Source organism: Moschus berezovskii, chromosome 10 (genome assembly GCF_049115385.1).
Source record: "Moschus berezovskii isolate FMDL1 chromosome 10, NW_MosBer_1.0, whole genome shotgun sequence".
Classification (NCBI taxonomy): Eukaryota; Metazoa; Chordata; class Mammalia; order Artiodactyla; family Moschidae; genus Moschus; species Moschus berezovskii.
The window spans coordinates 95,595,960-95,740,138 of NC_142469.1; the positions used below are offsets into that span (position 1 = coordinate 95,595,960).

Sequence of the window (144,179 nt, forward strand, 5' to 3'; positions counted from 1 at the left end):
AGTCTTAGCCACTTGACCACCAGGGAGGTCCTGGGAGGCACTTTAGTGGCGTTCTAGAACCCCACCCTTTGTCAGCTAGGTAAACCAGGGAAATCTCCAAATTGGTCTGCTCTGCACACTGGGCTCCTGAAAAAAGATTCCAATTGAACAAAGATTCACTGGCAAAAAGGAGTAAGTGGCTTGGAAACCACTGCCATAGGCAATATGGAGCCATTGAGAGTTTCTGAGGAGGGAAGTGGGAAAAGGCGTGTGTTAGAAAAATCAGTCTGGCAGTTCTGTGGTAAGTGTGAGTGAAAGTCATTCAGTTGTGTCCAATTCTTTGGGACCCCATGGACTATACGGTCCATGGAATTCTCCAGGCCAGAATACTGGAGTGGGTAGCCTTTTCCTTCTCCAGAGAATCTTCCCAACCCAGGGATCGAACCCAGGTCTCCCACATTGCAGGAGGATTCTTTACCAGCTGAGCCACCAGGGAAGCCCAAAAATACTGGAGTGGGTAGCCTATCCCTTCTCCAGGGGATCTTCCCAACCCAGGAATCTAACCAGGGTCTCCTGCCTTGCAGGCAGATTCTTTACCAACTGAGCTATCACGGAAGCCCAGTTTTGTGGTAGGAAATTTTCAATGTGGAGAGTCTAGTAGAGAGAGACAGAAAGGAGGCAATAGAAACAGAAGAGATTTCATGAGAGGTTACTGGAGAGGGTGGGAGAGGCAGGAAAGAGCAAGTTGTAGGAACAGCAAAAACTCAGTTTCTCTGGATCTTAGGGTCTAAAGGACTAAGAGATACTTTTTGCATATTTATTTAATTTTAAAAATTATAGCTGACTTTCTTTCCTTTGGAGTACAAGTCTATGAATTTCAGCACATGTATGTATCCATGTACAGATCCATGACCACCACTGTAATCAACACACAGAACAAGTCCACCTCCCCCAAACTCCCTCGCGCTATTCTTCTATATTCACCTCTACCCCAACTCCTAACTCCTGGAACCACCGATCTTGTTCTTTGTCCTGTAGTTTTGTCATACAGATGGAATCATACAATACACACATTTCAAGGCTGGCTTCCTCACCCAACATAACACCTTTGAGATTCATGCATGTTGCTGTGAGAGGCAACATCCAGGAGACTCTGAGACAGGAAATGAGGCTGCAAAAGGGAGCTGTCCCTTAATAAAGTTGGGAGCTGAATGTTTTTTTTTCTTATAGCAAAACTTTATTTACCAAAAACATTTTGTATTGAGGTACAGCCAATTAACAGTGTTGTGGTAGTTTCAGGTGAACAGCAGAGGGACTCAGTCATACATATACATGGATCTCTTCTCCCTCAAACCGTCCTCCCACCCAGGCTGGCACATAATACTGAGCAGAGTTGAACAGTTTTGAGTTGAACAGAGTAATCATAGATGCTACAAATTCTCTGAGGGAATTGTTTCCTTTATTCACTCAAAGAATCATTTGCTGAGCAATAAATATATGCTATGCACTGTTTTAGGTGTTGGGATGAAGTAATGAACAGAATAAAAACCCTATCCTCCCAGAGTTTACAATCCAAGTGAGGGGAAACAAGCAAGCCCAGGAGTGGTTTGATGTCAGGAGGTGATGTAGTTTTGACATCAAGGAGAAGAGCCTCGTTTAGACAGAGTGGTCAGGGACAGCCATTTGAACAGGCAGATCTGATCCTGGACCTTCTTTAACCACGGACAGAGAATAAACTCTTCTTTACCCATGGACAGAGAATACACTGTGTGCGGATGGATGTGGGAAAGCAGGGAGAAACTGAGGCAAAGGAGTCACGTCATGTGGGCCTGAACCAGGCTGATGATAGAGAAAAATGGAAGAAAGATGAATGTAAAGAAATATTTTGGAGGAAAATGGAGTTTACTGTCTTAAGAGTTTACATAGGTTGGAAAATAATTTCCAAAAATACAGATAAACTGACCAATAATGAAGGCATTATAAATTCTGGAAACTAAGGATGCTTGGTCTGACTGTACCTAATACTTTGCAGTTGAATTAATGTAAGCTGTGGCTTTCAAACTGTACTTCTAAGAGCCTCTGGGGCTTTGTTAAGGTGTTTCCAGGAGTACCAGGAGCAGTTTGGGCATGGAGCCGTGTTTTCAACTGCCAGCTGAACAAGAGCAGTGCCAGGATGATCTGTTTTATGTATTTGCTTCCTTGTAAAATTTCACTGGAGTGAGGTGTGACACAGGAAACAGAAGAGGAGCAGGATGACTGTGTGGGAAACCTTATTTAGTGAATAAAGAGGCTTAGTCTTCCCCAAAAGACAGAAACTATTTTGGCCCCAGGGTGTTGGTGGGAGAGGGGCAGGGGCGGGGGAGCGGGTGGGCACAGCTAGTTGTGTTACAGATCTGACCCAGATAAAAAAAAATTCTCCCCCTCAAACAATTGTATCATTCCATGTTTTCTTCTAACTATATCTACACTTAGAGTTTTTGTTTTATTTGCCATTCAGATGGTTCATTCTTTACTTTTAAAAATGAAAATAAATTCATAATACATCTTCTTTCATAAATTTCTAATCTTCCCCATCAAAATTCATCAGGATTACATATCTGGTTTTGTTTTCAAATATGAGACATTATATAGGTAAGGTTATGCTGGCTATAACAGGTAAATACCCAAAGCTCAACAGTTTAACAAATGGAAAGTCCAATTAGCTGGAATGTGTGGCGGGGAGGTGATATCTGCTCTCTGCAGACATTCAGGGATCCAGGCTGATAGACGTTCTATCTTGTTCAATTTGTGGTTTTGGAGGTCATTCAGGTTTCAGGATTTAGCCAGAAGACAGGGGAAGAGAGAGCATACAGCATGACACAGGAAGTTTTAATGGACCAAACCTGAGAGTGATATACTTTACTTCCGCCCACATACCAAAGGCCAGAAATTCAAAGTTACACCTAACCAGGTTTGGTGAACAGCTAGCTTGTCCCGGACACATATATGATCATGATATAAAAACTGGAAAACATAAATCTGGGCCTTGTGTTTATGTTTTCATCTTGGGACAAATCGGGCTGAATTTATGTCTGAGTGTTTGTGACTGGGTGTGAACACTGAGATGTATGAGGACTGACTCAGAGAGTTTTGCTCACACGTACGTTACCAAATGGCTGAAGCCTGATGTGCTGAGGAAACAGGATAATTCTGACTTCTCACTTTACCTTTCACAGTTCTGGGAAGATTCACCTGCCTAGTGAAGTCTTTTCCAACCTACCACCTATAAATATGTTTCTGACTCCTGCTGTGAGGACATACCATGTTTGCAGTATTGCTTGGTGACTAATTGTGGTTTGTGTTTTATGGTTTTTCTCTTTTCTGCAACTCATCATTCCTTGTTAACCAGAAAATCCTCATGATTAGACTTACATACTTTTTATTCTTTTGAATTCACTGAATAGTCTGATCACCACTGTGTATCAAGAGCAGGTATAAAGTAATTGTGGCTAACTTATTAAATGAAATAAAGTTTAAACTCATAAATCAGTATTTCAGTACCACCTCAAGAGACATCTGTCTCTGAAAAGGCTGAGGAGCTCATTTCTTTAAAAAATGGTTAGGCAAAGACTCAACTTCCTGTAACTTGCTTCCTTCTCTTTCTCTTTTATTAGAGGGGGTTTTATAGACCAAGGAAATTTACAACTCACAATGCAAGCTTATAAAGAGGGTATTTTAATTGAGGTCAAATCTGTGAATCAGCAGAAGATTATAATCTCTTTCCAAAAATTAGACTCATTTATTTTTATGATATTGCTGAGAAAAGTAGATGAGGATGACTTTATATGTATGCATAAGGTTGGCTAAATCGAATTGGTAATAAAATCTAGCCTGGTCTGAATCAGAAAAATCATTGAAATGTTTTTGAATACTTTTGAGAAAACCTCAGCAGGAAGTTAGAATCGATATTGAAGGCCCAGAACGTAAAAGGAACAGCCTTCCCACTCCACTTTTATAAACTTTTTATTAGCAAGAATTATTTGTTGCTTTTTGAAAGAAAGTTGGCATCATTTTAAAAGAAACCCAAAGCATGTCTAAAATGGGGTCAGGAAAATCCCACACTCCCCCATCCAAAGCCATAAGATTTTCCAAAATAATAAAGACATTTTAAAGATCCAGAAGAAGCTGGGGTTTTGCTTAATTTAGAAGCCACATTTGCTTTTGAAGGTCGATGGTTTTTTTTTTCATGGAACATTTGTTTGGTAAGTTATCATAATTTTTGATGGAATATTTAACATTGGTCCTTCAAGAACTTCAACACGTGGGAGCAAAAACTCCCAAAGAACTGCATTCATATTTTCAAAGCTGTCTTGGAGTGTGTGCTTAGTCGCTCAGTCGTGTCTGACTCTTGCGACCCCATAGACTGTAGCCTGCCAGGCTCCTCTGTCCATGGAATTCTCCAGACAAGAATACTAGAGTGGGTTTCCATTTCCTTCTCCAGGGGATCTTCCCGACCCAGGAATCGAACTCGGGTCTCCTGCAGTGTGGGCAGATTCTTTACCAACTGACCTATGAGGGAAACCTCAGAGTGATCCTGACTAAACAGAAATGTGACAACAGGGTTCTGTTGTGTTCAGCACTCAACAGGTCCTATGGATGGATGATGGTCCTGAGAGAAGGCCAGGTCTCTGGGAGGTCCTTGGTGTCCATAGGGTTGTAGGTGGTGTCGTTAGACTCTTGAACATTAAAACCTTGAAAACCTGTTTATTAATTTTAAATTAATATTTAATATTAATAATAAACCAATAATTATTAATGAAATAAATTTATTAATAATAAATTAATATCTATTAATTTTATTAATTAGATAAGAAATAAAGCCATCAAATGGGTATGACATTTCCGGTCCACTGTCTTTCCCCTAAGCTTCTGTGGGAAGCTCTCTTGTGGTTACCATATTCTTTATATCTGTTACTATTTTCAATTAAGTCAGTCTGTCTTGGCTGGGAAAACAGTATCCTTATAAGGGGTTTTGCATATCCCTGCTTTGAGGCTAACTGATTTTTTAAAAATTGAACTATAATTGGTATGCAGTAACATTATATAAGTTACAGGTGTACAATATAGTGATTCACAATTTTTAAAGCTTATACTCCACTTATGAAGCCCTGGTGGCTCAGATGGTAAAGATTCCATCTGAAATGCCGGAGACCTTGGTTGGATCCCTGGGTTGGGAAGATTTTCTGGAAAATGGCAACCCATTCTAGTATTCTCTCCTGGAGATTTCTATGGACAGAGGAGCCTGGCCAGCTGGGACAGTCGATGGGGTCGCAAAGAGTCGATACAACTGAGTGACTAACAGTTTTGCTTTACCTTTCACTCCACTTGCTGCTGCTGCTGCTGCTAAGTCGTGTCAGTCATGTCTGACTCTTCGCGACCCCATGGACTGTAGCCTACCAGGCTGCTCCGTCCATGGGATTTCCCAGGCAAGAGTACTGGAGTGGGGTGCCATTGCCTTCTCCTCACTCCACTTAAAGTCTGGCTAAATTCCCTGTGTTGTACAATTATATCCTTGCAGCCTATTTTATACCTAATATCTTGTACCTCTTAATCTCCTACCTTTCTTTTGTCCCCGCCGCACTTCTCTCTCCCCAGTGGTAACCACTAATTTGTTTCCTATATCTGTGAGTCTACCTCTTTTTTTGTTATATTCACTAGTTTGTTGTGTTTTTTAGATTCCACATATAAGTGATATTACATAGTATTTGTCTTTTTCTGACTTATTTCACATAGCATAATGCCCCCCAAGTTCATCCATATTGTCACAAATGGCAAAATTTCAGTCTTTTTTTATGATTAGTATTCCATTGTATAAATAAATATATATAAACATACCAAATTTGTATATATTTATATGCATATATTGGAGAAGGAAATGGCAACCCACTCCAGTGTTCTTGCCTGGAGAATCCCAGGGATGGGGAGCCTGGTGGGCTGCCATCTATGGGGTCACACAGAGTCGGACACGACTGAAGTGACTTAGCAGCAGCATATGCATATATATATAAACTTTATATATATGACATCTTCTTTATCCATTCATCTGTTGATGGACGTTTTGGTTACTTCCATATCTTGAGGTCAATTGATTTCTAAGTTCTTAGAAATGAGGTGCCTCTGTTGTTTCTACCTACAACCCCTTTCTAAAATTCATATTTTCCAAAAGAAATGAAAATGCTTTAAGATTCTTATATGCTGAGTAGTGAAAAACAAAATTAAGCCTATGTTCTTCCAAAGTTCTGAGTAATTTAGCATAGGTGTGAACCGTTTGCTTTTCCAGTCCTTTCTTGCAGTGTCTTGTGGGGGAATGTTCTTCTCTGTGTGTTAGAATAATAATGCTAAGAGCTAACACTTATTTTGTACTTTGTTCCAGGTTCTGTTCTAGGCACTTTGTTGTTGGTCAGTCACTAAGTCATGTCGGACTTTTTGCAACCCCATGGACTGCAGCACGCCAGGCTTCCCTGTCCATCACCAACTCCCAGAGTTTGCTCAACTCATGTCTGTTGAATCAGTCATGTTATCTAACCATGAATTAACTTATATAATCCTTGCAACAATCCCATGGGTTAAGAACTATTATTACCCCTATACTACAGATGAGGAAATAAGCCTAAGGAGTTAGTGGAATTTTTTCAAAACAAAGCTCGAAGTGGCAGAGTCAGAATTTTATCCCAGGCAGAGTGATTCCAGGGTCTGTCCATTTACCCCTGTTTGAAAGCCTCCAAGGCCAGAGATAAATTCAGGGACTTTCGGTAATTTTTTTAAAAAAAGGACAAGATTTCTCACAGAAGTTTATACTTTACTCGTGCTTTCTTCCTTGTATATATGAAAAGAACTAGCTCTCATTTATAATCTGATTTTAATCAAAGGTGTATCTACTGATTGCCAATTTTGTTAAAGCAAGAAAAATGCTTGACCCTACAGAGCTTCACTGGGTAATCAGTCTGCTACTTCCAGCTACCAAGAAGGAGGGCTGTTTTTATCTGAGAAAAATCTGTCAGCTATATGTAGATTAAAAAAACTTTTTAAGCAATATATCTAACTAAATTTTAAAGCAATATATCTAACTGAGGTGATACAGCAGTGATAGTCTTTCAACATCATAAATCTCTCTTTTAGAGATTATATTGCTATGTAACTACCAGAAACATTTTCGGAAACACCATTGCTTTTTCTTCAAAGAATTTCATAATCTCTTTGATGCTTTCATGCACAGTGAATTTTTATCCCTTCATTATTTTGTCGGTAACACTCATTTTATTTTCAAAATCATACCAAATAAACACGGAACAAATGCACTTAAAAGTTAATATTTTTTGAAGCAACATTTGGCCTGCTTTTTAGAAGACATGATAAATGCTGCAAATATTTGAACTTGTTTTTATTCTTTGTTTCACTTTTTCATCCCCAAAGAGTTTAAAATATAGGTAGACTAAAAAATACATGAGAGGAAAAAATAACAAGGATTCACAGATTTTTTTTTTCATTATGTCATCATGTGTGATAAATTTTGAAAACGTTATACCTAAAGAGTATTATGAAAAATCTATTTTTACTTCAGATGAATAATTTTTAACAAGAATATATTATTAAAAAATTCATATTACACGGTCATGTAACTGAATTGGCAGAAAGTACATTTGACTTATCCCATTTAATTATTGCATTGTTAAATATAAATTATTTAATGAGAGTTGTCATAATGAAAATATTTGTAGATTTTAATCAAAAACTTCAAGATACCATTCAAAAACAAACAGCAGATGATACAAACTGCAGTGTGAGTGTCAAATTTTATCACTGATCAATTTAGTGGAATTCAGTTTGTTTTTCACAGTAGTTATATTCTATAAAGTCATTTTAAACACTGAATTAGCCAATACTGAGCCACTGCTCCCAGGAGAAATACAGGCTTAGGTTTCCATGAGTGTTTTGTCACAGCATTTTCATTAACTGATCAATATATGACCTTGTTTTGCGTGCGTTTCTGTTTAGAGACACTTTAATATATATTGTTGAATCATTACATTGAACTCATGGCCAACAGCCTTGGGTAACTCTGTAGTTCATGTCTAAATGAAACTTATCTAAATTGCTGCTTTCTCTGTGAGGCACATCACAGCCGTATCAGCTTAAGAACACTGGAAAGCACTTCAGCACTATGTCTGGAAGCCATTGAAAATAACAAAGTCACACACATGCACGTACACAAAGCACAAAAATGAAAAAAAAAAGTGGAACTAAATAGATCACAAAAATAACACTTATTTACAGTCTGAGGGCTGAAGCAAGAAGACAGAGCACAGCCTTGCCATTAATTCAAATATTTCATCGCTCTGTGCATGACTGTGAAAGCTCCATGAGCATTGATTTTCGGCTTGTGAATAAATTTCAGTACATAGGTGAATTTGCAGATACGGAATCTACAAATAGGACTGACTGTATTTGTAAAACTTAAATATACAACTGATCAGTGTGTCGGAAAACAAGCTTCTTATTTAGAAACCCAAGCTGTTTTAGGTATTATTCACTTATCAAAGTTAGTTCTCCTTCATAGATCAAAGTAGGTAGTACATATCTAACCTTTTAAAAGGACATTTTATTTCTATCAGTTGAAATAACTCTCATAATAAATGTACAAATCACCCATCTTCAAAAAATTTTAAAGTGTAATAAAAACACAAAGATATTTCCAAATAGCAAAAATGTCTCTGCTTCAAAGAGTACCCCTTAAAATGTGCTTCCCTTGAGCAGTGTACAACCCGATCAACCATATACAGCAGCCTTAACTGTAGGTAGGTTGCACAGGAGAAACACAGCAGGCAGAGTGGATGAGTTCCGCTTTTGAGAAATGCTGACTGTTAGATAATATCTATCACAAAGAGTAGCGAACTTGGAGACAGAGAGGCCTCACTTGAAAAACCTATACTGCCGATTATTTTTTAAGCCTGTTTTATTCATTTATTTTTACATTTTTATTTATTTGGCTGTGCTGGGTCTTGGTTGCTGCCTGTGGGCTTCGTTCTAATTACAGCGAGCGGGAGTTGCTCTCTAGTTGCGGTGTTCTGGCTTCTGGTTGCAGTGGCTTCTCCTGTTGCAGAGCACAGACTCTAGGGCGAGTGGGCTCAGGAGTTGCAGCTCCTGGACTCGAGAGCACAGGCTCAACAGTTGGGCACAGGCTTTGTGCTCCACCGCACGTAGGATCTTCCAGGTTCAGGGATTGAACCTGTGTCTCCTGCATTGGCAGGTGGATCCTTCCCCACTGAGCCCCCAAGGGAGGCCCTGCACTGCCGTTTATGTTGTGAGCAAGCTTTAGTTTCTACACCTGTAATAAGAGGACAATAAAGCCCACTTCAGAGGAGTTGATTTGAGGAGGAAAAATAACAAACCTATGAAAAGTATAAAAAATGACTGACGTTAAGAACTCTTCCTCGAGTCCTGTAAACAGTGGGATTTCCTTGAAATTTTAGAACAAGGGAATCATCAGATTGCAGTTAAAAAAAAGTAATTCCTGTGTAGGCTTGAAAATGGATTAGAAGCAGACTGGTTGGTATAAAAACCTAGATTAAAAAACACCCTCCCCCCCCAAAAAAAGCTCCTTAAAACCCAGTCTAAGACAACCGATAACAAGAATGGAGAATGGAGAAAGACTGAAGAGTTATTTCTGAAACTGCATTGTGCAGTTGAAGATGTGATCCTTTCTGGAACCCATTTTCTTAGCTGAGATCTCCCTTTCCCCCCAGCAGTTGCTTTGTCAGCTGTGAAATCCTGTCCCTTCCACTGGAGACTTGACCTCCTGCCAATGGATAACTGACTTGAGACTGGAGCTGGGGATGGGGCAGGGGGAGGAGGTAACGGGTACAAAGAGCCAGTCCCCTGGCATCAAAGTGGGAAGTTAGTTTCCAGGCTCAGCTACATGCTTGAGTAGCTTGTTCTCTTCTCCTATCCTGTTTTCTTTCCTAGGAGCACTCCTAAGTAAACCACTTTCTTAAGAATCCTGACTCCTAACTCCATTTCTGAGACACTAACTCCAAAAGGTGAAAGACCTTACGAAAAGACCCATAGCTGCAAAGGGAATGTGGAGGAGAGAGCAAAAGAGGCCCTTAGGCTCTTGCTTCATCCCAGACTTCATAAATCCTTCTGACTGGTTGACACTTTTCCTATAAAGAGACACACGATGAGGTGGTTCTTCTGATGATCTGCCAGTAAGTTCATTCTCCCCTTGGGGTAGAAAAATATTAACATTGATTGCCTGATTAATCCCTCCAAATTTTTCCTGAAATATTAAACTCTTTTAAACTTGCAACTTTACAGTTGAAAAACTGCTTCAGCAAGGCCTTGGAGGATGGCATTATGTACAGTGAATCTTTTTGATTAGTTGAAAAAATACAGATTAAAATTGAATTATCAATGAAATATGTTGAATTTAAAGTCAGATGAAAATCATGTGAGTCTGGAAAATATATATTTATCATGGGTGTTTCCCAGAACCTTCTTTTTACCTGGCTAAAATATTTTTAAAAGCACTTTAAGTTTTGAATAAGGATTTTACTTTTTTATTAAAAAGAGCAGTCTGTCATTGGTTTTAATGCTGAAACCAAAGGTCTTTGAATTGGTTGTTTTTTATAAAGTGAGCTCTCAGTAGTTTCTAAGCTTAGCCTATCATAAAGTTATAAAATGGATCACATTTATTTTAGGTAAAAAATATGTTGGAAACAGCTTTAAGTATTAGGAAAAGAAAACAGACTTTAAAAATAAATGGTATGAAACTTTATAAAGATCTTTGGAAGTAAGTGACAGTGAGAGAGTTTTACAACTAGTCGTGTTGTCAGACTAGAACAAATAAGGGACAGGGATTTGCTTCAGGATGAATTAGTAAAATGATAATCATTCCTAAAGAAGGACTAATTCTATGTATACATATGGCTGATTTACTTTGCTGTATAGTAGAAATTAACACATTATAAAGCAATTATACTCCAAGAAAAATTAATTTTTAAAAGGACTAATTATTAGAGAGATCAAATAGAAATCAGCAAAACAACTGAAACAAGTCTAAGAAAGGCCCGAGAATGGTTGAAAAAACCTTTAAATGCAGTCACTTGAAGGACAGACGTATTAGATTTTGGTGGTCTGTCTTTCACCAAGGCATCTTGTATTGGATATCTAAAGCAGTTTGCAGCATTTGGCAACATTTCATTCAGCCGTTCAGGAAAATATTTAAAACAAACATATCCTTTGAAAACAATCTTTAGACAAAATGTTATAGGAGTGCTTTCTGGACAGGTTTCTAAACACATTGGAAGTCCTCAAAGTTATCTTATTATAGATTTTTCCTATGAGAAACTTGTATATTTGCAAGACAAACAAGCAAACAAACATAAGGAAGAAACCAGAGAAATAAACTTCCAAAACCCCAAGAAAGTTCCAAAATAAAAGCCTAAGTGCCAGAGATACAGATCTTAATGTCTTCCCAGAGCTACTGATGAGGCATTTCAATCTTGTCTCAGATATGTTTATTGACCGTCTGTCTCAGCATGCCAGGTTTCTAAACATATTTCAGGATAGTAACATGACAGAAGAATGAGGTGGAAATTCTGGTTTAAGCTGGACATGCCCAGGGCTTCCCATTCCCAAACTGCAAAACATGTTTGCCTTCCCCTATCAGCACCTCAGGCTAAATGTGTCCTAAACTGAACTCTCTCTCCTCTTCCTTCTGCTTTATCTCCTCACTGCCTTTCAGGCTTCACTGGGCTTTCAGCCTGGCTGGTAACCTCAGATTCCAGTGGATTCCACCTCAAATCTCCCCCGCCCCCCATCACCACTCCCAGTCCATCAGTCTCAGCTCTCACCTGGCCTGTGACAGCCCCTCCTGTGGGCCTCCTCAACTCCCCTCTGGATCCTCCTATGCATCCCACCTACTATTGCCCTTTGGTCGCAGCCTTAACATTGTCCTTGACCTAAACGACTGTATGTAAAATAGATAAGCAACTAGGACCTACTAAAGAGCACAGGGAACTAAATGTTGTAATAAACTATCATGGAAAAGAATCTGAAAAAGTATATACATATAAAACTGAAGCACTTTGTTGTCCACCAGAAACTAATACAACATTATAAATCAACTCTTGCTAAAAACTTGGCCCCCAGTGGAATGGTTTCTATACACTAGCCTGGCATCTAATTAGGAACTTCCCTTTTCTATAAAAAAGCAGTTATATGAAGTGGACTAGATCAAACTGCTGGCAGCTGCCTGCTCTGTTGTCATGATAAAGAAAAATAGAAGTCTGTACTGAGACATTACACATCATAATATGTTGCCCACACATGCAGTTTTGTGAGAAATCTGGGCAGGAATATTTTTTACATCCCTCCCTTGGTTAAACTATCATCAAACCCAGAGTTCCCCCCACTGCCAGCCTGCATCTTCTATCACCATAGTACCAGCTTGTTCCAAACTAGTCTCTTCCAGGGTCCAGCTCAGACCTACATCCAGCCTTGGGTCCTTCTTTCAGTTCTCAAAGGACCATCATCAGGTATTGCCTTGAAGAATCACTTGGTTCATGTCTTGACATCCCACGAAGTTTGAAGGCATCCAGGTGGGGGTCAGGCCAGGCACTTTTCTGCTCCCACTTACCATGAAAGTAAATTTTTTTCCTCATGGAGAAAAATCTGTTTAACACTGATTCAAATTTTTATTCTATTTCCCCCCAGTTCCATCGAGATATAATTGACCAAACTGTAAGATAAAGTGTGCACAATGATGACCTGATGTAAGTATACATTGTAAAAGGATTTCTCCCATCCTTTTAATTAACACATTCATCACCAATACTGATTTTTAAATATAAATTTATTTTGTATTGGGGCATAGCCGATGAACAATGTTGTGACAGTTTCAGGTGAACAGCAAAGGGACTCAGCCACACATATACATGTATCCATTCTCCCCCTAGCACCCACTCCCATCCAGGCTGCCACGTGACACTGAGCAGAGTTCCATGTGCTGCTATACAGTAGGTTCTTGGTGACCAACACTGATTTTTAAAGACTGTGTAAATTCATATCTTCTGGTGTGATGAAGAAGAGTTACAAGTTTGACCAGAGTGACCAGAATTAGACTTTACGAAGTTGAACTCTGCAACAATTAGGTGTAAACAGAGAAGGGACTTTCTCAGCTCCTCTTCCAGTTGCCTTGAGGTTGTGTCAGCTTTTGTGTTTCCTTGGGCAGTGTCATTTCACTGAAAATTTGACACGTGTGTAGTAATTGTACTGCAAGGAAAAACTGCAATTGAAAAGAATATTTACTACAAACTATACTGTTAAGCGGAGAAGGCAATGGCAAGCCACTCCAGTACTCTTGTCTAGAAAACCCCATGGATGGAGGAGCCTGGTAGGCTGCAGTCCGTGGGGTCGCTAAGGGTAGGACACCACTGAGCAACTTCACTTTCACTTTTCACTTTCATACATTGGAGGAGGAAATGGCAACCCACTCCAGTGTTCTTGCCTGGAGAATCCCAGGGACGGGGGAGCCTGGTGGCTTCCGTCTATGGGGTCACACAGAGTCGGACACGATTGAAGTGACTTAGCAGCAGCAGCAGCATACTGTTAAGAGGAGATTTCTATACTGTTAAGAGGAGCTTTAGTTTCCATTAAAGGATTTTTTTTTTTTAATGTTGCTTCCAGTGAAAGCATTGTGGTCATTCTGGATTGGACAGGTGACAATTATTACTATAAAATCAAACTACATCATCCGAGGCCAAGAAGTCCTCAGAGATAATAATGAATGCATGTAGGACGGTTGGATGGAATCCTATCTTTGATTTCATTTAATTTTAGAAGAGCTCACAGGGAGTTCTATCAAGGACCTTCAAGTGGGGTGAATGTGGGTTTCAGTTTGAGGTTCTGTTACAAACAGTGGGACCTAAGGCAGGTGACTCCCCTTCTCCGTGCTTTAAAGTCTGGGGTCTGATCTTCATTCCGCCACTGACCAGCTGTATACACTCTTGGACAATTTATTTCATTTCCCCGTGATTGTTTCCTCAGCTTAAAAATGGATTGTTCTAATATCCACTTCATAATCTTGTTTTTACTAATGAGATCATAGTTGGAAAGCACTTAGAACAGTTCTTAAGAGAACACATGTAAATGTTTTATAACTAGAAGCTGTGGCTGTTAACCAACACTAGTCTTACTATTATTTATATTTCCCTGCAGGGTTGTTGAGAAGGTTAAATGAAAGAACTGCTCACCAGGACAGACTACATGATTTGCAGGTCCCAGTACAAAAGGCAAATGTAGGGCCCTCTGTTCAAAAATCACTAAGAATTTCAAGAGTGGAGTTAAAACAAGCGTGGGGCCCTTCTGAGCGCAGGGCCTGTGCAACTGCACGGATTACACACCCAGCCGGCGGCGGCCGGGGCGCTGGAAAAAGCAGAAGCTCCAGCACACAGTGGGCGCTAAATAAATGCTCATGCACCTTCACGACAGCGCACGCCGTCAGCACGGTTACCACTGACCCCCCTCGCTGTCACTTGTCCCTGACCCGAGGACAAGACCCGGAACTGCGCCCGCGGCGGAGCCCGGCGGTGAGGACCGACCCCCGGCCCCGCCGGCCCCAGTCGCTCTGGCCCGGCCGAGCCTCCGCCTGGCCGGATGGGGCCGCTCGGCCGCCGCGCCGCACCGGCCCCCGGGACACCTTCGGGAGGCTCACGGTCTGCCGGCGCCCCCCGGGCGCCCCGCAGCCCGGCCGAGGACTCCGGGCCCCGCGGGCGCCGCCGGCCCGCCGCAGTGTTTACCGGTTGCCCGAGGAGACGCGCCCGCGCGCACCGCCGGCTCCGAGCGCGCCGCGGGCCCCGGCCGCCATGAGCTCCTCCGGCCCGCGGCGCCCGCCGCCCCCCGGCCCCGCCGCCTTCGGCGCCTCGCCGCCCGCGCCCGAGGTACCGCCGCAGCCCGCGGGCGCGCGCCGGGCCGTCGGCCTCCTCCCGGGAGAGCGCCGGGGAGGCCGGGCCCGGGCTGCGCGCGCGCCTCGCCGGCGAGCTCCTCTCGGGAGCCCGGGTGGATGGTGGTGGGAGCGTGCCCGCGTCGGACAGGGGCTTGGTATTGCCGGCCGCCGGCGAATTTGAGGAAGTGGGGGGCAGGTCGTGGGTTTGTGAAATGCGGCGGAACTTGAGGTCGTACCAGGTCGCGCCTCTCGGTCCTCGACACGGGGGACGTTCTCCAAACGGTGTGTCTGGCTCCTGTAGACCCTCCCCGAACCCCCGCCCCTGGCGCCAAGAATTCGTGCTTTTATCTTAAACGTCTTAGCTGCTGAGAGACGTGATTCAGAGCAGTTTCTTCAAAACCTGAGGTGGCAAGGTTAATGATAATACGGTCTTGAGGGAAGTCGCTGCTCTTTTCGTTGCTAATCATTTCGGAAACGGTCACTCCCTTGTCGGATCCATTTGCTCGTCTACTCCCAGGTGGTACTTGAGCATCGCGGACTTGCAGGCTCAGCCTGGGTTAAGTGTCCCCTTCTGGACCCCGCGCAGGGGCCCACCAGGCAGAGCGTTTGTTCCCCACGAGGGGGAACTCTGCTCAGTCGAACTGCCTGCTGACCCCAGAGGTGTACTCAGCTCAGCTGACCACAAAAATCCCGGGGGCACGCTCTTAACAATTCAAAATTTGGGCTGGATTCTCCAACAAGTGTAGGGAATTCTAACATTCAGCAGCTTTGATGGCTGCCTTTACATCTGACCGGATAGTGCCTGCCTTCTATTTAGATTTTTTTGATTCTTGATGTATTTGTGGAAAACTAGTGCCATCTTGTACAAATAAAATTAGTTTTTCTGCCACTAGAAAATTTACCTATTTTATCTCTATCTTGTATCCTTTGTGCATTAAGAATATTAGCCCATGCATAAGTATGTAGAGTTTTCGTACTGCTTATGTTTGTTTGAGGGAACAAATTGAAAGTAAATTACAGACATCATGGCCCTTCATCCCTAAAAAATAGTCTGGTGTGTGTCTCCTAAGAACAAGGAAATTTTCTAACCAAAACACAATGATCAAGTCAGTGTATTTAGCATCCTTATAATATTATCTTATGTCCACTGTCTGCTATTTTGCCAGTTGTCCCAATAGTGCCATTTACTGCAATTTTTTTTTTTTCACTTCAGGATCACACGTTGAATTTAGCTGTGTGTCTTTAGTCTCTGTAAACCTGGAACAGTTCTTTGGTCTTTCTTTGTCTTCGGTGATATTTTTGCAGAATCTAGGTCACTTGTTCTGTAAAATAGGTTTATCAGATTGTTCTTCATGATGACATTTTTGGTAGGAATACTATCTAAGTGATGTGTCTCAGTTCATCAGAGCAGGAGGTACATGATATCAGTTTATCCCACTATTGGTGATGTTCCTAATTGGTGGTATCTGCCCATTATCTCGGAGAAGGCAACGGCACCCCACTCCGGTACTCTTGCCTGGAAAATCCTTTGGGGTCGCTAAGAGTTGGACATGACTGAGCGACTTCACTTTCATTTTTCGTGCATTGGAGAAGGAAATGGCAACCTACTGTAAAGGTGGAAAAATAACTATGTTTTAGTAATAAATGATCACATTGAATAATCCTACTGATTAATACTGAGTTTTTAGGGTAAATTTTACCACCTACATAAAGGAAAATATCCACCAAGACCAGGACTTTTTAAAAAATTATTTTTGGCTGCTCCGGGGCTTCATTGCTGCTCTTGGGCTTCCTGTAGTTTTGGAGAGCCGGACTACTTTCAAGTCTTGGTGCACGGGCTTCTCATCGCGGTGACTTCTCTTCTTGTGGTTCCTGGGCTCTAGGAGAGCAAGCTCAGCAGTTGTGACTCACAGGCTTAGTTGCCTGTGGCATGTGGGATCTTCCGGACCGAGGGATCGAACTGGTGTCCCCTGAATTGCAAGGCAGATTCTTAACCACAGGACCACTGGGGAAGCCCCCAAGTCCAAGACTTCAACTGACCCGAAAGACCTAAATTTTATTGAGAAGCAAAATGCCAGCATTTACTGTAAATACTTTTTCAGTTTCCAAAATACTTATCTGAGACAATCTTATAACTCAGATAGGCAGGGCAGGAATTTCCCATTATACACAAGATATAGCTTGTTCAGTTAGCAAATAATGGAACAGGAACTTAAATATCTTTCTTTTGAAAGTTTAGTGCTTTCCCTGCTATACCATTATGCACTGAAAAACATTAAAATACTAAGCAGGGATAATAACCAAGTGTATGAGGAAGCAGAATACTGCAGGGACTGGAAGTGTTGGCTATGAGTTCAGGCAGTCCTGATTACACCACTGAACTGTGACACTTTGAGCAAAAAAATGACAGGGTCTCAGAACTTCATTTCTTCATCTGCAACATGGGATCATAAAGCTTATGACAGCGTGGTTTGGGGATTCACTGTCAATGTATGGAATGCTGCCAATGGACTGACCGAATACATCCTGCTTGGGAATTTGAGCAAGTTTCTTTCCTCTTTGTGAAACAAGAGTTAGTTAGAATAGCTGCCCGATGGAGTTGTTATGAGCAGCAAAGGTAAATAGCAACACTGCCTATCAGCAGCTATAGTTCTTCAAAGGAAAGAGAACTTAAACTGGTCATGTATAATTATGAAAGAAGTAAAGTCAGTTTTTTTTTTTATTTCCCCACCATTTCAAACATTTAAAAAATTATGGTAAAATATACATAATATAAAATTTACTGTCGTAGCAAAATTTAAGTGTACAGTTCAGTAGCCCTAAATACAGTTGCTTTACTGTACAACTATCATCACCGTCTATCTCTGAAACTCTTTTCATCTTTCAAACTGAAATTTTGTGCACACTCAGCAGTAACTCCCCATGCCTTCCTCTCCCCAGCTCCTGGTCACCACCGTTCTTCTTCTGTTTCTGAATTTGACTGCTCTGGGCACCTTGTGTAAGTGGAATCATGCTGTATTCATCCTTTTGTGACTGGTTTGTTTCACTTAGCATAATACCCTTGAAGTTCATCCATTCATCCACGTTGTATTATTAATAATATGTGCATTAGAATTTCTTCCCTTTTGAAGGCAGAATGATATTCCATTGCATGTATATGTCATGTTTTGCTTATCCATTCATCTGTACAGAGACACTTGGATTATTTTATTGTGAATAATGCTACTATGACCATGGGTATACAACAGATCTTCAAGATCTTGCTTTCAGTTATTTTGAGTATAAGAATTGTAATTGCTGGATTATGTAGTATTTCAATTTTCAATTTTTTATAACTTTTTTTCTTTTTAATATTTATTCATTTGGCTGCAGGGGATCTCAGTTGTAGGTTTCAGGATCTTTAGTTGTGGCATGCAAACTCTTAGCTGTGGTCTGTGAATCTAGTTCCCTGACCAGGGATCGAACCTGGGCCCTCTGCACTGGGAGCGTGAGTCTTAGCCACTAGACCACCAGCAGAGTCCCCAGTTTTCAGTTTTTTTGAGGAACTGCCTTACTGCTGTCCATAGTGACTGCACCATTTTACGTTCTTATCCGCAATGCTCAGATGTTCCAATTTCTCCACATCTGTGTGCGCACTTGTGTTTTCCCTTCCTTCCTTTTTCACTTCCTCACTCTCTCCTTCCTTCCCTCCCATCCTCCTTCCTTCCTTCTTTCTCCTACTCTTTTTCTTTTTTTTTTTCATACAGCCTAACGGGTGTGAAATAGTAACCATTTCCACTTTATTCCATTTCCTTTCTCTTTGATTTGTTCTGTTTTTTATTTTCTCTTCCTTTTAATCAAACTCAAGAAAAGATCTGACTCTAATCATGTCTTCATGTGAATTTAAGTCAGAAACCTTGGTATTCTAGGTATAAAGGAAAATAACCTGAAGCCTCCCACAAAGGTAAGAAGTGAGAGAGAAAGAAACAGAAAAAGCAAAGTAAAATAAAAAAAGATGATGAAAAGAAATATGAATATATCAGTAATTACAATATGTATAAATGGATTAAATGCTCAGTTAACCAATAAAATTGTCAGATTGAATTTTTTTTAAAAATTCAGGTGTATGCTATTTATGAAAGACATATTTAAACAAAAGTATATGGAAAGATTGAAAGCATCATGTTTGAAAAGATTTACCACACATAATAGGCACAGGAAACCTTATTGGATATGATAATATAGTACACTACTTTTAAAGCAAAAAAGCATTACTAGAGGTAAAGAAAGTCACAATGATGATACAAATTACTATCACTGCCACATAATAATAAAAATTCTTATTTATCAGAAAAAGTTGCAACAACTTTAAATGTATATGCATCTAATAAAATGGCCTCAAATATATAAATCCACATAGAAGCAAAAATCTCTGAGGAAACATAGGCAGATCTTCACCTACAGTTCAGTTCAGTCGCTCAGTCATGTCCGACTCTCCGTGACCCCATGAATCACAAGTAGAACAGTTTTAATATACCTCTGTATGTATCTGAAAGATCCACCAGACAAAAATTTGGTAAGGGAACTATTAAAAAGCTAAAAATAAAAAAATGGTTAAGTCATTATGAAGAAGAAGAAAAGGATATTAAATATTTGGGCTATATAAGGCTGTAGAAGTTAACCAGATGACTTTTTTTCTTTGCCCGAGAGAATAAATGCTTTTGGACTATGAAACAATCAACTGGACAAAGTCCTAGAAAGTGTATTGGTAGAGATTAAACTAGATAAGTAATTAAATGTTTTTCCTTGTTTCAAATAAAAAAGAGCTTTATACAATTAAAAATTATTGATGACAGTCTGATCATGAGTTCAGTTCAGTTCAGTCGCTCAGTTGTGTCCGACTCTTTTTTAACCCCATGGACTGTAGCACACCAGGCTTCTTTGTCCATCACCAACTCCTGGAGCTTGCTCAAACTCATGTCTATCGAGTCAATGATGCCATCCAACCATCTCACCCTCTGTCTTCCCCTTCTCCTCCTGCCTTCAATCTTTCCCAGCATCAGGGTCTTTTCCAATGAGTCAGTTCTTCACATCAGGTGGTCAAAGTATTGGAGTTTCAGCTTCAGCATCAGTCCTTCCAATGAATATTCAGGACTGATTTCCTTTGGAATTGACTGGTTGGCTCTCCTTGCAGTCCAAGGGCCTCTCAGAGTCTTCTCCAACACCACAGTTCAAAAACATCAGTTCTTCAGCACTCAACTTTCTTTATAGTCCAATTCTCACATCCATACATGACTAATGGGAAAACCATAGCTTTGACTAGCTTGATCTTTGTCAACAAAGAAATGTCTCTGCTTTTTAATATGCTGTGTAGATTGGTCATAACTTTTCTTCCAAGGAGCAAGTGTCTTTTAATTTCATGGCTGCAGTCACTATCTGCAGTGATTTTGGAGCCTCCCCAAAGTAAAGTCTGTCACTGTTTCCACTGTTTCCCCATCTATATGCCATGAAGTGATGGGACCAGATATCATGATCTTCGTTTTATGAATGTTGAATTTTAAGCCAGCTTTTTCATGTTAGACAAACCCACCTTGAAGGATTTTCTGTTAAATAATTGGCCAATACTCTTCAAAAGTGCCAAGGTCATGATTGGCAGAGACAAGGAGACAAGACAATTAGAAGCAATGTGAGAGCCTGGGTTGACCCCTGGACCAGAAAAAGGACATTATTAGAAAACTCATGAAATTTGAATAAGATCTGAGATTTAGTTAATTACTAAAGCAATGTTAATTTCCTGGTTTTAACATGCCTTGGATATGTAAGTAGTTAACATTAGGGGAAGCTGGGTAAAGGGTACACAGACTCTGTTCTAATCTTGCAACCTATTTCTGGGTCTAAAATAACTTCAGAATAAAAAGTTTAAAAAATGAATGACAAGCAGTTAATTATTTGTATATCCAACTTTAAAACTGCAACACTTAGTTTCTCTTGGTATCTAATTATTCTTGGACTACCTCCTGAGGGGAAACGTTCAAATAACAGGTGGATAAAAGAACTTTTTGAACACCAAGCAGAGAGCATGATTGATCTTCCCTTCGTATTTCAAAAAGGTGGTGTGAATCTTTACTTAAAGTTGCCATATGTAATGTACAGGATATTTGAAACAATAGTGAGTGCTTCTTGGTTTGTACTTGAATTAAGTTGACTAATTATAAAGACTTACTTTTTCTGTGTTCAAGGACAATTTAAAAATTTAATTGAAAAAGGGAGTAACATTTGCTGTACTTAGAATTATTTATGCTAGGTTCTTTTCCCAAGATTTCTTTTTTCTTTGTTTCGCTTCCAATTTTTTTCCTTTGAAATTGGTGCTTTGGTGGCTTTGATCTAAGGCAGAGAAGTTCAAAGGCATTGCCGAGGTGGACCAGCAGCCCTGTACTCTTTCTCTTATTGATACCAGCACTACTACTATTGATTATGGCTTCTATCTCTACATGTTAGATAGTGCTTGAATAAAATATTTTAAATATTGCTAGTAAAAGGATGTATATGAATTCTATTTCTGAGTAACTGAAATAACTTCCCTTTTGTTGATTAAATTTACTCTTATGCCGTCCCTCCTGACTCTTCCACGTTAGCTTTGTACATAAATGTATTTTTCAGCATTTCCAGGTCATCTTCATCATCTAATCTCATTGTCAGTGCTAAGGGGAACAGTGTCAACACCCGACTATAACTGTCACATTTCCCGTAAGTCTTTTCTACTTCCAGGTAAATGAAATGGGTAGAGTGAAGAAGCAAAAAGGAAGTCTTGATGTTGAAATTTTGTAACTATTTGGAGTAAGCAAAAATGAGACTGTGGAAGGAAACCTGAACCCGAAAAGCTCTGTTTGGTGAATCATACATTGATTGAGTCACCCCTGTGGTGAACAGTTTTTGAATCTCAGGGCACCAAAGATAGGGAAATTCTTTGCTTCAGCAGTTAAAAAGTGAGGGTCAATTCTAAAACAGATGCTGTTTTAGACAAGGTTCCACTCTCATAAAAGTTATATTTTAGTGGGGGAGATAGATAGCAAAAGTAAACAAATGGATGAACAAGGTAATTTCAAAGTGTGGTTAACACTGAAGTGGGATAACGGGATCAAGACTGACTGCTGAGGGTCTGCTTTGGAGAGGGTGGGCCCAGATGACTCTCCAAAGAGAGGACATGTGTGCTGAGCTGTTGGTGATGCTGGGAGGGAGTGTTTTTAGAAATAGCTTCCCTAGGGGAAGTGTGTTTAGAAAGAGTACACTACCATATGTAAAATAGATAGCTAGTGGGAACCTGCTGTATACACAGGAAGCTCAGCTCAGTTCTCTGTGTGAACTGAAAGGGAAGGAGATCCAAGGTTTGGGGGGATATATGTATGTGTGTGGCTGATTCACTTTGTCGTACAAAGAAACTAACACAGTATTGTAAAGCAACTATATCCCAATTAAAAAAAGAATACAGTTGGTAGCACATCCCTCACTTTGGGTGTGCCTCATGATTCCTTATCCTTAGATTCAAGTTAATCACTTTTGGCATTTATGGGTGATCCTATATGAGAGATGGTGTGTTCTGAGTGCATCATGTCAGGAGCCATATGTCAGTTTATCTCACTGTTAATATTATATAAAAAAAGAAAGGCTGAGAACTGGATTCAACAGACTAACGATAGCTGATAATACATGTGATGCATTTTTAATTGATCTAAGGAATGTTATTGAGATAATTGGTGAATAATATGGTGTCATTATTAAATTTCTTGAATTTCACAGCCGTATGCAAAGGAATGTCCTTGTCTTTAGAGATACACGCTGAAGTATTTAGGGGTTGAAGGCTGATGTCTGCAAATTACTCACAAATGATTCAGCTGTCATGATTGTAATGGACAGAGAGAAAAGACTAGATCAGATGTGATGAAATGTTGTCACAGTTGGTGAATCTAAGTGTGGCATATACTTGATTATTCTTGCAACTTTTCTGTAAGATTGAAATAAAGCTTTAAAGAAATTATGTACCTGTAACAAATCGGGATATTAAGTAGAAGATGCTCTTTCTAACTATCGCACCCACAGTATAGTTAAGTAAATAATAAATGGGGTAATAAAGGTTTGGAAATGGAAGAAGGCAAGCATGGCTGGAGTAAAGATATGGTGTCAGGTAAGGATCTAGAAGGAAAGGAAAGCAGTTACAGGAGGTGCTCTACTAGATGGGGGAGGGGGAGAGCTGGGGGAGGGGACACTTTGCTGAAGTTAACTGGGGCCGATCGATGATGGTGGTAGGGAGATGACATTGACTTTGGAGTACCAACAGGACCTGTAGGTGATGTTCAGTGGCAGTTGGAAGCATGACTCTAGCTTGAGATGCAGATTGGGTTGCCATCAGTTACCGCGTGGAGCGTGGTAGGCTACAGTCCATGGGATCGCAAAGAATCCGACACGACTGAGTGACTTCACTTTCACTTTCAACTACTTCAGATGGTTGAAATCTCAGGAGAGCATCAGGTAGACCAGTGAAGGTGTCTTATGTGGTGAAGAAGGATTGACGATGAAGTCCAGAGAGTCGCAGGTTAATGAGTGGGTCAAGGAGGATGAGCTGCAGGAGGGACTGAGAGAGCAGGGCCAGATGAGCAGAGAAAGGAAAGCTGCTTAGCAGCGTGGCGGTCATGGCTCCCTCCAGTTCTCCTTTTTCCATATATTGGTGCACACTTCCCCTGGGTTTACTTAGAATTGACAGAATATGGGGAATAGCTGCCCAAAACAATGATTATGGTTTTGTCCATATTGATTATTAAATGTTGATAGTAATTAGCTAAGTATTTTAAGGCCATTTCTGGTCCATGGTTTAAAAACCATGCCATTTGGGCCAAGTATGTATTTCTATATTTATATATGGCTTCGCTGCTAACTCAGTGGTAAAGAGTCCACCTGGCCATGCAGGAGATGCGGGTTCAATCCCTGGGTCAGGAAGATCCCCTGGAGAAGGAAATGGCAACCCACTCCAGTATCCTTGCCTGGGAAATCCCATGGACAGAGGAACCTGGTGGGCTACAGTCCATGGGGTCACAAAGAGTCGGACACAACTTAGGGACTTAACAACAACTATATATAAATATATATATATATACACACACCTAGGTCTTTTTCTCTGGAGGACCCTAATACACAGGATAACTTCACTGAGTCCTTCCATGCTTGAGGAGATTGTTAGAACCAAGGGGTTTGTAGTCCATAAGAAAGGACAGAGCAGCAAGGCCACAGGTCCTCAACACAGACACAAAGGCTGATGGTCAACAGCAGAAAAGTGGGCAGAGTTTGTCATATCTCTTGCCTGATTTTCCTAGAAGGACAGGGCCAATCTATCCATCAGTGCCCCTGGGACCACCGTACTTTAAGGAACCCATGAGAATGTTTTAAATTCTTTTAAAATCAGGAGAGGGAGAAAAAAATAACTTTTAAGTTGAGAAAATATTTTAATGTGTAATATTTTGTTATGTTCATCTTCATGCCAATAGGTTGTAGAATATAGTTTTAATATCTGTATGGAGGAAAGAGACCATGAAAGTATTAATAAAAGTGCACTGTTGTTGTTTAGTCGCTAAGTTGTGTCCTACTCTGCGACCCCATGGACTGTAGTCTGCCAGGCTCCTCTGTCTGTGGGATTTCCCAGGCAAGAATACTGGAGTGAGTTGCTATTTCTTCCTCCAGGGGACCTTCTCGACCCAGGTATCAAACCCATGTTTCCTGTGTGTCCTGCATTGGCAGGCAGTTTCTTTACCATTGGGCCACCTGGGAAACCCATAGGGCCCACAAAAGTTAATGGGGTCATGTGGGGAGACGAAACTGTGTGTGGAAGCATCGTGTAGAGAGCATTGTTAAGCAACAGAAAAAGTGATAAGACAGATAATAGAACATATTTTCCCCAATTTTACTGATATGATTGACATACAGCACTGTGTAAGTTTAAGGCATACAGCATAATGCCTTAAACATCGTGAAGTAATTACCACAATAAATTTAGTTTAATTAACACACATCATCTTATATGGATACAAAAGGAAAAAAAGAGAAGAAAATGTTTCTTTCCTTGTGATGAGAACTTTTAGGACTTTTCATTATATTGTACAGCAGTGTTAAATATAGTCATTATGTTATATGTTATAGCCCCAGTATTTATTTAGCTTATAACTGGAAGTTCGTACTTTTTGACTATATTCATCCAGTTCCTGCACCCCACACAACCCCCACCCCTGCCTCTGGTAACTGTAAATCTGATCTCTCTTTTTAATGAGATTTTTGCTTGTTTTAGATTCCACATATGAGATCATACAATGTTTGTCTTTCTCTGACTTATTTCACTTAGCATCATGCCCTCAAGGTCCATTTATGTAGTTGCAAATTTTCTTCCTTTCTATGGTTGGGTAGTATTCCATTTGTAGATAGAGATATATTTAGATATATTAGATTGGCTACAAAGTTTGTTTGGTTTTCTGTACTAAGGAAAAGCCTGAATGAACTTTTTGGCCAACCCAATGTACTGAAAGTTGCTCAGTTGTGTCGACTCTTTGCGACCCCATGGATTGTAGCCTGCCAGGTTCCTCTGTTCATGGAATTCTCTAAGCAAGAGTACTGAAGTGGGTAGCTGTTCCCTTCTCCAAGGGATCTTCCCAACCCAGGGATCAAACCCAGGTTTCCTGCATTGCAAGGAATGGTGGATTCTTTACCATCTGAGCCACCAGAGAAGCCCCAAAATATTGGAGTAGGTAGCCTATCCCTTCTCCAGAGGACCTTCCTGACCCAGGAGTCAAACTGGGGTCTCCTGCATTGCAGGTGGATTCTTTACCAGCTGAGCTTCCAGGGAAGCCCCTTCCGTTCCGTTCTGTTCCGTCGCTCAGTCATGTCCGACTCTTTGCGACCCAGTGGACTGTAGCCTAACTAGGCTTCTCCATCCATGGGATTCTCCAGGCAAGAATACTGGAGTGGGTTACCGTTTCCTTCTCCAGGGGATCTTCCCGACCCAGGGATCGAACCCGAGTGTCCCGCATTGGAGGTAGACGCGTTAACCTCTGCGCCACCAGGGAAGCCCCTTATAACTATATCTAGAGATAGAGATGGATATAAATATGTCACATTTTCTTCCTTATCCATTCATCCATTGATGGATACTTAGGTGTTTCCATGACTTGGCAATTGTAAATCATGCTTAGAAAATTTTATCTTAAAATTACTTGCTCCTTCTCTTAAAGGTTGACATAAAATGATGAATATTGAACTGAAGTCCAGCAAAATTTAAATCTCCCTACGACAGTTTTATTGCACTAGAGAATTGCTCTTTTGGAAAATGGGTTAAACCGTATTTCAAATTCCTTCTAAGGGAAATATTCCTGAGGAGCCAATTTGAATAGACAACTTGTTAAAAGTTTTAAGCACACCACTCAGCATAGGAACTGAAATATTATGTCTTGAAAAAAAATTTCACTTTAAGATAATTTATCAATGTTTGATAATAGATGGAGTGAAAAAAACCCCACTTGAGAAGAAGTCTAGAATCATTAATATGTGAAAAGATATATAGGATTCTGATGAATAAAATGTCCCATCTCTTTGTCAACAGAGGTTTTTGTTTCCCCCATTCCACTTAAAGAAGCTATTCCATGTGTGACAATGTTCCCATATCTGCATTCATTATGAGCCTAGACAGCTACATCCAATACCTTCCATGGAGCTCTAGCCAATACAAATGCTGAGAAATTGTTGTCACTTAAAATAAGACCTGAAATCAATTAATTTTCCTGTGGCTTTCTTAACAAGACGTTATTTTGGTAAAGTGAACAGATTAAAAAAAATTCAAAGGACTTTCAGTTCAGTTCAGTCACTCAGTCGTGTTCAACTCTTTGTGACCCCATGGGCTGGTTTCCCTGTCCATCACCTACTCCCGGAGTTTACTCAAACTCATGTCCATTAAGTCGGTGATGCCATCCAACCATCTCATCCTCTGTTGTCCCCTTCTCCTCCTGCCCTCAATCGTTCCCAGCATCAGGGTCCTTTCCAATGAGTCAGTTCTTCGAATCAGTTTTCTCCAATCAAAACTTATTGGAGTTTCAGCTTCACTATCAGTCCTTTCAATGAATATTCAGGACTGATCTCCTTTAGGATGGACTGGTTTGATCTTCTTGCAGTTCAAGGGACTCTCAAGAGTCTTCTCCAACAACACAGTTCAAAAGCATCAGTTCTTCAGGGCTCAGCTTTCTTTATAGTCCAACTCTCACATCCATACATGACCACTGGAAAAACCAGGCCTTTGTTGGCAAAGTAATGTCTCTGCTTTTTAATATGCTGTCTAGGTTGGTCATAGCTTTTCTTCCAACGAGCAAGTGTCTTTTAATTTCATGGCTGCAGTCACCATCTGCAGTGATTTTGAAGCCCCAAAAAGTAAAGCCTCTCACGGTTTCCATTGTTTCTGCATCTATTTGCCGTGAAGTGATGGGACTGGATGCCATGATCTTAGTTTTCTGAATGCTGAGTTTTAAGCCAACTTTTTCACTCTCCTCTTTCACTTTCATCAAGAGGCTCTTTAGTTCTTTTTCACTTTCTGCCATAAGAAGTGGTGTCATTTGCATATCTGAGGATCTGAGGTTATTGATATTTCTCCCGGCAATCTTAATTCCAACTTGTGCTTCATCCAGCCCAGCGTTTCTCTTGATGTACTCTGCATAGAAGTTAAATAAGCAGGGTGACAATATACAGCCTTGACATACTCCTTTCCTGATTTGGAACCAGTCTGTTGTTCCATGTCCAGTTCTAACTGTTGCCTCTTGACAGGCATACAGATTTCGCAGGAGACAAGTCATGTGGTCTGGTAGTCCCATCTCTTTAAGAATTTTCCACAGGGGACTTTATATTAAATGAAAATATAAGCTTCTAAATTGACTAGACCCAACCTGTACAACACATATGAACTTGTAGAAAGTAGAAGGAATCTTTTTAAAATTTATTTTTTATTGAAATATAGTTGATTGACAATGTGTTAGTTTCTGCTGTTCAGCAAAGTGAATTAGTTATATTATACATATATCCACTCTTTTTTTTTATACTTTTCATATATAGGTCATTACAGAGTATTGAGTAGAGTTCCCTGTCTTATACAGTAGGTCCTTATTAGTTATCTATTTTATATATAATTTGGAGAAGGAAATGACAACCCACTCCAGCAGTCTTGCCTGGAAAATCCCATGGACGGAGGAGCCTGGTGGGCTGCAGTCCATGGGGTCGCGAGGAGTCGGACACGACTGAGTGACTTCACTTTCACTTTTCACTTTCATGCATTGGAGAAGGAGATGGCAACCCACTCCACTGTTCTTGCCTGGAGAATCCCAGGGACGGGGGAGCCTGGTGGGCTTCCGTCTATGGGGTCACACAAAGTCGGACACGACTGAAGCGACTTAGCAGCAGCAGCAGTGTGTATATGTCAATCCCAATCTCCCAATTTATCCCTCCCTCCTAGGAATCTTCCAGAAAGTGGTTGGAAGGAGATTTATGAATTTATCAAAGTTAAATTTTGTGAGCTTATCATTAATTTTGGAAATGCAGCTCTCTCCTACAACAACCTGACTTGCCTTGCAGACCAGCAAGATCGAATGACGTTCAGAAGAGAATTCAGTTTAGGGAGAAATGATTGCGTATCTGTATAGGACGGTAACATGCTGATGAACCGTGTGGGCTGTGGAGTCAGGTAGGCTTTGGTTTGAATTCTGGCTGTGCCAGTTCTTCATTCCTTCATTCATTCTGTGATTTTACAGACACCTGGTCACTGGGGACACAGCGGTGAACAAAACAGGCCCTTCCCTGCCTCTGTGGACCTCACAGTCCAGTGGGGTTATAGATATTAAATAAGTAATCATAAAACAAACAAATACAATGCTAAAAAAAGAAAAAAATCATACAAGGAAACAAGTAAATTTGGTGATAACAGGAAGGCTAGGTATTGAGTAACGAGAGTGAATAACACAAAAAACTAATTTAGATGGAGGCTCAGGGGACATTGGCTTAAAGACTGAAAACAGGCTGGGTAGAGTGAGCCAGAGTAAGAGGTCAGGACGGAGGTGGGAGAGGAGTGGGGGGGAGGGGGCAGGGGAGAGGAAGGGGAGGGAGAGGAGGAGAAGAAAGGGGAGGGGAGGGTGGGGAAGGGAAGAGCCAGAAAACGCAGCTGTGAGATTCAGATCAAACTCTTTATCTTTGACCCTAAATTCTTTTTTATGCAGTGTGGATGGTTGTAATAGCTTCACGTGGTTGCACTTGGGGTTAAATGACTTTGTATTTGAATCATGCTTAATACAGACCTAGCATGATTAGTGTTTACTACCTGGTGGCTATAGGTAATAATGCCCTCACGGAGTTTACATCCTGGTGAGGTGATCATCCTGGAGAAGGAAATGGTAACCCACTCCAGTATTCTTGCCTGGAGAATCCCATGGACGGAGAAGCCTCGTAGGCTACAGTCCACGGGGTCGCAAAGAGTCGGACACGACTGAGCGACGGAACGGAAGGGAACGGAGGTGATCATAGCCACTTCAAGAATGGAAATAAGCAGAGAGAGGCTAATAGCTGTTTGAAGAGTTTCAGAGAAAAATTCCACACTTATGCTAATTTTGGAAATGATGTTTTAAGTTACAGTCACAACTGAAGAAAACGGCAAGACAAAACATCTCAGTGTTCTCTGATTAATAAGTGAATGTAACTGACACATATCAACGAGGTTACAGACTAAAGATACTGCAGTGTGATATTATACAGTGTGAATTAATGTAATTTCCCATAGTGTCCATGTAGCATGTAAGTATAGCTGTTACACAGGGAGCGGCTTCAAGCTTCTAAAGGCAGGATGAGTTAAAGAAACAATAGCAAATTTATTCACCAAGGTATTTTCCTAACAAGATAGAGAAAAATTGCAAATTAGATAGGAGGGGACCTTCACCCTAAGAACAACTGAGAATTATAATTTTGGTTTCTTCAAGATAAGCATTTTTTTTCAGATGTTTTAAACATTTATTCTCATCTAACAAAATGTGGATGAATAAATAATTCCTGGCTTTTCTTCCGCAGTATATCTTGGTCAACTCTCTCTTCTCCCTCCTAGTTTTTTTCTGAAACTCTTATCTCTGTTCTAGGTTGATCTCTTGGCACAACTAATTTTAAAAATATGAGACTTGTTATTTTCCATTTTTACAAGAGATGAGTGAAATTCCACCTATATTTGTTCCAACAGGACCATTGTTTAGCAATAAAGGAAATCTCTCAGTCGTGTCTGACTCCTTGCAACCCCGTGGACTATATAGTCCATGGAATTCTCCAGGCCAGAATACTGGAGTGGGTAGCCGTTTCCTTCTCCAGGGGATCTTCCCAACCTTGGGATCAAACCCAGGTTTCCCACATTGCAGGCAGGTTCTTTACCAGCTGAACCACCAGGGAAGCCCCTATACTCACCTCACAGGAAATACTTCCACTGGTCTCAGCTGGAGGCTGGGTCCAGATGCTGAGTCTTAATACAAGGGGTCTCAGGAATGTGTTTCTGATATTAACTAAGTTGATGTTGTCAAATGACATTCAGAAGGTTGACTGAAGAAGCAGCATTCATTCATATTCTGCTCTACTTCAGAATTATCCCTGAAAAATCAAAACTCAAGATGGCTAATTGGACTCCACTGTTTTGACCCTGCTCAGTTCAGTTCAGTTCATTCACTGAGTCGTGTCTGACTCTTTGCGACCCCGTGAATCATAGCACGCCAGGCCTCCCTGTCCATCACCAACTCCCGGAGTTCATTCAAACTCATGTCCACAGAGTCGGTGATGCCATCCAGCCATCTCATTCTCTGTCGTCCCCTTCTCCTCCTGCCCCCAATCCCTCCCAGCATCAGAGTCATTTCCAGTGAGTCAACTCTTCGCATGAGGTGGCCAAAGTATTGAAGTTTCAGCTTTAGCATCAGTCCTTCCAATGAACACCCAGGATCGATCTCCTTCAGAATGGACTGGTTGGATCTCCTTGCAGTCCAAGGGACTCTCAAGAGTCTTCTCCAGCACCACAGTTCAAAAGCATCAATTCTTCAGCGATCAGCTTTCTTCACAGTCCAACTCTCACATCCATACATGACTGGAAAAACCATAGCCTTGACTAGACGGACCTTTGTTGGCAAAGTAATATCTCTGCTTTTCAATATGCTGTCTAAGTTGGTCATAACTTTCCTCCCAAGGAGTAAGCGTCTTTTAATTTCATGGCTGCAATCACATTCTGCAGTGATTTTGGAGCCCCCAAAAAATAAAGTCTGACACTGTTTCCACTGTTTCCCCATCTATTTCCCATGAAGTGATGGGACCAGATGCCGTGATCTTAGTTTTCTGAATGTTGAGCTTCAAGCCAGCCTTTTCACTCTCCTCTTTCACTTTCATCAAGAGGCTTTTTAGTTCCTCTTCACTTTCTGCCATAAGGGTGGTGTCATCTGCATGTCTGAGGTTATTGACATTTCTCCCGACAATCTTGATTCCAGCCTGTGCTTCCTCCAGGCCAGCGTTCCTCATGGCACACAGCTACTGAAGTGCTCTTCCTGAACAAAGGCCTGACATCATGCCGTCCAGTTGTCCCATGGGTTTGGAAATGTGTGGTTCCCTGTGGTGAGCAACTTGTTTGCTTTACCTCATGGTCCTGGTAGATCGTGTGACTCAGGCTGATTTACTTGGAAGAGCCAGGGTAAACTGGTCCATCCCTAACAAGTGCTCGGGACCAACAGTACAGTAAGTCCCCTACTGCACACCTTTAAGTTACGAATTTTCAAAGATGTGAACATGCGTTTGTGTGGCCAATCATGTAAGTTAGTTCACTTACGTACACTGTCACACGTGTGCATCCTCTACAAGTGGTTGTGCTTTTTCTGTACAGTCCTATAAAGAGCACAGCCCAGGACGTCTGAAAGCAAGTGTAAGAGCAGAAGTGATGTAAATGGTACTACTGTACTTTTCAAGGTACTGTACTATGAGATTAAAGGTGTTTATTTTTTGTGTTTGTTTTTTTTAATGTATTATTTGTGTGAAAAGTACTGTAAACCTATTCACAGTACTGTATGGCCGATTGTGTTAGTTAGGTACCTAGGCTAATTTTGTTGGATTTTTGAATAAATTGGACTTAACAAATGTGATTTCGAAATGAAACTTGTTCATATGTAAAGGGTTTATTGTACGTCCAGGATACTTGCTTCCTCTTATTTGTTCTCTCTTTTAACCTTTCTTTCCTGCCATTTTCTTAATTCCTTTCCTTGTTTTGGCACTGGTAAAAAATAAACCTGAGACTTTGGATGGAAGTTAAAGTCTTTCTCTAAGATCTAGATGTCTGGTAAACTGTAAAGATTACAGGAAACACTAGTGGAGTGGGGACTAGCCTTTAGTTTATGGTCCTGCCATGGCTTAGTAGAAGCTATTCAGTGATTAGCTCTGATTCTGGGAAAGATTGAAGGTAGGAGGAGAAAGGGATGACAGAGGACAAGATGGTTGGATGGCATCTCCGACTCAATGGACATGAGTTTGAGCAAACTCTGGGAGACAGTGAAGGACAGGGAAACCTGATGTGCTGCAGTCCATGCGGTTGCAAAAAGACACGACTTAGTGACTGAACAACAGCAACAAAATTCAGTGATTGGGAAGTACATTCCAGAACACCCACAAAGTCAAAGGCAAGACGTTTCTCTTGTCAAGGCTCATAGTTATGTGATATGTCCAGGGTTTTATGGATGTCAGTGCTACTATTGGGCTTCCCTGGTGGCTCAGAGGTAAAAGAATCCTCCTGCAAAGCAGGAGACGTGGGTTCAATCCTTGGGTTGGAAAGATCCCCTGGAGAAGCAAATTGCAACCCACTCCAGTATTTTTGCCTGGGAAATCCCACGGACAGAGGAGCCTGGCAGGCTATAGTCCATGGGGTCGCAAAGAGTCGGACACGACTTAGGGACTAAACAAAAACAGCAATGCTACGGTAGATGGGTAGGCTGTGATGTGTCATAGTGGGAGAATCTGTGTGCTTCCTAAACCAGCCCATCATCCTTGGGGCTTGGGGTGTGGTAGAAGTTAGCCAACTCCAGAGGCTGGTGGAACTTGGCATAGCAGATGAGATTGGGGAGTGAATCACATGGGAGGATGGGATATTAATAAGAAGAGCAATATACCCATCCATTCCTTTATTCTGCAAATAATTATTGAGCATTTACATTGTGAGGTTCTGGTTAGGTGCTATGTATATCTTAGTGGATATCAAAGACTTTTTAAAAAATAATTTTTAAGTTTATTTTTGTTTTTGGTTGTGTTGGGTCTTTGTTACTGCTTGGGCTTTTCTCCAGTTGCTGTGAGTGGGGTTTGCTCTTCTTTGCGGTGTGTGGGCTTCTCATTTTGGTGACTTCTCTTGTTGTGGACATGGGCTCTAGGACACAAAGGTTCAGTTGTTGAGGCTCCTGGGCTCCAGAGCACAGGCTCAGTAGTTATGGGCAATGGGCTTAGTTGCTCCTTGGCATGTGGAATCTTCCTGGATCAGGAATCGAACCTGTGTTTCCTGTATTGGCAGGTGGATTCTTTACCACTGAGCCATCAGGGAAGCCCTATCACAGAGTTTTAGGGGAGAGAGACCTTACATACTTAATTACACATATCATGTATTCCTTACCACTCTGTAAATGATCTGAAGGAGAAGCATAGGCTGCTATGAGAGAATCAGTTCAGTTTCAGTTCAGTTGCTCAGTCGTGCCTGACTCTTTGCGACCCCATGGACTGCAGCACGCCAGGCTTCCCTGTCCATCCCAACTCCCAGAGTTTACTCAAACTCATGTCCATTGAGTCGGTGATGCCATCCAACCATCTCATCCTCTGCCATCCCCTTTTCCTCCTGCCTTCAATCTTTCCCAGCATCAGGGTCTTTATATAGCTGGAAGATAGTGGTGTGGTCAGGTGGGAATTTTGACTGGTCAGGTCCTTCTGAATACTTGCCGGAGGCGATACGGACTACGAGACGGCACCTATGAGAAGAGTGAGAAAATTATGTGAAGATGAATTCACTGTCCATTAGTTGATTTTCTTGGTGGGCTCCACCCTTCCTTTGATCTTCCCCAACCTGCCTCCTGCAGAGCTCTTTATGGTGTGATGCAGGTCTTGGGGCGGAGAGAGTGTGAGATTAGGGGGTTCTAGCTTTAGAAAGGAAGGGCTTCCTAAACAGGGGTCTGTTCACTCTGGACTGTCCTCTAGAGTGGGCTGAGGACATCCATGTCGTCTTCATGATAACTAGTGAGAGTTGCTAAGCATTACAATTTCGGATTTGAAATCTGCCTATAACCCGATTTATTCTGGACACAAAAGAGAGAAAAATTCCTTCTAAAAACTTACTGTAGATCTTGCTTTGTTGCCTTGTGAGAATTCTTGTAGGGAGGTTAAAAATTATTTGGTTTCTTCCTAACATGAAACCTGGAGAGATTACTTGTTGCTAATGTGTCCCACTGTCTTCTCATTTTTTACAAGATTTGTCTCTGGGGAGACTTGGTCGCTTTCAGGAGTGTGTATGCTGGAAGTCGTGGCTTCCTTTTAACAGAAGAAATGCTGCTAGGGATGATGAAGTAGCATCATTTTGCTGAATTTTCTCTGGGCAGAGTTAAGGGTCACCACGAAGAGAGAGCAGGGATGTAGTTGCAACACACATGTTATTTAGGTTGTTTTCTCTTTCTAACTTGTCCTTTGTTAGTTGGAGATCTTTTTACAGTTAATAAAAACGTTAAGAATCATTGAATTTTTGTTTTAATCCTTGAAGATACTATTTTGGCTATAACATTGTATTATTCCATTCATTTTTGTGGTGAACTTCCTATCCAAGATGTAGTCAAAACTTTCTTGTTGCATAAAAAATGCATTCCAAGCATTGCTGGAAATTCAGTAATTCTTTCTACCTCTGCTGTCTTGTGCAAGCTGAAGTTCAAGTTCAGGGTTTCTCACTGCTTCTGCAGCCGGTAAAGAATTTACATGGTATTTAGCTTCTTAAATCTAAAGATTAAGATGTTAAAATTGAGAACATACTGAATTGGACTCTTTAAACATGCTTCCAGCTGTCTCTTACTTACTTAAGAAATTAATTTTAATATTACAGTTGCAGCCACTTTTCCTTTAAAAATGAGAACATTACACATGAAGCTGTAACTTTTGTCAACTACCACTAGTCTTAATCCCCTTCCCCCATTCTCCAGACGTAATTATTAAATATATTTTGTGAATATCCGCCAGATCATTAAAACTATTTTTTGTGTTCATACTTATACCTATAGAAAATATTTTATTTTGTTGAACACTTTTTAAATTTTCCTTTTTTTTTCTTTTTACTGATTTTTATTAAGTTAATTTAAAATAACATGTATTTTTAAAACATAAATAGTATCATACTATTAGTTTTGTTCTCTGATTTCCTTTATTTGAAAAGCAGTATGTTTTTGAGATCTATCCATGCTGCTTTAAATAGATTTAGTTCAGTTCTATTAACTGTTTTCTAGATTCCCATCTTATGGATGTACTGTTGTTGACCAGATCCTGTATTGATGGACACATTGTGAACCATGAACATTGATGTAGAATTACAAGTAGAATTGTGTGTTCTGGGGCATATGCTGAAGTGCCTCCTGCAGTGTCAGGAACATGTCATATGCACATTCATTAAATGTCCTTTAAACCTAACTTTTAAATTAGATAGCACAGAAAAGCAATTACTGCTTTCAGATCTACTACCAGTTGTTTGCTATTTGAAAAAGGAATTGCCTTTTTAGCCGTTAATTGCCTCGTTTTCAGATGAGGGTATAAGAACAGTCTCTACTCATAGGACTGTTGTGAAGATTGAATGGGGATAGTTCCTGGGTCAGTGAATATTAGGTATGTATCATATGATACATATGTAGTATATATAATTACATATTTAATATTTGTTAGAGTTATATCAGGATTAGTATTTGAAGCAAACCCTCAAAAAGTTTGGCATCTAAGTTTTTCTAACTGCAGTCCTTCCCATCCATGAAAAATTGATTCAGTTTCTTTTATTGGAGCCATAGTATTAAGAACATTTTGGAATACTGTATTCTTTTCAATAAAGACATTGAGTTAGAAGAGTTTTTAAATGACACCCAAGAAAAATGTGATTAGAGAACAATGTCAAAATAATAGATCAGCTTTTTCACAAAGCTTGATTTAATGCAGAAATGTCTTCCTCCAATATTTGTTCCACAACTGCTAAGATGATGACACACAGATTTATTTCCTGAATTCCATACCCATCATACTGTCCCTGGCAAGCACTTAGGAAAACCCAGAAACCAAATGCAGATGTAAGAAAGAAAGGCAGGAAAGTCCTTCAAAATCTGGAGAAGAACTGATAAGTAGTCAAAATTGGCATTGGTTGGAGAAATACCGTTTGTTGATGTTGTTTAGTCACTAGGTAGAGTCTGACTCTTTTGTGACCCCATGGACTGTAGACTGTCAGGCTCCTCTGCCTATGGGATTTACCAGGCAAGAAGAGTGGGCAGTGGGTTGCCATTTCTTTCTCCAGGGGATCTTCTGGACGCAGAGATCGAACCCATGTCTCCTGCACTGGCAGGTGTATTCTTTACTGCTGAGCCACCAGGGAAGCCCATAAATACAGTTTGCAGTACTTAAGTTCTGCACCGTAAATTAGGGAAGAAACTACGTGAGGGGAAGAAGCTGGAGAGTAGGGGAGAGAGTCTTGGTGAGGACTGCTCACTGGGGCAGCCCTGGAGGCTTGAAGGGGAGAGAGAGGGGAGAGAGGGAAAAAGAGAGACGGAAGGAAGCATTCCCCTGTGACAGTGGCACGGTTGTGCATTGTGGTATGGAATGATGCTGGAACAAAGAGGAGACTGGTTATGAGATGGAAAGATAGGACTGGATTTAGGTACTTCTGTGTGTCAGAGGCAGGCAGTGATTTCCTTCACTCTCTCTTTTTTTTTCTTCCTGTCCATGGGAAAATAAGACAACTAAACACCAAGGAAGCAAGACTGGCCCAAGGCATTGTCCTCAGGGTGGATAATTGGACACATTGTGTACCAAGTTATGAATAAGCTGATCTCTTCTTTTTGCCTTTGAGCTTTGAAACCATCCTTTATTCTGAAAAGCCTATGAGCCACCCTGCGAGGCAATTTCAATCATTATCATAATATCAGTAGCCGAATCAAATCATAGGTAGTTGGCTTTCTGAAATTAATGTGAAATTGCTTCATGGATTGGCTGGGAGACCTAATAACTTAAGAGTGTCCTCATATGAGGACAAATGAATGAGTTTTAATCTTGCCACTTTGAAATTAGGGTAAAATTAGTTTTTTGTTAAAGTGAAGATTATTTAATATTTATAGAAAAATTTTCCAAAAATTTTATTAACTCTAGGGAGGCTTAATTAAAAGAGCAAAACCCTGAGATGTCTGGCCTCATGTACATTTCAATCCCTATGCTACTGGTGTTGTTTCTTTGCCCCTGTGTTCTCCTTAAAGACACTGCATGGCAGAATTTGTGATTTTTGTGGATTCTTGTCCTTGTTCCTTTTTTTTTTTTCATTTAAGGGGGAGATATTTACCATGATTTTGAAATTAATGCACAGTCACTGTAAAAGATTTAAAAAATATAAAAACGTAATAAAGAAGAAAATAAATGTAGTTCTATAACTAAAAGATAACCTTAGTAACATTTCTTTCCAGTAATTTTCTTTTCTTTTATTATGTTTAATTATGTAATTAATGCATAAATATACCTTCTTGAGAAGAAACCAAAGCCATTCCCCAGCTCCAATACAGTAGTCAGCTTCAGAGATGAGGATTGTTATACAGCTGATGTGTGTTCCTTCAGACCTTATTTTCTTCTTTAAATATATTTGCAGAAAAGACACAGTACTTTCCCTTCATGTGTGCTTTATGGGAAAAAAAAGTATCAAACTATGGATCTGTACTTTCTTACTTTTGTCCAGTGGTATATCTTGGAGATATGCTTATGCCCAAACATACAGGGCAGTCTCCTACTGCTTATTGCCTAGTATTCATAGTATGGGAGTGCCTTTTTCAGCAATTGCCTTACTGATGGAAATTTATAGTTTCACCCCTTCTCTCTTTGTTATTACCGATAATGGTGTAATAAGTATCCTAAGACCTACTGTTATGCACATATATGACTGTTTTTCAAGGGGAGGTAATCAAGGGGTAGAACTTCTGGGTCATAGTACTTGCATTTAAATTTTAATAGGGCGTGATTGAGAAGGTGTCCAGAGAGCTTAACCAGCTTTATTTACATCTAAGACTAAGTGATACAGAGAGCTTGAGAATTAAAAGCTGGAACAGAGGTATATGTAGTCAGATACAAACAAAAAGAAATTTGGAATCATGATCTCAGTATCAGAAAGGGCTGAATTATGAGCAGAAATGGTTAAGTGAGATAGATAATGGCACATTATAGTGTTATGTGGTATAATTTACAACAACTATATGCAATTTCTGAATCTTTGCACCAAGTCAAACAGAACTAGTTTCCATTAAGCAAGAATACAAGTGCTACAAAATGACAGAATTACAATAGCAATAAGAGGCTTTAACTGATCTTTCTCGAGCCCTGATCAGGTAAAGGATAGAAATAGATAAGACTAGAAATGCCTAATTAAAATGATGAACAAAGTAGAACAAATTAATCCATATTGAACTTGAAGCTCCAAAGAGAGAGACTATACCTTCTTTTTATTTTTTGTAGTACTTGAAAAAATTTTATTAGAGTGTTGTTGATTTACAATGTTGTGTTAATTTCTGCTGTACAGCAAAGTGAATCAGTTATACATATACATGTATCAGCTCTTTTTAGAGTCTTTGCTCATATAGATCATTACAGAATATTGAGTAGACCTCCCTGTGTGATACAGTAGGTTGTTACCTATTTCATATATATAGTAGTATGTATATGTCAATTCCAATCTCACTATTTATCCCCCTACACTTTACCCCCTGGTAACCATAAGCTTGTTTTCTCCATCTGTAACTATGAGAGTATACCTTCTTTTTATTTTTATTTATCTATTTATTTTGGCCCTGTCCCACAACATGTGGGATCTTAGTTCCCCAACGAGAGATTGAACTCATGCGTCCTGCATTGGAAACGTGGAGTGTTAACCATTGGACCACCAGGGAAATCCTATATCTTCTTTTTAACCAACCACTGGATGTTCGTAAAATTGAACATTCGCAAAAACCTTGATGAATTCCCTGAAGTAGAAATAATAGAGACCAGGAAGATGGTGAAAATGAGTAATGGCTGGTCTAATAAGGACGACCTTCCAGTTTGAATGGACCCAGTTCTGAATGCAGACTGGTCCATTCCACTGGTGTACACCTGTGAATGTCAGCCCAGAATGAAGATGGGTTGTCTGAGCACTGTGCGATAAAACAGACATCATAACAAATCCTGAGAACAGAAAGCCACAACCCAATGAAACCCTTGAAACAACTCAGGTCAAAGGAGAAACTCAGTGCACAGCAGAGGAAACTATAAGCAAGGTGAAAAGACAACCCTTGGAATGGGAGAAAATAATAGCAAATGAAACAACTGACAAAGGATTAATTTCCAAAATATACAAGCAGCTCATACAACTCAACACTAGGAAAACAAACAACCCAATCAAAAAGTAGGAAAAAGACCTAAACAGAGATTTCTCCAAAGAAGACATACAGAAGGCTAACAAACACTTGAAAAGATGCTCAACATCGCTCATTATTAGAGAAATGCAAATCAAAACCACAATGAGATACCACCTTACATCAGTCAGAATGGCCCTCATCAAAAAGTCTACAAACAATAAATGCTGGAGAGAGTGTGGAGAAAAGGGGACCCTCTTGCACTGTCAGTGGGAATGTAAATTGATGTAGCCACTATGGAAGATGGTATGAAGATTCCTTAAAAAACTAAGAGTAAAATCACCATATGACCCAGCAATCCCACTCCTAGGCATATTCCCGGAGGAAACAAGGTTTGAAAAAGACACATGTATCCAATTGTTCATCGCAGCACTATTTACAATGGCTAGAACATGGAAGCTGGAGAAGGAAATGGCAACCCACTCCAGTGTTCTTGCCTGGAAAATCCCAGGGATGGCGGAGCCTGGCGGGCTGCCGTCTATGGGGTCGCACAGAGTCGGACACGACTGAAGCGACTTAGCAGCAGCAGCAGCAGCAGAACATGGAAGCAACCTAGATGCCAAACGACAGATGAATGGATAAAGAAGTTGTGGGACATATACACAATGGAATATTACTCAGCCATAAAAAAGAACGCATTTGAATCGGTTCTGATGAGGTGGATAAATCTAGAACCTGTTATACAGAGTGAAGTGAGTCAGAAAGAGATAAATTTCGTATTCTAACGCACATATACGGAATCTAGAAAAATGGTTCTGAAGAATTTATTTACAGGGCAACAATGGAGAAACAGACATAGAGAACAGACTTATGGACACGGGGTGAGGGGAGGAGAGGGTGAGAGGTGTGGAGAGAGTAACGTGGAAACTTACATTCAGTTCAGTTCAGTTGCTCAGTCGTGTCCGACTCTTTGCGACCCCATGGATCACAGCACGCCAGGCCTCCCTGTCTATCACCAACTCCCGGAGTTCACCCAAACTCATGTCCATTGAGTCAGTGATGCCATCCAGCCATCTCATTCTCTGTCGTCCCCGTCTCCTCCCACCCGCAATCTTTCCCAGCAACAGAGTCTTTTCCAGTGAGTCAACTCGTCGCATGAGGTGGCCAAAGTATTGGAGTTTCAGCTTTAGCATCTGTCCTTCCAATGAACACCCAGGACTGATCTCCTTTAGAATGGACTGGTTGGATCTCCTTGCAAGAGTCTTCTCCAACACCACAGATCAAAAGCATCAATTCTCTGGTGCTCAGCTTTCTTCACAGTCCAACTCTCACATCCATACATGACCACTGGAAAAACCATAGCCTTGACTAGATGGACCTTTGTTGGCAAAGTAATGTCTCTGCTTTTTAATATGCTATCTAGGTTGGTCATAACTTTCTTTCCAAGGAGTAAGCGTCTTTTAATTTCATGGCTGCAATCAGCATCCGCAGTGATTTTGGAGTCCAGAAAAATAAAAAGTCTGACACTGTTTCCACTGTTTCTCCATCTATTTCCCATGAAGTGATGGGACCAGATGCCATGATCTTTGTTTTCTGAATGTTGAGCTTCAAGTCAACCTTTTCACTCTCCTCTTTCACTTTCATCAAGAGGCTTTTTAGTTTCTCTTCACTTTCTGCCGTAAGGGTGGTGTCATCTGCATATCCGAGGTTATTGATATTTCTCCCGGCAGTCTTGATTCCAGCTTGTGCTTCTTCCAGCCCAGCGTTCCTCATGATGTACTCTGCATATAAGTTAAATAAGCAAGGTGACAATATAAAGCCTTGACGTACTCCTTTTCCTATTTGGAACCAGTCTGTTGTTCCATGTCCAGTTCTAACTGTTGCTTCCTGACCTGCATATAGGTTTCTCAAGAGGCAGGTCAGGTGGTCTGGTATTCCTATCTCTTTCAGAATGTTCCACAGTTTATTGTGATCCACACAGTCAAAGGCTTTGTCATAGTCAATAAAGCAGAAATAGATGTTTTTCTGGAACTCTCTTGCTTTTTCCATGATCCAGCAGAAGCAGAAGATATTAAGAAGAGGTGGCAAGAATACACAGAAGAACTGTACAAAAAAGATCTTCATGACCCATATAATCACGATGGTGTGATCACTCACCTAGAGCCAGACATCCTGGAATGTGAAGTCAAGTGGGCCTTAGAAAGCATCACTATGAACAAAGCTAGTGGAGGTGATGGAATTCTAGTTGAGCTGTTTCAAATCCTGAAAGATGATGCTGTGAAAGTGCTGCAGTCAATATGCCAGCAAATTTGGAAAACTCAGCAGTGGCCACAGGACTGGAAAAGGTCAGTCTTCATTCCAATCCCAAAGAAAGGCAATGCCAAAGAATGCTCAAACTACCGCACAATTGCGCTCATCTCACTCGCTAATAAAGTAATGCTCAAAATTCTCCAAGCCAGGCTTCAGCAATATATTAACCGTGAACTTCCAGATGTTCAAGCTGGTTTTAGAAAAGTCAGAGGAACCAGAGATCAAATTGCCAACATCCCTGGAAACTTACATTACCATATGTAAAACAGATAGCCAAAGGGAATTTGCTGTTTGACTCAGGAAACTCAAGCAGGGACTCTGTATCAGCCTAGATGGGTGGGATAGGGAGGGAGATGGGAAGGAGTTTCAAAGGAGAGGGGATATATATATATACCTATGGCTGATTCATGTTGAGGTTTGACAGAAAATAACAAAATTCTGCAAAATGATTATTCTTCAGTAAAAAAATTTTTAAAAAGAGGAGAAACTCAGGCTATACACAAAGAACACTATGTAAGGGTCTATGGGACAGAGAAGGAAGGGCTAAGAGGAAATGAGTAGGCATAAATAAATTCATGTGTTCTTCTTTCAGTTTTTGTATTGTTTTTCCTTATCCTTGTAATTCTCTCATGCTTCTGTGCATTTCTTCTCATTTCAAGCTACCTCAGAGTGTCTTGAGGGAATGATTTCTGTGGTGTACTCCACAGGTAAGCTCAGTGTCTGACTCAGAATAGACTTTTCGTAAACATTTGCTGATAAATAGTCTCAAGTCTGCTGGACTTTGAAAGGTGATTTAGACCTTAGCAACTGTCTTCTAAGGGCTTCCCAGGTGGCTCAGTGATATAGAACTCGCCTGCCAATACAGGATCTGCAAGTTTGATCTCTGGGTTGGGGAGATCCCCTAGAGGAGGAAATGGCAACCCACTCCAGTATTCTTTGTCTGGAAAATCCCATGGACAGAGGAGCTTGGCAGGTCACAATCGGTGGGGTCACAAAGAGTCAGACACACCTTAGCAACTAAAGGACAACTGTCTTCTAAACTCAGTAAATCAAGAGTCTTCCTCCTGTAGGCCCTGTTCCAGTGTTAGAGGCAATAGTATCTTAATATGTAGTTTCTTTTGCCCATGAGTGTGTGAAGATGCTAATGCTTCTGGTGGTACTCTGTGTTTCATTGTAATCTCCGCAAATAAAGGCCCACTTCTGAACTGTCTCAGAGGCTCTTACTATTATGGCTAACAGACACAATATTTTTCATAAGAAAGAGACATAAAATTGTAGAATGACTATGTCATGTCCTAAAAAAATCATGTTAGTCAATGAAAGAAATAATCATAGTCATTGAGAAACTTATTTTCCTAAGGAATTTTAGAAAATGGTGTGCCAGGCATGCTATAGTTCAAACATCTTATATGAGTGACCTAGGTCCTCACATGGCCTGTTTTGGAAACATGGCTGGAGTGGTTGGCGTGGAGAAATTCCATCTGAATACTGAGTGAGGCTGACAGGATGTGGTTCTCTTCATAGATGAAGTTAAATGCCTTATGCTTTCACCCCAGGAGTACATCCCTACCATCTTCTTGGATGTGTTGTGATTGGCAAACACTGCCTGTTACTAAGTGCACTGAAGGTTTTGTTTGGCATCTTGTGCCTTGAAACACACTAGTCATGACAACGCTTGTTATGAAATTCAGGGCTTTAAGATGACTTTTGCATTCATGAGTATTTCCAAACAGTAGTGTTCAGCAGTTCCGTAGCCAGGCAGAGTCATTAACAGGTTTTACTGATGTGGCCCCTGAGGACACTAGATATTCCAGGGAAACCCTCCTTTACATGACCTCTTTCATATTCCTTCAAAAACGAATGGCTTTCCTGTATGTCTTTCACAAAGACCACAAGCCCTGGAAACTTCATAGAAGTGGGTATCTGTCCAATAATTCTTGCAGGAGGCAAATGTTATGGCACAAGCAGGACAGAAACAGAACCAGAGGTTGCAGATGCAGACCTACAGTCCAAACCCATCAAATCTCTTCCGCAGATGTGTTTATTGGGATCGTATTTTTTAAAAAAATATTTAAATTAGTTACCCAGTTGCAAAATCTGGGACTTGTTTTTAAACTTCAAAAAGTCTGGATAGAACTTCCCTGGTGGCTCAGTGGTAAAGAATCTGCCTGCTGATGCAGGAGACACAGGTTCGATCCCTGGTCCTGGAAGATCCCATGTGCTGCGAAGCAGCTAGGCCTGTGTGCCACACCTATTGAGCGTGTGCTCTGGAGCCTGGGAACCGCAACCACGGCAGCCCCTGTGCCCTAGAACCTTTGGTCTGCAACAAGAGAAGCCACTGCAATGAGAAGCCTGGGCACTGCAACCAGAGAGTAGCCCCTGCTCGCTGCAACTAGAGGACAGCGTGCAGAACAACGAAGACCCAGCACAGCCAACAATAAATAAATACAATTTTTAAAAAGTCTGGATGTAGGACTTGTCTTGAAAAATTAGAATGATCAGGCCAGGCTGGGATCCCTATTTTTGCATTGGCAGCCATGAGTTGGGCTGGGAGCTCTTCCCTTCTGGGTGGAGAAGAAGCCCAGGCACCACCACTGTCTCTGGCCTCAGGCATTCGTCTGAGTCAGCTTCGTGACCCCAAGACAGGCGAGGAGATTGAGAGTAGATGGCTTTGTGGGTGATTGTGAAGGAGACAGACTTCTACTCTTAAATCACGTGGTCTGTTTGATAAACACTTTATTCAACAGCCCAGAGATGAGTTGATAATCTTTGTAGTCTGGAAACAGAAGAACTATGAAAACTGCCTCAAGGTTAACATCTGGTGGTTCTTTGTCAGTTCTATCTGTTCTGGTCAGAGGTCAAATAGCATTGGAGTAGGGTGGAAGGAAAACTCTGTAAAATGGCAAAGGCCAACTCTTCACACAGCTTGTGGGACCTTAGTTCCCCAACTTGGGATTGAACTTGTGCCACCTACAGTGAAAGCACAGTCTTGACCATTGGACCACCAGGGAAATCCTGGCAAAGGCCACTCTTAAATGCCAACCCCCGCTACCATCTGGGGAGAGCTATCATTCATTCCTGGGGACCCTATCGTTGGTTCCCAGGCTGCCTCCTCTTTCACTTAGAATTTTGAGAATGAGAATGAAATGATCGGAACCAAACCCTTCTCTGAGCAGCCTTTCCAACATATTTGGATAACAAAGAATGCTTCTGTACTAATCTTGCTTTGCACAGCTGCACGGAAGATTGTTTAACTCTCTTCTGTATATTTTGTCTTTTGGGGAACCCTATCAGGAAGCTTATGATCATCTCTCGGAAGTCCCGGTCACTCGGGAGCAGTTAAACCACTATCGGAATGTGGCCGAGGCTGCCCGGAGTGAACTTGCAGCAACGCTGGTCAGATTTGAATCTACTCAGTCTGAGGTGAGAATGTGTCTTCATTGCTCACAAATGGGCCTTGTTAGCTCCCCGTGGAGTGAAACAGAGTATAGAGGTGCTTAGAAACAGGACAAAGGAACACGGGTCTAAACTTCTCGGTAAACTTTGTTCTCTTTTTCTCTTATTGCGCCTCAAACCTCTGGTTGGCTTCCCTGGTGGCCCTGTGGTAAAGGATCCGCCCACCAATGCAGGAGATGTAAGAGGCTTGGGTTTGATTCCAAAGTCAGGAAGAGTCCCTGGAAAAGGAAATGGCAACCCACTCCAGTATTCTTTCCTGGAGAATCCCATGGACAGAGGAGCCTGGTGGGCTACAGTCCATGGGGTCGCAAAGAGTTGGAAGTGACCGAAGTGACTGAAGCGACTACTAGTACCCTCTGGTTGGGAGGAATTCCTGAAAGGCTGTGCATTTGCTGGGCTGGGAGGTGAGGTGACCTGGGCTGGATTCTGGCTCTCAGGGGAGCTGTCCTTCCTGAGAGCACCTGGGATCTTGGGGGGCCACATGGGCTTTGGAGGGCTCTTAGCATCCCTGGGAGAAGCTTTCTTTAAGGTGGATTGCTTGCAATCTATAGTTCTAAGGGTGGATATCTGCCTCCCTTTTTTGTGGTGGTTCTGCTTGCCTGGGGAAGATTCTAGGAAGGTGACCACGATCCATCTATCCTTGGGGCTGGATCCAGTCTACTGTGGAGTTTCTGGGAGATTCTTGCTAGACTCACTGCGCTTATAGACTAGTGGCCCCCAGGAATCCGAGGCTTGCCTGTGAGGTAAGTGACAGTCTCACTAGACTGTCAGGCTCCCATTGAAAGATGAGTTGATAATGTGTGTGTGTGTGTACGTGAACAGTGTAGGCATGCATGCTCATGGTTCCAAAAAGTGTAGTAGTGTAGTGTAGTGAAAGTCGCTCGGTCATGTCAGACTCCTTGCAACTCCATGGACTGCAGTCCACCAGGCTCCACTGTCCACGGGATTCTCCAGGCAAGGATACTGGAGTGAGTAGCTATTCCCTTCTCTGGGAGATCTTCTCAGTCCAGGGATTGAACCCGGATCTCCTTCATTGCAGGCAGATTCTTTACCATCTGAGCCACCAGGAAAGCCCTTCAAAAAGTATATGTATTCATGAAATTTTCTAATGGGGTGGATCTGATATCTTACAAGGCACATACTGTGTTCAGCATTTTAGTGTGAGAGAAAAGTTAATGTGTTTCCTTTGTATAAATCCTATAATGATTTTCCTTTTCTCCTGTATTTTTCCCAGAAATCTAAATATTATTTTTCTTTATCCCCCGCAATAAGGGTCCAGAAGGCTAGGGAAGAAATTCTGTAATATATTGAATAGTCTGTATTGACTTGTGAAAGGGCTGTGGCCATGAAATTACAAATAGCCTACCTGTAGCTTCTTTGTTTCAGCAGCAGCAGCAATAGCAGTAATACAGATTTAGAAAATGAGTTTCCACTGCAAAATATTTTATTCCTTTTTGCAAAATACACCACACCTGTCTCTTGAGTGAGACTCATTCATCACAGGGCATTGCTTAATAGTTTTTTGACTGGAAATATAACTGCCATAAGACCCAGCAGCCCCACTGCTGAGCACACACACTGAGGAAACCAGAATTTGAAGAGCCATATGTACCCCAGTGTTCATTGCAGCACTGTTTACAGTGGCTAGGATATGGAAGCAACCTAGATGTTCATTGGCAGACAAATGGATAAGGAAATTGTGGTGCATATACACAATGGAATATTCAGTTCAGTTCAGTTCAGTCACTCAGTCGTGTCCGACTCTCTGCGACCCCATGAATCACAGCACGCCAGGCCTCCCTGTCCATCACCAACTCCCGGAGTACACTCAAACTCATGTCCACAGAGTCGGTGATGCCATCCAGCCATCTCATTCTCCGTCGTCCCCTTCTCCTCCCACCCCCAACCTTTCCCTGCATCAGAGTCTTTTCCAGTGAGTCAACTCGTCGCATGAGGTGGCCAAAGTATTGCAGTTTCAGCTTTAGCATGTCCCTCCAATGAACATCCAGGATTGATCTCCTTTAGAATGGACTGGTTGGATATCCTTGCAGTATAAGGGACTCTCAAGAGTCTTATTACTCAACTATAAAAAGAACACATTTGAATCAGTTCTAATGAGGTGGATGAAACTGGAGCCTGTTATACAGAGTGAAGTAAGTCAGAAAGAGAAACACCAATACAGTATATTAACGCATATATACGGAGCTTAGAAAGATGGTAACAACAATCCTATGTGCAAGGCAGCAAAAGAGACACAGATGTAAAGAACAGACTTTTGGACTCTGTAGGAGAAGGTGAGGGTAGGATGATTTGAGAGAATAGCATTGAAACATGTATATTACCATATGTAAAATAGATGACCAGCGCAAGTTTGATGCATGAAGCAGGACACTCAAAGCTGGTGCTCTGGGACAACCCAGAGGGATGGTGTGGGGAGGGAGGTGGGAGGGGAGCTTCAGGATGGGGGGACACATGTGCACCGGTGGCTGATTCAAGTCAATGAATGGCAAAACCCATCACAATATTGTAAAGTAATCATCCTCCAATTAAAAAAGAAAAAACGTTGCTCAATAGTTTTTTGAAAAACAATAAGAGGGCCCACTATTTAGGCATAATTTCCCATCTGGTAATACAGAAGCAAATATGAAAAAAGAAACTAAAGTTGGATTAAGTCATGAATAAAAAATTGAAATTTTAAATTATGAGTTTGGGTTTTTTTCAAGGTACTTCAACCTTATATCCTTGAAATCTTTCCCCTCTTTTTACGTCTTTTCTGTATCAGCTTCGAGAACTGCGATCCAAGATGCTTTCTAAAGAAGTTTCCTGTCAAGAGTTGAAAGCTGAGATGGACAGCTACAAAGAAAACAATGCCAGAAAATCATCTCTCCTCATCTCTCTGAGGGACAGAGTTCAGGAACTAGAGGAAGAATCAGCGGCCCTCTCCACTTCTAAGATTAGAACTGAAATCACAGCCCAGTCTGCAATCAAGGAGAACCAAGAGTTAAAGAAGAAAGTGGTAGAACTAGACACAAAATTACAGTAAGGATATTTCAATATATTTCTCAATGGAGTTGGTGTTAAAACACTAACTCCTGATAGCAGGATATGCCTTTGAAGGTACTGGCATTTTGCATTATTTGGCCCTGAAACTCAACTTGGGAAAAAAAATCATATATATATATATATATATATATAAACTTTGGAAGATTTCCTCTAAGTAGAGGTTTAACTGGAGTTTGTGGAATAGTATGCAGAGCGAGGGGTTTATTCAGAAGCTAGTTATAAAAATACTTCAGAAGCCCAGAACGCCCCAGACCACCCTTAACACTCCTCATTAAGTTTTATTGCCGGTTTATGCAGAGAACTCAGGAAATCTAGGTTTTCTACATGTAGTTCTGCCAAAAGGTGATTATTGAGATAAAATTGGGAGCTAACTGTTCTTAAAATATACTTTATAATTCTGTGTATAATAACTTAAATCACTTTACTAATAAAACAGTATTTATTTTACTTATTTCATCTTAAAAAGATTAAAAACAAAAACCCAGTGCTTCCAGCTCCTGTCCTCTTCCTCTCCTTCCATTTAGAGCAAAATTCCTTAAAGATGTTTGTATGTCCTCACCGTGCCAGTTTCTCTCCTCTCTCAGATCTACTCCGCTGAAGCCACGCATTAAGGTGACCAGTGACCGCACACTGCAAATTAAAGGATCGGTCTTATCTGATCTTCCAGGACGTCAGTCAACAGTTGGCGTTTTCCCCTGAACCACTTTCTTCTTTTCGCTTCCAGGGCACTGCGCATGCCTGCTTTCGATCTTGCCTTTCTAGCTGCTCTGTTCTGATCTCTTGCTTTATCCTCCTCATCTCCTTGACTTCCAAATATTGGACTGCCCAGGGCTCAGTCCTTGACTCTTTTCTTGAAAGTGAAACTCAGTCGTATCTGATTCTTTGTGACCCCATGGACTATACAGTCCATGGAATTCTCCAGACCAGAATATTGGAGTGGGTAGCCTTTCCCTTTTTCAAGGGATCTTCCCAACCCAGAAATCGAACCCAGGTCTCCCACATTGCAGGTGGATTCTTTACCAGCTGAGCCACAAGGGAAACCCAAAAATACTGGAGTGGGTAGCCTATCCCTGCTCCAGGGAATCTTCCCCATCCAGGAATTGAACCAGGACCTCCTGCCATGCAGGTGGATTCTTTACCAACTGAGCTATCAGGGAACTCTCTTTTTGTTTCTATCCAAATCCACTCTTAGTGCTCTCATCCAGTCTCATGACTTAAAAGTATGACCCTCAGATATGCAGATGACACCACCCTTATGGCAGAAAGTGAAGAGGAACTCAAAAGCCTCCTGATGAAAGTGAAAGAGGAGAGTGAAAAGGTTGGCTTGAAGCTCAACATTCAGAAAACAAAGATCATGGCATCTGGTCCCATCAGTTCAGTTCAGTTCAGTTCAGTCGCTCAGTCGTGTCCGACTCTCCGCGACCCCATGAATCACAGCACGCCAGGCCTCCCTGTCCATCACCAACTCCCGGAGTACACTCAAACTCATGTCCACAGAGTCGGTGATGCCATCCAGCCATCTCATTCTCCGTCGTCCCCTTCTCCTCCCGCCCCCAACCTTTCCCAGCATCAGAGTCTTTTCCAGTGAGTCAACTCGTCTCATGAGGTGGCCAAAGTATTGCAGTTTCAGCTTTAGCATCAGTCCCTCCAATGAACATCCAGGATTGATCTCCTTTAGAATGGACTGGTTGGATCTCCTTGCAGTCCCATCACTTCATGGGAAATAGATGGGGAAACAGTGGAAAAGTGTCAGACTATTTTTTTGGGCTCCAAAATCACTGCAGATGCTGATTGCAGCCATGAAATTAAAAGACGCTTACTCCTTGGAAGGAAAGTTATGACCAACCTAGACAACATATTAAAAAGCAGAGACATTACTTTGCCAACCAAGGTCCGTCTAGTCAAGGCTATGGTTTTTCCAGTGGTCATGTATGGATGTGAGAGTCGGACTGTGAAGAAAGCTGATCGCCGAAGAATTGATGCTTTTGAACTGTGGTGTTGGAGAAGACTCTTGAGAGTCCCTTGGACTGCAAGGAGATCCAACCAGTCCATTCTGAAGGAGATCGATCCTGGGTGTTCATTGGAAGGACTGATGCTAAAGCTGAAACTGCAATACTTTGGCCACCTCATGCGACGAGTTGACTCACTGGAAAAGACTCTGATGCTGGGAAAGGTTGGGGGCGGGAGGAGAAGGGGACGACCGAGAATGAGATGGCTGGATGGCATCACCGACTCTGTGGACATGAGTTTGAGTGAACTCTGGGAGTTGGTGATGGACAGGGAGGCCTGGCGTGCTGTGATTCATGGGGTCGCAGAGTCGGACACGACTGAGTGACTGAACTGAACTGAAATGCTCATGTCTCCCATGTTTCTTCATAAGACCTGCATATCTTATGACTTACTGGGCATCTTCACGTGGATGTCCAAAAGGCATCTCAAACTTAACATGTCCAAATTAGTATTTTCACAAATTCGTCCTGTGGTTTTCCTAATCTCATTGAATGATAATTCCATTCCTCTAGTTGATCAGGGCAAAAATCTTGGATCATCCTTGCTTTCCTTTCCTAGATGCTTCAGTAAATCTCATTGTTTATCTCTACTATCAAAATAAGTCTAAATTTTTACTACTATACATTTCCACTAACCTAGTCTGCATCTCCAATTTTACCCCACTCCCCCTAAATGTTTCTTACTCCCTTTTCTGCTGAATCTTTTTCTTCAGCCCTATGATATACTATATATTTTTCATACATTTATTTTTTTATTGTTGTCCATCTTCCCAATTAAGACATAAGTCCCATGAGGGCAAGGATGTTAATTTGTTTTGTTTACTGCTGTATCTTTAGCACTTTTAACAGAGCCTGATGCATAGTAAGAATACAATAAATATTTATCAAACAAATGAGTAATAAAATGATATATTCATTGAGGAAAGTTTTTAAAGATATAGTACAGTGTCAAAAAGAAAATTACTCAAAACCTTATGATTCCAGAAAAACTATAGTTCACAGTTTGTTGAACAGATATTCAGACAGTTGTACTTAAATGGCATCATGTAGTGAAATATTTTTCCTGAATAATATGTTATAGACACTAAAAAAAATCTTTCATGATATCATTTTTTAATGGCCAGTAATATTTCATAGCATGTTAATATCATAATTTACTTAAGCAGTTCTTTTTGTTATTTCCTTTAGACACTTAGGTTAGTTCCACTCAGAAAATTATTGTAAACCAAGATGCAATGAGGATCCATATGTGTTCATATTTTCACATTTATATGATTGTGTCCTTATGGTAGATGCCTGGAACTTTGTTAGGTCAAAGTGAAATGCAAATAGAAGTGGTAATAGTTTAGAAGTTCCTGGAATAGAGAAGTAAGATTGAAATCTTGGAGTAAATGTATTGAATCACATACATAAATTAATCAGAGCCATGGCATTTACTATGACTTTCATGAGTTAGAGACACTGAATACATACTACCTTTCATATGCTGAAAATGAGAACTCAGAGATATATTGATGTTGGTCTTTTATTGTTATACATTTTTCTAAATAGAAATATTTCATGATTTTGAGTATATGCAATTACGTACTTTGTTAATCTTTGAATTGTGTGAAAGAATTTGCAGTAACATTTGAGTGTTGTAGTAAACACTTAAAATGGTAAAAAGGGAAAGCAATACTCATGTTTATTATTACTAAAAATGATGCCAAATTATTGAAATGATTCTAATTTGCCTTTAAAATATGTCTGTTTTTTTATGTTCTCTTAGTTTTTAAGATTTAAAGCATTAGAAATAAACCATGCTATTTCAGCAAACCTATCTGAGATTTGAAATAAAATATACACATCAGGGCATAAATTGACTGATTTTCCTTGATTGGCCCATTTCAATACTCTTTAAAAATTCTAGATGTGCAAAAACTAGTTGTGATCTTTGCTGACAACTGAACACCTCTGTTCTCTAGAGGTGGGCACATCCTCTGCTTCTGGTGTATTTTTTAATTATTATTATTATTTTTTATTATATTTAACCGACCTCCCTGGTGGCTCAGATGGTAAAGTGTCTGCCCACAATGCAGGAGACCTGGGTTAGATCTCTGGGTCAGGAAGATCCTCTGGAGAAGGAAATGGCAACCCACTCCAGTATTCTTGCCTGGAAAATCCCATGGATGGAGTGTGGTAGGCTACAGTCCATGGGGTCCAAAAGAGTCAGACACAACTGAGTGACTTCACTTCACCCTTGGCCAAGAATCAAGGAATGCTCTAAGTATCCCTTATGGATCATTGTATAGTGACCAAAGCTTGGTCTCTAAACCCACTGTAGCATTACTTTCTTTCTTAACCCATGAAGCCTCAACAGAGTCATGTTTGATCTAGAGCAACAACTCCAGCCTGTTTGGCACCAGAGACTGATTTCATGGAAGATAGATTTTCCTTGGATCGGGAATGGTGGGGGTGGTTTCAGGATGATTCAAGCACATTGCATTTATTGTGCACTTCATTTCTAATCTAATGCTGCCACTGATCTGACAGCAGATACTGGTCCATGACCCAGAGGTTGGGGACCCCTGATCTAGAGGACCACCTGCCGCTTCTGCAGATCCTAGAAGGTCAAGGACAGGAGGCAGATAACCTGTCTCCCTTGCTAAGATGACATGAAGATCTCCCTACATTTTTGCAAAGTGTAGGTGCTCCAGAGTTGCTTCCACTTTTCTCCTTCTTTAACTGGTCTTTTAAGAAAATTATGTGCTCTGTGTCTGGGAAACTATGCTGTGTTGAAAATGATGATTGGTTATTTCCCAACAGAGAGCTCAAGTGCTGAACTTTGATGAATGTTATCTTCTTCGGTGTTAAAACTTATTTCTTATTTGACCAATAGAAAATGTTTAAAGGAAAACGAGGAGAATAAGAATCAAGTCTCACAGAATTGCAGGAAACATGAGGAATTTCTGGCTCAACTTCGTGACTACTTAGATCCAGAGAAGAATGAAAAAACATCAGATGAAGATTTAATTCTCAAGGTGCTTGTATGAAGACTAAAATGACTATACGTTGAATAGTTGTTCTGATGTGTGCCATGAAGAGGAGCTGAGGTTAAGTCCCGGGGTACAGGAGAACAGGACAGGAGCCAGTACAGCGTTAACCAACTGTGTGATCTGGGAAAAACCATACCACCTCTCTGAGCCTCAAGTCCAAGATTCTTTCTAGCATTATTTGGGATTAATTTTTCTCCAGAAGCTCTCTCTGGCTCAGATTGTAAATAATCTGCCTGCAGTACAGGAGCCCTGGGTTCAATCTCTGTGTTGGGAAGATCCTCTCGAGGAGAAAATGGCAACCCACTCCAGTATTCTTGCCTGGAGAATGCCATGGATAGAAGAGCCTGGTGGGCTACAGTCCATGGGTCACAAAGAGTTGAAAATGACTGAGTGACCAGCACTTACTTACTTACTTAATCTCCAGAAGGGATTGATTTTTTGCTTAAAATATATTTAGATTGTCAAATAAAATTAATTATTCATTTAAATGATATGTTTTAGGAAGATTTTTGTTTTAGGTATAGTCAGAAACACGTGCACACAACTAAAAACCAGAACCAGCTGCATGTCATTTTGGGGATACTTGTGTGTCAGTTTAAGATTAGCTCTGTAGTACTTTTTAATTTTATGCTAAAGCCAAAAAATTAAAATCCTGCTGTGATGGTAGGTTGCCATTGAGGTGGAAATTAATGATATCAACTGAATAATTCAATTGGCTAGCAGTGATTCATTAGGGAACCTGAAGGTATTTGAATGGACACCATATCTCTGCACCTACCCTTTCTTCTGAATAGCTTTCCATGCAGCCATTCTTTTTTAAAACAGTGTTTTATTTATTTATTCTTTAAAACTGACGTATAGTTGATTTACAATGTTTTGTTAGTTTCAGATGTACAATAAAGTGGTTCATATACATATAATTCAGTTACATATACGGGTGTATGTGTGTGTGTGTATATATATATGTATTCTTTTTCAGATTCTTTTCCCTTATAAGTTATTATAAAATATTAAGTATAATTTTCTGTGCTATACAGTAGATCCTTGTTTTATATACAGTAGTGTGTTTATGTTAATCCCAGACTGACTCTAGGGGTGAAAATCTCTAGGTCCATCCATGTTGCTGCAAATGGCATTATTATATTCTTTTTTATGGCTGAATAATATTCCTTATATATATGTACCACATCTTCTTTATCCATTCATCTGTTGATGGGCATTTAGGTTGCTTCCATGTCTTGGCTGTTGTGAATAGTGCTGCCATGAACACTGGGGATATGGCCATTCTCAAAGGCCTCCCCTCAGTGGTTTATCAGTAAACATCCTGTGTGTAGGAGAGCTGTGAAATGATTTCATTTTACTTCAGGAAGTTGCACCTCACTGATGATTTTGGTTGCTCAGGCCTAGGTCCATCTAATTCCCTCCAGGTGCTAGATGCAGCTCTTTCTCCTCCTCCCTGTGGCTAACATGTGACCAGGAAGCCTGGCTGTAAAAGCCCACTTTGCATTGTAGTTTGGAAGCTTATCTTTAAAGCAAGTAGTGGGGAAAAGGGAAGACAATTAAAATGCTTCTTCCTTACATGCATAGTGAAGTCGCTCAGTCATGTCCAACTCTTTGTGACCCCATGAACTGTAGCCTATCAGGGTCCTCTATCCGTGGGATTCTCCAGGCAAGAATAGTGGGTTGCCATTTCCTTCTCCAGAGGATCTTCCCGGGTCTCCCACATTGTGGGCAGACGCTTTACCATCTGAGCCACCGGGGGAGCCCAAATACATGTATACACACCCTCTAAGGAAACCTGCCTCTTGAGAAATCTGTAGGCAGGTCAGGAAGCAACAGTTAGAACTGGACATGGAACAACAGACTGGTTTCTAATAGGAAAAGGAGTACGTCAAGGCTGTATATTGTCACCCTGCTTACTTAACTTGTATGCAGAGTACATCATGAGGAACGCTGGGCTGGATGAAGCATGAGCTGGAATCAAGATTTCCGGGAGAAATATCAATAACCTCAGAAATGCAGATGATACCACCCTTATGGCAGAAAGTGAAGAACTAAAGAGCCTCTTGATGAAAGTAAAAGCAGAAAGTGAAGAAGTTGGCTTAACATCACTTCATGGTAAATAGATAGGGAAACCGTGGGAAACAGTGGCAGACTTTATTTTTGGGGGCTCCAAAATCACTTCAGATGGTGACTGCAGCCATGAAATTAAAAGACACTTACTCCTTGGAAGAAAAGTTATGACCAACCTAGACAGCATATTAAAAAGTAGAAACATTACGTTACCAACAAAGTTCCATCTAGTCAAGGCTATGGTTTTTCCAGTAGTCATGTATGGATGTAAGAAAGCTGTGTGCTGAAGAATTGATGCTTTTGAACTGTGGTGTTTTAGAAGACTCTTGAGAGTCCCTTGGACTGCAAGGAGATCCAACCAGTCCATTCTAAAGGAGATCAATCCTGGGTGTTCATTGGAAGGACTGATGCTAAAGCTGAAACTGCAATACTTTGGCCACCTCATGCGACGAGTTGACCCACTGGAAAAGACTCTGATGCTGGGAAAGGTTGGGGGCGGGAGGAGAAGGGGACGACAGAGGGTGAGATGGTTGGATGGCATCACCGACTCAGTGGACATGAGTTTGAGCAAGCTCTGGGAGTTGGTGATGGACAGGGAGGCCTAGTGTGCTGCAGTCCATGCGGTCACAAAGAGTCAGACACGACTGAGCGACTGAACTGAACTGAAGGAAAGATGGTAGAAAAGAAGGGGTTTCTAAGAACGTATTTGACATCCATCCATCCCCTTCCCAAATATTGAGTGAGTGATTACTATGTGATAGACACTATTCTGGGTGTTGGGATACAGCTGTGAATGAGACAAGACGGAGTCTGTGCCCACCTAAGAGCTTCCACTGTTGTGGGTCAAGATGCACAGGCAATAAACAAATAAGTATACAATATTATCCCACAGAATAAAAGTGCAGTGAAGAAGTACAAATCAGGTTCGGGGGAAAGACCATGAAGCAAGTTAGAGGCATGGGATGCTAGTTTAGGTAGACTGGCTAAGGTGTGCCCTCTGGGATGGGGACTTTTAAGGGATATTGAAACCACTGTACAGCACAGGGAACTCTGCTCAATGTTATGTGGCAGCCTGGATGGGAGGGGAGTTTAGGGGGAGATTGGATACATGTGTATGTATGGCTGAATCCCTTTGCTGTCCATTGGAAACTATCACAACATTGTTAATCAACTATACTCCAATATAAAATAATATATATATTTTTTTAGTAAAAGGATATTGGAAGGGAAAAGTGTTCAAGAGACAGGGAACAGCCCTGAGTCAGGAGCAGGGCACCATGTTGGCAAATTGTTGAGGCTAAAGATGCATCACTTCCCCAGATTGTCCTAACACATGCTGACCATGTCTTGTGGAGTTTCAGGTTTTCCTGCGGGCATCCTTGAGCTGTCTGCATGGCTGTTTCCCTGGGGCCCAGGAGCCTGGTTGGTTTTATTTTCCCTCCTTCTAAATCATATTAATCTTATTAATGTTCCCAGCTAGCCCCTCAAACGCACATGAAAAGTCCAGCTAGTCCCAATGATAACCATGGTTTGAGCATGTTATTCAGGATTTTTTCTATGCTTATATTAATTAGAAGGACTTTCTTTTGAAATAAAGAGAGTTCTACCTTCTTCTCTGTATTTCTCCTCTGTGCCAGGTAACACCTTATAAGCAGTTGGTGCCAATGGATATGGGCTGAATTGAACTTCCTTGCTTGCTTGGTGTAACTCTGTAGAAACATCACCATCCCTGGAGTATTTAGCAGCCAGGGGCTTGCCGATGCCTATTCTATCGGAAAGCTTTTGGCTGAATGCTCATCATTGTTGCCTTGTAGCTACCTTTTGATTAATTTCACTTTGCCTACCCTGTCTGCCCCATAACAAGAGAGTTTAGAGGCTGCCTTTGAAAATGTTATCTTTTGAGTGGATGGAGGAACAGTGCCTTTACTGTTTTCATGTGATAATGTGATCACGGGGGTACATAGATCAGAGTTGATTACAGAGAGTAGTATGAAATTATTAATTTTTATAGGACAGCTGTAATTGCTTTCTCTTCAGCTTGGAGAGCTGTGCAAGGAAAATGCATTTGTGAAAGGACAAATTGTTGCTCTTGAAGAGACTATAAATGTCCATGAGATGGAAGCAAAAGCTAGCAGAGAGACAATCATGAGGCTGGCTTCAGAAGTAAACAGAGAGCAGAAAAAAGCTGCCTCCTGCGTTGAAGAGAAAGGCAAGCTGAGCCAGGTACAGTATGTGGAGCACGTGTGTGCATCTGTGATCATGTTTATGAAGCAGAAACTGGAAATCAGGTGTGGATGAGCACACTAGTTTCACCGACCACAATTCCCAAAGGTTCCTCTCAGCAGGAGGGCTGGGGGGCACATGGGACTCTGTGACCTGATCAGGCCTCTGGATACAGTTTTTTTCTAATTAGAAAAAAAGAAATGCAAAACACTTAATAAGTAAAACATGTGTACTAATGTGTCTTATTTGGTTGAATTATAAGGAGTAAAAATTTTTTAAACTTATTATTATTTTTTAAACAAAGAGGTAATGCATTCACAAGATACAAAATTCTAAGTGGACACAGGAAAATGTGGTGAGAAGTGTCCCCCAATCCCTTCCCCCCAACCACCCAGTTGCTTTCTCTAGAGGCAACCTCTGTTAATAATTTCTTATATACCTTTCTACAAATACTCTATATGCACATATTTATTCTTTTTATTTATTGTTTAACACAAATGGCAACAACTTTGCACACTCGATGTTTCTCTGTTTATTTACTTTTAAAAAATTGGTAAGGTACTACACAGTATTATATACAAGGCTGCTAGGAATAATCTATCATTTCTCATATGTGAGACTCTGTCAGCAAGACAAAAATCCCCAAAGTAGACTTGCTGGCTGAAAGGATATGGTGGTTTTAATTTTGAGAGACATTGCCCAAGGGAGGTGACTCTTACCTCTAAACTTTTATTTATATAATTAGTTGCTTGATCTTTCCAAATGAGTGAGAACCTGTTTGAGCATGGGAATTAATACTGTATGTTTTTTTAAACATTACATAATCCTTTTTAAAATTTTCTTTCAAAGAAACTAATCATGGGATTAATGATAAGGGTTAATTTCCAAAAGCAAAAGTAAGCTAGTGCCATCAGTTGGTAAAATACGTAGGAGAAAATTGAAGAGTAAAGGAGAAGGAGTTTAAAATGAAAGAATGACTAATGCTGAGAAAAAGGGGCTCCATGAGGGGTGAAGTTTGAGTGGTGTCCCACAGGTTGTGAAGGGGGTTCTGGAATTGGCAGGACGCAGTAAAGGAGCTATCTTCGTGGGAAATCCTGAGGTCTTCCGTGTCTATGGTGACATCACTGCCAAGGTGGGTGAGATGGGAAGTTGGAATGTGAAAGTGATCCAGTAATGACAATAATTTCTATTTTTCTCCGATTCCCAGCATCAGAAAGCCCTTCTGAGCACTGGGTTTCCTCTTCTGTCACAGTAACCTTGTGAAAGGAGCAGAGATTTTTACCACCATCACCAAGTCACTCCAGTCATTTCAGTAGCTTGTCTTGGTCTGCTTCAGCTCTCATAATAACATGCTGTACACTGGGTGGCTTAGAAACGGACATTTACTTCTCATATTTCCAGAGGTGGGGAAGTCCAAGATCAAGGGGGTAAGAGTTCTCCTCCTGGTTTGCAGACAGCCCCTGTCTTGCTATCTTCACATGGCAGACTGAGTTAGCAAGATCCCTGGTGTCTTTTATAAGGGCGCCAATCCCAACACGAGGGCCCCACCCCCGTGGCTCCCTCTGAAGATAATTATCCCTCAATTGTCCCATCTCCAAACACCATCACACTGGATGTTAGGGCTTCAACATTTGAATTTTGAGGGGATACCATTCAATTAACTCAATTATTTTTCTCCAGCTTAGGAAAAATTTCAAACACATACAGAAAGGGTGAAGAAATACAATGAGATCCATTTATTACACATCCAAATGCAACAATTGTTACCATTTTTCTATATTTGCTTTATTACCTTGTACACCTGCACACACACATGCACACATATTTGCAGAATCACTTGAAAATAGGTTTAGACATTATAGGTATTGTTTCTGACCACTGAAGCATAAGAATAAGGACATTATCCTGTATAACCACAATATCATTATCACATCTAAAAGTCAACAGTGATGCCACAGTATCATCCATGGAGGTTTCCAAGCCCACAAGCTTTTTGTACTGCTTGAGAGGTGAAGTTTAATCCCCCTTCCTTTGTGCGCTGGATGAAGTGGCTCATTTCCGGTGACTGGAATATGTCAGAAGTGGTGGAATCTCACTTTGGATTGGGTTATGAAAACACTGTGGCTTTTGTCTTAGATACACTCTCTTTAATTCTCTTGAGTCACTGCTTTTGAGAGAAGCCTAGTGTTACATGGTGGGGCACTCAGGTAGGCAGTTGCATGGCCCAGGAGCCCAGGAACTGAGGCCTATCACCTACTATGTTAGTGAGACTGGAAGTGAATCCTCTTTCAGCTGAATCTTGAGATGATAGTAGCCCTGGTCAACAGTTTGATTATAGCCTTATGAGAGACCTTGAATCAGAAGCATCCAGCTAATTCAGTCCCAGATTTCTGGCCCATAGAGCTGTGAGATAATAGATGTTTGTTGTGTTAAGCCATTAACTTTGGGCTAATTTTTTACACAGCAATAGATAATAAACATCTAATACTGACTTTCAAATTTAATCATTTTCTACAAGAATGTCTCTTATAGCTGTTTTCTTTCCCAAATTTCAGTCCATTCTAGGTTTATCCATTGCATTTTTTGGTTATTTTTAGCCTTTTATTGTTTTTTTTTTTTTAAGAGCATTTAAAAAAAATGTTATCGACAAAGCAGTGGTCTGATTGTTTCTTCAAGATGTTATTTAATTTGCTTTACTATACCCTATACAGGTAAAGTTGGATTTAGAGGCAGTATTGGATTCAGGTTAAATCTTTTTGGTAGGAATATTTCAAAGATAAAGTTGTAAACTTCATATTGAATTGCATTAGAAGCAAATAGTGTTAGATTGTTTCATTGTTGCAGAAACTTTGATTGCGCTTATCTTCAGTGAAAAGGTACATTTTATTTTCTGCAGCCAAGTAAGGTATCTGTGGGGTGAGAATTGGCAGGTTATTTCTGTTCCCCCTTGAGTTACCTAGTGATGTTTTCATCTATTGATTCTTGCCTGGATTAATTTATATCAGGGGTGGCAAAGTGGTAATATTCTAATTTCCTCATTCCTTCTACTTATTAGTCAACATTCTTCCTAAAGAAAAGCTTTTTGTTTTCCTTCTTTTTATTTTCAGTTCTATGACACACGAATTTTTATTTACTTACTACTAATAATCAATTATTCTCCTTTTGGTTTTTCAAATCCTCCATGTTTGGCCAGAAGGAGTCCCTGCAAGATTGTCTCTGTGACCTTATAACTTGACTCCTTTAGTCTTTCGGTGCTTCAGTGCTTTTCAACAGAAGATGTTATCTTAGGCTCACACAATTTTCAGACCACAGAACTAAAATCAGCCTGTTCTCTATGGAGTTTTGGCTCCTTTTACTGGGGAATAGTGCTTAGCAACCAAGATCTGGGCTTTAGGTGTGCTCATTGCTATTGGGATGTCATTGTTTTTAGTGGATAGAGCTAGAAATACTTTTTTAGAAATGAATTAATGCCGGTACGTTTTGGAACTTTTTATTTGGTATTGGAGTATAGCTGATAACAATACAGTGATAGTTTCAGATGAACAGTGTTGGATTCAGCCATACATACAATGTATCTGTTCTCCCTCAAAGCCCCTCCCTTCCAGGCTGCCACATCACACTGAGGAAAGTTCTGTGTAATTCTGGTATTTTTAATTAAAAGTAATATTTTAGAGTTTTCTTAATATCCTTTTACTTTATATTAGTAATCTTTTGGATCCTAATAATAATATTTACTCATTTGCTTTGTCTTACAGTATAAATAAGATTATTTAAAAATGACACTTTCAGTATTTTACCTATAAGTAAACTTTCTTCAAGAAAATTAGAGATACCAAGGGAATATTTCATGCAAAGATGGGCTCGATAAAGGACAGGAATGGTATGGACCTAACAGAAGCAGAAGATATTAAGAAGAGGTAGCAAGAATACACAGAATAACTGTACAAAAAAGATCTTCACAACCCAGATAATCACGATGGTGTGATCACTCACCTAGAGCCAGACATCCTGGAATGTGAAGTCAAGTGGGCCTTAGAAAGCATGACTACAAACAAAGCTAGTGGAGGTGATGGAATTCCTGTTGAGCTATTTCAAATCCTAAAAGATGCTGTGAAAGTGCTGCAGTCAATATGCCAGCAAATTTGGAAAACTCAGCAGTGGCCACAGGACTGGAAAAGGTCAGTTTTCATTCCAATCCCAAAGAAAGGCAATGCCAAAGAATGGTCAAACTACTGCACAATTGCACTCATCTCACTTGCTAGTAAAGTAATGCTCAAAATTCTCCAAACCAGACTTCAGCAATATGTGAACCGTGAACTTTCAGATGTTCAAGCTGGTTTTAGAAAAGACAGAGGAACTAGAGATCAAATTGCCAACATCTTCTGGATCACGGAAAAAGTAAGAGAGTTCCAGAAAAACATCTATTTCTGCTTCATTGACTATGCCAAAGCCTTTGATTGTGTAGATCACAATAAACTGTGGAAAATTCTGAAAGAGAAGGGAATGCCAGACCACCTGACCTGCCTCCTGACAAATCTGTATGCAGGTCAAGAAGCAACAGTTAGAAATGGACATGGAAAAGCAGACTGGAAATAGGAAAAGGAGTACCTCAAGGCTGTATCTTGTCACCCTGCTTATTTGACTTCTATGCAGAGTACATCAATGAGGAACGCTGGGCTGGAGGAAGCACAAGCTGGAATCAAGATTGCTGGGAGAAATATCAGTAACCTCAGATATGCAGATGACACCACCCTTATGGCAGAAAGTGAAGAAGAACTGAAGAGCCTCTTGATGAAGGTGAAAGAGGAGACTGAAAAAGCTGGCTTAAAACTCGACATTCAAAAAACTAAGATCATGGCATCCAGTCCCATCACTTCCCCATCTGGGGAAACAATGGAAACACTGAGAGACTTTACTTTTGGGGGCCCCCAAATCACTGCAGATGGTGAAATTAAAAGACTTTTACTTCTTGGAAGAAAAGTTATGACAAATATAGACAGCATATTAAAAAGCAGAGACATTACTTTGCCGACAAAGGTTCATCTAGTCAAAGCTATGGTTTTTCCAGTAGTTCATGTATGGATGTGAGAGTTGAACCATAAAGAAGACCGAGCACTGAAGAACTGATGCTTTTGAACTATGTTGTTGTGGAGAAGGCAGTGGCACCCCACTCCAGTACTCTTGCCTGGAAAATCCCATGGTTGGAGGAGCCTGGTAGGCTGCAGTCCATGGGGTCGCGAAGAGTCGGACACGACTGAGCGACTTCACTTTCACTTTTCCCTTTCATGGATTGGAGAAGGAAATGGCAACCCACTCCAGTGTTCTTGACTGGAGAATCCCAGGGACAGGGGTCCCTGGAGGGCTGCCGTCCATGGGGTTGCACAGAGTCGGACACGACTGAAGTGACTTAGCAGCAGCAAGAGGAATAATCTTTATTGATTACAGATGGGAAATCATTAAGAAGAAACCAGTTCTATTTCAGATCTTTGACTATATTATGCATTGTATCAATACATTGAATTTCACTTTTCATAAAAAAAAAAAAAAAAGAACTGCGTTGTTGGAGAAAACTCTGAGAGTCCCTTGGACTGCCAGGAGATAAAACCAGTCAATCCTAAAGGAAATCAACCCTGAATATTGGTTGGAAGGACTGATGCTGAAGCTGAAGCTCCAGTACTTTGACCACCTGATGTGAGGAGCTGACTCATTAGAAAAGACCCAGATACTGGGAACAATTGAAGACAGGAGAAAAGGTTGACAGAGGATGAGATGGTTGGATGGCCTCACCAACTCAGTGAACATGAGTTTGAGCAAACTCTGGGAGCAAACAGGGAGGCCTGGCGTGCTGCCGTCCATGGGGTTGCATAGAGTTGGACATGACTGAGTGACTGAACAACAATGCCAATCACTTGCCATTAGCACAGTCATTTTGCTAGGTGCTCAGAGAGGTTATGTACTGTGCTCAGTATGCACAGCTATTAAGCGGCAAATGATTTGAACCCTGGTCATTATGTTGTCTTGCTTTTAACAGTAATCCCCTTTATATATAGATTCACGGCTACTTCCTACATACAAGTCTGATGCCAAAAATTATTTGTCAGGGGAACAGTAAAGATAAGTAGCTATGTAAATTTCCTCAGTGAATGAATGACATTAATTTGATTATAGATAATAGTTACTAACTTTTCAAGCCTAGAAAATTATGAAGAATTGAGTTTGTCTATAAAATGCATTTTTGGAGATGAGCAGTAGGAAATGACAATATTGTAAGGGCACATTAAGGAGTATAGAATTTATTCCTCTTCTTATGTAAGTGTCTTTACCCTTGTAAATGACCGATGATGCAATGTTGTTCAGAGTTGTGAAACACATTCACTTTCGGATCAAGTTCCTGCCAAAATAATAAAAGTTATAAAAAATATGGGCAATAAAAAGCTTGAGGGCTTTAATAAAGTGCTCATTCATGGGATTATGACTCCAGAGATTTACTACTGAAAAACAGTGTCAAGTGGTTTTACTGACACATTAACAGTCTCAGAAAGAACCTTCATAATGCTTTCGAAAGCTCTGTTTTTGGGGTAGGAAACTTACTTTACTAGTAAAGTCCTGAATGACTGCAGAGAAAGAAGTTTCTGAAGGTCTGGGGTGCTGTTTCTACCAAACTCAGCTTTTCTTATTTTCTTAATGATTTTTTGTTACTTTATGACAATTTCCCAAGTAAAAATCCAGGTATTTTTTATACATATGGAAGATACATTATTTGAAAATCTTTAACAGTTAAAAATTGCAGTACATTTAAAAAAGAATTGAAGCTTGGCACCTTTTCTTTTTGTTGTCTTGAAATAATCTAAAGCTGAGAAAAGAAGTCATTTTATCTACATTAACCATGTACATTTGCTGTAGACTAGACGTTTCAATGAATCAAGAATTAAACTTAAATAATAGATTTAAAACTGCTTATTCTCCTTCACACTGTTCACATTTTCTTTAACTCTAGTGGCCAGAATTGAAGCTAGGAAAGCATATTGGTTTTGGAGTCAGCAAGCTTGGTTTGGAAGGATGTTCCTTCTGCTCTCTTGGTTTGTTGTCCTGCAGCAGAGTGTTTGTAAGAAGAAAGAGGATAAGACAGACACCCTGAGCCGAGTGGCTAAGAGGCCAGGCTCTTGGGTTTTTTTCTAGGCTCCAGAATTGTTTGACTGTGTGATCTAAGACATATGACTTTACCTCTTTGAACTTCAATTTCTTTGTATGTGAAACTGGAAAATAATTTAAAGGTCTGTCTCTTACAATTATTGTTAGGATTGAATGATGTAATATACATAAGGTACTCAAGACAAGTCCAGCATATGATTGTTGCTCAGTGTTTTAATTTCCTTTTCCTCATTATTTACTTTTATCTAGGGATTAAAATAAACATATGGTTATTTTAAGAGTACAGACATATGGAAAGAGTTCCTGGAAGTGAGAAATTATTAGACAGGTAAATTACTAAAGAAATTAAAGATCTCTTAACAGTCCTAGAATCACAGTGTTGGAAGTGACCTTAAGAGCTTTTAGAATCTAGATCATCTAACTCTCTATGTGAAATAAGAATCATCTTTAAAGTGTCCCTCTATAGTTAGCATCCAGCCTTCCCTTGAACTCCTTAAGAGTCAGGGAACTCATTTCTATACAAGAGGGTCCACCTTCTCTGTGAAGTTCTAATTGTTTGACACTTTTTCATTGTAGCAAGTCAGGATCAGAATCCCTATAATTCATGTTGTCATCTTGGCTCTATCTTTTTTCTCTCAGTTTTATTGAGATATAATTGATATATGGCACTGTATAAGTTTAAGATGTATAGCATAATGGTTTGACTTACATCATCAAACAATTATACAATAACTTTAGTGAACATTCATCATCTTATTAAAGAAATAGAAGAATTCTATTTCTTTAATAAAAAAATTAAATAGAAAAAGGCTTTTTCCTTGTGATGAGAACTCTCAGGATTTTCTCTTAGCAACTGTTATATATCATATACAGCAGTGTTAATTATGCTTATCATGTTGTCCATTGCATTCCTAATACTTGTATATCTTTTAAGTGGAAGTTTGTATCTTTTGACTGCCTTCCTCCAATTTCCCCTTCCCCTACGTCCCACCCTTGGTAACCACAAATCTGATCTCCTTTTCTACGACTTCGTTTGTTTTTGAGATATATTTGTCCTACAAGACTATGCTAGTTCCTGGCATGCAACCTAGTGATTTGATATTTCTGTACATTTCAAAAGGATCATCACGATAAGTCTAGCTACTATCACAATGAAAAGATATATTACTTATGCTTAGTTGCTCAGTCACGCCTGCCTCTTGCAACCCCATAGACTGTAGCCCGCTAGGCTTCTCAGTCCATGGGACTCCCCAGGCAAGGATACTGGAGTGGGTTTCCGTTTCCTTCTCTATTACTTAAGTATTGACTGTATTCCCCACACTGTATATTTTGTACCTATGATTCATTTGTTTTGCAACTGGAAGCTTCTACCTCTTAATCTCCCTTACCTGGTTCTTTCCTTTCCTCATCCACTTACCCTTGGCAAACAACCTGCTTGTTCTTTGTATCTCTGACTCTGTTTCACTATGGTTGGTTGTTCATTTGTTCTGTTATTTTGATTGCACATATAAGTGAAATCATAAACTATTTGTCTTTCTCTGTCTGACTTATTTCACTTAGAACAATACCCCATAGGTACAACCATGTTGTTGCAAATGGCAAAATTTCATTTCGTTTTTTAAAATAGCTGAGTTGTATGTATATGCATGTATACATGTATATATCCTTTTCTATTGTATCTATTCATCTATAGGTAGGCTCTCAGGTTGCTTCCATATCTTGGCTATTATAAAGAGTGCTGCAATGAATATAGTGGTGCACATATGTTTTCTAATTAGTATTTTCATTTTCTTTGGATAAATATCCAGGAGTAGAATTTCTGGATCGTGTGGTTGTTCAATTTAAAACTTTTGAGGAATCTCTATACTGTTTTCCACAGTGGCCTCACCAGTTTACATTCCACCAACCGTGACCAAGCGTTTCCTTTGCTTCACATCCTCACCAACATTTGCTATTTGTTGTTCACTGATAACAACTGTGCTGACAGGTGTGAGATAGTATGTTTGTGATTTTGATTTTCATTTTTATGATGATTAATGATGTGGAGCATATTTTCGTGTGTCTGTTGGTCATCCGTCTGTCCTCTTTGGAAAAACGTCTATTCAAATTCTCTGCCCATTTTTCAACCTGAGTTTTCATTTTTTTTTCCACCTTGATGTTGAGTCATGTCAGCTCTTTGTATATTTTGGATATTAACCTGCCATAACATTTATTGTTTGCAAATATCTTCCATTCAGTAGGCTGCATTTTCATTTTGTTGATAGTTTGCTGTGCAACAGCTTTTTGGTTTCATGTAGTCCCATTTATTTATTTATATTTAAAAAATGCTTTTGCAGTGTTGGTTTCTGCCATACAACAACACAAACCAGCCATAGTTATATATACATCCTGTCCCTCCCTGGCCCCCCGTCCGTCCCGCATCTCTCCCTCTAGGTCATACAGAGCGTCAGACTGGGCTCCCCACTCTGCACAGCAGCTCCCCACCAGCTGTCCATCTTACACCTGATAGTGTATATGTGTCAGTGCTGCTTTCCCATTCGTCCCACTCTCTCCCCCTCCCACCATGCCCACAGGTCCACTCTCTACATCCTTGCAGCTCCATTCCTTCCCTGCAAGTAGGTTCATCAATATCATTTTTCTGAGAAGGCCTGAGCAGATATTTCTCCAAAGAAGACATACAGATGGCCAACAAACACATGAAAAGAGGCTCAGCATCACTAATTATTAGAGAAATGCAAATCAAAACTACAATGAGGTATCACCTCACACCAGTCAGAATGGCTATCATCAAAAAAGAGGATGTGGAGAAAAGGGAACCCTCCTACACTGTTGGCGGGAATGTAAACTGATACAGCCATTATGGAGAATAGTATGGAGATTCCATTTATTTATTTTTGAGTGTGTTTCCTTTGCCTGAGGAGACAGGTTCAAAAAATATTAGTAAGACTGATGTCAAAGAGCATACTGCCTATATTTTTTTCTAGAAATTTTATGGTTTCAGATCTTAACATTTAAGTCTTTAATCCATTTTGAATGTATTCTTGTTCTGGGTTTGAGGAAGTACTCCAGTTTGATTCTTTTGCATGTAGATGTGCAGTTTACCCAGCAGCATTTATTACAGAGGCTGTGTTTTCCCCACATATTCTTTCCTCCTTTGTTGTATATTAATTGCCCATATATATGTGAGTTTATTTCGGGGGTCTCTATTTTATTCCATTGATCTATGTATTTGCTTTTGTGCCAGTACCATACTATTTTGATTACTGTTGCTTTGCAGTAATACTTTGAAATCTGGGAGCCTGTTACCTGCAGGTTAGTTCTTTCTCAAGATTGTTGTGACTGTCTGAGGTCTTCTGTATTCCCCTATGAATTTTAGAATCATTTGTTCTAGTTCTGTGAAAAATACCTTTGGTACTTTGATAGAGATTGCATTGAATTTGTAGACTGCCTTGGGCGGCATGGTTATTTTAACTACTAATTATTTCAATCCACGAACATGGTATATTTTTCTATCTGTTTCTATCATCCTTGGTTTCTTCATCAGTGTCTTAAAGTCTTCTGGATACAGGTCTTTTACCTCCTTAGATTTATGTCTAGGTATTTATTCTTTCTGAGCCAATTATGAATGAGATAGTTTTCTTGATTTCTCTTCCTGATAGTTTGTTGTTAGTGTATAGAAACGTAACAGATTTTTCGTATTAATTTTATATCCTGAAACTTTCCTGAACTCATTAATGAGTCCCAGTAGTTTTTCGGTGACATCTTTAGAATTTTCTATGTATTAGTATTGTGTCATCTGCAAACATAATAGCTTTACCTGTTTCTCTCCAGTTTAGATTTTTTTATATATATCTTTTTCTTGTCTGATTGCTGTGGCTAAGATCTCCAATACTACATTGAGTAAAAGTAACTACAGGGAGCACCTTTTTCTGTTCCTAATCTTAGAAGAAATGCTTTCAGATTTTCACCATTGAGTAGAATGTTAGCTGACATATATGGCCTTCTTTATGTTGAGGTATGTTTCATCTATGCCTGCTTTCTGGAGAGTTTTTATGTTAAGTGGATATTGAATTCTGTCAAAATCTTTTTTGCATCTATTGAGATAATTATATGATATTTATTTTTCAATTTATTAATGTACTGTATCACATTGAATCATTCTTGCATCCATGGGATAAATCCCACTTGATCATAGTGTATAATCCTCTTAATGTATTGTTAAAGTTGATTTGCTAGTATTTTGTTGAGGTTTTTTACACATATGTTTTTACATGTATGTTTATTGGCTTGTGATTTTCTTTTTAGTGATGTTTTTGTCTGGTTTTGGTATCAGGATAATGCTGGCCTTGAAAACAAGTTTGGAAGTGTTCCTTCCTTTGCAATATGTATATATATATATATATATGAAAGAATTTGAGAAGGATAGGAACTTCTCTAAATGTTTGCTAGAATTTACCTACGAAGCCATCTGACCCTAAATTTTTGTTTATGAGAAGTTTTAAAATTACTGATTCAATTTTATTACTGGTGTTTAGTCTGTTCATATTTTCTATTTCTTCCTTACCCAGTCTTGGAAGATTGTGTGTTTCTAGGATTTTGAGATGGCCAAGTGGTGCAAGGTATCCTAGAGCTGGTGTTGGCTCCTTTATGTGGGGGCTGGGTCCTGATATGGCAGACTCCTGGGTTATGGTGGTCCTGGGTCTGGTGTCTGTCTGCTGGTGAGTGGGGCTGGTTCCTGCAGCCAAGTAAGGTCCCAGGGGTCCCAGAGCTAGTGAGGTGCGCTGGTGGGTGCACTTCCTGGGCACTCTGATGGGTGGGTTAGGGAATCATGGGGTCCTAAGGCAGCCAGCCTACTGGTGATGCTGTATCCCTGCCCAGTAGCTACTTGGCCTGAGACATCCAAGTCCTGATGCCAACATGATGGTGGATGGGTCTAGAGGGAGGATTCTAAAATGGTAAGGCATTAAAATGTAAATGAACACTAAAATAATATCTGCTCATATTATAAAAAATTTAAAATGTTCATAAGACTCTGAAGTAAAATTACAAATCATCTCTCCTTCCACTTCTAGCCACAGTTTACATTCTCATTTTAACTTCTAATATTACCATTAAGACTTTAAAGCAATGCTATACCTGACAACCTGAAATAGTACTTTTTTGGATGTTCTGCTATGAAATAAGATAAATTTAATGCCTCCTACTTTTTTCTCCCCTCATTCATTTTCCAGTTTTTATTATATCATTATATTTATCTTGTCAAGTTATGTACATTCTGTTCTGTAACTATAAGTCTTCAGTGCTTTGTCTTCAGGTTCATTCAACACGTTTACAATAAATTGAAATGGAGTTAAAAATAGTATGGTTATGTAAATATTTTTATTATGGATCTAATATTTTATTATGGATCTAATCCTAGCATGTGATGTGGAACCCAATCCATTTTGACAATGTCCCCCTTTAAATTTCATCTGGGAACTGTCCATGGTCCTCTAGGCACAGTCTGACCAGTTCAGGGCAGAGTGTTTTGCAGTGCCAAAGTGAAGCCCAGGAACACACTGGCCTCGTGGACAGTTTAATTCATTGTTAACTTGAATTGAGTTTGTCAATAATGAGAATTTCAAATTTAAACTGAATTCTTGTTATTTCCAAGGTTGATGATGCCACTGGGACAGCTCAGATTTAGGAAAGGCCTTCCTCATTTTGAAGTAAAATGTTACTCTACAGCTTCTCTAATAGATCATGGAATTACAGGGCCAAAGGATATGGTGCATATTATATTTTTTAGGTATTTATGCCAAAGTTATACCTATTCACACTATCACCAGCAATGCATGAGAGAGAATGTTTGGGGGAATTTCTGAGTTTGTTTGTTAATATTAACTGCAATAGGTAGAAATAACCAACTAATTTTTAGTTTTATGAAAATTATCTAGGGTTGAATGAATTAAGCTCAAGCCAGAGGTTCTCTCCCCTCGTGATAATCAGTCATTTTAGTTCTGAGAGGCAGTTTGATCTCAGACATATCCAAAGCCATAGGATGGTTAGAAATATCATAATAGGAATTAATATGTTTTAAAAGCACAAACCTTTGAATCATTTCATGCATTTAATTGGGAAGTTAAAATGAATGCCTTGATCATATTATTTACAAATGATTTTGCTACAGGTAGTCATGAAAGGATCATTATACACTGGTTGCATTACTAGATCTGAAGCTAAAGATCTGTTACATACACACTAACATACGTAAAACAGAGAGCCAGTGGGAATGTGCTGTATGACTCAGGGGATTCAAACTGGGGCTCTGTGACAACCTCGAGGGGTAGGTTGGGGTAGGAGATGGGAGGGAGACTCTAAAAGGAGGGGACATATGTACACCTATGGCTGATTCGTGTTGATGTATGGCAGAAACCAACACAATATTGTAAAGCAATTATCCTTCAACTAAGGAAGGATAACAATCCTTCAAATTAAGAAAAAAATTTTGTTTAAGTGATTCCCGTCACTATTTCCATAGTGTCTGTCCTCATTTGCCCTTGCAGTTCCCTCTTGGAAGTCTGTCCTGATTTTGCTCTGAGGGAGCTAGTTGTTTCTTGTTCTGTGTGTCAGTGTGGTCTGACAGCATTTCTGGATCCTGGCCGGTGACACCGATGTCACATTACTTCAGTGTATCCTTGAGGTAGCCATGGAACCAGACTCTACTCCAGCCGCTGTCTCCTGCTTAAAGCTCTGTCAGTAATTGCATTTGCTGTCTGAGGACATCTGTTTCTAGCCATTCAGCCCTGTGCCCCCTGAATTCTGAAGCACTTAATCAGAGCGCTGGGGGAGTAGGTCGCCGAGGCCTGGTCGCTGGCTCCCAAGTTCCTGCATTTCATATGAGAAACTGTATATAGTTAACTGGGCTGAAATGTGTCCAGAAAAAAAAAATCTGAACTGCTGCCATGTGCCACTATATTCTATGACCATGAAGGAATTTTCTGATTCTTATTAGGCATAAGCATTAGTGCTCCGGATTTGTTAAAGAGGACTGTTTTGGCCATGGTCTCTAAGGCAGTGAGACAACAGTCTGATATCGGAGCGGAAAAAATTTCTCATAGCTGAAATATTTTAATTGTGTTTATTGGTCTCTTGGTGTAAGCTGCCAATTGATTAGTTTATTCCATACTGACAGTAAGTCTATAGTACTCAAGTGTCTGATATGTTTTCTGTGTATTTGTAGGAACTTTTGTAAATTCTTGGGTAAAAATAATCTCTCCATTGGTCATGGAAAGGCTCCTCTTTTGCATTAGGGACTTTCTTTCAATGTAAAAGTTGATATATAATTTCCTCCTGGGTTTTAGGGCTCTGAGGGGATTAGGATTAACTTTTGTCACTGTGTCATCAAATTTAGGACCTCGGTTTTCTTTCTTTTTTTAAAAAAAAATATTTATTTGGCTGCACCAAGGCTTAGTTGCAGCATGCAGGATCTTTTCGTTGTGGTGTGAAGGATCTGGCTCACTGACCAGGGATTGCACTCTGGCCCCTGCACTGGGAGTTTGGAGTCAGCCACTGGACCACTGGGCAAATCCCCAGGACTCAGTTTTCTAACCACACATTAGGTTACAATTTCTAAGTTAATACATGACAATAAATTCCAATTTATTGTCACCAATGCTGATGCTAGATTAGAATGTTATTCTAGTTGAACAGATATTGTATTACTACCTGAAAATAAATCTGTAAAGTGTTAAAGTATTGTAAATTGCTACAGTATTAAAGTATTGTATTTGTGATAAAGTGTCCTTGACTCTTCATACTATTTAATTCGCAGGGGTAATGGGGCTCCTCTGCAAAAAGAACTGGTTTGGAAAGGGAGTGGAGAAATGGAACAGTCACCAGGAGCCAGAAAAGCAAAGCATTTCATGAACTAACTTCCATAATCTTTTTTGATGTGAATTAATTTAATTTGGAACTTGATGTCAACAAGCTTTTGTTTTTTAAGTGAATTTTAAAGATATCCTTTTGATGCCTCTTTGGACCATCCTAGATACAGTAAATAGAAGTAGGTACACTGGTAACTTTCTCGGTGCCCTTTATTTTTACAAACCTAAGCATACATATTCTTTAAAAAAATTTTTTTTTTAATTGGAGGCTAATTACTTTACAATATTATATTGGTTGGTTTTGCCATACATTGACATGAATCTGCCCCGGGTGTACATGCATTCCCCATCTTGAACCCCCCCTCATCCCATCCCTCTGGTTCATCCCAGTGCACCAGCCCCGAGCATCCTGTATCATGTGTCGAGCCTGGACTGGTGATTCGTTTCACATATGATAATATACATGTTTCAGTGCCATTCTCCCAAATCATTCCATCCTCACCTTTTCCCACAGAGTCCCAAAGATTGTTCTATACACCTGTGACTCTTTTGCTGTCTCGTATACAGGGTTAAGGTTACCATCTTTCTAAATTCCATATATATGCGTTAGTATACTGTATTGGTGTTTTTCTTTCTGGCTTACTTCACTCTGTATAATAGGCTCCAGTTTCATCCACCTCATTAGACCTGATTAAAATGTATTCTTTTTAATGACTGAATAATACTCCATTGTGTATATGTACCAAAGCTTTCTTATCCATTCGTCTGCAGATGGACATCTAGGTTGCTTCCATATACTGAGAAGAATAACTTTAAAGAATATTAAAGTTATTCTTAGTATGGTTCTCTCTTCATTTTTAATCCTCCCACCCAAAAATTGACTACTCCTTCCTGTTTCCTTTCTTCGGTGCCTACCAGTATTAGTATTGTCTTTATCAGACAGGGAGATGCACAGTCAATGAATATTGGAACAAAGATCGCACTCTCTTTTACACAACGATGTTTTATGATAATTCTACTCTGTTATTTCAGTTCAGTTCAGTTCAGTTCAGTCGCTCAGTCGTGTCCGACTCTTAGCGACCCTATGAACCACAGCACGCCAGGCCTCCCGTCCATCACCAACTCCCTAAGTTCACTCAAACTCATGTCCACAGAGTCGGTGATGCCATCCAGCCATCTCATTCTCTGTCGTCCCTGTCTCCTCCCACCCCCAATCGCTCCCAGCATCAGAGTCTTTTCCAGTGAGTCAACTCGTCGCATGAGGTGGCCAAAGTATTGCAGTTTCAGCTTTAACATAAGTCCTTCCAATGAACACCCAGGATTGATCTTCACTCAAATAATTTTTAGTGGCTAATTAGGACTCTGAGAGTTAACTGTTTCTTCAACATCAATTTTCATCTATACCAAGCTTGAGAACACATAGCCCTGTAAACATATTCTACCTATGTATCGAATCTACTAGTATGTTAGCCAGTGATTTATTTTTATTAAATCTCTCCAGAGATCCCTATAGAAAAGTCTTATATGTCAGTTTCCTTTTTTTTCGCCCCTAGGCCTGATTTTTTTCCACTTACTTTTAAAGAAATGTATTTATTGTTAATTGAGGAATAATTGCTTTACAATATTGTGTTGGTTTCTGCCATATATCAACATGAATCAGCTATAGGTGTACATATGCCCCTCCCTCTTGAGCCTTCCTTCCACCTTGTACCCATCCCACCCCTCTAGGTTGTCACAGAGCCCTGATTTGAGCTCCCTGAGTCACACAGCACATTCCCACTGGCTCTGTATTTTACAGTAGTGTGTGTGTTTCCATGCTACTCTCAATTTGTCCTACTGTTTCCTTCCCCAAACTGTCCACAGTTTGGTTCTCTAGCCCTGATTTTATATCCCTTCTCTTTTTCAGACACTTAAGATTCACCTAACATAGCTTTACAATTTAATGTCTTTATGAAGAGAGGATAGGGCACCTAGAATGAAGAATGGAATGAGCATTTAACCCTAACTCCTTGACGTCATCAGTAAGCAAGATAAATGAGAAGCAAATACAGCCTCCCCTCATTGCTACTAATGCTATTGTCTTCCCTTTCCATAATTATTTTAGGACTTGCTCGGTGCCGTGGAGGCCAAAGAAGCTCTTGAAAGGGAAGTTAAGGTCTTCCAAGAAAGGCTGCTTGCTGGTCAGAGGGTCTGGGATGCCTCAAAGCAGGAGCTGAGCCTCTTGAAGAGGAGCTCTTTGGAGCTGGAGAAGAGTTTGAAGGCCAGTCTGGAGGCATCTGCGGCCTCCCAGACTGAGCTCTTCTCATTTAGGGAGAAGATAGCAGCCCTCCTGAGGGGCAGCTCGGACACACTTAGGCCCTCGGAGGATGCCATTCTGGAGAGGATTCGAGAAATGGGCAGCCAGGAAGAGAGCAGGAAACAGGTGAGTGGGAGTTGGGGGCTTACAAGCTTCTTAAGGACAGTCAGCTCCTTCATTTAGCATATTCAGTGAGTGAGTTGTTTGAGTTAGTCAAAGTGTTTCTTCCCCAAGCATTAGTTGCTCAGTAATGTCCGACTCTTTGCAACACCGTGGACCCTAGCCCGCCAGGCTCCTCTGTCTGTGGAATTCTCCAGGCAAGAATACTGGAGTGGATTGCCATTCCTTTCTCTGGAGGACCTTCCTAGCCCAGGGATCAAACCTGGGTCTCCTGCATTGCAGGCAGATTCTTTATCATCTGAGTCACCAGGGAAGCCCAAGTTAGTTAAAAGTAGCATTTAGATGTGGTTGTATTACTTTCAGGGATTCCCACGTGGCTCAGTGGTAAAGAATCCTACTTTCAATTATATATTATATTTTTGAAGTCACATCTCACTGTGAATGATGTGGGTTCTGGACACAGAACTACCCATGCTGAATCTTGTCTCTCCTGCACGCTCACTTGCTCCAAATGTGAGGTTCCTGAGAGGACAGCCTCTGAGATTATTTTTTCCCGTGGCCTACTGTACAGGGACAGTCCAGGGTCCACATCCCTATCTGAAACCCTTGGGGCCTGCTGTGGGTTTTTTTCTTTTCTTTTTTAAATTGCTTTACAGTGTTGTGTTAGTTTCTGCTATATAACTACGTGCATCAGCCGTATGTACAGATACATCCCCTCCCTCTTGGGCCTCCCTCCTACCCCAGCCCTATCCAACTCCTCTATGTCATCAGAGAACACTGAGCTGAGTTCCCTGTGCTATACAGCAGCTTTCCACTAGCTATCTATTTTACACACAATCGTGTATACACTGGGAAAGATTGAGGGCAGGAGGAGAAGGGGACATCAGAGGAGGAGATGGTTGGAGGGCATCACCAACTCAATGGATATGAGTTTGAGCAAACTCCGGGAGACAGTGAAGGACAGGGAAGCCTGGCGTGCTGCAGTCCACGGGGTCACAAACAGTCAGACACGACTGAGCGACTGAACAACAGCGAAGAGTGTATATGTCCGTGTACTCTCTTAGCTCTTGCCACCCTCCCCTTCTCACCCTGTGTCCATCTGTCCATTTTCTACATTTGTGTCACTGTTCCTGTGCTGCAGACAGGTTCATCTATACCATTTTTCTGCTGCGGTTTTTGAATTCAGAATTTTTCAGCATTTAGAAAGGTCACATAGTCCCCAGGAAGGTAGTGGAGAAAGGACCTTGACACGTTGCTCCTCAGTGGGTTCCGGTTAGCATTCCATAATCAACCATGTTCATCTTCTGCGGCAAAAACTATGAGCAACTTGGCTTCGTGGGATCCACCAGGACTGTGAAGAGCCTCGGTCACTTCAGGTCAGGGTTTGTTGCCAGATCCTGTCAGGTCAAGCTTTGCCAGCCAATGAGTTTTGGAAAAAACCTGTCAGCTTTCAGATCCTTTTGGATTTTGGAATTGCCGATAAGAGTTGCTAGGCCTGTAACCGGATCTGCCTCTTAAGGTTTTTATTTGTTGTAAACCTTAAATTAAAAAAAGAAATTGTTATGAAGTCTTTAACACACTGCCTGGCCAATAGCAATGATAAGTATTAACTGTTGCTGCCCTGGTCCCGCCACCTCTCTCACCTCCTCTCTCCTTCTCTTCTTTTCCTAATGTACCTGGAACAGTCTTTTAGGGGACCTGTTTAACAAGTGGATTTAAAAATGGTTTACATCACACATATGACTGAAGCTTGCTTAATTTTGTTATCTTATTTATATTATTAACAATTCCCCTTTGCCACAAAGCTTTGCTTAGCCATGTCAAGTTCAGCCCAGACTCTATTTAAATTGTCATTAAATCCAGATTTTAAAGTCCTAATTAACGAGGTTTTTAACTAAATAAAATCCAAATTCTATGATATTCATTAATGTAATCCTTTAATTCCACTAGGAACTATTTCTTCTCTTGAGTTCATTCTTTGCTCAAAAGGAGAAAATGAACTTTTTCCTTTTCACGTTCCTAAAAAACTCAGAGAGATCACTAACACACACACAGCTCAGGGTTACATTTGTAAATTTCCTTTAACGCTAAGACATTTTAAATTCCCTTTGAAAACTCTGCAGAATTCACTCGTGCTCCAGCAGCAGCCCCAGTGACTCCTTTGTCCAAGTGTAGGATTCTCTGTGGATAGAAAATGTTCACCCCATAACATGTGTGGGGCTTCCCTGGTAACTCAGACAGTAAAGAATCCACCTGCAATGCAGGAGACCCAGGTGCAGTCCCTGGCTTGGGAAGATCCCCTTGAGAAGAAAGTGGCAACCCACTCCAGTATTCTTGCCTGGAGAATCCCATGGACAGAGGAGCCTGGCAGGCTAGAGCCCACGGAGTCACAAGGAGTCGGACACAAATGAGCGACTAATACGCATGTGACATGTGTGGGTCTCTGATGGTCACTCAGTCTATCTCGTGACTCAGTACACATATAGGTCCTGGGTTGGAGGAGAAAATTGTTTATAGGACTGAGAAAAGCTTCATTAAGTGAGTTACCTTGAATAGTAATAGATGTACTTCAATAACCAATGGATCTTTGCCATTTCATTTTATTGCTTCCCTCTTCTATTTTTCCAGATATTTTCCTAAAACTATTTTAATTCCAGCACGTGAAACATGGCATAAAGTTGTCAGCATGATGTATATGTTTATTTTCTAAAGCAAAATGATGTGAATTGGTTAAGCTGGCTATGCCCTCCCCCTCTCCTCGTAAAACTGAGAATGAGTCAGAGCCTTTTTAGTGCCTTTGTGTGCCATTCCTAGCCTGTAATTTTTTTTCAATAGCTGCCCTCACTCTTTAAAAGCCTGAAATCAAGCCTGTAGCTGGCATCTTGCGTGACTCATCTTCAAGTAAAAGCAGGAGAAAACGGATTTCATGTATTGTATTAGAACTGTTTCTGAAGAATGGGAGCTTTACAGATTGATGAATCTGCTGCAGAGGGTGCATCCCCTGCCAGCTGCCGGGGGTAAACACACAGTCCCCAGCTGAGTAACACCCATGTGCCCTGGGCCTGGCAAATCCTCCCCTTGACCGTGACTCCGACTCACTGAACGTTGCTTGTCTTGTTTACCTCTTTGCTGTTCATTTTCACTCTCCTGGATTTGCAGTTGTGGGTAGAACTCAGGGCACCACCCACACGTTTTTCAGTAAGTGGTTTCTACTTGTTCCATGCTCTTCTGATTATAGCAAAACCTAATTTTCTTTTTAAGTACTTTACTATACTTTAGAGCAGGATTTCTCAGCTGTTGACATTTGGGGCTGGAATATCCTTTGTTGTAAAAGTGGTTCTGTGCGTTGTAGGATGTTGAGCAACATCTCCAGCTTCGACCCACTAGATACTGATAGTACCTCCTTTTCTCCCTGATTGGTGACAACCAGTGGTGTCTCTGTGCATGCGTGCTGAGTCGCTTCAGTTGTATCCAACTCTGCAATCCTATGGACTGTAGCGCACCAGGTTCCTCTGTCCATGGGCTTCTCCAGACGAGAATACTGGAGTGGGTTGCTGTGCCCTCCTCCAGGGGATCTTCCCAGCTCAGGGGTCAAACCTGAGTCTCTTATGTCTCCTGCATTAGCAGGTGGCTTCTTGACCAGTAATGCCAACTGGGAAGCCCTAGTGGTTTCTCTAGAGTTAGTGACTCAGTCGTGTCCGACTCTTTTCAACCCCATGGACTGTAGCCTACTAGGCTCCTCTGTCCACGGGATTCTCCAGGCAAGAACACTGGAGTGGGTTGCCATTCCCTTCTCCAGGGGATCTTCCTGACCCAGGGATCAAACCTAGATCTCCTGCTTTGCAGGCAGATTCTTTATCATCTGAACCACCAGAGAAGCCCCGTGGTGTCTCTGCTGCTGCTGCTGCTGCTGCTAAGTCACTTCAGTCGTGTCTGACTCTGTGCGACCCTATAGACGGCAGCCCACCAGGCTCCCCCGTCCCTGGGATTCTCCAGGCAAGAACACTGGAGTGGGTTGCCATTTCCTTCTCCAATGCATGAAAGTGAAAAGTGAAAGTGAAGTTGCTTGTCGTGTCCGTGGTGTCTCTAGACATTGCCAAATGACCCTGGGAAGTGAAACTGCCCCTAGTTGAAAACCTCTCTTTTAGAGGAATGTTCTACTGTGAAGTTCCCAGGAATTCTAAATGAGTATTTCAGTTATGTAGCCTTGAGATTTCAGCACATTTGTAACAGGTGTTTTTGAAATAATGATTTCTTGCACAATGACAGGAAACTATGATATTTTCAGATTTCAGAGTATTGAGGCGAGCATTTGTTTATTTCTTTTGACTTTTAGATATTTCCTAGCTGGCTAATTATCTGGCTGAGAATTGATCATGAGTGATTCCCATGTTACCTCCTTAATTGCAGACAAATTAGTACAGGCTCACAAACATTTTTCTAGACAGGTCTTCTGGTCTTCTGTTCTGCTTTAGAGCACACAAGGCTATATTTCCTCCAGTGGAGTTTTTTTAGTCCAGTTTGAGAGCTCTGGGGACTCAATGTGATACCATAAGCAACCTGAGATGTTTCCACAACTCCCCTACTCCCCCTTTCTGATTTCTTGACTCTGCTCTGTTCTTAATCCTCCAGTATTCTAAACCAAACATTTACCCAGAAGCTTCAGGTACACTTGCACTGACATTTCATCATACAGTGTTATGTTACACAGTCACTCCTGGCTCCAAGGGCATCTGGGCAAGTCCAAGGATAGAGGTTTCAGCTCTCCCAGCCTCTGAAGTGTATTAATTTTCTAGAATGACCATGACAAAGTACCACTACCTAAGTGGCTTAGACAACAGAAATTTGTTGCCTCACAACTCTGGAGGCTTGAAGTCCCAAGTCAAGGTGTTGGTAGGATTGGTGTCTTCTGAGTGCCTAGAGGGAAAATCTGTTTCAAACCTCACCTAGCTTCTGATAGCCTCAGACATTCTTTGGTTTACGTATCACGTTCTCTCCGTGTCTTCGTATAATTTTCCCTCCACTTGTGTGTGTCTCTCTGTCCAAAATTCCCCTTTTAATATGGACACCAGTCAGATTAGGACCCATCCTCATGACCTCATTTTAACTTATCTCTGTAAAGATTCTAATAAGGTCACATTCTGAAGCACCAGGGGACTTCAGCACAACTCTTTTGGGGGGATCCAATTCAAACTATAACAGAAGTTGACATACACATCGGTGGTGGTGTAGGGTCAGCCCAATCAATAGTGTTGACCATACATATGACAAGAAGGAAGGATAATTTGATTGGTTCCTGGTAGCTCATTTTATATATTTCTTAAGTAAAAATCTAGCTTGAATAATCAGAGAAGAGTTGTTTGTGTCCAGAAGGCTCTGGCCCTTAAGTGACCCAAGTGGCTTTTTCTTCAGCTTAGAGCTCTTGTGCTTCCACTGGATTTAGTCCTAGGGCAGAAGTGCCTCTTGGGTGAAATCAACAACTCCTTGTCCTTGGAAAGTAAATTAGTTCTCTTAGGGCATTATGATTTCACTTTCAAAATCCAAGCTGCTTGTTTTTGGACTATAGTTTATTTCAGTGCCTTTTTTTGTTTTTAAAAATTGTGATGTTGTTGTTCAGTTGCTCAGTTGCATCCAACTCTTTGCAACCCCATGGAATACAGGCTTCCCTGTACTTCATCATCTCCCAGGGTTTCTCAAACTCATGTCCATTGATATGTGTTCTTTAGTACAAGCCACCCTCCTTCCCTGACCATTCCAGTTATCTCTAGTGGTTTGTTTTTTACAGAAATAGAAATTAAGTGTTTAATCAGAACAACATCAGGAGGCAACACTTTTTAAAACATTTATATGCTGTGCTGGGTCTTAGTTGCTGCACGAGGCATCTTTAGCAGCATGTGGGATCTAGTTCCCTGACCAGGGATGGAACCTGGGTCCCCTGCACTGGGAGCTTGGAGTCTTAGCTGCTGGACGATCAGGGAAGTCCCACATCTCTAGTGTAGAAATTCCTAGTTTGTTTTGTCCCACAGAGTATCAGGGATATGTTAACAGATTATACTAAGAAAAAGGAGCAGGGGGGAAAGGAAAAAAAGTCTTACTGAGTCTTTAGATTTCTTGGTGTGAAAAGCACAATTTTGCAGTTTTGATGGGACACATTCACCTGGTCACTGGTGTTTGATGTTCCCAAGAACTGAGTCAGATTGGAATATTAATTTATTTGAATTAAAATATGTAAATTTAACCTTAAAAAGACCTGGTGGTGTCATATGTATGGAGATCTAGGTAAGCATATGAAGCTAAGTTCTATGGTGCATAGAACATTGGAAAGTTCACAGCTGTTTGCTCCTCTCTGGACACCAGAATCTTGGCAGGACAGCTGGGGAGATTCTGCCCAGGTCAGCCACACTGGTGTTTGTAAAAGTCATACTCTGCTGAATCTATAGTTCCCATGGATCACTCTCAGTTCCACACAGGATGAAGATGCAAGAGGGACCCTCTCACCTCCGATGCAACATATTTGTTCCTTATTTGTCTTTGCCAGAAAGATTTCTAGTTGAAAAACAGCTTCTATGATCTGAAAACAGTTTGAGAAATATGTGCATGCGTGCTCAGTCACTTCAGTTGTGTCTGACACTTTGCGACCCTGTGGACTGTAGCCCACCAGGCTCCTCTGTCTGTGGGATTTTCCAGGCAAGAATACTGAAGAGGGTTGCCATGCTCTCCTCCAGGGGATCTTCCCAACTCAGGGATCAAACTTGCATCTCCTGTACTACAGGTGGATTCTTTATCCATTGAGCCACCTGGGAAGTCCTTGAGAAACATGATAGAGGACATTCTCAAACTCCTTATGACAAAAGAATAGGATTGGATGAATCCACATATTGGAGGAGTAATACTGATGATAAAAGTGGATGCAGTGCGTTGAACTTCAGTTGGGTATGAGATACTGTGCTAATCAAATGATCATTAATTTAGCTCATCTACTCATAACAACAAAGTATGAGTTTCAGCGAGGTTAATTTCTTGCTTCAGTTAACAAGCTGGTCAGGGAGAGGATGAGGACTTGAAATCAGGACTGTCTGACTCCAAAGTCCCTGTCCCGCAATCTGGTCTACTTCAGGTGTCTGCTTCTTCCTTCAGGATCATTATCACTCCCTGAGACAGTTACTGCACTCACTTGTCATCTTCACTGATTTCTATGGAAGACTTGGCTCTCCTCTGGTGAGGTCTGCAGTGTGCTGATTGTGGCTAAGTGGTCACACAGTTTCCCATCTTTCCAGCTGGGGTTTTCTGCATTTGTTTTCTCTTTGGCTTCATTCTCTTTGCCAGGTCAACTGTGGGATAGAAGTGTCAAAGAATCTTCAGGGTAGACAGACTTACTTTGGACTTAGAGTCCAGTATGAAACCATATTTTCAGTCGCACAGGAACATGTGTCATCTGTTGTACAACGTATTATCATTAGAGTCGGGATCTGTTGTTTGACAGCCCCTTGTTTTGTAGGTTACTTTGTGTATTGTACTTGATGCATTTTTTGCATTAAGATCAGATTCTGCTATTAGTAAGTACTAAGGGCATATTCATTGGAAGGACTGATGCTGAAGCTCCAATATTTTGGCCACTTGATATGAAGAGCCTACTCATTGGAAAAGACCCTGATGATGGGAAAGATTGAAGGCAAAAGTGGAGGGGGCAGCAGAGAATGAGATGGTTGTATGACATCACCAGCTCAATGGACATGAGTCTGAGCAAACTCTGGGGGATAGCAGAGGACAGAGGAGCCTGGTGTGCTGCAGTCCATGGTGTCGCAGAGTCGGATGTGACTTAGCGCCTGAACAACAACAGAGGGCAGAAAATATGGAAGGGAGGTTCTTAGAGCCATAGTGTATAATGAAGGTAGACATTTCCTTCAGAAATGTGATTCTTTGGATATGGTACTAAGCAGCTTGCCATCAAATATCTGATTTCAAGCACCTTCAGGAGTATAGAATTAATTGAATTATAGACATGGGAACTTGAAAGTCTTAGAAGCACAAAATTAGAGATCAAGCAGTTTAACCTTCCTGACTGTAGCACTTCAGTCCACCCCATAACATTCTTAACAAATGGCTGGCCAAATCCTAGCCATCTCCAGGGACTGGTACTTCACCACCTGACGTGAGAAGATGCTTAAAGTATGAGGTAAAAACAAAACCTCAAAACTGCATATATGAAGTCTCAACTATATTTTAGCAATACATACAAATACATCATTTTAAAAGAGTAATAGTTGTTGCCTCTGGGTGGTGAGATCATGGGAATTAGGTTTTGCTTTATTTACATATTTGTTTTTGTCCATAATGCATCTTTTACAATGAGTATGTATTACTTCGAAATTATGGTGACAGAGGAAAATTCTTTACATAGAAATAGAAGTCTTTGATATATACCTGTTTGTCCTCAACTTGAACTCTGAAGGCAACTCAGAACAAATCCCATTGTTCTTCTGTATAATAACCTTTTAAAATATTTGAACACAATATTGTAATTAGCCTCCAATTAAAATAAATAAACTAATTAAAAATATTTGAGCACAGCTTGAATGTCTTCTTGTCTTTAGATTTGGTTGTTTACAGATAGGTGGATGGAAATTTCTAAAAAAAGAAACCGTCAAAGCCAAATAAACTTATGACCTTAAACTTATTTTTTTTTTTAATTGAATTCAACACTTTCTGAAAATGGGATTTAGTGGAATCAGTTTGAGTATTCTCAAAGTGTACCTGATGTGTTTGGTAAATTTAAATTCTCAGTTTAAGGGAAGGTCAGGACAAGAAGAGAAACTCCTGGAAAGGGTGGAAGCATTGGGTAAGGTAGGGGTTGGGGGACGTTTGGGGTCCTTTAATGGAGAAACAGTGATTTTATGCTCTAAAAGAGGAGGTGGTAGATAGATTCCTCTGCCTTCTTCTGTTCTGCTGTTGACCCTATTCTGACTCACTGTATTGATGGAATTTTGACCTTTCGAATGCTAACACAATGACATTGCTCCTTAACTGTGCAGCCCAGACGCAGTACCACTGCAGTTTAGTGCATGAGTAACCGATACTCCAAAGTTCTAAATAAAGCTTGGAAAAATACGTTTCTGCTCTTAAATTCCCAATTACAGCCCAAGGTTATCTATCAAGGTTAACTTCCTGTGTAATCTGAACGTGCTATATGTGGCAGAAGAGTTTCTCTAGAAAATGGTTATAGTTTTTCAAAGTACTTCATGTCTGAATCCTTTTCTCCAGTTAAGCTTTTTTCTTTTTTATTGGAGTATAATTGCATTACAGTGTTGTGTTAGTTTTGCTGTACAATGAAGTGAAGCAGCTATATGAATACATATATCCCCTTTCTCCTGAACCACTCCCATCTCCCCCATTTGCTAACAGGTCATCAAAAAGCAGAGTTGAGCTCCCTGTGCTGGACAGCAGCTTCCCACTAGCTGCTGTCTATTTTAGATATGGTAATGTGTATCAATCCTAATCTCCCAACTTGTCCCACCCTCTCCTTCCCCTGTTCAGTTCAGTTCAGTCGCTCAGTCATGTCTGACTCTTTGCGACCCGTGAATCACAGCACGTCAGGCCTCCCTGTCCATCACCAACTCCCAGAGTTCACTCAACTTCATGTCCATCGAGTCGGTGATGCCATCCAGCCATCTCATTCTCTGTCGTCCCCTTTTCCTCCCGCCCCCAATCCTTCCCAGCATCAGAGCCAGGCTTCAGCAATATGTGAACGGTGGACTTCCAGATGTTCAAGCAGGTTTTAGAAAAGGCAGAGGAACCAGAGATCAAATTGCCAACATCCGCTGGATCATGGAGAAAGCAAGAGAGTTCCAGAAAAACATCTATTTCTGCTTCATTGACTATGCCAAAGCCTTTGACTGTGTGGATCACAATAAACTGTGGAAAATTCTGAAAGAGATGGGAATACCAGACCACCTGACCTGCCTCTTAAGAAACCTGTATGCAGGTCAGGAAGCAACAGTTAGAACTGGACATGGAACATCAGACTGGTTCCTTCCCCTGATGTGACCACAAATCCATTCTCTACGTTTCTGGCTCTATTCCTGCTCTGCAAATAGGTTCATCCGTATCATTTTTCTCGATTCCACATGTATGTGTTGCTGCTGCTGCTGCTGCTAAGTCACTTCAGTCGTGTCCGACTCTGTGTGACCCCACAGACGGCAGTCCACCAGGCCCCCCCCGTCCCTGGGATTCTCCAGGCAAGAACACTGGAGTGGGTTGCCATTTCCTTCTCCAATGTGTGAAAGTGAAAGTGAAGTCGCTCAGTCATGTCTGACTTGTAGCGACTCCATGGACTGCAGCCCACCAGGCTCCTCCGTCCATGGGATTTTCTAGGCAAGAGTACTGGAGTGGCTTGCCATTGCCTTCTCCGCATGTATATGTTAATATACGATATTTGCTTTTCTCCCTTTCCAACTGAGCTTTGAAACTCCTAAATTAATAATGGGACTTCCCTGGCAGTCCAGTGGTTAAGATTTCGAGCTTCCAATGCAAAGGGTGTGGATTTTCTCCCTGGTCAGGGAACTAAGATCCCATATGCCATGTGGCCAAGGTAGCTTTAAGGGTAAGTAAAGGTTTTCCCTCAAGACTTCCCAAAGAACCTGTTTAAGGAATGATGTAAAAATTAAAAATACCAATCAAAAATATTTTGCTAGATAATGAGTGTAGATTTATTTCAAGCAGAGGCAAATACAGGTATCAATTACCTGTTTTTTAAATTTAACTGTTACAAAGAATCTGGATGTTGGAGGTATAAATAGTTGTATCTTTGGGGTTGAGCACTAGATTTTAACACTTTGTTGCATCTGAAACAAGGCTTATCCTTGTTCTGTGTCTTTGTTTCCAGATGGTCTCCCAGCTTGAAGCCCAAATATCTAAGCTTGTTGAACAGTTGGGAAATGAGTCCCAGTTTCACCAGAAAGCCCTGCAGAGAGCCCAGAAAGCAGAAAACAAGTTGGAGACTCTTCAGGGTCAGCTGACACACCTGGAGGAAGAGCTGGTCTCTGGAGGTGTTCTGAGAGATGATTTGAATTTTGAAAAGCAAAAAGTAATAACCTGAGGGCTGGCTCATGGGTGGTAACATCTGTTGCAATATAAGATTTTACATAAATATTTTGAATTTTACAGTATTTTGGTATCTTGGTGAACTTCTGAGTCATGAGTAAATTTCAGGGAACAATGGATATTGTTTTGGGGTTTCTTCCTATTTTTGGAGCTTCCTTGATCCAAATTAATTCACTTAAATTCAACAGGTATTTATTGAATGTCTATTATATATGAGACTCTGATGGTTTGGGGTAAGGTATGAATAACACAGGAGAAGGAAATGGCAACTCACTCCAGTGTTCTTGCCTGGAGAATCCCAGGGATGGAGGAGCCTGGTGGGCTGCCGTCTATGGGGTCGCACAGAGTCGGACACGACTGATGCAACTTAGCAGCAGCAGCAGCAGCATGAATAACACATAGTTCTTTTTTTCTTGACTTTTCTGTGGGGCATGTGAGATCTTCCCCAACCAGGGATCGAACCTGTGCCTCTTGCATTGGGAGCACAGAGTCTTAACCACTGGATCACCAGAAAAGTCCTAAGACACAGTTCTTGACCATAAAAGCTCTATTCAATAGAGGAGACAGATGTTCAAATAATGTGCTGTACTGTACTATAAGGCTGTAAGTATTATAATAGGTATATTGACCAATAGAGTGCTTTAGGAGCCAGGTGAAGGGAATGATAAATCCTGGATAAAGTGGGGATTTTACAGGGGAGACAATCAAGTTCATCTTGAAGGATAAATTGGATTTTAGTGGAGAGAAAGAGGGGAAATAGTGAACAAAATTCTGGAAGGTTTCAAGTATCTTCAGAGGGCAGAGTGGCTATTCCCATATGGTTGGAACCTGGCATTCTTGGTGGGGCTATGGTGGGAGAGCAGATTGGAATGGCTTGGGTTGTGAAGACTGAGTTCTCTTTATTCTGCAGACTCTGAACTGCAATAAGCAATTTTTGAACATCACAGTGTTTTAGAAAGAACGTGTCACCGTGCAGCTGAGATTGCAGTACAGGGAGACTCAGAAATGATAGTGGTGATAAACCAGAGGGAGATACAGGAAGTAGAGTGAGAAGGGAAGGGGTCCACACTTAGCATTTGACCCTGAGAAGACCATCGGTGATGTCTGAGCAACAGTTTCATCAGAGTGGTGGAGAACAGAAGTCAGTTTGCATTAGGATGAGGGGAGACTACTATGGGAAGAGCTCGAGACTTATGACAATGAAGCCCGGTGACCAAAGAGAAAACACGCTTGAAGCTATGGAAAGCAGGATCAAAGGAAGGTTTTGTTGAACAAAATGGCAAGATACATGTGTGTACCTTGTCACGGGCATCTGTAGGGATAAACAGGCTCATGAATAGGCGCAGGGGCCTTCACCAGTGACTTAGTGGTAGAGAACCTGCCTGCAGTGCAGGAGTTGAAAGAGATGCGTGTTCGATCACTGGGTTAGGAAGAGCCCCTGGAGGAGGTCATGGCAACCCACTCCAGTATGCTTACCTGGAGCATCCCGTGGACAGAGGAGCCTGGTGGGGTTCAGTCCATAGGGTCACAAAGAGTCGAAAGTGACTGAAGCAACTTACATGCACTCACAGGCATAGAATTTGGCATGAAAAATACTTGTCGGTTGAAAAATCTGTACTCTGGACGCTCACGCATTCATTCTCTGCACTTAAAACACTGAGGAAGCACCCCGCCTATACTGAGGGTTGGATATGTAAAGATGCTTAAGAGATGCCTCCGGGGAATCCCAGTGTCATAGATGAGATGGGAAATCAGGACACAGTACAGTTAGTGCTACCAGAGAGGTACACAACTCAACAGGAATTTAGATAAAGGAGTAATCACTTCTGTCCTGTCTCATTGCGTGAGGAAATGAGCCACATTCACCTGAGAGATAACACTGAAGAGCGGCCAGAAAAAATGAGTAGGAGCTTGTTAGGTAGAAGCGGTGGGGGAGGACTTTGGGGCTGGGGGATGACAGGAGTGATGAAGGACTGGAAGGTGACAAGGGGATTGGACCGTGGTGCTCAGGGAGCCAGGGCAGGCTGATCTTGCGAGGCTTTATCCTGTGGGTGATGGAAAGCCACAGAAGGGTTTTGACTGAGAGAAAGGTTTCTCCAAAGGCAGGGTGGCTCTGAGAGTCTAGAGGCTAAAAGGAGGAGCTCTTTGGGCGATTCTTAGAATAGTTTTGATGAGAAGATAATAAGGGTTGGGATCAAGCAGTGAAAGGAATTTCTCAAACAGATGTCTCAAAAAGGTGTGCCTTTTTGAGCTTGATAGGAAATCCTGCACCTGAGTCTGTGTTAAATTGGAAGAAATCTGACTGCCGGACATCGACACCCCTGGGTTCCACCAATACCTTGCACTAAATGTTCAAAAGGAAAATGACTCTCCCTTCTCAAATTTGCCCTTCTCCCCAGTGATGATGTGACCTGCCCCCAGTTGCTCAAGCCTCAATCCTGAGGGTCATCCTCAAAGCCTCCCTCTTCGCAGTCGACTCCAGCTGCTGCTGCTGCTGCTGCTGAGTCACTTCAGTCGTGTCCGACTCTGTGTGACCCCTTAGATGGAAGCCCACCAGGCTCCCGTGTCCCTGGGATTCTCCAGGCAAGAACACTGGAGTGGGTTGCCATTTCCTTCTCCAATGTGTGAAAGTGAAAAGTGAAAGTGAAGTCGCTCAGTCGTGTCCGACCGTTAGAGATCCTACCAGGCTCCTCCATCCATGGGATTTTCTAGGCAAGAGGACTGGAGTGGCTTGCCATTGCCTTCTCCAAGTCGATTCCTAAGCACTGTAAATCCTAAAGCATTATATCCACACTAGATCTCAGATATCCCCTCCCCATCTCTCATTTAGAAGCAGTGCTTTAGTTTGGAGCATTACGATCATTTGCATGGACTGTGGAAACAACCTTCTAACTGATCGCTCCACCACTCCCAGCATGGTCCTAATAAAATGCGTGTCTAATCTTACCTTCCTCCATCTGGTCAAGGGCTCTGTATGGGCCTCCCTCAGGATTAGGTCTGGATTCCTTCTTTATATGGCTGTGACCTGGCCAGTTCATCAGTCCAGGCTCTTCTCTCACCTGCAATCTCAGGCCAGTGGTTGCAAAGTCAGAAGCCTCAAGGGACCATTGGGGTACTGGTAGGGTGCAATGAGTGGTCAGAGTCCAAACACGTCCACATTTAAATTTGTCCTGTGGTCTAAGATAAGAAGGCCCCCTTGGCAACACATATTCACATTGCTGGTCTCTCTGAGAAGTGTTCTCCTCATCTTCTCCTGGAAATAACTGTCCTACTGTCCCATTAACTGTCCCTTCAGATTCAGTTCCATTGTCACTTCTGGAAGCCTTTCCTTAGAGGCTTAGTTCTTCATGCAACATGTGCCTGGCTCTGTCATGGCACTCACCACCCTTTTTGTATCCATGTTTTAACTCAGCTCTTCCAATCCACTCTGAATTTCTTGAGGCCCTTGAAAATCTTTTTTCTGGAGTTTTTCCAGGACTTAGAGCAAGAATCAATAAATATTATTTAAGTAATAGAAGAAGCACATCAAAGGCAAGACTTTTAGGTAGATCAATGTGTCTTCCATCCTTCATTATGATGACATTAATTTGAATAGAGGTTTTATCAAAATATAGGCTTTCCTGGTGGCTCACAGGTAAAGAATCTGTCTGCAATACAGGAGGCCTGAGGTTGGGAAGACCCCCTAGAGAAGGGAATAGCTACTCACTCCAGTATTCTTGCCTGGGAAATCCCATGGACAGAGGAGCCTGGCGGGCTACAGTCCATGGGGTTGCAAAGAGTTGAACACGACTGAGCAGCTAACACTTTCACACTTTCATATCAAAATAGCTCTCAGTTATGAAAGTAAGTTGTGTAAACTGATTCTGCCCATGGTGAATCTTCCATAGATAACTGCCTATAAACTAGTAGTAGTATCCTTACTGCCCAATAAGGATAGTAGGCATGTTGTTGTTCAGTTGATAAGTCATGTCTGACTCTTTGTGACCCCATGGACTGCAAAATGTCAAGCTTCCCTGTCCTTCACTATCTCCCAAAGTTTGCTCAAGCTCTTGTTTGAGCTGGTGATGCCATCCAACCTTCTTATCCTCTGTCACCCCCTTCTCCTCCTGCCCTCAATCTTTTCCAGTGAGTTGTCTCTTCACATCAGGTGACCAAAGTATTGGAACTTCAGCTTCAGCATCAGTCCTTCCAGTGAATATTCAGGGTTGATTTCCTTTAGGATTGACTGGTTTGATCTCCTTGCTGTTCAAGGAACTCTTAAGAGTCTTCTCCAGCACAATTCAAAAGCATCAATTTTTTGACACTTAGCCTTCTTTATGGACCATCTCTCATATCCATACATGACTACTGGAAAAACCATAGCTTTGAGTATATGGACTTTTGTCAGCAAAGTGATATCTCTGCTTTTTAATACACTGTCTAGGTTTATCATAGCTTTACTCCCAAGGAGCAAATGTCTTCTAATTTCATGGCTGCAGTCACCATCTGCAGTGATTTTGGAGCCCAAGAAAATAAAATTTGTCACTATCTCCACTTTTCCCCATCTACTTGCCACGAAGTGATGGGACTGGATGCCATAATCTTAGTTTTTTAAATGTTTAGTTTTAAGCCAGCTTTCTTTCTCTCTTCTTTCACCCTCATCAAGAGGCTCTTTAGTTCCTCTTTGCTTTCTTCCATTAGGGTGGTATGATCTGCATATATGACATTGTTGATATTTCTCCCAGAAATCTTGATTCTAGCTTGTGCTTCATCCAACCCAGCATTTTGAATGATGTACTCTGCATAGAAGTTCAATAAACTAGGTGGCAATATACAGCCTTGACATACTCCTTTCCCAGTTTGGAACCAGTCCATTGTTCCATATCCTGTTCTAACTATTGCTTCTTGTCCTGAATGCAGGTTTCTCAGGAGACAGGTAAAGTGATCTGGTTTCCCATCTACTTAAGAATTTTCCAGTTTGCTGTGATTCACACAGCCAAAGGCTTTAGCGTAGTAAATGAAGCAGAAGTAGATTTTTTTTTTTTTAAATTCTCTTGCTTTTTCTAGGCATGTAAGATTGAAAAGCAAAGGTGTACAGAGATTAAATTTAAATACAGGTAATTGAAATTTACACAGCATAGAATATATTCATGCTAAGTTGTGATTCATTGTGATCAAATGAACAAAATGTATAGAAATCCTTTCAGCAACTTTAACTTTCTGAGGCTTGGCCAAGATTCTTGAAAAGGCACTTCCTCTTTGGGGTCTTGGCTCCCTCTTATCTTAATCCCCTTTGGCCTGATGTAGATCTTTGCATGCTGAGTGGATGGGGCAATAGAAATAGAAAATGAAGCTTTTATACCTTCACAGAAAAGTTACCAACTCTATTTTATTTAAAATACAAACAATAGCAGTTGTTTCACTTTCATTGGCATAGATTAGAAATGAAATAGTCCATGCTGGGAGTGGGGTGGGGGGATGACAGAGCATTAAGAAGTGACAAACAGATGATGCAGAGACAAACACAGCCTGTGGTTTTGTCACAATACAACTGCGATGCCTGTGATGACTGTGACTTACAGGAAAGATGAAGCTTTATGCATGCTTTTCAACAAAATTGGAAAATATACACTTACAAATACTTCCATCCTGATGACTGAAATATAGGTAGTTCGGGGCTTCAAGCTGGCATGCTTCAGTCATCAGAAAATGATACTTGTTTCAACATATAATTGCCTAAAAATGCCTGTTGGATGAAGAGCTATTGCAACGAGAAGAAATTTCAAAGGTGGAACCCAAATCATGAAATTATGTTACAGAAAGCCCATTGGTTGATTTAATCATCTGTCAAGAACTCAGTAAGCGTTTAATGTCTGATGTGACCAGATGAGTCCCAGAGATCAAGTGGAGGAGGATCCTAGGCTAGTTTTGTGACTTTTATCTACTAAACTATGAACTTTGACTTTCCTGATACAGCTCTATTTTAGAATGTTGGGACTTCCCTGGTGGTCAAGTGGTTAAGACTTTGCCTTCAGTGCAGGGGGTATGGGTTTGATTCCTGGGCGCTAAGATCCCACATGCCTCCCAGTCAAAAACTCAAAATACAAACCAGAAGCAATACTGTAACAAATTCAATACAGAGTTTAAAAAAAAAGCTGTTCCTTTATCCTTGATACTTAAACACTTTTAAGGGCGTTTTCTAAAGAATTTTAACTTAAATAAAAACATTGTCCACATTTGTTTGTATGGAGAGCTCTGGTTTTAGAGTGATTTGTAGAACCAGAACCCAGGAAGAGTAAAGTGGTTGGCTAAGTGGTCAGTTTCCACCTTGGAGGCCAGGGCTCACTTAGGTGGGCAAAATTGCCATGGAAGGTATGTAGATGATTGGTCTGCAGGGCCTGGATTAGCCAGTAGATCCCAGGGGCTGGGAGGGTCATGGTAGCAGCAGCATCTAGCCAAAGCAGAGAGATGTGGATGTAGTCAGGGACATGCTTCATTTGTCAGATGGCCGGGCTTCCTAGGTGGCTCAGTGTGAATTATCTGTCTGCCAATGCAAGAGACCTGGTTCAATCCCTGAGTTGGGAAGATCCCCTGAGCTAGGGAAGGAAATGGCAACCCACTCCAGTTTTACTACCTAGGAAATCCCATGGACAGAGGAGTCTGGGGGGCTACAGTCCCTGGGGTCACAAAAGAGTCAGACACGACTTAGCGACTAAACAACACAGGGTTAAGAAGAATGTGCAATGTTAGACTAAACATCAAGGCCATTGATCAGAAGAGTCAAGAAAATTTGGACAAGAAACAGAACATGGAGCTCGCAGGGTGGTTCAAGAATTCGTCACCAAGCACTGGAGTCAGGGGCTGGGCTCTGTACTGGGTTTAATGAGAACTACCTATAAGCTTGGGAGAAAGAGAAAGATTCTGTGAGATGGTTTATTAACTCTACTCTTGTGTCCCATTTTTATTTTTGTTCTTGAGTTTAGTATCTTAAATTTCTGGATCAGCTTTCAGAGAAAATGAAGTTGGACCAGATGGCTGCTGAACTTGGCTTTGACATGCGTCTGGATGTAGTGTTAGCTCGCACAGAGCAGCTGGTCCGCCTCGAGAGCAATGCAGTCATTGAAAACAAGACGATCGCCCACAATTTACAGAGAAAGGTAGGGAATATTGCGGGTGTTGTGAGAAGGAAATTCTGAGAAACTTAAATCTTGAAAAATAATGTACTTCCACCATATTTGCCAATGTGGATAGGAAACATACAAATATGTGTTCAGAAGTTGAGTCTTGATTTCAAGCCTGAAGGGAAAGTAAGTGTATCATCCAAGGTTATGTTTAACTATGAGTAACAGAGGTCCAAAGTTGCAGACTCAAGCATTAGAAGTAATTTTGTTGTTTTGCTTTTTGTTTTTGGTATTTTTTCCTAATATACATTTCTGGAGGTAGCAGCTTAGGGTGAATGTGACATCTCTGCTCTGTAAAGTTTCCAAGGACCTAGGCTCTTTTCAGTTAACAATTTCCCATCCCTAGGGTGGTCCTTATGACCATGGGTCACAGAAGTACCTAGGACAGGGCAGAAGTTTAAAAAAAGAAAGGGATGAAGAAGAGAAATGCAAAAGAGCATGCGTGAGCTATCTTTTAAAGGAGGCTCCCAGAGTTTTCTCCATGAACTTGTTTTTATCTCCCACAGCTAGAATGTGTTCTGATGGTTAAACCTAGCTGCAAGGGAGGCTGGAAACTGTAGTCTTTACTCTATAGCCATTTGCCTAGCTGAAAAAAGTCCCTATTTCTAGGACTATAGGAGAAGAGGAGGGTTAAAGCTTATGCCTTTACATAAGCTCTCTTGCACTGGAAAGCAGAGGGGAGAAGCGCTTACTTTCCACTCACTCAAAGGAAGACTTCGGAACAGTTTAGTCTACAGAAATGAATGAACGGATGAAATGGATAAAAACATAATTATTAGTTATATAATTATTGGCACTGGGGAAAGAAAGAGGAAAACACAGATGTATTCTTAGAATAGTTCTTAGAAGAAAATTCTATGGCAGAAATATCGTGTATAGGCTGCTTAATGACTCACATCTGTGTTCTCAATTTGGCTCCACCAAGCTGTATGACATTAGGCAAATTATATACCTTTCTGTCTTCATTTCCTCATATTTAAGATGGGAATAATACCTATCTCATAATGTTAATTTTTTAAAAACAGCATTTTTGAACTCTTGGTTCATAAAAGGTGCTCTATTCATATATGACCTCCATTTATGGTGTCTTAAGGAATATTTTATAAAAGAAAGCAGACAACCCCTATTACCATCAGAGACATGAAATTGAGCTACAGTTCTTTCTGAAGTTCTCAGATAATTGATTTTTCCTCAATATCCAATACTATTCTTTCTTAAGGGTTGTATAATTACTAAAATGACCAGTGTACAGAATTTACCAGGGTAAATTTGCAGTAGAGTGGAACTTGACATGAAGAAGCTCAGGGAAGGGAAATTAGTTACAGAAATACTAAAAGATCTTTGTTAAAAAAGGATATGGGCACGGACATTGCTTGTCACTGTTTGGCAAGATATTTAAGCCCGTATTTCACAAAGTTCTTCACACTTTCAAACACTTTACTAATGCAGATTATATGATTGGAGAAAATGGGATTTTTTTAGCTCTAAGATTCTATATTTCTACACAATTCCAATTTTCAGTGTCTGTAATAGATGAATGAGGTTCCTATACTTAATATTCCACTCACTAATTGTGACATGTGAAGACCAAGAGGATTTTTTTCTCCTTTTAGAGTCCATAATCTTTTTCTAAAAAACATTTCAATTTCTTTCATTAAGTTTGACTGTCAATGCTAAATGCCAAGTGCAGACCTTGTTCAGCTTGGTTCGAGGACGGTATAGGTCTGGTGTATAATAAAGACACTAATGAAATAACACCTTCTTGAAGGTGAATTAACACCTATTTCTAAAATCTTCAACATATAAATAAAGCTTTCCTCAAAATCTCCTTCATGTAGCTTATTTTAAAAACATAGCAAATCCCATGTTTGATGCCACTCAACTTGTTTCTAAATGGTTGAAATTAGTCGGTCTGTGTATTCGGTGCTAATTTGCACTGTATCTTCTTTCAGAAAAGACCAGTGAGAGCATAGTTGCCATGGGGTGTTGGAGAGGATTTTGTCTGTCTTATTATGTTCTGCTCTTGATAAGCTCATTTTAGTAGTTTTAAAAGTAATTTTACATTTTTATTACGATGCACATCATGTTGGAGGGAGTGGGACACTGAAAACCTACTCGTTGGTGCATTTTCTGTGGTTCTTTTGTCTCATACTTTGCAGCTACCAAATTAATTCTTGGAAAAATAGGGATAAAAAAATGCAATTAGGAAAAGGAATCCAATAACCTTTTTTTGGTGGTTTACAAATTAGTCTTATTGAAGTGTAGATAAAGATCAGTATTATCTGAGGAATTCATTTATATTTACTGACTGTTCAATGGTTATTTTAAAAAAATCTCTTGGGAAGGGAGGTAGAAGGGAGGTCCAAGAGGGAGGGGACATATGTATACCTATGACTGATTCATGTTGATGTTTGGCAGAAACCAATGCAATACTGGAGAAGGAAATGGCAACCCACTCCGGTGTTCTTGCCTGGAGAATCCCAGGGACGGCGGAGCCTGGTTGGCTGCCGTCTGTGGTGTCGCACAGAGTCGGACAGGACTGAAGCGATTTAGCAGCAGCAGCAGCACCAACGCAATACTGTAAAGCAATTATCCCGCAATTAAAATTAAATAAATTTAAAAAGAACTAAAAAATAAATGAATGGAATTTCACAGCTAAAATAAAAAATCCTTTTTTTGTATCAAACCAGCTAAAGACTCAGAAGGAAAGATTGGAGAGCAAAGAGCTGCACTTGAACCTCCTCCGGCAGAAAATAGCCCACCTGGAGCAGGAGAAGCAGGTGCGCTCAGCTGTGATGGTGGAGAGGGACGAGGCCAATGTCACCATCAGGAAGCTGCAGAAGAAGGTGGAGAGGCTGCAGAAAGAGCTGAGTGTGTGTCAAGAGCTGAACACCGAGCTCAAAGCCAAACTGGCTGACACCAATGAACTTAAGGCAAGTGCTCAGCTGTGTTTCCTTGTCACTGTTTGTGTTTCCATAAAAATTTATGCAAAAGAGTGATAGCCTTATAAGGGGCACACTAGGGGGGAAAAAAAGCTGAAAACTTTCTCTGATTTTCTAGAGCTGTGAGAAAATGCAACAAATTTCACAAATCAGCAGGTTAGATCAACTTCATGTCTCTTCAATATCTGAAATGAAGCCATCCATAGCTCAAAATTCTCCAAGCAAGGCTTCAGCAGTATGTGAACCGTGAAATTCCAGATGTTCAAGCAGGTTTTAGAAAAGGCAGAGGCACCAGAGATCAAATTGCCAACATCCGCTGGATCATGGAGAAAGCAAGAGAGTTCCAGAAAAACATCTATTTCTGCTTCATTGACTATGCCAAAGCCTTTGACTGTGTGGATCACAATAAACTGTGGAAAATTCTGAAAGAGATGGGGATACCAGATCACCTGACCTGTCTCTTAAGAAACCTGTATGCAGGTCAGGAAGCAACAGTTAGAACTGGCCATGGAACAACAGACTGGTTCCAAATAGGAAAAGGAGTACGTCAAGGTTGTATATTGTCACCCTGCTTATTTAACTTATATGCAGAGTACATCATGAGGAACGCTGGGCTGGAAGAAGCACAAGCTGGAATCAAGATTGCCGGGAGAAATATCAATAACCTCAGATATGCAGATGACACCACCCTTATGGCAGAAAGTGAAGAGAAACTAAAAAGCCTCTTGATGAAAGTGAAAGAGGAGAGTGAAAATGTTGGCTTGAAGCTCAACATTCAGAAAACGAAGATCATGGCATCTGGTCCCATCACTTCATGGGAAATAGATGGGGAAACAGTGGAAACAGTGTCAGACTTTATTTTTTTGGGCTCCCAAATCACTGCAGATGCTGATTGCAGCCATGAAATTAAAAGACGCTTAATCCTTGGAAGGAAAGTTATGACCAACCTAGATAGCATATTAAAAAGCAGAGACATTACTTTGCCAACAAAGGTCTGTCTAGTCAAGGCTATGGTTTTTCCCGTGGTCATGTATGGATGTGAGAGTTGGACTGTGAAGAAAGCTGATCGCCGAAGAATTGATGCTTTTGAACTGTGGTGCTGGAGAAGACTCTTGAGAGTCCCTTGGACTGCAAGGAGATCCAACCAGTCCATTCTGAAGGAGATCGATCCTGGGTGTTCATTGGAAGGACTGATGCTAAAGCTGAAACTGCAATACGTTGGCCACCTCATGTGATGAGTTGACTCACTGGAAAAGAGTCTGATGCTAGGAAGGATTGGGGGTGGGAGGAGATGGGGACGACAGAGAATGAGATGGCTGGATGGCATCACCGACTTGATGGACATGAGTTTGAGTGAACTCCGGGAGTTGGTGATGGACAGGGAGGCCTGGCGTGCTGTGATTCATGGGGTTGCAAAGAGTCGGACACGACTGAGCGACTGAACTGAACTAATAGTTGCTGAATGAAAAATCAATTCAAAAAGGGGTGATGTGATGTACAGAAAATAGAAACATTTCTTCAAAGTGTGGGTGGCTATGATATTAGGAATCATATAGACTTTTTTTTTTGCACTGGCATTGGCTTAGAGAAGATGAGAAAATGAATACCCACAAGTGTTCACTGAGAAGGATCAGGCGGCAGTAGGGTGTGTGTTATGCTGCGGGACAGGGTCACAGCAAGCAGGGAAGAGGGCAGACAGGCTGGGGCCACGTGCTTCCGGGATTCGAGGTCTTTGACTTCTGAGTATAGAGAAGACTGAAATGAAAACATAGGATTTAATTACAATATTCAAATGTCACGTGTGTGTGTGCCCCTGGCAATAATATGTTAACTTCATATACATTGGCATCTCTAGTAGGTACACGTGTTGTGCATACTGGCAACAGTGATGTCCTTCCTCTCTGCAGATGAAGGCTCTGAAATGGAATGTTTCTGAGTCTGGAGACAAGAGCAGTTGGGAAAAGGAATCTGGAATAAAGCCGGCAGTTGAATCTGTGTAGCAGAACCATATCTTAGGGCATAGTTCCCACTCGATTTTCCCTTCTGAGTCATTAGCTCTTCCCTCTGCCAAGCCCTTCTGGCATCAGAACGAGGTAGCTAAACAGAGGCTTGCTTCCCTAGAGAAGGGAAGGGCAGATGTAGCCCAGGGGAAGGGACACATTTGAATGTAAAGGAGGGAGAAGCTAGGGAAAGCATATGATGGGGTCCCTGGGTGAGGAGAAAGTGTCTGAGGTAAGTATCCTGGACACCCTGCTCACACCTTGAAATTGACCTTTAGGGTGTGCGTCTGGTGGGTATGGTGAGAATCCCTGATGTCAGCATGCAGTTGCTCCCACCCTGGCTGGCAGGGGCTGTAGGAGTGCTGGGGCAGGGGGCCTAGACTGCACCCATTCCAGAGTTTGAGGCTCCATTTGCGCCCATGTGGAATATGGAAGGTGGCTAAAGATGTGAGAGGGACAGCGTGCTGTGGGAGCAGGCGGGGGTGACCCTCGCAAGTGACAGACACAGTGACCCGCCATCAGAGGCTCTGGGGCAGATGTCCTAAGTCGTGATCCTGGCTAAGTGTTGTGAGAGTGGCCATAGGACGCCTGGCCCAAGACAACCCTGTGAACCAGAAGCGTTGGGTTAAGAGGAGTCACCCTAGCGGTAGCAGAGAGTGGAAGCAGGAAGCAGCAGGTGGAAACTGAGGGCTGTGTCTGTGGTCTGTTCCTGTTTGGTCTCAGCGACTTAGATCTTAGGTCTTCATCATTTTTTCACTGCGTTATTTTTAATCATTTACAGGCATCTCTCCACTTAACCTTTTCACAAGAAAGCCTGATTCTCATAATGAAGTTTTGCTTTTTAGATGATGTGATTATACAACTTGTGTTTCTGGTCACTATGGCTGGCTTGAGAATTTCCAATTCTAGTAACAACATTGAAAGCAACGTTTTCAAATGTGGAGCACACATCACTGGTGTATGCATAGTACTTCTAGGTGGTACAGGATGGGGTATTACATAATGTTCAATCCTTAGGTGAAAAATGAGTTCCCTTTGATTTTTCTTTCAATTCTTTCACCATCAAGGAGATAATCTTAATTAGAGGTAATTATGTCCTATAACAGACTTCCCTGATGGCTCAGACAGTAAAGAGTCTGCCTACAATGCAGGAGACCTGGGTTCAATCCCTGGGTTGGGAAGATCTCCTGGAGAAGGAAATGGCAACCCACTCCAGTATTCTTGCCTGGAAAATCCCATGGAAGGAGGAGCCTGGTAGGCTACAGTCCATGGGGTCATAAAGAGTCGGACACAACTGAGTGACTTCACTTCACTTCGCTAAGTCCTATAATATATTCTGGTCTATGTTTTAAACAATAAGCTTTATACTCAGTGCTGAGTACCAGCTCCAGTGGATCTGCTGTGCTGTGCTGTGCTTAGTTGCTCAGTTGTGTCTGACTGTTTGTGACCCCATGGACTGTAGCCACCAGCTTCCTCTGTGAATGGGGATTCTCTAGGCAAGAATACTGGAGTGGGTTGCCATGCCCTCCTCCAGGAGATCTTCCCACCCCAGGGAATGGATCCAGTCACTGCATTGCAGGTGGGTTCTTTACAATCTGAGCCACCAGGGAAACCCCCCAGTGGATCTGGGACCCACCCAAGTCCAGGATGATTTTACCTTGAGCTTCTTAATTACACTTCAAAGGCCCTTATTACAAATAATTGACAATCTGAGGTTCTGGTAACATATTTTTTGCATGGGTTGGGGGGACACACTTATTCAATTAAGAATTAATTTCACCATTTATAGATGGTCAATCCAAAATAATCATTTGGATTACATTTCTATGTGTTTTATTTTAAAAATTGAGATAGAAATGACATGCTATACAATTCACCCTTTGAAAGTACAAAGTTCAGTAGTTTTTGGTAATATTTTGACAAGGTTGTACAACTATCCCCATTCCCTAATTTTAGAATTTGTCCATTATCCACCCCCGCAAAAGAAAAAAAAACAAGAGACAAAACTCCATATTCATCCTTTCCTCAAACTCTGTAAATCAATAATCTACTTTCTGTCTCTATGATGATTTAGTTGCTAAGTCATGTCCGATTCTTGAGACTGCACATACTGTAGCCTGCCAGGCTCCTCTGTCCATGGGCTTTTCCAGGCAAAAGTACTGAAGTGTGTTGCCATTTCCTTCTCCAGGGGATCTTCCTGACCCAGAGATTGAACCCAGGTCTCCTGCACTGCAGGAAGATTCTTTACTGATTGAGCTACTGTCTCTATGGATTTGCCCATTCTGGACATTTCATATAAATAGAACCATACAGTATGGAGCCTTTTGCCTCTGGCTTCTTTCACTTTCTGTGTTTTTGAGGTTCACCCATATTGTGATCAGTACTTCATTCCTGTATTAATCAGAGTTCTCCAGAGAAACAGAACTAATTGAATGTGTACATACACACACACACACACACACACACAGATTTATTTTAAGGAAGTGACCCACATAATTATGGAAGCTAGCAAGTTCAGAATCTGCAGGATGAGCCAACAGGCTGGAAACCCAGGAAGAGCCAGTCCAAAGGCTGTCTGCTGGAAGAGTTCTTCTCTTGCTTCAGAGGAAGTCAGTCTTTTATCTATGCAGGCCTTCAACTGATTGGTTGAAGTCCACCCACATTATGTAAGGGAAATGTTAATCTTATACTGAAACACCCTCACAGAAAATTCATGATAATGCTTGACCAAATATCTGGACCTTGTGGCCCAGTCAAATTGACTCATAAACTTAACCATCACATTTCTTTTTAACGGCCGAATAATATTCCACTGTATGGACATACTATGTTTTGTTTATTCAGTATTTGATGGACATTTGGATTATTTCCTTTTTTTTGTTGCTTGTTTATGATGAATAAGTCTGTTTTGAACATTTTCATGACAGTTTTTTTTAATGCATTTCTATGTCTATTGCAAAACATGGTTGAAGACTTTGATGCCTAGCTTACTCAAACCTTCCTTTTAAAGACCTGTGTATTAAATTTCCTCCTGAATTCTAGACCAGGGAAAAGCAGACCTTTCCAGATAAATTACTAAATTTCAGTTTAGCAGGCAAACATAAGTATTGTAGAAATCTGTTTTTGAAAGAAAAAGTCTTGTCTAGATTTTCCCTTCCTGTGTTGAGCCCGAGTAATTTTATTTTAATATTGCTACATATGTACAAACTTAATACTATATAGAAATTTCTTAATCTCATTACATTTTAACCACTGTAAAATCCAAATCAATTTAGAAATCAAAACAAAGTGTAAAACTAGAATTTAAAAGTTGGCAATACTGGGGATTTCCCTTGTGGTCCAGTGGCTAAGACTCTGCTCCCCTATGCAGGGGCCTGTCGGATCCTGGTTGATCCTTATTTGATCCCTGGCAGGATAACTAGATCCCACATGGCACAGCTAAAAATCCCAAGTACCACAGATAAGACCTGGCGCAGCCAAATAAATAAATATATATTTTAAAATGGGCAATATTAATTCACTATGCTAGATTTTATTTCACTGAAATCGCCATTACTAAAAACACATAGTACCAATTGCTTGTGTGTGGTATGGGCTCCTTTGGTTCTGACATGTGGACAGTTTATGTTGTCTAAGAGTGAATTATTAATTCACAAAGTGAATAATTCTACTATGTGCCTTTATGTTGCTGCTGCAGATGCTTTGTTTGTACATATATCATGACACAGTTTGGCCTCCACTTGGCATGAACACATTATTTATGCATTAACTCTACCTTTGCTCTTTCTTCATTAACCTAGGATAATTAAAGATGTGTTACCAATGGGCAGAAGCATAGCCTTAGGCACAAATGCAAATGCAGGGACAGAAACAGGTGGCAGGACTCCAGTCCTTTGCATAACTCATGAAATGCCAGTTGCTTCGTAGCTGGTGTGAGTTATGATTAGTTTCAGCTGAAAAGCCTGAAGCGCACAACAGTGGCTTGGTCAGGAGAGCTGTTTGCTGCTTTCTCACTGAAAGGAAGCATGGATGTAGTCATTCCATGTTTAGGAGGATAGCTTCATGGTCATCACTAATCCTGGCTTGTTCTCTCTGCTTTACTGTCCTGGCAATAATTTTCCTCCTCAAGACCACCTCTTAGGGCAAGCCAGCTACCTGGGCTGTGCCTCATTCCAGGCACGAGGCAGGAAGCAAGGTGGAAGAACACCCAGTATGCCACTTTCCAGGAATAGTACAATACTTCTTAGTCTTCCTTGGTTGGAACTTAGTCCTGGGGCTCACTTAGATGAAGTCAGCCTGAGAGATGGGTCTTTTTTCTGGGAGGTAATAAAAAAAGGAAGACCAGATATTCAGTGGAGAGCTTTCAGACAGTACCACAGGACACAATCTTAGTAGGGAGCTGTGGCCAAAAATCAGTAGTCAGATAACCAGAAAATAGTGGAAACCAATCATTATCTTTCTTGTAGTCTCTCAAGAACACACTCAAAGGGGATAAGAATCTTCAGCCACCAGCAAAGCTCTTCTTACTGACTCTGCTTCCCACGATCCTCCCACACTTCAGAATGCTCTCCAATCCAGCCCGTGTGACCTTAGTTTATATTTTTTCCCCTAACCTACCAATCATGAACTGAGCTCTGATTATGTTGATTCATTGACCTTGAATTGCCCTGGACTCAGCCAGCTTTGAACGTGTGCATCAAGCAGAACCTGTGAGAAAGGACCTCCTGGGTGAGGTGGGGGAGTGGAGGTGAACTCAGCCTGCAAAGTAGAACAGCTTCCCATGATTTCTGCTACAGTTCCCTCCTAGCAAAATCTCTGGGGTTCTTTGCGAAAGGATGCAGCTCCCCTGGGCAACCCTTCTCCTCTGCTGTCCCACCCCCTTTAGAGAGTGCCTATACAGTGCAGGGTTTCTGCACGGTCCTGTTTTTTGTTTGTTTAAACTTTTTATTTTGTGTTGGAGTATAGCTGATTAACAATGTTGTGATAGTTTCAGGTGAACAGCAAAGGGACTCCAGTCATACATATACGTATATCCATTCTCTTACAAACTTTCCTTCCATCCAGGCTAACACATAACATTGAGCAGAGTTCCATGTACTATACAGTAGGTTCTTGTTGGTTATCCATTTTATATATAACAGTGTATACATGACCCTCCCAACGTCCCTAATTATCCCTACCCTCCTGGCAATCCTAAGTTTGTTTTCTGTGAGTCTTTCTCTGTTTTGTTAAGTTCATTTGTATCATTTCTTTTTTGATTCCACATGTAAGGGATGTCATACAATATTTCTTCTCTGTTTGACTTACTTCACTCATTATGATAATCTCTAGGTCTGTCCATGTTGCTTCAAATAGCATTATTTCATTCTTTTTTATAACTGAGTAATATTCCATTTTATACATGTACCACATCTTTATCCATTCCTCTGCTGATGGATATTTCTTGGCTATTGTAAACTGTGCTGCAATGAGCATTGGGATGCATGTATCCTTTTGGATCATGTTTTTCTCCAGATATATGCCCAGAAGTGGGATTGCAGGGTCATATGGTAGATCTATTTTTAGTTTTTTAAGGAACTTTTATACTGTTCTCCATAGTGGTTGTAACCTTAGGGTCCTATTTTCCATGCAATCTCCAGAAAACCTTCCAGGTGAAGATTGTAGCTCCTCTTGTAGATTCAACAGATCAGATTTTAAATTTAATCACCTTCTCTTTCAGGGCCTTTGGCCCTTATAACACAAGAGAGAATCCTTCTCCAGATTTGAAATGCTTTTCCTCCAGGAGGCAGATGCCAGATACGTTATTCACCAGAAGGGAAACTCTCAGAATGTGATCCATCCTGGCTGGGGTCTGCATGGTGCATCAGTCCTGTTTATGACCATCTCAGACCCACCGGGAAAAACTTAGGGACACAGACTCTCACTGAACTCTGGGCTGACTCTGAGAAGCTCCCTAAGTTGGATTAAGAAACCCATTTGCCCTGCTCCCCTCCCAGCAATCTTGTTTGACTTAGGAGGCTGAGAACGCCTTTCCAAATTTGGCTCCCAGTTCTGTCCTGGTGGTTTGGCTTGGACTCTGTAACTTGCTTCCTGACAACAGGAATTCAGGCAGCCCTCAGGACTGTGATAAAGTCTCATATTTTTGAGAAATTCTTGGCTATAAATTCTTCTCATTAGGACTTGATTTACGTGCTTCTAACTCTCCAAGCTGTGTTCCATCTCTTTTGGTAGATGGCCCACTGTAAATGTTTTTACCAAGCTGAGCAGAAAGGCTGAATATATCTCCTCTTCTGTTAACGCGTTTTTAATTCCATGTAGCAATCCCAGAAACTTCTCTTTTTACCCCATATTTTCTCTGCAGCCCTGAGATTGTTGGCCAGTGAAGGGGATCTTTGTGAAAGGGAGATCACTTTGTTTTAAGGTTGATACTGATTTTGCCCATCTAATGTCCCCTATTTGTAAAATATTTTAAAAAATACAGAAAGTATGTTTAGAGCTCTTGTTCATGTAATTTACAAATAAATGTACATATATATTCAAAATTTTTTACTGATAGGATACTTTATACATGCCTCAATCATCCCTGGGAAAGCTCCCTTCTCAAGTTTTTATTTTGAAAAATTTCAAACATATAGAACAGTTGCAAGAATAGCATAACAGACATTCTTCTCCTGTGCATGTAGATTGTTAACATTTTACTGATTGTTATATTTTGCATAATGAGAGAGAGACAAAGGCAGAGAGAGGAATCATTTGAGAGTACATCATGACACTTCATGCCTAAATACTTCCCAGGTATCTCTTAAGAACAAGAGAATTGTTCTGTGTGACCATAGTAAAATAGCTGCGCCCAGGAATCAACACTGAGATACTATTGTAATACAGTGGTACTGATTTACCATCTATATTCAATTACGGGTTTTGATAACTTGGAGTTCATGAATGATCTCCAAGGTCAGCCCCATTTCCTTGTCTCGAGTGCTTGCTCTGCTGCTGCTATTTCATTGACTAGAAAGCTGACTCAGAACCCCTTCCCCTCGAGGTTGCTTTAATTTCCTCTATGTTTCCCAAGCTACAGCAGTTGTTCTTACACCTTCTCAATTGCAAGTCCCACAGCAGCTGTCAGTTTCCCAAGGGATTTCCTCTCTCCTTCATGGAACCAGTAAAAAAAAAATGTTGAACTTGTGCAAGCATGTCTGCCATCAACTTCCTCTCTGCCTGGAAAGGAATTTAGTTTCTTAAGAGGTTGTGTGTGTGTGTGATGGTAGGTAAAAACAAGTTTCTAGTTTAGGCATTTGACTCGAGCTTTCTCAGTTTAATGATGTCACCCAGACAATATAAATCTGATGATTTTCCATCTGGACATCAGTATCCCAAGCAGGCACTTTTCTTCCGTAGCATGTCATAATCCAGTCTGAGAATAGCTCTCCCATTCCTCTGACTTTCCAGAAGTGTTGGAGGACTCTTCAGAGTTTAGGTCAGGTCAGCTTGTGCTCCTCACGCCATAATTCTGGAACTCAGTCTCTGCGAAGATGCTCTCTAACCCCAAGACTCGGTCAAGATTTTCATCTCTGACGGTAGCGTCCAAATGCAGTCTAGGGAAATCACAACAATCTCAAAATCCCTCAGCAATAAACAATCAGCTATCCGACAAACTAAACAATAGTGGTTGCTTTATTATTGTTACTCAAAAAAATAAAAAAGAAGAAGAAGAAGAAAAAAAGAGAAAACCAAAGGAGGATTTCATTCAGGAGCGGCAATATTTTAAAGCACCTTTTTTCCATTTCCCTCTCTTTAGTTTCCTCCCTGCATGGCAGCCTACATCTCCTCACAAGTCCCTCTTGCATCCTCCCAAGTTTCTTCCAAGAGTAGTTTTTGCAGCCTACTTAACAGAGCCTCTTTCCATTCCTCTCTCCGTAGATCAGTTTAGTCTCTCAGGCTTTCTTCTTCCCTGACATTCTCCCCATCATTCAGCTTCACCCTGGGAGCCACAGGATGGGTGTAGATGCAGCAAGAAATTATCCTTCCTTCTTAGGAAAGAAGGGATGTCATGAAAGGGCGAGGGAGGAGACAGCACACACTTGTTATTTGGTATCTTTTATTTTTATTTCTTTCAGATGTTACCTTTAAATGATTTTCAATCAAATTGAAACACAAATTCTTGCTTTTTCTTGGAGACTATGACCGTAGGCCTTGTCTGAACTGTTAGGAGGCTCAGAACTAAGTTCAGAGCTCTGCTAGTCTTTCTGCTTTGTCCATCCCATATGCACTTCTTGATTTATTTTAAAGAAATTTCTTTTGATCCCTTTTAGAGGCTTCTTTGTAAATATGCTTTCTGATCTCAGTTTTATCAGGATGTAATTTGCATACCATAAATCTCACTCTTTTGAAAGTGTACAATTCAGTGGTTTTTAGTATATTCACAGAATTGTGTAAACATCACTGCTATCTAATTTCAGAATATTTTCATCACCCCCAAAAAGAAACCCTGTGTCTGTCAGCAGTTACCCTTCATTCTCTACTCCAGCCCCTGGCCTTTTTCTGGATCCTTCATATAAATGGAATCATACAATAAGTGGTCTTTTTGACTGACTTTTTTCTCTTAACATAATGTTTGCAAGGCTTATCTGTACTGTAATATGTATTGGTACTTTGTTCGTTTTTATTGCTGTATAATACTCTATTGTATGGATATACCACATCTTCTTTATCTATTCATCCATTAATGGATATTCAGGGTATTTTCACCTTTTGGTGATTATGAGTAGTGCTACTAGAAACATTCATTCACAGATTTTGTGTGGACATAAGTTTTTAGTTCTCTTGGATTTATGCACCTTGGAGTGAAATTGCTGGGTCACAGGTCAACTCTGTGTTTACAGTTTGAAAACGGGCCAACTGTTATTCACAGCAGTTACATCATTTTGCATTCCATTATTTATTTATTAAAAAAGTTGTTAAATTAATTTCATTGACTAATGGTTTGTCTTGTTTATACAGTTTTCCTAAATAAATGCAGACAAAATTATCAGCATTCTCTTTGACTTCTTAGATTAAAACTTTGGAACAGACCAAAGCCATTGAAGACCTAAATAAATCCAGAGACAAACTGGAAAAAATGAAGGAGAAAGCTGAGAAAAAGCTGCTCTCTGTCAAATCAGAACTGGAGACTACAGCGCATGAGGCTAAGGAGAATAAAGAGAGGTCCAGGAACATGCTAGAAGTTGTAACCAGTGAAATGAAGACACTAAAAAAATCTCTGGAAGAAGCAGACAAGAGAGAAAGGCAGGTGGGTAGAAATCTGGTGGTGAAACCTTATTTTGGAAAGATAGGACAATTCAAAAGCGTGATAATTATTCATGTATTTCTTTATAACCATTTAATCAGGCTTTCTACATAATTCCAACATATCTATATCTGCCCCCTCCCATCTTTTTGGCATCAAAACAACCATTATGATTTACTCCACTAAGAAAAGAAATTCACCTTTTAATGGCACAAATTGTAGCAAAGAAAAAGACATTAAAGCCATGGAAAGCTTGTGAAAAGCCAGGTTCTGGCTATGGAGAGGTTTTTTTTATTATTATTATATTTGCTGATTGCCTCTGAAGTTCGAGTTATCCCAGATCTTCTAACATTATCCAGGGCTTCAGCCTCAGGAGGGAAATTTTATCTCCAGCAGAGATCAGTTGCAGGAAACGGTCCCAAATCACAAACAGTGGCACCCAGACCCAATGGCCAGCCGAGCCCAGATGTAAACCATAAAACAGAACTTGTGCGCCCGCTGGGTGCAAGGCGGGGTTTTATCTGGTGAGCCCATCAGGAGGTCAGGCAGAAAGAAACATGTCCTGGGCAGCCTGACCCCTGCTTTTGGCTTTCATCTCACTTGCTCTCTGCAGCCCAGAAGGGCACAGTGAGGACTCTGATCCCAGGATATTTTTTTTTCTTTAGCAGCCTCTGCTTTGGCTCATGTGTCAGGCAGAGCTGAGGAAGGCCAAACTCCAAGAGTGAGTGGTCTCAGTGGGAACTTTTCAGCATTTAATAGCTTTGGCCATATTCAGAAGGGTGGAAAAGTTTGAGGAAAGCTTTTTCGCTGGGGAGACTAGGCTGGAGAGAGGGTTTGGTTTCCCATGTTGGACTCAGCATAGGAAGGGGCTTGGGAAGCTAACGAGCACACGGAGATGATGTTTGGACGGCATTCCTCCTGGAGGAACCTCTGTCTTTGGATTGGTTCACACCTTTTCTGAAATGGAAGGGGTCGTCTGGCCATCTCTAGTTGATCTACTGCTGCTTTTGGCTAGAATCACAGCAACCAGTCTGTGAGAATTGAAGAGGTATAAGTCACATATTACCCATCTTCTCTGGTCCCAAACTCCCATTTTTCCTTTTGTGATGGGCAAATAATTGTCCCAGAGAGGCCAATGTGCTGTGAGATGGCAATCTGTGTGATGTGATTTGGTCAACACTTAGAAGTCCTCCATATTCATCAGCTCATACTTCTTCTGCCACTGGTTCTTCCTTTAGTTGAAGAGGTTCATTGCCCAGTTAACACCCCAGTGCATAAGCGTTTATAATGTGACAGACTCAACCACACCAACAATTGTAGAGCATTTCTTAGTGTGCGGAACACATACACGGTCGACTATCGTTTCATTTGATCTGAACTTCAGAACAGGCATGGGAGGTAGGGAGGTAGGTCGCTCATTCCCCCTGGAAGTGAGAAAATGAAATCTTATCAAGGGCAGAGTCTCCTTTAGAGTTGCTGAACTGGGTGTCTTGATTTGGTAGCTCAGGCGGTAAAGAATCTGCCTGCAATGCAGGAGACTCAGGTTTCCACTCCAGCATTCTTGCCTGGAGAATCCCATGGATAGAAGAGCCTGATGGGCTACAGTCCACGGGGTCCCAAAGAGTCAGACAGAAGTGAGTGACTTTACTATTACTACCGCCTTAATTGTCTCATCATAAAAGTGGTTATCTAGAGGGTGGGATGGAGTGGGAGGTAGGTGGGAGGCTCAGGAGGGAGGGGACATACGTACACCTATGGCTGATTCATGTTGATGTATGGCTGAGGCCAACACAATCACCCTCCAACTAAAAGTAAATAAACTAAAGCAATCACCCTCCAATTAAAAGTAAATAAAAAGAAAAGTGGTTATGAAATTGCTGAAAGTTGGTGTCTGAAAGGACTTCAGAGGTAATTTTGTAGGCTAGCCTCCTCCACCTCCCCTTCCTTCTCCTTCTTCATCTTTTTATAAGTGAGAGAATTAACTGAAGAGTGACTCGAGTGAGTATTAGGCTGGCTCATGCAGACCTGGGTTTCCCAGAGGTGTTTGGATTGCATTTGATCTGGCCGTGCTGCCACCGTCTCTTCTCTCGATGAATGTGGTTCTGTTTGCTATTGCAGCTGGTGGACTTCAGGGAGGTGGTTTCGCAGATGCTGGGCTTGAACATGATGAGTCTTGCTCTTCCTGACTATGAAATCATCAAATGTCTGGAAAGGCTGATCCATGCACACCAGCATCACTTTGTCACCTGTGCCTGCCTCAAAGATGTGACTGCAAAGCAAGACGGGCCCCCACAAGGCCACTTATAACTTCTTCACTGAACGCTGTATCTCTTGAGGGAGGTGGAGATGATGAGAGATAGCACGCAATTCTCAATTTCATAAATTCCCCAATCCTTTGAAATTTGATCAGTGTGTGAATATTGCGTTCTCTGATACTGCAAGAATCCATCATGGACAAAAAAGGATCTAAAGAGTGCCATCCTTAGGTAAGTGTTTGGCACTATAAACAACTATCATTTTATTTACTAGCACTTTGGGACTCAAGACAAATTTTACTAGATTGTGTATCTAGAACTGGAAATGACGGTAGGGAATGAACATTTATGTGGTAACTATTATGAGTCAGGGATTCTACTACCCACTTTAATTCTCGTAGTAATAATGTGGAGAAACTGTAATGTTTTTATTTTATAACCTCGCTGAGGCTCAGAGAGGTGATCTTGGTTACCTACCTATGATTAATTACTGACAGAACCAGAATGAATACTACACTGGCTTTGTATCAAAGGCCACACCTTCTCTATTATTTCAGTCTTTCTGTTTCTCTTGAACTCCTGTGATTCTGGTGAAAATTACCTACACCACAAAGGAAGGAAAACATCCTTACAATCAAGGATTGAAGCCCAAAATTGACTGAGATTTATAAGTGAACCCATATGGTTTCTTTAAAAAGCCATATACCTAATTATTTGAATGAAACATACCTAAGTCTGAGGTCCTGTAAAATAAAATTAAAAAAAGTACCTCCTTTAAATGTTGCAAGCACATCACATATGGTAGTAACCTTTAATGTTTGAACAGAGCTGAGCTCTGTACTTGACAAATAAAAACTTTAATATAAAATACTTATAAGACAAAGAAAATCTACACAGTTTATTCACCAGTATATCAAATGTAAGGGGCTTTGCTGGTGGTTCAGATGGTAAGGAATCTGCCTACTATGCAGGAGACCCAGTTTCAATCCCTGGGTGGGTAAGATCCCCTGGAGAAGGAAATGGCAACCCACTCCAGTAATTCTTGCCTGGAGAATTCCATGGACAGAGGAGCCTGGCCAGCTCCAGTCCATGGGGTCGCAAAGAGTTGGACACAACTGAGTGACTTTCTCTTTACTTTTACTTTGTATCAAATGTACTGACAACAGGGATAAGATGGAGATTATATAGTACATTTCTATTATTTTATGTCTTCCTTTTAAATTTCTGTTTCACAAATATTTTTCGGGAAACCATATTCTTAGCTTCCCAAGAAAAACATGTTTGTCTTTGGGCAATAATCTTATTTCTTTCCTCCAAAAAAAATTTTTTTTTTACAATCCCTTAACAAAGCATGAGTGTCTCATTAAAGGAGAAGGAAGAAAATAGTTTCTACCCAAACATTAAGAGAAAATGAAGACTCTAGAAGAAAGGAAATGAGTTTCACACAGTTTGGATGACAGCTGACGTAGAGGGAGCATGACCAAGGGACTCTGCTGGGGGATGGGTCGTCTCTGCCTGGCTTTTCCCGTCACTTGCATTTTGCTGTTGCACAGCCCTGACTGAGGACAGGGGCCAGGTCTGCACAGTGGGGGAGGCAGCTGTGTATTTTCCTAGGGGAAGGTCTGAGGTCTCTGGAGATCCCTTCACATGCTCCAAAGGTGCAGTGGCTGCTGCTCTGGATCACATTCACCTCAGTGGAGAAGGCGACTTCACTCTTTGAGTCCCTGGGGAATGGCAGCGCTGAGTGGTTCTGCTCCAGCCAGGCCACGGAGCACAGTCTGCTGCGGGGTATGAGGGGCAGGTCCAGGGCAGGGGAGAGCAGTCTTGGACATTCCCTCTGTTTTCATTTTCCAGATACTCTCTTTGATGAACTTCATTTACTTTCTCTGTACATTTCCTTTCTACACTCTTCAAAGGTACTTTTAACAACATCACTTTAAAAACATAAGCTGTGTCATAATATTACTTTTCCATTTTGATTTATTAATTCTATTCATTAATTCTATTTCTATACTTATATAAGGGATTAAAAAGGGTCTGGAGTGGTTAGCACTGTACTTTCTCTTTATCATATAGAATTACATTCCATTTATCCAAATAGACATTTAGATAGTATTTCCAATATATAATTCAAGCACAGATACAATCATCTTTAATACACATAGAAATATTTAAAAATCTTTGAATATAATCTTTAGGAATTTCTGATGGAGAGACTGTCTACATGGGATAAGGAAAATAAATTCTGTCTGTGTCCGTATGTCTTTATGCACAGTGAGGATGTGTCATTTGGACACACTGACAACCCTTTAGTAAAGCTATTACCCTCCTTGTTGACGGGCCAGCTGGTTATCGTCCTTCCCTCTGTGGCTTCCTTCCAGAGTTGGCAGGCCAGCTTCATAAAATTTTGTGTTAGATTTTGTTCTTCTATAATATCCATGTATATTTTATGTTGTCCAATAAAATGCATTAGTGTGATGTGATTTTCTAAATAGAGTGTTAAAATATTTAACATTAACTATCCTACTGAATCACTTGAGTGATAACTGCTACTGAGGTTGTTATTCTGATCATTGTCTGAGGCATTTGAATGTATGCACAGAATATCTCAATGAGGAAAAATAAATTTAAACCTGATCCATCTAAATTTCCAGTTTTACTCTGTCTTTCAGATGAACAGTGAGTGATTCAAGGACAAAGAGTGGTAGGTGGAAAAGTTGTTAAAGAATGTCTACGTTATTGATATTGTAGTCATATTTAGGACTTAGAAATGGAGCCTCATTTTCACTGGGGAAGCGTCTCATGGTTACATAATCTTTGACTGAGAAGACTCCACCTGCCTTTCCCAGCAGTAGTCTTATCTCCATTATCACACACCCCATTAACCTCTTTTCAGCACGTGGGGTCTGGATGTTTCCCTTTCCCCTCTGCAACCTCCACCCTATTCTTCTTTTGCCTTTGTATAAAAAGCATCATTCTTTTGAAGCTCCTGCTAACATATAACTTTCTATCCTCATAGCAACTACCTACTAACATCTTTTCTGTTCTTCCTACCTAAGACTGTCAGAATGGTTCAGAGGTGTCTTTCCCACTCCTATCAAATACTGTCTTTGTCCTAGATGACTTTTAAGCCTGTAAAGCAAACCAACACAACATTCTATCTTTAGTTTCTCGTCCATTTCAGCTTTTATACCTTTACCTCCTTTGTTTCATCCACTCACTTCCTGGACTAAAGATCTTTACCACAGCAGTGGTAAAGATTCCTCCTGTGATGCAGGAACTGCAGGAGACACTGGTTTGATCCCTGGATTGGGAAGACTTTCCCTGGAGAAAGAAATGGCAACCAACTGCAGTATTCTTGCCTGGGAAATCCCACGGACAGAGGAGCCTGGGGGGATACAGTTCATAGGGTCACAAGGAGTTGGACACGACTGAAGCAACTGAGCACAGTGTTATTTTTAATGTAGACTACCTTAAACAGGGGCTTCCCCAGTGTCTCAGTGGTAAAGAATATACAATGCAGGAGCCACAGGAGACGTGAGTTTGATCCCTGGGTTGGGAAGATACCCTGGAGGAGGGCATGGCAACCCACTTCAGTATTCTTGCTTAGAGAATCCCATGCACAGAGGAGCCTGGAGGACTACAGTCCACAGGGTCACAAAGAGTCGGACGCTACTTAAGTGATTTAGCATGGTATGGCACCTTAAGCAGAGAGATTTTGGGGAGCCCTGTGGAAAGATCCGGGGTTAGACTAGCTTCAGCATGGCTAGATGCAGGGATTGAACATTGTTTTCTGACTCTCTTTGCTTTCACCCATCTTTTGTCTATGCTTGATTTGTCTTTGTACGTTGGACTCACTTGCTCTTTCTGGAGATGATTTCTCTAGGCTGCCAAGAAAGATGCTCAGAAGCAGTTACAAGATCTTCATAAGTGAGAAACTGAGCTGAGAAAGAGAGATTCTCTGCCTCTAACATTCGTGGAAGACATCTCAAGGAATGGTCTGATCATCTCTTCTTAGTCATATACCCACCACTGAGTCGATCACTGTAGGCAGAAGGATGAGCTCACTGACTTGCGCCCACGCCAACCCCTGCAGTGAGGGTGGGGTGAAGCTCCAGGATAATCTGTTCAACAAGAACCACATGTAAAAATAGAAAACTCCCCAGAGAAAGAGAAGCTGAAAGGACAGACAGCACAATCTATTGCACGTGGCCAAGTTGACGACCTTCTAATCACCTAGAACTTCTCCACCTCTGAAACCTTAAATTCTCCAGAGCCTCATATATCCCAGAACTCCATCTTTTACTCCCAAATAGCCGTTCTTTGCGATCCCTTGGTCCTCATATTTTTCTCCTTACTACTTAGCAGCAGCAGCAGCACAGCAGCAGACTTGCTAGTCTTCACTCCATCGGGAGCCAGCCAAGATATTTCCTCAATCATTCTCTTCCTAATACCTTAAACTTCTTGTTCCCTTGCCCTTCTGCCCTTACCTTGGAATTAATCCCAACTAGCAATGTTTTTACTGCTTTTTCTGCCCCACTGGATGAGACTGGAAATCACATGAAAACACGGCTAAGTATTATGCCGGATCCATGGCCTTTGATCTCAGTTGAGCCCTTTGCACTAATTGGTAATCCTTCACCATATTCCTGGTTAGATTTCACTGCCATTTTCCAAAATGACTGTTGCGAATATTCTCCATTCCCTCAAGGCTCTTACCTTGTGTCTTCCTTCTTCACTGGCAGCCAATAATCTTGTTTTCTGTGGTGTTGGAGAAGACTCTTGAGAGTCCCTTGGACTGCAAGGAGATCCAACCAGTCCATCCTAAAGGAAATCAGTCCTGGGTGCTCATTGGAAGGACTGATGCTACAGCTGAAACTCCAATACTTTGGCCACCTCATGCGAAGAGTTGACTCACTGGAAAAGACTCTGATGCTGGGAGGGATTGGGGGCAGGAGGAGAAGGGGACGACAGAGAATGAGATGGCTGGATGGCATCACCGACTCGATGGAGGTGAGTTTGAGTGAACTCCGGGAGTTGGTGATGGACAGGGAGGCCTGGTGTGCTGTAATTCATGGGGTCGCAAAGAGTCTGACACGACTGAGTGACTGAACTGAACTGAACTAATTCACCCAGGAAATAGAAGCCATTATAGGAAATGCCTTTAATATCGGATCCTAACATAACCCAGGACACGTGCCCACCTATCCTTGCCTCCTTCTCTCCCCCTGCCTTGGGTTGTTCCCTCTACCTGGCCTCTTATATCTTCAGCAACTTAGCCCTATTAGTTGTTTTCCTCTCTCAACTGTTTCCAGCCTCACCATTAGTAGCTTCTTTCCATCAACATTTGAATACATTCAAATCTCTTTCGTCTTAAAAAATGCCACTCCTTCTACTCCACCACTTAGAGCCCTGCTTTTCTCTCTCGCTTCACAGTTGAGCCACCTGAAAAGTGTGGTTTGCGCTGCTGTCTTTCTGGTCTTAGGTCCCATTCATGCCATCATCCGTGGCAACCTGGCCTCTGTCTCCCCTTACCCAGCTCTTACATTTTTTGTTAACAAATCTGTTTCTTTTAAAGTGTTGTCTTACTTGATCTTTCTGAAACATTTGATGTAATTGACCATTTCCTTCTTGAAACATTCTCTTCCATTAACTTCTATACTGTGACATTCAACTCCTTTTTTTTTCTGCCTCTCTGGGCACTTGAGTTAGATTATTTTAAGGTTATCAGACACGAAATGAGAGATTCGTGTAAGTATAAGTGTGGATATAACTGTGAATGGGAATCTTGACCTCACAGTCAGAACTCAGTGGAGTAGTCATGCATCCCATCAGCTGGAACAAGTTGTTAATCCAGGCACTGAAGTGCCAATTTCTGGGTACCGTGCGGCTGCCACGGCTGGATTCTCGTCGCATGAGTGCAGGTGTCCTTTGATGCTGCAATGACTCAAGTTCTCCTTCTGCTGCCTCCTCTCTTTGTTCTCCTCTCAGCCTTTAGCATCTACTTCTGCTTCTTCCGGGCTTCCCTTGTCTCTGTTTTCCAGTGCTTCCTGGCTTTTCTGCTTCCCCGGCTCCCACCATCAGCTCCTCTCTTTCTCTCTCTCTGATTCGCTCCCTAGGGAGAGCTTGGTTGGTGCCGTGAGTCACTTCAGTATGAGGAGCATGTTTACACAGGGACAAGCCTGTAGATCGGTTTCCCCTCAGATCAGGCCCCCCATTTCTGGTCCGTGGACTGTGGTCACGAAAGTGGGGACTCCTTGTGTGATTCTTGGACGTAAGTGTTCCATCAGCCCCTAGCCTCCTTTCCCCATACCTTATACATTCTCCGGTGCATTAGGCTTAGGCAAGTTACTTTTCTCCCTGTGCCTCAACTTCCTCATCTGTAAAATGGATGTAAAATACCTGTCTGTTATGGATTGACTTGTGTCCCCCCCCATAAAAGATGTTAAAGTCGTAAATCTCAGGACCTGTGAATGATATCTCATTTGGAAATGGAGTCTTTGCAGATGAACAAGTTAAGATGAGGTGATCAGGGTGGACCTTAATCCAATATGACTGGTGACTATAAAAAGGGGAAATTTGGACACAGAAAGACACACACACAGGGAGAACACCCAGTGAGGATGAAGGCAGAGATTGGGGTGATGTAGCCACAAGCTGAGGAATGCCAGACATGGCCAGCGCAACACCAGAAGCTGGGAGAGAAACTCGCAGCAGGTGGTTTCTCACAAGCCTCGGAAGGAACTACCCTGCCAATGCCTTGGTTTCATACTTCTGGCCTCCAGAACTGTGAGACAATGAATCCTGTTGTTTAAGCCACGCAGTTTGTGGAATTTTGTTAATGAAGCCCTAGGAAACTAATACACTCTAAGATTGCTGTAAGGAATAAATAATGGAAAGATTTTAGAAAATATTCTGGAACATGGGGAATACTCAATGCATGTGAATATCACTAAGCAGTTCCTCCAGTTCTCACGGCTTTAATGATCATTTATGTGATGATGCCAGTTTTTGTCTCTCTAGATAAGAACTTTGTCCTGATCTTCACACGTCATGACCTAGGCAGCTGAGTGGTGTGAAGGGGATACACACAGGATTTGAGCAAAATATACTTGCATTCAAATACAGGCTCTCCTGAGTGACTTGAGCTACTTGATTAAACTCTGAGCACTATGGTGCTTCAGGACTGTAGTAGGAATAGCAAAAGTAGTTTCCTCATAGGGTCCATGTAATAGTGCAATGAGTTGACATGTGTAAGGTGCATAGCTTGGAACATGGGTGTTACAAGAGGTCAATGAATGTGATTAAAGCCTGTCTGTTCCACCGCCTACCTTCTCCCTCATCTACCCATTATACACCAGTAACACCACAGTTGTTTACACATCATTATCTCTTACTCAGTCTATGCTTTAATGTTCCTGGCATGAGGCATTGTCCCCACCCTTCTCCATTGTAGTCTAGGGATCTCTTAAAAAGTACAAAAAGGATCCTAAGACTTCTTGCTTTATGCCCATCAATTGTTCTCACTGCGCTTTGGATGGAGGCCAGCCTTGCTGACTCAGCACACAGGACTCTATTCCTCCCCTTCTTCTCTATGAGTGTCATACTTTCTATAAAACCATATTCGCAGTCCCCACAGTGCTCTTTTCCCTCTAGGGCTTTGCAACTGCTGACCTTTGGGATTGTCTTTTCTTCCCTCACTTGACAGATTCCTGCTTATTCTTAGGGTCTCTGTTACCCCCACCAGAGAATTAGCTCATCTGCCTGTGGGTTTCTGTGGTATCTTGTACATAACTCTACCGGCACTTAATTACGATAATCCTTATGGTTACATCTCCTTTCATGGACAAAAGAAACATGAAGACTCAGAGAAGTGAAGGTTGTAGCCACCTCAGCTGGAATTGAAAGCTACACTAATCTTATTTCTAAATCCACAGTGTTCACTTTCAGCCATGCTGCCTCCTGAAGGCTTGTTCATTGTATATCTAGTCTTTGGCCCACAGCTGACAATCCATTAGCATTTGTTGGGTGTCTGAGTGAACCAGCCAATGGAATGAAGTTTGACTGTTAAAGTTGGCTGGCTCTTCTTCTCTTTATGTACAAAAACATAAACTGTATGCTGATGGGATGGGTTCTCAATGCAGGCTGATTTGTATGAGTAATTTTAAAGTGGGCAGATGACTATTACTGGTAAGAGTTTATAGACTCATGGACACAGAAAATAAACTCATAGCTACCAAAGGAGAAAGGCAGGGGGAGGTACAAACTGGGAATTCGGGAATAACAAGTACACACTATTGTATATAAAATAGATAAGTGACAAGAACCTATTGTATAGCACAGAGAATTATATTCAAAATCTTGTAATAACCTATAATTGAAAAGAATCTGAAAAATAATATATATATATGAATCACTTTGCTATATACTTGAGACATTGTACATCAACTACAATTTAAAAAAGAGCTTTCAAAAGTATTATAATTCTTGCCACACTATTCTTATGTTCAGTCTGTTGTTTTGATGTATACAATGTGGCAGGTATGGTTATTCTTAGGAAATGAGAGAGAGAAACCAAGCCGAGGCCTTCAGGTTTCCTGAGTCCTAGTCCCATGAGTTTTCCCTGTCTCATGGTTAATTCTTAGCAGAAAGTAGAGTAGAAGATAGCATAGAAAGATGCTACTACCCAAAATTGAAATGGGCCATAAATAAAAGTGAAGTGATCATATCCAGTTGATCTGGAAACAGAAGATACGACATAGAGCTTACACTCATGCTTTCTGGCTCCGGACACAAGTTCTGTTTGAAAAACATGCTTAGTTGAATAATAATAGATTTTATTGTTACAGTCATGCATGCTAAAAGTCATTTATATACTGAAAGCACACTTTTCTTGTTTTCTTACACGGACTGGGCTGAATGTCTTGACAAGACATTTAGGAAGCTGCAGGACACGATAAGACTCCCCTGGGTTCTGAGCGAATGCTCACCATCCAGGTCCCCGCTTCAGGACTGATGTGCTCATTCCCCAGCTGCCCAGAACTGTTGACTCCTGACAACCAAAGCTAGGTCCTTTGCGAGGACCTGACCTTGGCTGGAAGGATTCTGAATCCCGGGTCAGAGACTCTTTCCAAGGGCAGCTTGAATCCTGTGATGGTCAATGTGGGGATGCAAAGAGCTGGTCTCCTGCCCTCAGTACAGGACCATTCCGAAGGGTCATCTCAGAGTCAGAGCTCCCCCAGGAAGATCAGCGAAGGTCTTTGTTGTAACTGCATCCCAGTGCAGCTGCTTCCTCCGCCTGGTTCTGCTTTCCTATTTTCTTACAGGCTTGGTTACAAATGCGCAGCTCAACAAACTCCCTGCATTCCCAGTCCTATCTCAGAGTCTTTTCAGGAAACCTGAGCTAAGACAGATTCGTTCATTCTCTTTGCAACTAGTTATGAAGATACTAAGCCATTTTGGTATTTCCCATCATGTAATTTTTATCAACCAGTCAGTCAACCAACAAGTATTGATTCCTTGGTGATACAGAATCTGCAAAACACAAAAACAACAAAACAAAACGGAAAATATCTATGACTTTCAAATTACTTGTTTTTCTGCTTCTTTCCAGAATTCTCTATAGGGACTTATAACTAGATTCCAGTATAATGTTGAACTTAAAAATATTTTATTTTTTCCATTTGCTGTTGGTCTTAAATTGATAGAATTGATGCATTTGAATTGTGGTGCTGGAGAAGACTCTTGAGAGTTCCTTGGAGTGCAAGGAGATCAAACCTGTCAATCCTAAAGGAAGTCAAACCTGAATATTCATTGGAAGGACTGATGCTGAAGCTGAAGCTCCAATACTATGGCTTCCTGATGCAAAGAACTGACTCATTGGAGAAGACCCTGATGCTGGGAAAGATTGACGACAAAAGGAGAAGAGGATGACAGAGGATGAGATAGATAGGTAGCATCACTGACTCAATGGACCTGAATTTGAGCAAACTTTGGAAGACGGTGGAGGGAAAAGAAGGCTGGCATGCTGCAGTCCATGGGGGTCACAAAGAATCAGACACGACTTGACGACTGAACAACAATCAGTCTCAATAGGGTCCGGAACAAACATTTTTCCAAGTAGCTTAAGCAAGAAGGGATTTATCACAAGTTGTTAAGTCGCTTGTAGAATCATGTGGAGGCTGAAGGAATAGACTTGAGGTTGAATTTCCATAGCAATTCCCAAAGGCCCATCACAGAACTAAACCAGCAAGAGAGCTGCTGCTACTGCCACAACCAGAAAGTCAGTGGTAGCAGAATCCCGTTGCCGTTTCCAAACTCTGGAAGCCACCATTTTCAGGTTTTCAGAGTGCCTCCCCCATGCTATAAACTCCAGAACCTCATTCCCCTGCAGCCATCTGGGCCAGAAACTAGGTGCCTTGTGTCCTTCCTCTTGCTACCCATGGATCTTGTGACCGTGTGCTGAGACCTCTGCTAATGATGCCCCAGAAGATGCAAAGTGTCAGTGACATGCTTGCTAAGACATATACTTGTGGCAGTAGAGCTCTGACACTGCCATCTTCCGCATCTCACCCTTGGGCATCTGATTGACCAAACCCAAATTATACCCAAAATCTTTTATTTCAGGACACAGAGTATTTAGCTTCCCAATGTTGGAGATATAGAAAGACATGTCAGGACAATGTTCTTCATATTTTGGACATACTCTGCTGTAAAATTCATTTGATCCACACATATACAAAATCACGTTCATGTCTAACTTAAATAAAAGATTCACAAGACAATGTGATGACCCCAATGGCTTCTATTCTAGTATCTGCTGTGCAATTTTATGCTAATCTAGGCTACTCCGCTCCATTAAGAAATGATGGTCTTGACCCACCAAGTTGATTTTGTGACCGACTAATGAATGGCAACTGGTAGTTTGAAAAATACTACACCTTAAGAAGGGACAAATGGATGTTGAGTGTCAATCCACAGTATCTACTCTACTCTACTGTTCCCTTCCTTGCCTCTGAATTAACAGAAAGGATTTACGGCTGCTCACAGAAGGGATTTAGTACTCTGATACAGAGTACAGTGGGTTGAGAATCAGGAGAGCAGGTTCTAGTTTTTGGAGCAGCAATTTCTCCTTTTGTAAATTTGTACTTTCCAATAGCTCTGTGTGCTTAATAACCTGATTGACACTTGTCTGGGAAAATAGAGAAAAAGAATGATTGGTACCTTGTAATTTTTCAGTAGAAGTTGGATTAAGCTCACAAGGCAGTCTTGATGGTAAACACACTTGTGGATCAGCTGTTGTACTCCTAAAAAATATTGCTTGGCTTTAATTAATTTCTTGGTTATACACATAGGTGTAAAATCTAACGATTTATTCCAAGAGTATGATGGTGTGTATTGAATGTGAAGTGTAAGATTAGTTCACCTGTCGCATGTTTGAAGGTGATTGTTAATTTCATTGTTAAGGTGTGTAAAGAATTTAATCCCTTAATGTAGAGCTTTTAAGTAAAAGCTCCTATTTGCCAGTGACTGAGGCTTTCAAGGAGGACTATTTTTCTAATTCAGTGTAGGTTGGAAGGTAATTGATTTTAAGAAAGAAAAGCCTATTGAGAAGACAGAACAAATAAATGTTTAACAAATGCCTATTCTGTGCCAAATAATGTGCCAAACATTTCATTTGCAATAACTCTTATAATCCTTGCAACAGTCTTTAAAGGAGGAATTATGATTGTTATTTTTGCATATGAAGAGAAAAATGGCTAAAGTGATTAAGAGGGGCTCATTCAAGGTCCTTAAACCGGCAAGGGAAAGAAGGTGGAATTTGCATTCAGTTCTGGCTGAGGTACAGCTCCTGCTTTTCTTACTGTAAAAGAACATCTCTATTGCTTTCATTGTTTGTTCAAGGTGAGTATAAGTGAAAAATACTCAAAACGAATTTTATCAGGCAGACTGAGATTTCATGTTTTAGAAAAAGAGACATTCTAATTGGTACTTAAACTGCCCATTTTATCCAAAGCTTTCTAAGACATGCTTTGCTCTTTCCAGGGCATTGATGTCCAAAAGCAACTAGGAATTGTGAAGATTATTTGCAGGCATTATTGTAGCATCCTATGGTTTCCTTGTGTTTGTGATAATGGTTAAAGAAACTAACTGGGAGAATTTATCATGTGTGCTTAGTCACTCTTTGCTACTCTATGGACTGTAGTCCGCCAGCCTATTCTGACCATGGGATTCTCCAGGGAAGAATACTGGCATGGGTTGCCATGCCCTCCTCCACGGGATCTTCCCAACTCAGGGATGGACCCCAGGTCTTCCACGACGCAGGTGGATTCTTTACTGTCTGAGCCACCAGGGAAGAATTTGTAAGTAACCTAAGAGATTTCCCTAGGAATCTCCATTTTGTAAACTTAACACGATGGCGTATCATGTATATGGGACTTTAATTGTGTCTGGTTGTAGCAGAGCGAGCAATGCCAAGCTTGTAAAACACGGGAAAAACATCCACAAAGTGTTTAGGCCTCTTTGAACATCTTAACTCAGGATTTGTTTTTGAATTTTTCCTGTTTTAGCTAAAATACATAAAATTAAGTACAGTATTCAGTTAAAAAGAGCACATTTCAATGTGATTCTTCATCAATGCAATTTAATTTTTATTACCCTCAGTACAGAGGTTGAGCTGACATATAAACCAACAGGATATATAATACATGGCTTTGGGACATGTGATTCACATGTTTTCAAGAATCACATTGCTATTCCCCCCCCACCCCAGCTAAGTAAAAGTTTTCTTTGATTATTTCTTTTAAGTAAGCTAATGTATAGTCCACAGGACTCTGCTGTTAGTTCTGAGGAGGTCCTACACAGAGGTGATAAAGCCTCTTGGATGCTCTCATCAGAATATGTGATGAGTTGTAAAGAAGTTCTGAAGAACACTTAATCTTTAAAAAAATCTTTTTAAATTAAAAATTATTTTTGTTATTAAATTTTTTATTAAGGTCCATCTAGTCAATGCTATGGTTTTTCAAGTAGTCATGTACGGATGTGAGAGTTGGACTATAAAGAAATCTGAGTGATGAAAAATTGATGCTTTTGAACTGTGGTGTTGGAGAAGACTCTTGAGAGTCCCTTGGACTGCAAGGAGATCCAACCAGTCCATCCTAAAAGAGATGAGTCATAGGTGTCTGGGTCCTTCCAGTTCATTGGAAGGACTGATGTTGAAGCTGAAACTCTAATACTTTGACCACCTGATGCGAAGAAGAGCTGACTCATTTGAAAAGACCCTGATGCTGGGAAAGATTGAGGGCAGGAGGAGAAGGGGACTAGAGGATGAGATGGTTGGATGGCATCACCAACTCAATGGACATGGGTTTGGGTGGACTCCGGGAGTTGGTGATGGACAGGGAGGCCTGGCGTGCTGTGGTTCATGGGGTCGCAAAGAGTTGGACACGACTGAGTGACTGAACTGAACTGTACTGATAGCCAGTTAATATAGGGATTAGATCTGATAGAGTTCCTGAAGAACTATGGAAGGAGGTTCATGACATTGTACAGGAGACAGGGATCAAGACCATCACAAGAAAAAGAAATGCAAAAAAGCAAAACGACTGTCTGAGGAGTCCTTACAAATAGCTGTTAAAGAAGAGAAGTGAAAAGCAAGGGAGAAAAAGAAAGATGTACCCATTTGAATCCAGAATTCCAAAAAGTAGCAAGGAGAGATAAGAAAGCCTTCCTCAGTGATCAGTGCAAAGAAATAGAGGAAAACAATAGAATGGGAAAGACTAGAGATCACTTCAAGAAATTAGAGATACCAAGGAAACATTTCATGCAAAGATGGGCTCGATAAAGGAGAGAAATGGTATGGACCTAACAGAAGTAAAGATATTAAGAAGAGGTGGCAAGAATACATAGAAGAACTGTCTAAAAATATCTTCATGACCCAGATAAACACAATGGTATTTATATGGTACTATCTAGATGGAATTCATCTAAAGCCAGACATCCTGGAATGTGAAGTCAAGTGGGCCTTAGAAAGCATCACTACAAACAAAACTAGTGGAGGTGATCGAATTCCAGCTGAACTATTTCAAATCTTAAAATATGATGCTATAAAAGTGCTGCACTCAATATGCCAGCAAATTTGGAAGACTCAGCAGTCGCCACAGGACTGGAAAAGGGCAGTTTACATTCCAATCCCAAAGAAAGGCAATGCCAAAGAATGCTCAAACTACTGCACAATTGTACTCATCTTACACGCTAGCAAAGTAATGCTCAAAATTCTCCAAATGAGGGTTCATCAGTACATGAACCAAGAACTTCCAGATGTTCAAGCTGGATTTAGAAAAGGCAGAGGCACCAGAGATCAAATTGCCAACATCCACTGGATCAGAGAAAAGGCAAGAGGGTTCCAGAAAAATATCTACTTCTGCTGCACTGACTACACTAAAGCCTTTGACTGTGTAGATCACAGCAAACTGTGGAAAATTCTTCAAGAGATGGGAATACCAGACCATGTTACCTGCCTCCTTGAGAAATCTGTATTCAGGTCAAAAAGCAACAGTTAGAACTGAACATGGAACAACAGCCTGGTTCCAAATTGGTGAAGAAGTACATCAAGGCTGTATATTGTCACCCTGCTTATTTAACTTATATTCAGAGTTCAGTTCAGTTCAGTTCAGTCGCTCAGTCGTGTCCGACTCTCCGCGACCCCATGAATCACAGCACGCCAGGCCTCCCTGTCCATCACCAACTCTCGGAGTTCACTCAAACTCATGTCCATCGAGTCAGTGATGCCATCCAGCCATCTCATTCTCTGTCGTCCCCTTCTCCTCCCGCCCCCAACCTTTCCCAGCATCACAGTCTTTTCCAGTGAGTCAACTCGTCGCATGAGGTGGCCAAAGTATTGGAGTTTCAGCTTTAGAATCAGTCCTTCCAATGAACACCCAGGATCGATCTCCTTTAGAATGGACTGGTTGGATCTCCTTGCGGTCCAAGGGACTCTCAAGAGTCTTCTCCAACACCACAGTTCAAAAGCATCAATTCTTCAGCGATCAGCTTTCTTCACAGTCCAACTCTCACATCCATACATGACCACGGGAAAAACCATAGCCTTGACTAGACGGACCTTGGTTGGCAAAGTAATGTCTCTGCTTTTTAATATCATGTGAAATGCTGGGCTGGATGAAGCACAAACTGGATTCAAGATTGCTGGGAGAAATATTAATAACCTCAATATGCAAATGACACACCCCTTATGGCAGAAAGCGAAGAAGAACTAAAGAACCTCTTGATGAAAATGAAAGAGGGGAGTGAAAAAGCTGGCTTAAAACTCAGCATTTAAAAAACAAGATCATGGTATCCGGTCCCCTCACTTCATGACAAATAAATGGGGGAAAAATGGAAACAGTGACAGATTTTATTTTTTTTGGCCTCCAAAATCACTGAAGTTGGTGACTGTAGCCATGAAATTAAAAGGTGCTTGCTCCTGGGAAGAAAAACTATGGCAAACCTAGACAGCATATTAAAATGCAGAGACATTACTTTGCTGACAAAGGTCTGTCTAGTCAAAGCTATGGTTTTTCCAGTAGTCATGTATGGATGTGAGAGTTGGACCATAAAAAAAGTTGAGCACTGAAGAACTCATGCTTTTGTTGGAGAAGACTCTTGAGAGTCCCTTGGATTGCAAGGAGATCCAACCAGTCAATCCCAAAGGAAATCAGTCCTGAATATTCATTGGAAGGACTGATGTTGAAGCTGAAACTCCAATACTTTGGCCACCTGATGTGAAGAACTGACTCATGGGATATAACCCCTGATGTTGTGAGTGATTGAAGGCAGGAAGAAAAGGGGATGACAGAGGATGAGATGGTTGGATGGCATCACCAGCTCGATGGTCATGAGTTTGAACAAGCTCCATGAATTGGTGATGGACAGGGAAGCCTGGTGTGCTGTAGTCCATGGGGTCACAAACAGTCGGACATGACTGAATAGTTGAACTGATAGTTGACTAACAATGAATACTGTGATAGTTTCAGGTGGACAGCAAAGGGACTCGGCCATATACACACATGTATCCACTCTTCCCCAAACTCCCCTCCCATCCAGGCTACAACATAACATTGGGCATTCCCTGTGAAAAGCGTTTAATCTCAACACCAGTGATAACCATTTATTTATGTATCAGAGACTGCTGTGTAAGCTTTCTCTAATTTAATCTTCTCCTAAACTCTCTGAGGCAGACACTCTTATTAGTCTCGCTTTAAAGCTGAAGAAAAGGAGTAGTACGTCAAGGCTGTATATTGTCACCCTGCTTAGTTAACTTATATGCAGAGTACATCATGAGGAATGCTGGGCTGGAAGAAGCACAAGCTGCAATCAAGACTGCTGGGAGAAATATCAATAACCTCAGATATGCAGATGACACCACCCTTATGGCAGAAAGTGAAGAGGAACTCAAAATCCTCTTGATGAAAGTGAAGGAGGAGAGTAAAAAAGTTGGCTTGAAGCTCAACATTCAGAAAACGAAGATCATGGCATCTGGTCCCATCACTTCATGGGAAATAGATGGAGAAACAGTGGAAACAGTGCCAGACTTTATTTTTTTGGGCTCCAAAATCACTGCAGGTGGTGACTGCAGCCATGAAATTAAAAGACACTTACTCCTTGGAAGGAAAGTTATGACCAACCTAGATAGCATATTAAAAAGCAGAGATATTACTTTGCCAACCAAGGTCCGTCTAGTCAAGGCTGTGGTTTTTCCAGTGGTCATGTATGGATATGAGAGTTGGACTGTGAAGAAAGCTGATCGCCGAAGAATCGATGCTTTTGAACTGTGGTGTTGGAGAAGACTCTTGAGAGTCCCTTGGACTGCAAGGAGATCCAACCAGTCCATTCTAAAGGAGATCGATCCTGGGTGTTCATTGGAAGGACTGATGCTAAAGCTGAAACTGCAATACTTTGGCCACCTCATGGGACGAGTTGACTCACTGGAAAAGACTGTGATGCTGGGAGGGATTGGGGGCAGGAGGAGAAGGGGACGACAGAGAATGAGATGGCTGGATGGCATCACCGACTAGATGGACGTGAGTTTGAGTGAACTCTGGGAGTTGGTGATGGACAGGGAGGCCTGGCGTGCTGTGATTCATGGGGTCGCGGAGAGTCAGACATGACTGAGCGACTGAACTGAACTGAACTGAAAGCTGAAGAAACGGTCTGAAGCACCTTAAGGTGACCCTGCTGGGCGCTGGGTGTTCTAAGCAGTGCTGTTCCTCTGCACGTTTCTGTCTTCTCCATGGAGGAACCCCTTGCCAGTCCTGAAGGTGGGGACCTGACCGGTTGTGCCCTGTCCTAAAGGAGAGAGAGAGAGTGGGAGCATCTTGCAGGTGGATTAGCCGGAGGCTCTTCTGGGTGGATTAACCTAGAAGGGTGGACAAGGAAGAAGGGATATGCTCACCAACGATCTTTGTGTGGACAGGAGCTCACGCGGACTCACCGGTTAGGGAGTTGGGACCAATAGCTTCAACTGAATGTTAAACATTAGTTTTAAAAGACATGCTACCCTGACAGTTATGTCCTATTGTTGTTGTTGTTCAGTTGCTAAGTGGTCTCCAACTCTTTGCAAACCCATGGACTATATAGCACGCCAGGCTTCCCTATCCATCACCAACTCTTGGCGTTTGCTCAAATTCATGTGCGTCGAGTCGGTGATGCCATCCAGCCATCTCCTCCTCTGTCATCCCCTTCTCCTTTCTTTTTTTCACTGCATTTGAATTGTAAGAGCTAAGGGCTACTCAGAGTACATTTTGGGAGAATAGTGAAATAAATCCCCAAAGACTCCTTTCTCATGCATTAAGATAGAAAATCCTGTGGAATTAGATCCATGTTTACTTCCTAAATTATAACAAAATCTCAATTTTTTGAAGTATAATCTGCCTAGCCTTGCATAAAATTAAATTCTTAGATGTTAAAGAAAAGACATGCTACTGCCACTACCGTGGGGACCTCTAGACCATTTGTTCATAAGTCTGGTAACTTGGGGATTAATAGCATGAACTTTGGAGTCGTACTCACTGGACTCTCAGCTGAACCCTACCTTTGACTATTTGCTTCCATACTCAGGCATCAGTTCTCTCCTCCATAAAATGAAGAATCACAATGGCACCAAATGTTCTACAGTTGCTATGAAAATCAAGTTAAATAATAATGCAAAGTGTTTAGTCCAATGCCTGGTATAGCATAATTGTCTGTATATTTATTATTTATATTAATTAAATTATTGCTAATATTAAACCCTTACTATGCCCAGTTATCATGTTTTAATATTTAATACTTTTGTTCCTAGATTAACTCACTATCATCAAAGCTTGTTTTTTTCCTTCCCTCTGGATGAACTGTTATATGCATGGCCACCCATGAATCATGCCTCTTGATACTGATGCCCTTGTACAATATTCCCCCTCCACAATGACTGTGGTCTTGGTTATGCGACTTGCTTTCGACAGTTGGGACATCAGTGGACATAATATAACCAGAGATGCTCACGTGTTGGGACCCACCGTCTTGAAACCTAGTTGCCATGCCAGAAAGACCAGACCCTGCTAGTCTTCTTGGAGAGATATCCCCAGACCCTGTGGGGAGAGAGGCCCAGCCATCCCAGTGTTCTGGGTGAGCCCAATCCCGAGTCCGTTTTCCAGCTGAGTGCAACTACCCAGGGGACCCCAGTGGTGAACAGAACCCACAGAATCAGGAGATTAATAAATTAGTATAGTTTTAGGCTACTGAATGTTTTTAAAATAGCTTAATTAATTAATTTTCTTTTTGGCTGTGCCAGGTCTCCGTTGCTGCGTGGGCCTTTATCTAGTTGAGGGAAGCGAGGGCTGCTCTCTAGCTGCTATGCCTGGGCTTCTCGTGACGGTGGCTTCTCTTGTGGCAGAGCTTGGGCTTAAGCACGTGGGTTCAGTAGTCGCAGCTTCTGGGCTCTAGAGCACAGCCCCAGTAGTTCTGGCACACGGGCTCAGTTGTACCAAGGCACCTGGGATCTTCCTGGATCAGGGATTGAACCCCTGTCTCCTGCATTGGCAGGCAGATTCTTTACCGCTGAGCTGCCAGGGAAGCCTGGGCACTGATCTTTTGGGGGTTGGTTTGTGATGGAGAAATAGATGGCTGGCTTATTCTCTGTCACGACTGCATAAAACTGTGAGACCTCACCTTTCATGAAACCTGTGGTGATAAGAATGCAGTGCGAATACTGTAATCCCAGTGAAAAGTGAACAGCTGTGGGGAAAGAGCTCAGAGCAGCACCTCCTATGTCCTGTTGCCAAGAAGTCCATCAGGAGGTGCCCAGGGAGTTGCCAGGACACGGGCCTGATGGGAAAGCCATCACTGTGGCCTTGGGCCTGTGGAAATATGAAAAAACTCCACAGGCATTCCAACTGCTTCACCACAATAACTGCTACTCACATTTCCATTTGCCAACAAAACCAGTGTTTACAGCAGAAAAATAAGACAATTTATATCTTCAGAAACGCATGTTTTATTTGGAAAATGTCAGTGCCAGTCGCACCCTAATGGTGTTTTTCCAAAACACGTGGTTAGTAAGGAGAGTGGAGTAAGGACTTGGGCTATTTTAGAGAGCTCTAAGAAATTGACTAAATAATATTGAATGTTACTGTATTTGAAGGGATGGGAGCCTGTTTGTACCGTGGCTGCCGAATAGACGTGGCATGCGACTTACTCTTTCTATGTGGGCCGACCGAAATATACACACAGACGCTGCTGTGTTTCCGTGACTCAGCTTCCCTTCCTGGACCTCTTTTTAATCTTTTCATTTAGATGAAATGAATTGAGTGCTTTGGACATTGGAGAGGATGATACATCTTCAGGGGAAAATACATTTAATCCACAACTAGGATGGAACAACAGACTGGTTCCAAATAGGAAAAGGAGTGCGTCAAGGCTGTATATTGTCACCTTGCTTATTTAACTTATATGTAGAGCACATCATGAGGAACACTGGGCTGGAAGAAGCACAATCTGGAATCAGGATTGCTGGGAGAAATATCAATAATCTCAGATATGCTGATGACACTACCCTTATGGCAGAAAGTGAAGAGGAACTCAAAAGCCTCTTGATGAAAGTGAAAGAGGAGAGTGAAAAGGTTGGCTTGAAGCTCAACATTCAGAAAACAAAGATCATGGCATCTGGTCCCATCACTTCATGGGAAATAGATGGAAAAACAGTGGAAACAGTGCCAGACTTTATTTTTTTGGGCTCCAAAATCACTGCAGATGCTGATTGCAGCCATGAAATTAAAAGACACTTACTCCTTGGAAGGAAAGTTATGACCAACCTAGATAGCATATTAAAAAGCAGAGACATTACTTTCCCAACCAAGGTCTGTCTAGTCAAGGCTGTGGTTTTTCCCGTGGTCATGTATGGATGTGAGAGTTGGACTGTGAAGAAAGCTGATGGCCGAAGAATTGATGCTTTTGAACTGTGGTGTTGGAGAAGACTCTTGAGAGTCCCTTGTACCGCAAGGAGATCCAACCAGTCCATTCTAAGGGAGATTGATCCTGGGTGTTCACTGGAAGGACTGATGCTGAAGCTGAAAGGTTGGGGGCGGGAGGAGAAGGGGACAACCGAGAATGAGATGGCTGGATGGCATCACCGACTCTGTGGACATGAGTTTGAGTGAACTCCGGGAGTTGGTGATGGACAGGAAGGCCTGGTGTGCTGTGATTCATGGGGTCGCGGAGAGTCAGACACGACTGAGCGAGTGAACTGAACTGAGGATGGAATAGATGAAACAGAATTAATTTTGAATGGACATTAAAAGAGAATTATTTTTAAGAGCTGTTTAGGTTCATAGCAAGACTAAGGGAAAGGTACAGAGATCTCCCACATAACCTCCCCTTTCTACATTCATCGCCTCCCCACTGTCAACATCTTCTACCAGAGAGGTCCATTTGTTATAACTGATGAGCCTACATCACCCAGAGCCCCATTAGCTTTACAGCTCTTCATGTTGTACATTCTATGGGTTTTGACAAAGGCATAATGACGCGTATCCATCAGTATAGTATCATACACAGTGGTTTCACTGACCTAAAAATCCTCTGCGCTCGCCTGTGCAAACCTCCTACCTCTGAAAACCACTGATCTTGTTACTGTCTCCATAGTTTTGCTCTTTCCAGAATGTCATACAGTTGGAATCACACAGTATACAGTCTTTTCAGATTGGATCCTTTCCCTTAGTTATCTGCATTTAAGTTTCCTACGTGTCTTTTGGTGGCTTGACAACTCATTTCTTTTTTAGTTCTGAATAATATCCTGTTATCTGGATGCACCAAAATTTATTTATTGATTCGCCTACTTGTAGGACATTTTGGTTGCTTCCGAGTTTTGGCAGTTAGGCTGCAAACATCTGTGTTTAGGTTTTTGTGTGGACATACATTTTCAGCTCATGTGGGTAAATACCAAGGAGCATGATTGTTAGACCATATGGTAAGAGAATGTTGCTTAATTTTTTAAGAAACTGCCTGACTTCCAAACGAGTTTATTGTTTTGCATTCCCACCAGCAATAAATGAGATTTCCTGTTGCTCCAAACCCTTGTCAGCATTTGTTGTTGTCGGTGTTCCAGATTTTGGCCATTCTATTGGGGTATAGTGATATCTCTTTGTGGCTTTAAATACAGTATTTTAATGACAAACAGTGTGGAACATCTTTTCACTTGTTTATTGGCCATTTGTATATCTTCTTTGGTGAAGTGTCTCTTCAGACCTTTTGCTCTTTTTAAAATTGGGCTGTTTGTTTTATTACTTTTGATTTTTAAGAGTTCTTTGTATATTTTGGGTAATAGTATTTAACCAGGTATGTTTTTTACAAATATTTTTTTATAACAATTTTTAAGGTAAATAATCTTTGGGAGATTTAAGTTAATCTTAGCATTGTATTATCAAATTACAAAATTTCAGAACAAATAAAAATACTTTAGCTATCACGATCAAATTTTGGGCAAAAGATTAGTAGATTGTTAGTTCTTTAATGAGTTTGATAATTTTATGTGTAGGAGGTATTATAATAAAAACCTTTGTGCAGAAACATAGTTATGAAAATTATGAAAGAATAGGAGATCTAATTAAGGCTGAGAAATAGGAAATGTTTGTAGAGAAGAGGGGGACTGCCAGTGTCCTTCCATTGTGTCACTTCTGTCTACTGTATTGTGGTTATTTATGTGTCTGTCTCTTCTGCCTGACTGTGAGCTCCTGAGATAGGATCTTCCTTATACGTGAATCTTTGTTGCAGCTGAAATGAGACATAACAGAACTTAAGTAAATGTTTCTTTGATGAATGAATGTTTGAATGAATGTAAACAAACTTAATATTCTAAGGTTTCCATGTAATTGGATTTGTCAGAAACTATCTTAAATGTCATTTGATGACCATATTGTGGTGCTAAGACATTGGAGATCTTATTACACAGTGGTTGAGAGCTTGGGATTTGAAATCAGAAAGATCGGAGCTGAGTGCTGACTCACCACTTTAAAGCTGTGTGATCTTGGACAACGTATTGCTATTATCCTTAATAAAATGGGACAAAACGTAATGCTTGTCTGATGGTGTGGTTGTGAGGATTAAATAAGAACCTGGCTGGAAAGTGCCTGGCATAGGAATGGGACTCAGGAGATGTTAGCCATGCTTATGTTAAATAAACTAAGTGATACACGAACAAGATTGTGTTTGAGCAGCAAAGGGAGGAATGCCAAGTCCTGCTGGCAGAGACAGGGAACCCTTGGAATCCAGAAGCACAGCTAAATCAAGGTGGTGGTGCTGGGAGGCACGAGTGAGCCTTGCTTCAGCACAGGGTGCCCTGGGCTACAGTGTCTCTCTGTTGATATCCTTTCTCAATATTGAGGTTGGTCTAGGCCAAGGGCACTTACACTTAAGGAACCCTACAGTCACATTCGGACTGTAGACCGGTCACGAGTGGGTAAAGAGATAAGATTCAGGACTGACTTCACGTCTAGATGGCCAGCCTGTAGCAATCTGCTAGTCCTTATAGACCATCCACAAGGCTCCTACAGGACCCCAAGTCCCCAGTCCTCGGATTCAGATTGATTAATAACAACCGGTGGTCTCTTGGTTTGCTCTCAACAGCCATAAAACCCCAAGCACTAAAAAAACATTGTTGCTTACATGATTACTAAATCTTATTCCATGGTTTACTCTAAGGGGTAACATGGAAGAGGGTGCTAAGGGTGACAAGAACTTAACGAGGAGAGTTACTGTTGTTCTTGAAGGGAAAGTGAAAACATGAGCTCTGGCTGCTCTTAGGAATTGATGTCCAGCTCATTTAGTATTAAAAGGTTTCACTGGAGAGATATTAGGAGCAGATGGATAACTGTGGGTGGGTGGATAAATAAACTACCCCATCTTTGGTAAACAGTTCCTACAAAAGTGAGGCTAAGTGGAAAAAGAACAGGCTCTTGGCCTGGGTGAGGTTCTTTGGTTCCAGGCTTGGCCTTCACAAAATGTTTTATCTAGTTCTGAGTCTTGAGGACAGAAGTAGTCACCAGGTTCAAAGGAAGATGGTTCTTAGAGCTGTTTGTAATCTGTCAGTTCCCTTTGCAAAACCTTCTCAGAAAACAGCAGATTTTTCTCCTTGATGCTTAATCACATTGACTGCAAACAGCAAACAGTAGTGTGATGTATATTTTGACACATCTAGACAATTATTGAACATATGTATGTTTATTTTTTTCTTGTCCACCTGTCTGTCATCTATCAAGCTATCCACCTATCATTAATGAGTTCTGTCTTATCTGTTAGAAAGTTTACTGGAAACAACGTTTCATGGACTCTTCTCTGATAATCATGCAATGCTTTTCTGTGGAATTAATAGACAAAACCCCCAGATAAGATGATTTCTTTGTAACCTTAATCTTTGGAGGAGTTTCTAGATCCTACCTATGTAACACATGCCAGTATATGCAATGTTTAAGGGGCCTCAGATATTGCCCTGTAGGCCATAAGGAGAGAAAAAAAGAGCTGTTGCTATGATTTGAATTTTTAAAAATATACATTTTTCCATGAAAAATATATGAATAGATTATTTTCATGGATCTTAATAAAAAACCAGGTAAAGCTAAATTTTCTTTCACCACATCTAATTGCATTCTTCCACCCAAATAAGAAGAAGGCAGAGGAACTAGAGATCAAATTGCCAACAACTGCTGGATCATCGAAAAAGCAAGAGAGTTCCAGAAAAACATCTATTTCTGCTTTATTGACTATGCCAAAGCCTTTGACTGTGTGGATCACAATAAACTGTGGAAAATTCTGAAAGAGATGGGAATACCAGACCACCTGACCTGCCTCTTGAGAAACCTATATGCAGGTCAGGAAGCAACAGTTAGAACTGGAAATGGAACAACAGACTGGTTCCAAAAAAGAAAAGGAGTATGTTAAAGCTGTATATTGTCCCCCTGTTTATTTATTTAACTTATCTGCAGAGTACATCATGAAAAACGCTGGGCTGGATGAAGCACAAGCTGGAATAAAGATTGCTGGGAGAAGTGTCAATAACCTCAGATATGCAGATGACACCACCCTTACGGCAGAAAGTGAAGAAGAACTAAAGAGCCTCTTGATGAAAGTGAAAGAGGAGAGTGAAAAAGTTGGCTTAAAGCTCAACATTCAGAAAACAAAGATCATGGCATCTGGTCCCGTCACTTCACAGCAAATAGATGGGGAAACAATGAAAACAGTGTCAGACTTTATTTTGGGGGCTCCAAAATCACTGCGGATGCTGATTGCAGCCATGAAATTAAAAGACGCTTACTCCTTGGAAGGAAAGTTATGACCAACCTAGATAGCATATTAAAAAGCAGAGACATTACTTTGTCAACAAAGGTCCGTCTAGTCAAGGCTATGGTTTTTCAAGTAGTCATGTATGGATGTGAGAGTTGGACTGTGAAGAAAGCTGAGTGCTGAAGAATTGATGCTTTTGACCTGTGGTGTTGGAGAAGACTTTTCAGAATCCCTTGGACTGCAAGGAGATCCAAGCAGTTCATCCTAAAGGAGATCAGTCCTGGATGTTCATTGGAAGGACTGATGTTGAAGCTGAAATGCCAATACTTTATCCACCTGATGCGAAGAACTGACTCATTTGAAAAGACCCTGATGCTGGGAAAAATTGAGGGCAGGAGGAGAAGGGGATGACAGAGGATGAGATAGTTGGATGGCATCACTGACTCAATGGACATGAGTCTGGGTAAATTCCGGGAGCTGGTGATGGACAGGGAGGCCTGGGGTGCTGCGGTTCATGGGGTTGCAAAGAGTTGGACACGACTGAACGACTGAACTGAACTGAACCCAAATGCAATCAGTTGATAATCAATTTATAAGACTTCCCTGGTGGCTCAGATGGTAAAGCGTCTGCCGACAATGCGGGAGACCCTGGTTCCATCCCTGGGTCAGGAAGATCTCCTGGAGAAGGGAATGGCACCCCACTCCAGTATTCTTGCCTGGAAAATCCCATGTACGGAGGAGCCTGGTGGGCTACAGTCCATGGGGTTGCAAAGAGTCAGACGCGACAGAGCAACTTTACTCACTTATGTGTGCGTGTGTCTGTACGTGTCTGTGTGTGTATATATGGAGATATACTGGGAGGGAGAAAAGCTTTTGGGAGTTTTAAACATAAATGGTATTACATGGTATGCAGTATTCTAGATCTTGTTTTTATCACTTACTATGGATGTGAGAGTTGGACTGTGAAGAAAGCTGATCGCTGAAGAATTGATGCTTTTGAACTATGGTGCTGGAGAAGACTCTTGAGAGTCCCTTGGACTGCAAGGAGATCCAACCAGTCCATCCTAAAGGAGATCAGTCCTGGGTGTTCACTGGAAGGACTGATGTTGAAGCTGAAACTGCAATACTTTGGCACCTCATGCAACGAGTTGATTCACTGGAAAAGACTCTGATGCTGGGAAAGGTTGGGGGTGGTAGGAGAAGGGGACGACAGAGAATGAGATGGCTGGATGGCATCACCGACTCGATGGACATGAGTCTGAGTGAACTCCGGGAGTTGGTGGTGGACAGGGAGGCCTGGCGTGCTGTGATTCATGGGGTTGCAGAGAGTCAGACACGACTGAGCGACTGAACTGAACTGAACTGAACTGATTTGTATTAATATCTTCACTTACAGATTAAGCATTTTGATAGGTTCACTATGGGCTCTTAATTCTGTTATTGAAATTGTGATGAAAGCCAGCTGTTAATCCATGGTAGAATGTGTTTCCATTCATTGTTATAGTTTATTGCAGTGATACATTTGATAGAATTATTTGCTTTCTCTACCCTATATTGGATATTGTCAAAATCATAAAATACAAAATATGGTGATAGGTTTTTCTTCTTCTTCTTTTTTTTTTTTACAAGACCATGTTTTCTCTAAGAGAGAGAAAGAATAAGTCAGATTTTGTCCAGTCATGATACTGTCTCATAGTCAAATGTCTGTGTTGATTTGAAAGCTGTTGCAGCTCATAATGATACATCATAAAATACATATATTATTTTGTCCTGGCCTGACACTGTCCCATGGTCAAGTGCCAGTTGAGTGCCACTGCAGTCCATTAGGTGACATAGTCTGAACTATTTTGCAGATAGCTGTCCTGATTTTATGACTTGATTTAGGGGACAATTCTGTTACTTTTCTGCACGTATAGTACTTTTTCTTTTGCACACCTAGCCTAAACAATTGTTCAGGTTATAATACCAGTAGCAGTCTTATCTTGATTTTTCACATGGGAAGGAGACAATTCTGAACCAGGCAGTTGTTGGTGGCATCTATAAATGTTATTAAAAAAAAAAAAAGTGGATCAGGAAGAGGAAATCACAGGGCCTGGGTCAGAATTTTAGCTGTTGGGCCTGGCACCTTCCCCTCCCTCAGCGCAATGCCTCAGTCTCCACTCCTTACAGCAGGGAAAAGAATACGTGCTTTGTTGATTTCATCAGTCTGCTATGAAGATACTAGGAGATGATGTATATAAAGTTATACAAAAACACAAGCCGTCTCCATTCTGTTGTCTTGACGGTAGAGGAAGGAGCACAGTTCTCCGTTCTTCATTTCTCCTCTTGTTCTCTTCATTCATCCTCTTTTTCTTTGTATTCTTCCTTGTGCTGTTTGATGCACAGCCAAAGGCTTAATGCCTCTCTTGCTTTGTGCCTGACACAATTTCAGGTGCAGTACAGAAACTGTTACTTAATTCTCCAAATGAGCCACAAGGCAGTGATATTATCTTTCATTTTCGAAGGAGAAAACAGAAGTTCAAAGAGGTCAGCTAAGTCGCACAAGCTCTGAGCCACCAGCACACAATGGAGACAAGCCTCCAGCCAGCTCAGCTTGATTCCAAAGTCTATAGTCTTACCTGCAATCAATTTCTTGATGTCCTTTGTCTAAATAATGTTCCAGAGAATTGCGAGCACAAGTCTTTTAGTTTTGACAGAGAATTTCCCTGAGGTGAAACCAACTATCTTAAGACTGTCTGGTCGAAAAATTGATCTGGTAGACAAAATGCTCTGTGAAAGTATCAGTCTGGAGACCAGAGACAGAGATGGGAAGAATCTATTAAATTTTGGCAGAGTTGGGAAAGATTTTAATTAGAGCTATTATTCAAAGAAATGAGAATCTGTGAACACACGTCCCTAATTTGCAGTGAGTTCACAGAAGGACACATTCACTTGAGTTTATTTAAAATGGACATGGGTGAGACAGCATTTATTGAGTTATAGTTCTTTGTTTACTGGCTTCAGTAAACTCAAACACAAAAGGATTGTATTGGTTCGGTGCCACATAGATCATAGAGTAACAAGCCATCGGACCAGGACAACAAGAGTTATTTGGGCCCTTGGGAATGAAGAGTCTCTAACCATCTTCCTTTTTTGCGTCACTCTGATCAGAAGAAAAGTCCCTTGAGAGAGGGTCTGATGAGACCAGCTCGGGTTGTGTCCCTAGGCCTTGGCTATGAGAGGGATTTTCTTGCTGAAGTCATCTGTGATGGATACGGTGGATGAATTTGGCTTGGAAATTCAAGTCTCCTGGATTAGAACTCCATCAAGACTGTCTGTGCACGGTGGGGTAATATTTACACTTTTATTCTCCAAAGGCAAATGAAGTGATCTCAGAAAGGAGGAATGGCTGCTAAGCAGGATTACCACCCCCACCCCCCCAGCCAAAATTCTGTTGCAATGTGTACTTTAAAATAAGTTTAGATTCATAAGAAGTTACAAACACAGTACAGAGTTCCCATGTAAACTTCACCTAGCTTCCCCCAATGATTACATCTCATATAACCATTATTAAAATAAGGAAATTGACACTGGTAAAATACTACCAAATGAGCTGCAGACTTATTCTGGTTTTGCCAATATTTATATGCATTCTGCTATTCTTATTTGTATATGAACATGTGTTTGTGTCCATATGTGTGTATATATTTTATGTGTATAGGAAATGGCAACCCACTCCAGTGTTCTTGCCTGGAGAATCCCAGGGACGGGGGAGCCTGGTGGGCTGCCGTCTATGGGGTCACACAGAGTCGGACACGACTGAAGTGACTTAGCAGCATCAGCAGCATACATATATGTGTATATATACACACGGAGAGAGATGACAGAGAGACAAAGAGAGAGACAGAGAATTCAAATCATATTGCAATCTAGTTTTGTAAACTGGTTTTAAAAATTTTATCAACTATTAAAACTGCTTTCCCACACCATTTGATGTTTTTTCTACAATACAATTTAATGGCTACAGTGTGTTCTATCTTACAGATACACTGAATCGATTTATTTAAAAATTTATTATGGGTTAAAAAAAACTGTTCCAGGGTTATAAAGATCCTGTGATGGACATTTCTTTCTTTTTTTAATATTTATTCTGTTGCACTGGGTCTTACTTGTGGCATGTGCGATGGTCAGTCTTGGATGTATCATGCAGAATTTTTAACTGTGTCATGTAACTCTTACTTGTGGATGTGGAATCTAGTTCCCTGACCAGGGATTGAGCCCGGACCCTGTGCACTGGGAGTGCAGAGTCTTAGCACTGGACCACCAGGGAAGTCCCTGTGATAGACATTTCTGTACATTAAATTTTCTGAGATTTGAGTTCTTACACAATGCTGGCTAGCAGAGATTACCAGTTCTCATCTTCCGCATCTGGACAAATAGTAGAAGGAAAATATTAAGATTTAGAAAAAGAACTGAGAAGATTGCTTTGAACTGGTCTGTGTGTGTTAGGGGTGGTGACTGCAGCCAGGTGTGTCCGTAAGATGATTAAATAGGAGATGAGATTTCAGAGTTCTGCTTTAGCCTGGAGCATTTAGTGTCTGCCCCCACAGCTGTGGCTCAGACTGCTGCAGTGTGTATCCTCAGAAGCAAAGTCCGTGCAGTGAGGAAGCTTCCTGGGAGAGCAGGAGGTTGAGAGAAAGCGGAGGTGGTGGGCTATAATTTAAGGACTGCCTCATCTTAGTGCTGCCTGCCTGTAGGCAGCTGAGGATGAAACGCTGACATGAGGCGGTGTTCGGTGGGGCAGGAAATGATTGTAATTTCTGGTACCCAGACTCTTCACTGTCACATGTACACAAGAGATGAGTGAAATAAAGATGATCAAGCGTCTCAGAAAAGTTTGTTAACCTAAAGCTATAATCAATAGCAAAGAATACAAAACGGGAAACTTTATCCATGATTTCCCAGGCTTAAAATGCTAGATCAGCATAAAGGGAGCTGATGGAAGATGTAGGGAAACAAGGGATATCAGATTATGCTCAATTCCTAACTTGTTGGGAGGAGAAAAAAGTAAGAAAGGATTAAAAAAAGAGACAGAAAGTAGAATCAAACTGAAAGAGTAAAATAAGATGATAGAAATGTACACAACTATATCAGTAATTACAATAACTATAAATGGATTGAATTTACCAGTTCAAAGGAACTTTCAGATTATAAATATGCCAGACCTATGTTTTTCATATGATTATAGCTGGAACATAAATACACACAAAACCAGAAAATAAGAGGATGGAGGAAATGAACAAATGTTAACCAAAGGAAAGCTGGTAGAGCTACATTAACATCAGACAAAACTCATTTTTAGACAAAAATCTTTATTAGTAACAGAGAAAAGAAATAAGTTTCAACTCATCAGGAAGATGTAGTAAATTCTAAACACATATCCACCCAATTAACCACCTCAAAATATATGAAGCAAACAATGTGAGAACATAGATTTAAACATAAGGTTTGCAAAGAAAGAAAGAAATCTGCCATTTTTAAATTATATTCTTATTTACATAGAAAAAAACCTTCAGAAAATTACTAAAACAATATGAGAGACCATAATATGGCTGAGTATACAAAAGTCACTATCATTTCAATGTACTAGCAAAAATGACAGGAAAAAAAGACACTGACATTAGAGAATATCAAGAATCTGAGAACAGTATAAAATGTTAAAAGTTCTTGGAGAAAGAAAAAGTAATAAAACTTCATTGAGATATTAAAAAGACTAAGAAGGTTCATATCATATTTGTCCATGAGAAGATAATATTTTGAGACTGTCAATTCTCAAATTGATCTATAATTTCAAGGAAAGTCCAATAAAAGTCACAACAAAGTTTTTCATGATATGTGATAAATTTATGAATAAATTTTTGTGAAAAAGTAAAGAGCTAAGAGTAATTAGAACATTTTAAAGAAGAAAAATAAAAAGAGAGTTTTGCCCTATTAGATATTAAGACTTATTCTGAACCTGTCATAAAAAAGTCATAGAAATAAGCAAATTAACCAACAAAATATTAATATGCTTGACAGCCCATGAACTGAAGTTTGCCATATAACAAAGGTGGTATGCTAGATTATTGGGGCAAGGATGGATTATTCTATTGGGTAAAAATGGTTAAATATAATAGGAAAAGATAAAACTGAAAATTGAATTCCTGTGTCGTGAAAGTGAAAGTGACTCAGTCCGTGTCCGACTCTTTGCAACTCCATGGACTGTAGCCCACCAGGCTCCTCTGTTCATGGACTTCTCCAGGTAAGAATACTGGACTGGGTAGCCATTCCCTTCTCCAAGGGATCTTCCCAACCAAGGGATCGAACTTGAGTCTCCTGCATTGCAGGCAGATTCTTTACAGTCGGAGCCACCAGGGAAGCCCTGTGTGTCACACCACATACAAAATCCAACTCTAGATGTCTCAAGGGTTTAAATGTAAAAAACCAAAGTTTAATTTTTTTGCAGAAAATTTGGTGAATGTATGTTGAACTTTTGGTAGGTAACAATGTCTTTTTTTTAAAGTGCTAAATATGAAAGAAAAGATTCTCATTGTTATTATTTTTAGAAACTCTTTGCTAGAGTACAAAATGTATCTCATTCATTAGTTTGTATTTTCATTACTGCTGTGAAGTTAAATCTTTTTCGTGTCCTATGGCCACTTTTATTTCTTCTTTTGTCAATTCATGCTATTTTTTGACTGTGATGTTTGTTTCTCATTGATTAGTAAGAACTCTTTATATTAAAAAATTCTTTGTCTACTGTATATGTAGTAAATACTTTCCTTCACTCGTGGGTTTACATTTAGTTTTGCTTTTTGTATTTTTTGTTATGTAGAATTTAATGAACAGAACTACACATGAATTGAAGTTTGGTAAATGAGACAGATGGGATGATACATCAAATGAGATTTTACTGCTTAGCAAACTCTCCCTTCCCTCAAGGTCATATTTATTTTTCTTCTATTACTATAAAAATGCTTTTCATTAAAAATGAAGACCAAACAAGGTGTTTTAGTTTATGCTTTACAATACAGCTACAAATTATGAACTCAAAATAATTCATTTTCTCCCAATATGTGAAAAGTGAAAGTGAAAGTAGTCAGTTGTGTCTGACTCTTTGCGACCCCATGGACTATACAGTCCATAAAATTCTCCAGGCCAGAATACGGGAGAGGGTAGCCTTTCCCTTCTCCAGGGAATCTTCCCAACCCAGGATTGAACCCAGGTCTCCCGCCTTGCAGGTATATTCTTTACCAACTGAACCACAAGGGAAGCCAATATTATTCCAAAATAATTTGTTGAACTGATCTTTTCCCCAGTGAGTTGATTAGGTCCCATTTGATTTTTTTCGCTTTTATTTATACTGCCTTGGAAGGCTGGCCTAAGAAAACACTGCTACAATTTATGTCAGAAAATGTTTTGCCTATATTCTCTTCTTTCCTCACTGAGTTGAAAGTCCATTTTCATCATGTACTAAATTATTAAATATCTTCCATCTTTGTATTTCAGTTTGCTGGGACTGCTGTAACAAATGCCACAGACCGGCCACAGAAATTTATTTTCTCACAATTCTGGAGGCTAGTAGACCAAGAACAAGTTGTCAGCAGGGTTTGTTTCTGTTTGAGGTCTTTCTCCTTGGCCTCTCTGTGTCTTGGCATTGTTTTTTTTGTGTGTGTATCTGAATTTCCTTTTCTTATAAGGGTACCAGTCATCTTGGATTAGGGCCCACCCTAATGATGTCATTTTAATTTAATTGCTTATTTAAAGACTTGATCTCCAAATACAATCACATTCTGAGGTACTGGGTAGATAGGAATTTTGTGGGGATGGGGAGACACAGTTCCTCTCACAACAGTGCTGTTTTAGAAGTCCAATGGGTCCAAAAGACTGTTCTATACATCTGTGTCTCTTTTGCTGTCAGTATATGGCAAAACCACTACAATATTGTAAAGTAATTAGCTTCCAATTAAAATAAATAAATTTTTTTAAAAAGTGACTAAAAAAAAAAAAAAGAAATCCAATGGGCTAACCATTGCATGACAGAGCCTGACACAGCAGTACTGTTTGAGACTTGTAATTTGGTGTATTAATGAACTGTTTCATACTAAATCAATATTAGTTTTAAAATAATACTTAGTAAAATGTGCAGGTTAACTTTTCTCCTTTCTTCTTTGAGATATATCTCGGAGAAGGCAGTGGCACCCCACTCCAGTACTCTTGCCTAGAAAATCCCATGGATGGAGGAGCCTGGTGGGCTGCAATCCATGGGGTTGCTAAGAGTCGGACACGACTGAGTGACTTCACTTTCACTTTTCACTTTCATGCTTTGGAGAAGGAAATGGCAGCCCACTCCAATGTTGTTGACTGGAGAATCCCGGGGACCGGGGAGCCTGGTGGGCTGCCTTCTATGGGGTCGCACAGAGTCGGACACGACTGAAGGGACTTAGCAGCAGCAGCAGGCTACTCTTACGTATTCATTCTTCCAGAAGACCTCAATGCAGAGACTGATTTTGGAAATAAGATTACATTTGCAGTATTAAGTTTCTTAGTCTATAACATAATGGATACTTTAAGATCTTTTATTCTACAAGGAAGAATCCTGGAGTGGGTAGCCATTCCCTTCTCCGGAGGATCTTCTCCACCCAGGGATTGAATCCCAGTCTTCTGCATTGAAGGCAGAATCTTTACTGTCTGAGCCACCAGGGAAGCCCATATATATATATATATGAAACCCATATATATATATATAAAGATTTTTGTTTATTTGTTTTCTTGAGTGGGGTATTTTTTCAATTATTTTTCCTGAATTGTAGATGAGACAATTGGAAAGGTTTTCTCTTTCTTGATTGCTTTGAGATTTTGAACTTAAATTGTTGTTGAGGAAGACTGTAACAATTTATTCTGCACCCAACTCTGTCCCATGGGGCCTATTTCCTGCATCATCAGCACTATAAATATTATTTCAAAGCTGGTAGCATACAGTTTTAAAAATTTTTAAGTCTTTGATTACCAGTGAGGTAGAGCTTAAATAATTATATTTATTGGCCTTTAGTATTTTGTCTTTTGTAAATCTTTAGTTAGTTTTCCTATTCACATATTCCATTTAAAAATAGATTAAAAATTAATTTTTATTGGCGTATAGTTGATTTACAATATTGTGTTAGTTTCAGGACACATATCCTCTCTTTTTAAGATTCTTTTCCCGTATAGGCCATTATGGAGATTTGAGTAGAGTTTTAAAGAGCTCTCTATATGTTATGAATATTAACCCAGTGTTTATCATAATTAGTATCGGGTTGGTCAAAAAGTTCTTTTGGATTTTCTGTCACATTATGGAAAAACTTGAGCAAACTTTTTGGCCAACCCAATCCTTTACAGGATC

General features: G+C 41.0%; 1 protein-coding gene across 1 annotated transcript; it reads left to right on the top strand.

The window, feature by feature from the left end:
* Window positions 1–204: 204 nt before the first annotated feature.
* On the top strand, window positions 205–112,839 carry CCDC170 (coiled-coil domain containing 170). Its single transcript, XM_055433217.2, has 12 exons — window positions 205–280; window positions 14,425–14,957; window positions 45,232–45,360; window positions 48,176–48,432; window positions 53,344–53,485; window positions 57,611–57,796; window positions 74,918–75,235; window positions 86,112–86,312; window positions 93,292–93,465; window positions 96,180–96,422; window positions 107,484–107,720; window positions 109,836–112,839. Exons 1-12 carry the CDS (start codon window positions 205–207, stop codon window positions 110,022–110,024), a joined length of 2,685 nt encoding a protein of 894 aa, XP_055289192.2. The 3' UTR covers window positions 110,025–112,839.
* Window positions 112,840–144,179: the final 31,340 nt, after the last annotated feature.

Coding starts and splice junctions, on each gene's coding strand:
- CCDC170 (XM_055433217.2), top strand. CDS start 205: ATGGAGCCATTGAGAGTTTCTGAGGAGGGAAGTGGGAAAAGGCGTGTG. Junction 93,466..96,179: donor CCCACAATTTACAGAGAAAG/GTAGGGAATATT, acceptor GTATCAAACCAG/CTAAAGACTCAGAAGGAAAG. Junction 96,423..107,483: donor CTGACACCAATGAACTTAAG/GCAAGTGCTCAG, acceptor TTGACTTCTTAG/ATTAAAACTTTGGAACAGAC.